This window comes from Nelumbo lutea, chromosome 4 (genome assembly GCF_056320005.1).
Source record: "Nelumbo lutea isolate HS-2025 chromosome 4, American lotus-T2T, whole genome shotgun sequence".
Lineage (NCBI taxonomy): Eukaryota > Viridiplantae > Streptophyta > Magnoliopsida > Proteales > Nelumbonaceae > Nelumbo > Nelumbo lutea.
Genome location: NC_142687.1, coordinates 24756631 through 24876228, shown reverse-complemented (window position 1 = coordinate 24876228; position 119598 = coordinate 24756631). Strand labels below are relative to the sequence as shown.

The following is a 119598-nucleotide window of genomic DNA, read 5'->3' as shown; positions in this document are numbered from 1 at the left end:
AATATTATATATTTATTATATTAAACAAAAATAAGTATGATAAATAAAAATAATTTTTATAAACACAAAAATATAAAAAATTATACAATATCTTATTAAAAACATATTAACCTACTGACAGAAATTTTCTATTAGTAATACCTGTAAGTCTGTAATCATTCACTTGATATAGAGGTGAGAGCCAAAAACTTAAACCTATTTCATTTGAGGAACAAATGAGAAGGTAAAGTAAAAATATTGATAGGTTGTGAAATGAGAGAACATAAGGGAACAATGAACCTAGGGTATATTTACCGTAAAAAAAGTTAGTTAATAAGTTGGTTGATTGATCAGGGTTAATTTTATCATTAAATAAATATCAATGGAAGTGCATAAAAGTAATGGTAAATTTAAGAGAATATGAAAAATATGTGTGTATGTTGGGAGAAAGTATTGGGCCTAGGCCCATATTGGAGAATTCCAAACCTGATACAGGCTTGCCTAGGCTTGGAAATTTGCAATTAAAAAAAAAAAGTAGGCTAAAGCTGCTAAACCATAAATGGTTTTCCCTTAGCTCTTTAACCGAGTCAAAGGTTGTTTTGCATTTGCAGTTGTACAAGGTTTTATACTGTACATATTTTTGTATTAGACTCTTTCTAAACTGAGCCAATTGTAAGAAAAGTGATATTTGATTGGTGCCCCTCCCAACAAGATATCACATCAACGCCCCCACTGGTACCCCACATGCACATGTGAGCGTGCACTGAGAATATCTTTCCTATTTGTCATTAAAAGGTGTTTTGAAAACAAATTTGAATGGAGTTCAGATCTCCTGTCCACGTTTATCCATGACACACTACCCCGTGAATTGGGATTATCTCCTCCGGTATAATAGATATTCTCCATACGTGACTGCAATAAATGTGGGCAGAATTTATCCACACATAATTTGTGTGAACAGGGACTCGTTTGAATGTACTGTAGGACCCAACACATAGGACACCTCAATAACTAATCACCACTGATGGAGAACATCTTGTCATAAAAGGACAAAGGGAAATATTTCCAATGCACAACAACCATTCGTTCCAGCAGATCCCAATTCTATTTATACATTTATAATGAGACACTGTCACAGACTGAACGGAAGTTGATGATAAGTGCGGTAATACTTATATACATTCCGTGCCAGTGCCAGTTGAGACACTGGCAGTGTGAGTCCTGATTCAATAACCTGTGTTAATGTGTAAAAACACAGAGACGTGAGAGCAATTGAGTTTTGCATAAGTCCAAAAAGCCTATCACATGGTATTTAGTACTTGCTAGTTGGTGAATGTATGATGTACCAGAAACATAAAGTATAAGAAATCCAAATCCCCTATGATCAGGCCACTTGTATACGGAACACCCTGTACTATCTTTTGGTGCCCTACATAAGCCCCACTCCATCTTGCGTGAAGTTAGACAGTAGAGTTGGGGACTTGAGTGGAACCATCAGTGCTTTGATTTAAAGGGAAATTATCTAAAATTCATCATGAGTTTTTAACATTTCTCTCAAATTCATTCTAATTTTTCAAAATGTCTAAAACTTATCATGTTAATAAGTTTTTATTTTCCAAAATTCACCTTCTGTAAGTGCATTGTTAATGCTTCTTAATAGAGATGTTCATGTCAACATAAATAACAATTTTCATCACTAAATTACCTTTAATGGTGAGTTAGAGGAAAAATGGTCTTTTTCAGTTTTAATTTTTCATTATTTTTTTTGCATTTTTATTGTTTTGTTATAATTTCCAATGTTTTTTTTTATAATTTCTGGTTTTTTTACATTTTTTCTATTTTCTACGAACTATAAATTTTCCTGTATTTTTTTTTTGTTATTTATTTGTAATTTCTGTTTTTCTATAATTTTTGGTGTTTTTTCTACAATTCTTATTTTCTGATTTTCTTTTTCAATTTCTACAGTTTCTATAATTTGAAAATATTTTTTTTTATTTTGTTTGTAATTTCTGTATATTTTTTGTAATTTATGTGCTTTTATGTATTTTATATTTGAAATTTTTTTTTTGAACTTTTTTCCTTTTTTCATATCTAAATATTAAAAATGGTAATATATTAACACCCGCTAATTTATTTTCTATGAAGGTTAATATGGTAATATATTAATACCCGTTAATTTGTTTAACATCAAGTTAGTGACATTGTGAGTTTTATATTTTGAAAAGTTGTGGTGAGTTTAAAAAAACTGCTTAAAACTCTGGTGAGTTTTAGACAATTTCCCTTGATTTAATATGGATTTCTTTAAAGAGTATGGATCTCCTCCAAGTAAAAACTCTGCTCACACATCTAATGGTAAACTGAGAATATCTCCCGTATATGTATATTAAATTTATGAGGAAATATTCTCTGTGTACTTTTACAGAGTTTTTGCTTACATGAGATCCCGTCACTCATTTACAAGTTGAATTTGATATCGTGGAACTGAGTTCGGATGTACTTCTCACAAAATACGCCTCATTTGGCCGTACATCTGAAATATCTCCGTGCCTTTAAATTTTTATTCATATGAAAATGTTCTCAATGTATGGCTAAAACTTAGTTAAGGTTGGTGTGAAGTGAGCTCTGAAACAAACCATATCTAGGCCCTTTCAATTAGAAGCTTGCACTCTTTTATTTAGTGGGAACTGGGGGAAGTGGGAATCAAATAAGGTTTAATTTAATCGCGCGTATGTAGGCCTATTCCATCTGTCAGTAGGAAATTTCCCAAACTTACGTGCGATTGTTTACTGAAAACCTAAAGTGTATGAAGTATGACCAAAGATAGGTATAGGAAATCCGATCTCCTATGAATACGATGAGGCCGCTTGTATATGGGACACTCTGTACTAGCTTAGTGTCTTCCATAGGAGGGCCACCAATCACATTATGGCCACATCTGGGAGTGCCTTCTGCCCTAAGCCCACGGCCCTCTAAAAGAGTTAAAAAAGCGTTTTTCTAGTGTTTGGTTGATCATTACTTTTTTGCTCAAAATAGTTTCTTGTAAATGTGAAAAGCTAAAATGAAAGGGTTTTTCCTTTTTTAGAGCTTTTCACCTGAGCCTTGCCCTATCAGCGTAAGGTTTGACACAATTGAGATTTGAGAGTTCCACTTGGGTGGAAATAGGTGAATGATTTGGTTTAATATGGATTTCTTTACATGTTATAAGTTGTTATTTATGGAATTGTAGTGGCTTGAAGGAATGACCTACCTTACTATCTAGGTCCTTTCAATTGGAAACCTGCACCAGGGAATCAAACAAGGTTCCATTGCTTATGCAGGTCTACTCCATCCGCTAGTCGTTGGAAATTTCCTAAACTACTTACATACAATAAACTGTAAGGACAAATTGATGATCTCAACCCAATCCATGCATTTCTAAATTCGACCTATGCGAGGGATGATGTGGAAATTATTTTGGATGGGGCCGCATGGTTTTGAATCCGGATCAACCCAATATACCCAAATCAATTGAAGCTATTATTGCACACTGTTTTGATTTGCATTTTGAATCTTATATATATATTAATATGAAAGGGTTGTATCCCCTTTCGCCACATGGCATTAATTTAATTACTAATTAAATTTATCTATTATAATTACTAAATATTCTTCAAAATTCTCAAATTATAAGAAACAAATATAAGAAATTGTATATATTTTTCCTGTCATTGATTTTTGGGTCGATGGTTCAATTATCTACTTCGAACAGATGTTCATTTAACAATAAAAATCACAAGCAATAAATTATGGAATTGTTCTGCTTATCGGATTTTGGGTCGACGGTTCGACCATCAAGTTCAAATGGATGATTTGTTTTGACAACAAAAATTATAGGCAAAATTACTACCAATTATAATGACAGACATTCAAATCCATTATAATTAATAAAGATTCTTTAGAATTCTCAAAATACAAGAAACAAACATAAGAAATTTTATATATCTTATCCGCCACCGTTTTTTGAGTTTATGGTTTGACCATCCGGTTCGGATGGATGGCCCATTTTGACAACAAAAATTACATGCAAAAAACTATGGAATTATTCTTATCACCAATTTTTCGGGTCGATGGTTCGACCGTCCAGTTCAAACAGATAGCTCGTTTTGACAACAAAAATTGTAGGCACAAAATTGAGTGTGTGAGGTCCATTAAGCGCTATCATACGTGTTATGTCATTTGAGCATCTGACTCATACGACCCGAAAATGGAACCGTTATGGCCATTGTTTTTTGGGTTGGTAGCTTGACTGTTTGGTTCGAACGAACGACCCATTCTGACAACAAAAATTAAAAGAATAAAAAATGACCAAAACCATTGAATGGGTCAATGGGTTAACAGTTTGACTGCTTGGGTCAATGGGTTGTTGACCAATTCAATGAATTTTTACCAGGGGCCGGGATTGGGGTAAAGCAGAACCGGTTGCCTAGACGGTTCCCAATTAAAAAAATAAAAAATGGCGGTTCGACCATCTAGTTCGAACGAACGACCATTATGGCAACAAAAATTACAGACAAAAAATTGAGTGTGTGAGGTCCATTAAGCAATATCATACGTGTTATGTCATTCGAGCGTGTGACTCATATAACCCAAAAATGGAACCGTTTTGGTCACTGTTTCAAACATCTGGTTCGAATGGATGGCCCATTTTGACAACAAAATTAAAAAAAAAAAAAACAAACAAAAACCATTGAATGTGTCAATGGTTTGACCGCCTGGGTCAATGGGTTATTAATCGATTCAACATTTTTTGGCCAGGGACCAGGATTGGGATAAAACAGAACCGGCTACTTGGACAATTCCCAATTAAAAAAAACGGCAAAAAGCCATTGAACAGGTCAATGGGTTGACAGTTTGACCACCTGGGTCAATGGATCGTTGACTGATTCAATAGCTTTTTGGCTAGGGACCGTGATTGGGGTAAAACAAAACTGATTGCTTGAATGGTTCCTAGGCTGAAATGCCCGTCCGTCGGGGTCAACGGGGGTTTGATAATCTTATTTTTTTATGCTTTTGGATTTTCACTATTCAAAGGTTTCTTCTACTATGGGCTTTATTCGAGTGTGTGTGGTATGTTCCTTTTATTTTTCATTTTCTGTTTTGTTTTTTGTTTTTTGTATTTGGTTTTCTTCTTCAAGATCTTCCAAAACAGTATAGGGTTTACCACCATCTTATTTATTCCCTTTTGTTTTTTCTTTGGCTTTTATTGTGCAATGTTTTTTTTTTTATTTTCTTACATTACGATCTACTTTGTCTCTTTCTTTGATTGCATGTATGTTTTAGGTATGCTTCAAAGCGAAACTTTAGACTCAATTTTCTAATTCTTCCTTGGTTTTTCCAATTTTGTGGATTTACCACAAATTTGTTTATGTGTTTAAGCTCACTTTGGATTTATCTTTCAAGATTTTGGAATCCCTTGCAATGTCCACCTTTTCCCATGACTATGACTACAAAGTTATTTCATCTAATTATTGACATCTAGAAAAAACGACTTAGAAACGGAACCGTTATGGCCACTGGTTTCCAAGTCGACGGTTCGACTGTCCAGTTTAAATGGATGGCCCATTCTAGCAACAAAAAGTAAAAAAGTAAAAAAAATAATAATTAAAAATAAACGACCAAAAACTGTTGAATGGGTCAATGTTTGACCGCTCAGGTCAATGGGTCGTTGACTAATTCAACGATTTTTGGCCTGGGACCGGGTTTGGGGTAAAATGGAACTGGTTGCCTGGATGGTTCTCGGGCCGAGCAGTCCTACCGTCCGGGTCAACTGGGAGTTCTTGATGCAAAACAACAGACAACTATGAAGTAGAACTCAAAATTATCACTATATGATTGCACTCTTTTATATGATATATTTTGGTGAAGCAATATTTAAAAAACAAGCACATAATAATCTCTAAGTCATTATATGAGTTTAAAGGTTTGAGTACTTATAACTGCAAGTTTCTTATTAAGATATCATTATCTTTTTTGGTGTAGCAAATAGCAATGTTAAAATTCCAATTCTTAATATAGTCAATTTTTGGGTAATAGAGCTATGGTTGGGTTTTCTCTGATTTCTTTGTTTTAAGCTAATCCAATTTTATATATGTATATATGCATGTATATATTATCATTTTATAGGAAATATAATAAGATATTTTAAAAAGAAAAGGGATGATCAGTTTGTCAAGTATCAAACTAAAGTTTTATCAAGTATAATTGGCCTTACTTGGTCAGACCCAATAGCTCCGATTTTATAATGAAGTGAATGCTATCTACTATTTGAAATTAAACCCAACAGGGTTTGGGTCAGGCCTATGATTGTGTTTTTACTTTTTACTTATCAGGTTGGAACCTGGTTTATACGTACTAAAGATTATTGTATATAGATTATTTGAATTGTTTAGTGGAAAATGTTTGCTAATAGGGTTGAGCATTTTTTTTTTTTGCAATTTAGATTATCTGTACCTTTAGTCCACGTCAGCCCTACACCATACCCTTTATTGTTTGTTTTCAACTAATAGCTAATGACCACCCCATACTAATTAAGGGATAATCACATCCGAGATCACACCAGTGCCCCACATGCACATCTCGACGTGCATTGGGAATATCTCTCATAACAAGTATGGGAGATATTCTTAATGCACGGTCGGAATGTTTTGTGGGGTGCACCCTATAGGGCATTGATATGACCTTACAACCACTATTTTCTTTGGGATGGACTACTCGTGGTACAGTTGACTTTGATTTCCTTTTTTAGGGGCTGTTTGACAAGTATTTTTGGGAAGATCTTCTAGTAATTTTGATAGTCAAAAGATGCTTTGAGTTTTTGCACGAAGATTTGAGTAGTCTGAAGCTAGTTTGGCTATCACACACCTTTTTTGCGCAAGAATAAAGAGAAAAAGACGCGAAAAGCTTCATTTTTGAGCTTTCCAAAATCAGCCCAAAATGGGTTTCTCACATATTTTCGATGCACCGACTTTTGGCGGCTAGATCTGTTACGAACCAAACGGAAAAAGATCATGGCACAATTTACTTGGCTTGTAAACAACCAAAAGACCACGTGGAAAGGCATGCCAAATGAAGCCTTAATTTTTTGAGAGATAATTTCTTATTTAATTTAAGAGAATAAATCAAGTTTAATTTGTAATTAATGCCCCACTTTAAACTAATGAGACCCATGTCAATTAACATAATGAAAATCTTTATAATTAATCTTTTATTGAAGTATGGAAATAAATTTGAAATTTTTGTCATTATTGCTATGGATCCCACACAATTTGAAGTGAGAACTTTTTTAGAGAAATGAGGTAACCATGGAGTCCGCATTCTGTGCTGAACGAGTGCACCCTCGAATGAGGGGTGAACACATCATCTCATCCATCTTAACCACGAATTAACGGAGACTTTTTCCCGTTACCAGTGGTTTGACTGGTTGAACCGACCGCAAAACATGATTTTGCTTTCCCTTTCATCGGCAACAAACACCAATCAACGCCGGCGGCAACCAACTGGGGATTCGAAGCACTCCCCCACCCCTTTGCACCTGCGAGTGAAAACGAAGGTCATCATCAACATAAGCGGATTCCGCCGTGAGAGAAAGAGATAGTGACAACAACCAATGTATGAAGCATAGATGGGCAAAAGATGAGAGAAATGTGTCAAGAGATGCAAAGGGTCGGTGAGATAGGCCATAACAGTAGAGAGGCTGAGGAGAGAGAGAGAGAGGGCGTAGAGGTGGGTTGGTTGACAGATGTTCGGTGAGTAGTAGTATCATGATACTCATCTGATTTGACTAGTAGGACGGGGAGGGTTGAAACTTGGCGCTTCTCTGCTTTGGTTTAAATGTGGCAGTGACGAACGAACAACGTCTGTCTGCACTGAACACTATGTCCATGGAGGAGGAGGAATGAGTAAGTTCTTTGTAATTTTCTGGTGAGTCTCCCAATCAAGCCCATTTTACATTGCAGACTCCCCCATGGCTCGTTCTTCTTCACTAGTAATAGAGTGAATGCCAAATCGTGACACTTCTTCGCTAAGTTTGCGGGGAAGAAGGAGGAATTTCAGTGATGTAATTTCGTGTCTGGAAGATTTGAGTTCCTGCCACAGATGCCGACTGTGCAAGTGGAAAGACCGAATGGGTAGGGTTCAAATCATCCAACCAACACAAGAAGAAGAGGAGAGAGAGGAAGAAGACGTACAGACTAGAGGCTGGATGATTTATCCCTCGCCGCTGATGGCTTTGTCATTCAAAGGGGTGTCGGTGAGCTTCTCACTATCGGAGGTGCGGGAGTTCGAATTTGTGTGAAAGGAAAATGAAAGTTTTTGTCTTTTTGCTGTCCAGTTGAACCATATAGAATCGATTGACGGTCAAATCTATGTTACTGTTACACAGTCAAGACTCATTCGACGTGGCCAAAAGTGATTGGTGGGTGCACTCGTCCTGTGCACCCACGGGTACAGAGAATGCGGCCTCGTAACCATGTTCCAAATGAAAATGAACCAAGCTTGCCAAATGAAAATGATTTGTACTTTATTATACTATCAAGATGACAACTTTTTTGCTTTTTTAGAGAGAGAAAGATTTGTGCCGTTAATAAGGAAAACAAGAGTAATGTGTGAGGCAATTTGGATTAAAATGTGTTCCATTTATAGAGAAGTTTACATGAAGCTAAGGCCTCAACCATGATGCGGGGAGACTCTATTTTGCCCCGGAAAAAAATAACTAAAAATAAAATAAAACAAAGACAGACTTCGCATCGTTTTTTTTTTTTTTTTGTCTACTATTAGTACCATATGATAGGAATAGTAACACAAAGCATTATATCATATAAATGTTGACGTATTCAAGTTGAGAGATTGTGTTGGATTTTTAATTTGACCTGGACTCAAATAAGGCATGGGTTATTTACTGGTTTTACACGAGTATGTATTTTTCTTCTATACATAACGTTCATACTTGCCTTTGTTTCACATGTAGACCATCATGTAAAAAATATCCATTTATTTTTTCTCTATTGGCACTTTATTCCTCCTTTTGCATTATGAACTAATTCCAAGATAAAAATTCTTCAAGTTCACATTAGACATTATCTAATTATGGCTAATTAATACATCTCCCCTACACAATAATGTCTTTGCTGAAGTGATGTTCGATATTATCGTTATCGTTTATGTTTCTTTTCAAAAAAACAAAATCAATTATATTGTCGAACATCCAATTTTATTGCATCAGGTTTGGGACAACCTTAGAGTTTAGGGCTGAGTTTGTGTCGGATGAATTTCATCAACATTGGGTTCTTGTCGTCGAAGCAAATATATGCCAAAGACTTGATCAGGTTGTATCCTCAAGTCAGTTTTGCTTTCTATTTCTATCATGTTTTAGATGCAATGACATATCTGCTTCGCTTAGACTATGTTTGGTGTTTGATAGAAAGTAAGAGAAAAATAGATAGATGAATGGCAGTTCCTAAGCCATATTTGGTTTGATAGAAAAATAAGAGAGAAGCCACATGTAAGGGGAAAGTTTTTAAGGAATTCTGTGAAATTTGATAATAATTTCCCCTCAACTTTTCGCTTATCTCTTGAGGAATTTATTAGGCCTCAACTTTCTGTTTATCTCATGGTTTTCAAAATCAGACTGGATTGGATGGTTGGACTAGAAAAACTGGGAACCGGTCAGGTGATTGGTTTCTATTTTCCCAAAAACCAGAAATTTGTCCAAAATCGTTGATTTTGGTCAATAAACCATTGACTCGGGTGATTAATCGTTCGAACGGCTTTGACCATTTTTTGTTTTTTTAATTTTTTTAATTTTTTTTGTTAGAATGGGCCGACCATTTGACCCAGAAGTCCAGACCCCTAATCGATTCGACCTCTGGGTTGTTGTCAAAAACCATAGTTTATCTCTCTTATTTTTTTATCAAACTAAATATAAGCCTATATTGAGATACTAAGAAAATACTTCGTTGAGATATTATATAAATTGATTATTATTTTAAGAGACATAAGTAGAGAAATTTCATGTCAATCATTCCATGTAACCTGTTATATAATTTAATCTAGGGAGAATGATGGTTCAGCACAGGGTATAGAATTTATAGGCAAAAGTACACTTGAAGTGGGTGCCAGTTTGGAATTGATGTCAATTGACAAACAGGTTGGTATTGCCGTTGGAAATGTGGCACCGGGTCGGTTAAGATGAACTCTATCTTTATTTTTTCTATGGAGAAGTATAAATACAAATGATGCAGAATTCTGAATTCCAGCCCCCTATTATTAGCCCTCTTCTCCTATAAACCACATCTTGCCCGTGAATTTAGCATCAATTCACGGTCAGGATGCATTTCACCTCAACTTTGGGGTTATAAAATTATGATGTGGGCTGATTGGTCATTCTCTCTTTTTTTAATTAACTCCGTCGGGTTTGGGGCATTCGATTCGAGTCTGAGAAATCACGTAACCAAAGGCGTGGGGCCCACGCAGTGGCAGTGGCAGAATGAAATTGTTAGTTGTCACAGATCATTAACTTCACAATTCACATGGATGATGGATCGCAATCGCAACCGCAATCGCATCGTTCCGAGAAGCAAACTACTTTTTTATTTTTGGTTTGGGTTACAATTACAAGCACCGTTGCGTTTCTTCTCTACATGGTATATTCCATACCGATCTTTACTCCAACTTATTTACTAAAACATCCCTAACCACATCCCAAATTTACCATCTAAATGTATCCAGTCTAGTCATCCAGATTCCAGATTCCGGAGCCGCCTCTTATATGGACAGAAGAAAGCATGACAAAACACGATCAATTTTGGACTAAGGGCATTTTTGTCACGAAAAAGGTCGACATTCGAAGCGCAAGCTCTAAACTAAGCGCTAGCGGTGAAAAATGACAAGAAAGGCCTCGGTGACACCGATGTCAAGAATTCAAATTTAGGGTAATATAGTAAAAGGAAACTTGTAGCCCGATAATTAAAAGAAAGAACGCGAGCGATCGGCGCAAAGCGGAAAGGGAAAAGGCTGCGGTCGCAGAAAAGCGTGAAATAGAGGTTCGTTTTCTTGAGTTTCGGATTTCAGCACTCCGACTTGCCGGAATTTGGGAATTCCGTTCACGTCCGGCTAGGGTTTGTTTTTTCTTCTTTAATTAATCGTTTTCATCTAGAATTCGTGGAATCAGTGTTCCAGAGGTTCAATAACGTAGCGAATTCTTACCCTCTAGGGTTTCTTCTGTTGTCCGTCGATTTCTTGGTTATGAAGTTGAACCCAAGATCCGGAACTGCGGGTTTCGTGGAAGATTTATAGCGGAGAAGTGTCTGATGTTTACGCCGCAGAGGAAGGTGTGGTCGGGCTGGTCACTTACGCCGAGGAGTGACGTACAGAAGAATGGTGGGGCGTCGGTTCCAAACCCTAGAAATGGCGGAGGTGGAGATGGAAGTGTTGCAAAGGGAAAAAGTGTTGCTTTTCTTGAAGGGCCGCCGCCTCCGCTGGGTTCATTAGTTGACAATGGGGGAAATAATGTGACAGTGTTGGACGGTGGTGGTGACATGGATGACTGGCGACGGTTTTCAGAGGCTGGATTGTTGGACGAGGCGTCACTGGAGAAGAAGGACCGGTTAGCGCTGGTCGAGAAGGTTTCGAAGCTAGAAAAAGAGGTGGGTACTTTTCTTCATTCCCATTCTCTTCCTTTGTTCTTCTTACTGTATGTGTCTGATTGGTTTTTAGTACGTTCTATTTTCCTTGGTTCTTATTTACATTTAAAGGAAATATTTTTTTTTTCTGTTTTAATATATTAGAAAGACGTTAGCAGTGCTTGTATACTCCTTTAATTTGTTAATTTTCTTTTTAAGTATATCCTATGTGGTGGTGCATATCTTAAAATTGGGTTAGTGTACAAGTAAATAGTTCAGCGACGATGAGGAATAGTTCATTTACTCATATTGGGTGCTACAAAAACCAAAACCAGTACGCTTCCTTTAGACAGTGATATATTTTTTGATGATCTTACATACATTACATAAATAAGGCTTTCTTTTGAAAATGAAATATTTTGTGATTTGATCTCCTGAAGAGGTGTAATATGTTGTTCGTTGGTTTTCTTTTGATGGAGTCGTGCACTCCTGTAACAACTGGTTGTTTGGAGATAATTTAAGATCAGATCATCTGAACAACCACAAAACATTCTAAGAAAAAGCCTTAAGCGTTATCAGAAAGCCTGTCATGACATGTTTGAATCGAATGGCTTCCACCGTCTTAAGGTTTCTTCAAGTGGAGCATATCACCTTGATGATGAACTTTTCCATATGAGTAAGATTCTGATTTCTAATTTACATCTTTTTTAATTATCATCCCATCTCTCATGTTCACTCAATTATGATGATATATCTTTAAGAGTGAAAAATGTAATCAGACAACAGGACTGTGCTATGGGTATATTGACTTAAAACTTGGAACTTCAAAGGGGCTTTTGCTATTTCTTCAGATTTATGGCACTAGGCTTTATACCAAAAAGAGACCTTGTGCTTTAGAATAAAGTAATAAGGGAATTTCTAAAAGAAGAGTTAGTAACTAGTGCCATTAGGTTAAGGATCAGTTATACTTTATCAAGTTATTTGTTGTTATTAGGCATATTACAATGTTTGAGTTCACTTCTGATATTCAATTAGGTTACTATGAACGTCAATGTATTTAAGCACTGAATTATTTACATCTGGAGGGACTTGGCAAGGTTACTATTAGAATTATATATTGTTAAGTTGCCATAAGTTTTTCTAGATTCAGTTGCCGAAAAGTAGAATTTGTACCAGGGTGTTGACACTTTTTTGCTCTGGTAATGGAAAAGAGTCAGGTCACATTTGGGAGTGCTTTTCTAACTGTCTTTTTTGCGCCTTTTCATGTTAGGGAAGCCAAAAACCAGTAAAAAAATTGTTTGGTGTTGCATGAAAAAATCCCATTTGAAAACGTGAAAAATTTTATATTTATTTCTTCATGTTTGCAAGAACTTATTGTGAATGAAAAAGCTGGTGATCAGCCAAACACAAAGAAAGAACTTTTTTTTTTTTTAAAGCTTGTTTCAAAAATAGCTTGTCAGAATCCTGTTTAGGCAAAAAAAAAAAAAAAAACAAAAACAAAAAAGGAAAAAGGAAAAAGAAAATCTCCCAAAAGCAGTCTCAGTCAAATGGTCTCTTTTTCATTTAATGGTTGCATGGTCTAGATCAATTTGCAAAAATTAATATCATCTTTAAATCTTTTATACTGTAGGCTTCCATGCAGTCAGTATATTCAAGCACAATTGCTGTTAAAATTTTAATGACATCTATTTTTTTTCTGGTGTAAATATTTGAGGTAGTATTGTTACAGACTTGCCTTAGCATTAGGATCCACTTCACTTGGCCGTTTTTATTTTTTTTTGTTTTTGTTTTTGTGTTGTGATGGGTATTTGCAGAAGAGTAGTGTTTTGAAAAATTGTACTTGACCAAACAATTTATCTGGAAAAATAGGAAACGAGATAGTGCCAAGTTCCTGGATATTGGGTGGTTTGATGGTTTGAACCAGGTAAATCCTGAGTTAAACTGGGAAAATTGGAACTTTCCAACACTATGCTCAATGTCTGGTCCTATTTGATGACATTGATAAAACAAAACCGCTTACTGTGTCTAAGTGAGAAAAAAGAGTTCAAAAAAAAAAAAAACAGAAAGGGTTAAACGAAAGAAGGTGATAAACAAGCTAACTTCAGGAATATTTTAATAGAAGGTGGTTCCAAGGAGGTTATAGATTGGTTGATAGGTGATAAGACTGGGGTGTGGATATTTAGATCTAAATCTGCAAACAGATTGGCTGATGGTCTAGCCAAACTTAGGGCAAATTGGGGTAGTTTGGACCTGATTCTTGAAGTCTACCATCCTTGACAAATGCGGCACGGTTGATGACAAGTAAATGTCAAACTTAGGGCTGTAAACAGATTGGTCCAGCTAAATCCGCATCCAACCTGATTTTCAAAATCGTGGATCTGGATCCAATCTGAGTCTGGCATTTCAAATTTCAGGTCAGGTCTGGATTTAATCTGCATCCACCATATTGTGTTTAAAATGACAAAAAAAAGTTTTAAAAAACTAATTGTTTTTAACTTACACATGTATAAAAATGTGCACAAATATAAAATATTAAATTTATCATTTATAAACTTTATATAATTATGTATAATATGTATACATACAGTTTTAAGGCCAGTTATGTTGTACTTGCATGGTGCAGAGTGTTGGGCAGTCAAGAAACAACATGTCTAGAAAATGAATGTGGCGAAAATGTGAGTGCTAATATGGATGATTGAGAAAACTAGAAAGGATAGGATTAGGAAATAAGTATTGATAAAAAAAGGATTAGGAATGAAGTATTGATAAACATAAGGATTAGGAATGAAGTATTGATAAAAAAAAGATTAGGAATGAAGTTATCAATAGGAACATAGGAGTAGCTCCAATAGGTGATAAAATGAGAGAGAGAGAGAGAGAGAGAGAGAGAGAGAGAGAGAGAGAGAGAGAGAGAGATGGCTTGGGCATGTTCATAAAAGAGCACCAACTACGCCAGTTGGGAGAAGTTATTTATTACACATCGAAGGGGCTAGACGAGCTCAGGGTAGACCAAAAAGAACATGAGTAGAAGTAGTAATAAATGATTTAAGCACTAATAATTCAACAGTGGATATGGTGTTGAATAGAAGGATTGGTGAAGTAGGATTCATGTACCCCATATAGTTGGGATAAGGCATGGATGATGATGTTGATTACATAATTATTATATATATATAGTAATTTTTTAATGGACTCGGATTTTTAATTGGATTGGATGGGGTTAAATCCACATCTTATCCGATTATTAATTAGATGCAACTTTTAACATCTAAATATTGCATAATCAGATATAGAGTCAAATTGGATATTCAATTTTCGGAGTCCATTGACAGCCTTAGTTAAACCATAGAAATCCTATAAAAATATCTTAAAAACAAAGGAATTTAATGACTTGGAATGAAACCTTGTCTAAGAAAGTTAAGGGCCAATATTTTGTAGTTGATTTTAGGTTGGTGTATCCATCAGAACGTTACAAGCAGTTGCCTTGCTAGTTGCCAAGTTTTGGCATGTTTAGACCCATCGGTTTTATTTCATCCTGGTAAACTGACATTTACCCTTAATCCAGAAATAGTTTTGTGAATCTAAAAATTGTTGTTGGACTCCGGAGAGGGTGCCTATTGATCGAAATACCGAAGTTAATCGTGCATATGTATAATATCTACCTCTCTTGTTCTATTGTAATTTTCTTTATTGGATAACAATAATAGTTATATTGTGGGTCAAACTTCTACTGTAAGCTGAATGTTTTGTCTCATTTGGATAGTTACTTTAACTTGTTTAATTTATTAAGTCAGCTTTTTTTGATAGGAAATGGTAACTTTCATTAGCTAAAAAACCAGAAGTACAATTGTCACCTACTAATGTGAAAGGTGACCCCTGAACAAAAACAGGAGAGGCTCAATAAACTTGTGCCCAAAAGCCAAAAGTAAATGCCCAAAACAAAATTTCCAGTTAAGGAAATTTGGAGCAGACCTATTCCTCCTCGGGTGAGGTTTTTTGTTGGGAAATTTTCCTGGAAAGAATCAACACTTTAGACTTACTCCAAAGAAAGAGACCCAACTATTGTTTACTTCCTAATAGATGTGCTCTTTGTAAAGCTGATGGGGAATCTGACTACCACCTCATGGTCTCTTGTAAGGTTGCTAAATCTGTTTGGGAGTGGGTTTTCTCCCGTTTTGGGTGTTCTTGGTATCCTTCGGAGATTGTCCAAGGTTTGTTTTCCCCATCTTTTTTCAGTTGGCCTAAGAAGCGAGGGAAGACTATGTGGAGGTGTATTAGGGCAGCGGTTTGCTGGTCTTTGTGGGAAGAAGGAAACTCATGCATATTTTCTGACAAAGAAAAAACTTTGGAAGACTTGTTAGACCGAATCCTTATAAGAACGGTCAATTGGCTAAAATCTTTGGAGTCGTTTTCAGAATGTCCTATGGATGTCTTGCTAAGAAACTGGAAATAGATTGCTTCCACTGCAAGATGCAAGATGACTCTTTGTCCGTTCTGGTACCCTCCCCCCTCGGGCTTTATAAAGCTGAATTTTGATGGCAGTAGTGTAAGGAATCCAGGGCCCTCTGGGATTGGAGGAGTCTTCAGGAATGAGGAAGGGATTGTTATTGCTTTATTCTTTGGCCCTATTGGAGAAGGTGACTCCCTTAGGGCTGAGATCCTTGCAGCGTTTGAAGGAATTCGAAGAGCAAAAGATCTAAATATTAGCCGTTTGATTCTGGAAGGTGACTTGAAGGTGGTGGTTAATTGGTTGAAGACAGATGACAGTGGTTTGTGGAACTTTAACAATGAGAAAAAACAGTTCTTATGGCTGGGTAGGGACATAGAGATTTAGTACAGCTGGGTGAAGAGGAGTGCCAACTCATTTGCGGATGGGTTGGCCAAGCAAGGAGTGACTAGGGAGGCTGTTTTTTGGGCTAGTTTTTAATTTTCTTTGCTTTCCCTGAGTTTTCTGTTTTTTGGGGAGCGGAGTTATTTTATCTCCCTCTGTATTCCTTTCCCTCTTTTCTCTTAATTTAATGAAATTGATGTTATTGATTAAAAAAAAAAACCTCCCGACCCCTTGCTTTGCTATGTTGTCAGCTAAAGCATTTTTTGACCTCCTAGACCAATAAACTTGTGCACCCAGCTCCCTTGTGAGGCTCAATAATTTCCTTACAGGTTGTCTAAGGGACCACGTTCCCAAACTATTTGATTGCAGCCAATCTACTACTAATTTTGAATCTCCCTCTACTTCTAGCTGTTGATACCCCAATTGCTTGGCCAATCTGAGCCCCTGGAGGAGGGCCAAACTTCAGTGAGTCCCCCAAACCTATTGGGCTATTTGACATAGAGGATTTTTCCTCCCGCATCTCTAAACACACCCCCTATTCCAGAAGGTCCAGGGTTCCCAAAAGAGCTTCCATCAATGTTCAGTTAGACATTACACTGCAAAGGAGGGGACCAAACTGCTTGTATGGTAGGTGATTAAGTAGAAGACCTTGCTAAAACACTCCAGCCTCTAATCAAATCATCTACAGAGACATCCTTGAACAAGATTTATTAAGTCTGCTTTTGATATTAATAATCCAGCTTTCCCTTTGTTACTGGTTTAGTAGATTTTGATAATTAATTCTAGTTATTTTAGCAAATAGGATCTAGTTATCTTATTATTATTGTTTTTGTTGTTCTTACTACTACCGTTATCTAATTGCAGTAGTTGTTCTTTTGGTTTGACTTGGTTTGAACCACCCAAAAGCTGTTCTTGCCATCTTCAATGTTCATGCAACATGTGTTCTTATATAAGTTGATATTAATCTGTGCCTTTACCTCCTTGTTTGTTTTGCTTTCAGCTTGAACGTTGCACATTATTTTTTAGCTGACCTTTCTTTTTTTGAGCAGCTTTTTGAATACCAATATAATATGGGGCTGCTTCTGATTGAAAAGAAAGAATGGACTTCTAAGAATGAAGAACTCAGGCAAGCATTAATTGAAGCACAGGAGATCCTCAAGCGTGAACAAGCTGCACACTTAATTGCAATATCTGATGTAGAGAAGCGAGAAGAAAATCTGAGGAAGGCTTTGGGAGTTGAGAAGCAGTGTGTGGATGATGTATGATATATGCTTGCTATTTCTAGTTTTTTCTTCCTTGATACTAATTGTGTAAAGAATTTTATGTTTGTGAATTATAACTTTCAAATACCATGCTTGCTGTGTTTGCTCTATGTATCATTTTAGAATGTTGCTGATATTCAGTGAGCAAGATTCCATGTGTTCATGGTTTGATCTTGCTTGGTTCATGATTAACATGACCTCAAATTGCCCTTGATAGAGTATTACCATTGTTTTTTTTATCTATTTATTTATCTGTGGTTCTTTAACATTGGTGGGGGAGCGATAACAAGGATTGTTGATTTGTCTCAAGATTGCAAGCATGGTGGGGGAGTGATAACATTAGTTCTTACTTATCAAAAAAAAAAAAAAAAGATTGGTTCTTTGATTGTGAAGTTGCTCTCTCTCTCTCTCTCTCTCTCTATATATATATATATATATATATATATCTGACCATTTTTATTAGTTCTTGCTTATAAAAAAAAAGATTGGTTCTTTGATTGTGAAGTTGCTCTCTCTCTCTCTCTATTGATTTTTTATTAGTTCCACCTCTTTAACTTTACACCCATCCACGTGTGCACTCTTATGGTAAGAAATATTTGGTCTGTCTATGATGAATAGAAATGAATATCCAACTAGATTATTATTCTGTCATGCACTGTTCTCATTCCCTGAACAACATGGGTCATTGTAGCTTGAAAAGGCTTTGCGTGAGATGCGTGGGGAGTATGCAGAAATCAAGTTTACATCTGATACAAAGTTAGCTGAAGCAAGTGATTTGGTTGTTAATATTGAGGAGAAGTCTTTGGAGGTGGAAGCAAAGCTGCATGCTGCAGATGCCAATCTTGCTGAGGCAAGAAGAAAGAGTTCAGAGGTGGAAAGGAAGCTGCAAGAAGTGGAAGCTCGTGAAAGTATACTTCGAAGGGAACGTCTATCCCTAAATGCAGAGTATACTCTAGTGTCTTGGGCCACCTTATTATTATTATTATTTTTTTGTATCCATCACTTGTTTTTACTCATTGTTTTGGGTTGTCAAACTTAAATTCAACTAAACTCAGCCCTAATCCCAACTATTTGGGGGTTGGCTACACTAATCCTGTCCCATTGTGCTCTATCGAGAGCAACATTTTTTGTCATGTTATAAGTCCTTAATTTTTCAAGGTCATAAGTTAGATAATGCAAATGCCATGTTCCATTTCCAACTTGCAAAATGTCTTCCATTTTCTCAGGCGAGAAGCACAGGAGACAACTTTGTCTAAACAGAGAGAAGACTTGAGAGAGTGGGAAAGGAAACTACAGGAGGGCGAAGAGAGGTTGGGTGAGGGTCGGCGGATCTTGAACCAGAGAGAGGAGAGAGCAAATGAAAACGACCGACTTCTTAAGCAAAGAGAAAAGCATCTTGAAGAGGTTGAAAAGAAGATTGATATGATGAATATAACTTTAAAAGAGAAAGAAGATGACATAAATACTAGATTAGCAAATCTAATTGCAAAAGAGGAGGTATGCTTATTTTCTAACTGAGATAGTCCAATATTTTTAAGTTCTAGTTAATGCATTCTTATACATCCAACTCTATTCTTTTGTTTCTTTGGGGTGCAGGAAGCTGATTTGACCAAAAGGAGCTTAGATATGAAAGAGAAGGAACTTCTTGTGCTAGAAGAGAAGCTAAATGCTAGAGAAAGAGTGAGTTATTTTCCTATACTAATTAAAAAGAACTATCTTATCCATTGTGGTTAATTAAGATGTTTCATAAATTCCTTTCTATATTTCAGTTATGCCTAATGTGCAATGCTTGTAATGGATCTCTTAAGCTTTATAGGTGTAATATGAAAAAAAAGCTTCATAGGTGATCATGATTTTTCACATAATGAAATAGGGTTAAATACTTAAAAAACCTCCTCTCTGGTTTCTGATAAATGCTTAAACCACCCCTCTGGTTTCTAAAATGACTTGAAGTACCTTGCTAGATGACGTCACAGGTTGAATACTACCCCTGTTAGTGGTCTGTCACATTCTGTCTGCATATGACATCACGTGATGTATATAATCTTTTCAAAACCCATGTTTACCCTTCCCTGCCAATCCTCCATGCCTAGACAAACTTAGTATCAGATGGTCATTCCCTTGCCAATCTCCCACCAAAATCATATCCAGAGAGAGTAAGAATAGGAGAGCACAGATGGAAAAACATTAACCTTGCAAACATCCACTTGCATATTCCAAATAAGTTTTTTTCTGAAACTTCCACTGTTGTATAAAATAAACCCAACATTTTCTTGCTTTGTTGTTAACAATCAGATACTTTATTACCCCTCAAGTTGTACAATTCATAGGGAACTATTTCCATCCAACTGATTATTCTCTTCTAATCCATATAGTTCAAACCTTAAACTAATCACATGCTTGACCATATTTGACATTGGCAGAAGCATTTTATTAAAAGATAAAAGATAAAGAAATTAGGAGACATGATCAATCTGTCAATTGCCAAAATTAAGTGATGTGTCTAAAGCAATTAGATAAAAAAGGAATAGAAAAATGAGGAAATTAGAGATTCAGTATAGAGGTTGAACAATCTGGAGAGAGAACCAAATCCATTGATTCTCTGATTGAGTGCAAATCTCAGATAGAAGGAAGCTGTGGAGCCTCTTCATACTAAACATTGATGTTAATAAGATGTGCAGAGTCAAACCCAGTTTGGCATTTGTAAACACGATATGGGACAATTGCTCGAGTATTGGGGTGGTTTGTTTGGTGCCTTGTGCAGTTGGAGAAACGAATATAAGTGAGTAGGCATAGGGAGCTCAACTGTACAACCAGTTGGTGAGGAAGGGCTATGGAGTCTCTGAAGGAGAGTGGAGTGATTTGAGGGAAACATGAAGGAGGGTGTTGGGTTTCTTGCCTGCTCTGGTATGTCCTCTGTTACAATCGGTTTACAGAGGAAGAAATAAGTAGAGGGAAGGGGAGGAGAAAGGAAGAAGAAATAGAAAAGAGGGAAGAAGGAAAATAGCTGGACTGTGATGGTCTGCTTACTCTTTGCTATGTGCAGTTAACAGAGAAGTGGAAAGAAGAGTAGAGAAAGAAGGGAAGAGGAAAAAAAAAAGAAAGAAGAAAAGAGAAGAGAGGAGGGAGGGGAGACTGGTGGAAAGCTGGTGCTCCTCTGCTTGTCAGCTGTGGAGGAGGAGGAAGAAAGAAAGAAAGAGGTAAAATGGACTTTTCAAGCTCTTCCCCCTTTCTTTTTAAATGAAGTAGTGCTCAGTCACCACTGCTGCTCTGTTTCTCTGCGTTCTTTGGATGGAATTTGTATCTCTAGAGGGTAAAATGCACTTTTTAAAACTGTCCATTTTCAAACTACGGGTAATGAAATATTTGGTTAGTCAATTTATGATTTATAACATGAAAATGAAAGTTGAATCCAAATATTCAGGTTCATTTAAGTGAAAAAATCAGTAAGGTGTCCTGGCCTTTTCGAGATAGCAGTGGACAAGAATGCAACATTGGCTGATTATTTGGAAATTCAGAATGGAGTCTTGGTCTGGAATTCCCAACTGCGGGAGATAAACTCACTCGTAGGTTTGCTGCAGTCTTTATATAATGTCAGATTAAATGTAGCTGCGGAGGACAAAAGGAAATGGATGTTTGAAAACTTAGGAATTTTCTTTGTCAGATCCAGTGTTTTAAAAGCTCAAGGGCCAATTTGCGCATGAGGCGCAAGGCGTGGCATGCGCCTTTTTAAGAAAGGTGCAAAATAAAACAAGCTAAAAAATAAAAAAAGTCAGAAAATTGAAAAAAAAGCCAACAATTTAAAAAAAATGCAAAAAATATTAAACATAATGTTAATAAAAAATATAAACTTAAATTTTAAAATAAATGATTTAGAAAACCTATTATCTAAAATTAAAATACCTAGGCATAACATGTAAAGTGTATTCAAATGAAAATTTAAAAATAAAAGCAAACATATAAAGCATTTTCAAGTATGTAAGACCCACAATCTCTTTTTTTTCCTTAATTGCATTGCTTCAAATAGTTAATGTGATGTAAAACATATTGCATTCCACGCCCCTCGAGGCAAGCCCGAACAAGTCTATGTTAGGGTTTGCCTCGAGGGGCGTGGTCGGGGGTGGAGCCCCCGGCCCAGCCGTTAGACTCAAAAAAAAAAAAAACAAAAAGCACAAAATTTTAAAAAGGCGCACGCCTGGGATGAGGAGCAGGGCGCATCAGGTGCGCCTAGGCGCACCAAGCGCGCGCCTTTTGAAAGGGGTGCGCCTAGGACCTGGGCGAGGCACATACCCCAAAATGCGCCTCGCTGTGCGCCTTTTAAATCACTGGTCAGATCTTTCTATAACAGCTTGACAAGGGAGGAGTCTTCTGCTTTCCCGCTTTCCTGGATAAGAAATGTCCCTTCAAAGGTGTCTTTCTTTGTGTTGTCAGCGGTGCTGGACAGAATACAGACCAGAGATATCCTAGTCAGAAGGGGCATTCAAGTGCAGGATGAAAGATGTCCTCTATGCAACAGAAGCACTGAAGCCTCTAATCACCTCTTGATCCACTGTGACTTCATACACTGGATTTGGGGGAATATTTTGGACTTGTTCAGGATTAAGATGTGCTTTCCACCTGATGTGAAGAGCTTTCTGTTTGCTTGGTGGTTAAAGGATTTAAGTAAGGCTGGAAGGGTGGTTTGAAACACCTTTCCTGCAGCTGTGTTCTTGGCAGTTTGGCGTGAAAGGAACCAGAGAGTATTTGAAGGGCGTCAATAATCAAAAGAGGAAGTTATTAAAAATATCATGGGCATTCTGTGTTCGTGGCTGGCTAATCACTCGCTTTTCAAATCTAGACATTTAAGTTCTTTTTTTGACAAAGAGCTCTTTTTTGGACAGTTTCTTTGTTTGTAAACACCTTCTGGCTCAGTTCTTGGGTTTTGGGGTTCTACGGGTTTTTCCTTTAGTACTGTTTCTCATTGTACAGGGATTTGGGCTGATTGTATATCCTTCATATTTTTTGCAGTTTAATATATTACCTTATTTTTTCAAAAAAAAAAATCAGTTACATGTTGAGATAGTTGCGTTAAATTTTCTTTCTGACATTACCTATAAAAAATAATAAATAAATAAACAAAAACTCCTTTTCTGACATGTCATGTTATTGCCTATACTAGTTCTTTTGGGTTGATACCTGACCAGTATTGGTTTTAATAATAGATCCTAGTGTGTGACATCTACATACTTAAAATAGAATGTAGATGTTGGTCGCCAAGCATAAGCTCAACAAGAAATTTTTACATTCTGTTCAAATTATACCTGTTAAGGTTTTGATAATTCAAGATTGTATCACATGGATTCCTGAACTTAGATGGGGAATTATTTGATTTGGGTACTTTCTGTTTCACATGAAATCATTTACATTCTGTTCAAATTAAAAAGAATTTGTGAATATTGAGTTAGGTATTTTCCGTTTAACTGGTTGCCAGGGTTTGAATTTTGAGTTATTAGATTTTGTGATCCCTTTTGTAGTTCTATTTTCTTCTTTTGTTGTGACTGACACTTGATTTTTTTTTCATGTTATAGATGGAGATCCAACAGATCCTTGATGAGCACAACAACATTCTGGAGAAGAAGAAACATGAATTTGAGTTGGAATTGGAGCGGAAGAGGAAATCCTTGGATGAAGAACTGAAAAGCAGAGTAGTTGAAGTGGATCAGAGGGAAGTTGAAGTTAACCACAAAGAGGAAAAAATTGCTAAACGGGAGCAGGCAGTAGAGAAGAAATTGGAGAAATCTAAGGAGAAGGAAAAGGACCTTGAGTCAAAATTGAAAGCTTTGAAGGAGAGGGAGAAAGTTCTCAAAGCTGAGGAGAAGAGCTTGGAGATACAGAAGAAACAAATGCTTTCTGAAAGAGAGAACTTGGTGATACTCAAAGCTGAAGTGGAGAAAATAAAGGCTGACATTGATGAGCAGCAAACGAGGATATGCGAAGAAAGGGAAAAGCTCAAAGTAACTGAAGATGAGAGAGCTGAATATATTCGGCTGCAATCAGAGCTGAAACGGGAGAATGATAAATGCAGGCTTGAGAAGGAATTATTTTTGAAGGAGGTTGAGGATTTGAGGCAGGAAAAGGAGCATTTTGAGAGGGAGTGGGAAGTTTTGGACGAAAAAAGAACTGAAATTATGAAAGAGTTGAAGAAGGTAAGTGAAGAGAAAGAAAGTCTGGAGAAACTGAAAACCTCAGAAGAGGAAAGGCTGAAAAATGAAAGGATTGCGATGCAGGATTCTGTGAAAAGGAAGGAGGAAGCTCTAAAACTGGAGAAAGAATCTTTCACTGCCTGCATGGAGCATGAACAATCAGTGCTTTCTGAAAAAGCTCGAAGTGAGCATGATCAGATGCTCCATGACTTTGAGCTGCTGAAAAGGGAACTCGAGGCTGATATTCATAATAGACAAGAGGAAATGGAGAAACACTTGCAGGAAAGAGAGAGGGAATTTGGAGAGGAGAGGTCTAGAGAACAGAATAAAATTGACCACCTAAGGGAGGTGGCTCGGAGAGAAATGGAAGAAATGGAGCTGGAAAGACGTAGAATCAAAAAAGAAAAAGAAGAGGTTGCTACACACAAAAGGCATCTTGAAGTACAGCAACTTGAAATGCGGAAAGACATTGATGATCTTGTTACGCTTAGCAAGAAGCTCAAGGATCAGAGAGAACAATTTCTCAGGGAGAGAGAACACTTCCTTGCATTCGTGGAGAAAAACAAGGATTGCATGAACTGTGGAGAAATTATCAGTGAATTTGTGTTCTCCGATCTGCAGTCCCTTCAAGAGCTTGATGGTGCCAAGGTCCTTCCCCTGCCAAGACTGGCTGAAAATTATCTGAAGTCAATGCAAGGTGGTGGCACCAGTGCTGATGAGGCAAATAATGAATTTTCTCCTGGAGGAACAAGTTTGGCTTCTCCTGGTGGACGCATGTCTTGGCTCCGGAAATGCACTTCCAGAATATTTAACTTCTCCCCAATCAAAAAGACTGAGCAAGTTGCTGCTCAAGGCCTAGGTACGGAATCTGTTCCTACAGAAGTTAATATAGAAGTTAATATGGAAGATGAACCAGAACCTTCCTTTGTGGTACCAAGTGATTCTTTTGATGTCCAGAGGATCCAATTAGATAATAGCATCAGAGAGTTGCAAGATGAACCAACTTTATCTGTTGAACAGAGCAACATGGATAGCAAGACAGAAGAATTACCAGAAGATTCCCAACATTCGGAGCTGAAGAGTGGTAGACGCAAATATGCCAAGAAACGTAGGCCCATGCGTAGAACACGTTCTGTGAAGGCTGTTGTTGAGGATGCAAAGGTTATTCTTGGGGAAACCCCTGAAGAGAATAAGAATGAACAAAATGGGAATAGAGAAGGTTTTGTCGATATTGTTGAAGAAAGCCGAGGAGATTCTGGTATGGCAAGCATGAGGCGGAAGCGTAACCATGCCCATGCTTCTATAACTACTGTGAGTGAGCAGGATGCTGATGACAGTGAAGTGCGCTCAGATAGTGTTACAACAGGTGGGCGGAGAAAGAGGAGGCAAACAGTTGCACCAGCTATGCAAACTCCAGGTGAAAAGCGATACAACCTAAGGCGTCCGAAAGTGTAAGTCTCAACATGTTTTGTCTGTTAAGGATGACTTGCGACCATAGGTTAGTGGCCTTTTATTGACTATCTTGAAATGGAGATTGATTCTGCTTACCATGGTTCTTGGCTGTGAACTGAGAGATGTCCTGTCAATTTGAAGTTCTAGGTGGGTAATGTACACACATTAACAAGATACTGAAGAGGGCATGCATCTCTGGTTCATGGTGGGCAACCATGTATGCCATATTCTTGACTGATTTTGGATCTTTTGGTGTTATCTTAAATCACTGTCTAGCTGGTCATTGTTTTTTCACTTAAGATGTAATTTGCTATTCTCAAATATTCTCTTTACGTGTTTTACTAGTCATTATTGTTTCAAATTGATGAATAGTGTGGGCAAAGCTGTAGCAGAAGTTCAAGCAACATCTGATCCCACCAAAGGAATGAAGAAGGCAGCTGATGGTGGTGAGGTTACAGGAGAAGAAGCTTCCAAGCAGGAAGCTGCCATTGCAGATTCTCAGGGAGTTAATGGTGAGAATGGGCAAAGTACACGTTTGGTGCAGGTGACAGCATTAGAAAGTGTGGTGGAAATTCATGAGATCTCAGCCGATAGAGCTGTCAGGGTACCTCTCTCTCTCTCTACGTGCTCCAGAAGGTTGGACTTAGTTGACTCCTAATACTCCCCGTTTTGTTCATTTTTTCTCTGCAGCAGTTTGAGACAGTAACTGGTGGTGGCAATGGTGAGGCAATGATGTTGATTGGGAATGCAGAGTTGAGTGAAGAAGTGAATGGGACAACAGAAGGGCCGGTTGAGTATGGTGATGAAGAGTATGCGAGTGAAGGTGACGAGGGAGATGGATTTGGGGACGAAGATGAGGATGATGATGATGATGAGTCTGAGCATCCAGGCGAAGTGTCGATTGGGAAAAAGTTGTGGAATTTCTTCACAACGTGATTAGGTTCCACCTGTGTTTTTGGCACGTTGATGGGGGTGTCTTGACTGCATCAAGTTTTTTGAGCTTGCTGTTAAGAGCTCTCTGTTGTCTTGTGTATTAACATTTGAAATGTACTGTAACTAGGGACCTCTCTCATTTCAAGTGGGAGTGGGAGGATAGGACCGCCTTTCTATTTTTTCCCCTTTCTCTCTTTTATATCGATATTGTTTCCGTTGTGCCTTTGGTTAGGATATCGGTCTGTTTTATTATTTTCAGCAGGCCTGTGTTGATTTGTAGTAAATAGATCCCCCTGTTTAACATTGGCACTTCAGCCTGCCTTTTCCATTGTCTAAATTATTTGTATCCACTATCAACTACTGTTGTTTCTTTTCCCCAACCTCTCTTTTCCTGATTTCTGTTGTCTTGACTCTGGAGTTGGATTATTGGATATATCTCTATTGCCCAAACTCGTTTGGTTCAATACCCAACATTTAAATAGTTGAGCTTTCCAATTAATTTCGTGATTTGGGGGTTCCATTGGATAGAGTGGTTTAATATCTCATATCATCGTCATTTGCATTTTTAGGCGGTAAGGAACGCCCTGGGGTGACGGGATTTGCTGCAATTAAAAATTTCACTGGAAACATGGGAGTCCAGCCACAAATTGGGAAAATCTCACCATAAATTTAATACATGATGTACCTGAGATAATCCCAATATTAAATTTAATACAGGTACCCAAGGTTCAACAAATTGGGTACACCTCTATAAATTTAATACATGTATCTGAGATAGGTACAGTATGTATCGTGGCCTTCTTGATGCCCCTATTCCCTATGTGAGTGTTTTGGGTCAGCGAATGGTTTAAAGGGTAGACCGACCTTAAACTGGTCCCTATCAAACTAGATTTGAAAAAAGAAAAGATAGGCACCCAGTGGACTCTGGAGCTGTATCTAGTAATATTGACGATGACCGTCATCGGTTTTGAAACCGATAGGTATGCTAAACCAAGTAAGGACAGATCACCATGTAGGTTAGTACCCTAGAGGTTGGCTGCCTATTCAAGTCGTTAGTTGCCTAGGTCGGTGAGGTCAAGCCGGCATCTGAAGTCATCAGCTTGTTCTCCTAAAGTGACGTGCTCCGCTCAGTTGAGGGGCAACCTACTCTTCTTCCTTAGGCGGGGATGTAGGTTGGGTTAGTTGGTTTAGGCCGACCTGGCTCAGTTTGACCTGTCCCCACGTGGCACTGAGATGTCAATAAATGATTCAGATTAGCCACGTCCTGTTGTAATTGGTTGGCCAAATCACCCCTTATTAGATTGTATCCGAGACATCAAATTCTGTTATCACTAGGGTTAGGGCTTATGGGTATGACGGTAGGAGGGACAGGCTACCTTATCCCAACCCTATTGGGCTGACAAATGGCCCAAATCTTCATTTCCGATCTACAATTTTACTACATGTATCTCATACTAGATTATTCATACATCACAATCACACACAAGATCAAAAAAATTGTAACGTATCCAGGCATATTGGCCGATACATACTGTATCAGGGGCTTCCCGGTACAGGCCTACACGGCCTGCATCGTTATTTTGAACCTTGCTCACACATTAGTGTGATATGATACATTTGTATTGGCGGAATTGAATTTCACCCAAATTTTGCTAATGTTAGAGTAGTGTTAACTTGAAATTTGCCGAGACTTAGTGGGATCTGATGGAGTGCGATCCAGCCGGTCTTAGCTGTCCGCTGCCTTGCTTCCGAACGGGGTAGCAGGGAACCTGAAACGGAGGAGATGGGAAAGCTTCGGGGGGAACCCTGTGTAGAGGCTCCGAAGCTCAAGTTAGAATCCTTTAAAAGCAAGGTAATACCAGATAGCGCAAAGTTTGCTTACCTTTGTTGTCGAGGGGTAGGGGGCTCTTATAGTCACTTCGTGTACTTGTCCCGAGGCCCTTGCCAGATCGGGTATGATTACCCTTGTGCTTGTCAATTCGGTCGTCGTCCTTTCTGCTGAGACAGAACCATCACTGCCTAACCGTCTAACTGTAGATGGCGGTGTCAGGTGGCCGTTTAGAGTGCTGCTGCCAAACGTCAAATCCCAAGTCAGTCAGGCGTGGCGCCCTCGGGCACAGACTTCCCTAGTGTCAGGCATGGTACGACTTGTTTGGTTTTGGTGCCCAGAAAGTGATGCAAAGTGCTGAGCGAGGCGGTCTTGAGCTCGGAGGTATCTATAGGGCAGGTCAGTTCGGCAAGGTGTATCCCGAACTGTTACAAGGTGGGTCAGTTTGGCGAAGTGTATCCCGAGCTGTTACAAGGTGGGTCAGTTTGGCGAAGTGTATCCCGAGCTGTTACAAGGTGGGTCAGTTCGGCGAAGTGTATCCCGAGCTGTTACAAAGTGGGTCAGTTCGGCGAAGTGTCCCGAGCTGTTACAAGGTGGGTCAGTTTGGCGAAGTGTATCCCCTTGTTCCCGCCTAGGCTTAGCCCCTTTTGCCGAGCTGTTGTTTCTGCCACGTGTCACATAATAGAGAGGTCGGGCCAAATCTTCCTTCATCAGGATCCATTGACAAGAATCCACTCTTGTTAACCTGGTGTCACCCAACAATTCCTGTCCAATGAAATTTTATAACAAAAAAAGGGACATCTAAAATTCACCACAACTTTTCAAAAATCACTATATCACTAACTTGATGTTAAACAGACTAACGGGTGTTAATATATTATCATTTTAATATTTAGACATGAAAAAAGGAAAAAGTTCAAAAAATATTTTCAAATATAAAATACATAGAAATTATGAAAATTATAAAAATTGCAAATAAATAAAAAATACAAGAAAATTTATAGATTGTAGAAATAGAAAAATGTAAAAAAAAAACAGAAATTATAAAATAACATTGGAAATTATAACAGAACACTAAAAATGCAAAAAAAAAAAAAAAGAAAATTGAAAACTGAAAAGACCATTTTTTCTCTAATTCACCATTCAAGGGTAATTTGGTCATAAAAAGTTGTTATTTATGCTGACATAGACACCTCTGTTAAGAAGCATTAATGGTGCACTAACGGAAGGTGAATCTTGGAAAGTAAAAACTTACTGACATGGTGAGTTTTAGACATTTTGAAAAGTTGTGGTGAGTTTAAGAGAAACATTGAAAATTCATGGTGAGTTTTAGACAATTTCAAAAAAAAAAAGTTTTGGGTTGACATGCCAATATCTAATTGGTTCATAGGTGACATGTTTAGATAACGAACTTCAATAAGAACCAACGTTTTAAAAAACTACCCGAAAACGTAACTGTTTTGGCCATTGGTTTCTGGGACGACGGTCCGACTGTCCGGTTCGAATGGACAACCTGTTTTGACAAACAAATAAAACAAATAAAAAAATAATTAAAAATAAAAAAACGGTAAAAAACCATTGAACGGGTCGATGGTTCGACCACCATAATCAACGGATTGTTGACTTTTTCAACAGTTTTTGGCTAAAACCGGGTTTGGGGTAAAATGAAACCAGTTGCCTAGACGGTCCCTAGGCTGAATGGTCCAACTGTCCGGGTCAACAGCGATTCAAAAACCTTGATAAGAACGATTCTGATCTACCATGTGACGAATAATTTGTCCAACTGGCTACCACATCATGACTCTCCAAAGGAAAATGAGAGCAAAGATTGATCTAACGTGGCAAGGGAAGGCCACATGGCAGGTGGGATCATGGGAACCATGCATTAACCTGGAAGGTAAACGATTTCATAAGAATCTTGGCACATATTATCAACGATTTCTGTGCATTGAAATTTTGTAAATGTTACACTTTAACTGGATCCAAATTTGACAGGCATATTCAAAGAACAAGCTTGGGTAAATTCATTCTTCTTGTTTCTGAGGTGAAAACCAACAAATGATGATAGAAAGTGACTTATCAGCTCTTACCCAAAAATAAAAAGACTTATCAGTTGATTAGGCCTGATAAGATGAAATAGTAGGGTTCTCCCTCTCTAGCGTTGTTTCTTCTTTGGAGAGAGATTAATTTCTGGGATAATAGGGTGGTCCAAACTCCAAACCTCAAGACTACCAAACCCTCCGTAAGTACAGTACCAAACACTAATGCTTCTGCTATTGGTGATCAGCCCTCCCTTCAGTGCATGGGTCTAATTTCTGTATCAGGTTGCTGAGTAGCCAAGTGGGCGGTGCCCTTGCCCAGTGGTGACCCTGTTGATGAATTTGTTAAGGCCCATTTTCCATTGTAGACCCATGTTCTCTGCTTCTTGTATGGGCCTAAAATACAGAAGAAGAAAGCAATTCTAGACTCTATCGATCCCCCCCTCCCACCAAAAGAAAAAGAACAAATAAAAGAATAAAAAAGAGATTACTTGTTTGCAAAGTATAATGGTACCCCATAAGCTGTTACAACTGGTTTATCTTGTTGCTATTCCACAGAATTAATAGCTGATGAACCACATAGGACATAGCAACTGATTCGGACTGCAAAAGTAATGGGCTTAAATGGCCCACAGTTAATGAGTTGAGTCAATACCTGTATTGATGGACATAGTTCTGGTAATGTACAAGGTCCAGCCAAACATCCTGGTCCATTTTCAGCCGTTCTCTTTCCATTGTTCCCAAGTTCTCAGACGTCATTGACTTCCTAATCTGTCTTCTTTTGGGGGCGCCAGGACATTGCCTTCCTTATCCGTACTTTCATTTCACTGTGTTAAAGCCTCCACCAGCTCAAAAAGAAAGAAAGCAGCAAAGAAAAGAATACAGAAAACCCAGATTTTTCTTTAATGGTTCTGCATGCATATTCATGCATAGAAAATAGAGATGGTCCCCTCCAAGTCTCAACAGTCCTCCAATCCTACTGATCCTTCCCCATTTATCGTTTCTACTGAATTCTATTGTTCAGACAACCAGACTGGGTATATAACCGGAGAAGGGAGAGGGGAGAGGTTTACGGGTCATAGGTTCGACCTCCAGTCGAACTGTGATGATGTGGCATATAAATATATATTATGGGTCATATAAATATTATATAATATATTAATAATTTTTAATCTATTTAAATATGGTAGATGGATGTTAAGCTTTTTAATTAAAAAAATGGAAAATTTTCAATTAATATCTTGTAATTTGGGCCTAGTGCCACTTTGGTTTCGAACTTTAAAATACAACAATTCAGCACCCAAACTTTTAAAATGTGACAATTCAGTACCTGGCATTAATTAGTGTTATTTAAACTTTGAAAAAGGCACAAATGCCCTTCAATTGTTATTTAATTTTCTTTATCAACCATCTAAACATTGACAAAAAGTTAATAATTCCAAACTTTTGCCTTTTCCATTCAAGAAAGTGGGGGTCACATTTGAGTGGGCATTCTGGTGACCCCAACTTTTTTGAATAGAAGAGGTAAGGATTTGATACTGTTAATTCTTTGTCATGGTTGATAAAGAAAATTAGATGATATTCGAAGAGCATTTGTGTTTTTTTCAAATACCACTTAACGTTTGACTAACAACTAGTCAACAGCAAGTATTGGATTGTCATGTTTTGAAAATTGGATTTCTGAATTGTTGTATTTTAAAGTTTGGGGACCAAAGTGGCACTAGGCCCAAAGCATAGGGTATTAATCAGGAGTTTTTCCTTAAAAAAAATGAATAGGGATCAAGCCTTTTGACTTGCATTTTCTTTAAAATATGTGTACAATAATATAATATATACAATAACTAGTCGTAAAGAGGTTGATTAGTGGTAAAGTAAAATGTGAAAATAAGAGGTTTTAGCTTTAAATTTTTTTAACAGTACTTTGACCCGGGCGGTTTTATGAAACCGAGACCAGTTCACCGGTTTTCCAGTTCAACCTGCCGATCAACTGGTTTTTAGCGGGTTTTGAGCAAATCCAGTTATTGGGGTATGATCGAACCAGTTAGGACTGGGCCACGGTTCAACCGTCCGGTCCGATCCGATTTCTACACATTGCTGAATTCTGATCTCTCTGCAACCCCACAGCGTAAGGCCGTTAACCATCTCCAGGAAAGCCTTCAATAAAAGCAGAAAGGACAATGCTACTGCACAGCAGAGCCTGTAACTGTAAAGACTTAAAAGCTTTTACCTCTTGCTTCTCTGTTCCTGTGTTCTGATCTTACCCATTGCTTTATATCTCGAGGGGCGTGTCGTCTTCGCTCAAGTGTAAAGGGATTTCTTACAGATCGTGTCCTCTGCGGCTCTGCCTATTCCCTACCTCCTTCCTTGCTTTTCGTATGAAGTGGTAATGAAAGCAGTTTGTTTTTTAATTTGTTTTCGGTGGATTAGAGAACCCTTCTTCTTGTGTCAATCTCTCTGGTTCTTTATCTCATTTCTTTGTGTGTGTGTGTGTTTGTTTTCCTAAGTAGTGGATTCTACAAAAGCCGGGTTTTCGTTCTTGTCAATTACTATATTTTGGTGGGTTCTGTCCTTTTTCATTTGATAATCTGTTTACAAAATTCGGCTAGCCATGAATTTGTCTGTTCCTTTCAGGTATATCCTTCCTTTGGTTTCCATGACTTCAAAATCTTCTGTTTTTGTCCATAATCAGAAAGACTGTAAATAACCCTTGTGAAGTAATCAGGAAGATGTTTGCTGACTTGTGTTCAAGCTATGATTGTCTGCTCTTAACGTTCATTTCTCATCTCTTATCAGTCTAAGCTCAGTTTATCTTAAATTTTTAATCATTCTCTTGTTGGGTTCTCTTTCTCGGCCTTTATCAGCCATGAAGAGGTTTGTCGTCAACATCGAAGCTATTCTCCTTCTTGTCCTACTGCTTTTGGATATGTCATATACATACGAAGCAGATGCATCCAGGACTCCAATGGAGAAAAGAGAGAAAGAAGCTTTATACTTTGCTATTCAAGGGTTCGTTGGGAGATGGTGGAATGGCTCAGAGCTCTACCCGGATCCCTGCGGTTGGACCCCAATACAGGTGTTCTAACCTCTCTCTCTCTCTCTCTAAAAAGACAAAGAGAAGATATTAACTGTTCAAGCCTATAGCTTGCTATTAATGGTCAGAAAATCACCTTTTCTGTTACCGGATACAAGCATATATACAGCTAATAAAAAGTAAAAATGAGACCAACCCATTTGTGAAAAAAAACCATTTTTTACTTACTGGTTGCAGTTTGAGGTTGGGGTATTACTGGGTTCTAAAAGTCACATTCATGATATGTTTTCAAATCATTTTCACTATTTCAGTAGTTGTCTCAGTTATTGAGTCAAAGCAATAGTTTTTCTGTTTATATTTCACTAGTCATTGCTAATTGAATACTATTTGAAAGAACATATGGAACTTTCCAACTCGAAATGTTGAATAAACCACTCTCTTTGAGCCTTTGTGAAGTTTCCAATGCAAAATCTTTAGTTTTGAAACACCAACGTAATAGTTCATTCTTGGACTGAAACCTGCTCATCATTTGTTGTCTTGCTTATATATTCTCAGTCACAGGCTTCAAATAAATTTGGTGCTGTAGTATTCTATACTTGAGCTCATTTTTATCTTAGTATGATATCAAGTTTTCTAAAGGTAATCTCTATATATTTGTTTACAGGGAGTCTCTTGTGATTTCATCAATGGGTTCTGGTATGTTACAGACTTGATCATCGGAACAGTCCATGACAATTCATTCCCGTGCACCCGAAATGTAGAATTCAGGCATCATCTATTCGAGTTGAAGCACCTAAAAACCCTCTCATTCTTCAATTGCTTTATCTCTCCTGCTCAGCGCGCAATCTCCATCCCTACACAGAACTGGGAGAAACTAGCAGGAAGCCTGGAATCCTTGGAGTTTCGTTCAAACCTGGGTCTCATCGGGCAAATTCCCACCATTTTCAGCAGTCTCACAAAGCTCCAATCGTTAGTGCTCTTAGAAAATGGTTTAACTGGAGAACTGCCGATGGGTCTTGGTAATTTAGTCGGCTTGACGCGACTGGTTATCGCTAGGAACCGATTTTCCGGTCGAATTCCGGCGAGTCTGGGACGGTTGGCTCAGCTGCTTATCTTTGATTTAAGCAGGAATTCTCTATCTGGGTCTTTACCGTTGACTTTTGGAGGTTTGACTTCTCTTCTAAAGCTAGACTTGAGCAACAATCTCTTGGAGGGAAAGCTACCAAATGAGCTCAAGAATCTAAAGAATCTCACTTTATTGGATCTTAGAAACAACAGATTTTCAGGTGGGTTGACTCAGTCACTTCAAGAGATGGTATCCCTGGAGGAGATGGTCTTGTCTAACAATCCAATAGGTGGAGATCTAATGAGTTTTGAATGGGAAAAAATGCAGAGCTTGATCGTTCTAGATCTCTCTAACATGGGTTTGAGAGGAGAAATTCCAGACACAATGGCAGAACTAAAGAGATTGAGATTTCTTGGTCTGAACGACAACGATCTCTCAGGCCATGTCCCTCCAAAGCTTTCGGCCATGCCTTGTCTTAATACTGTCAACCTGTATAGAAACGATCTGACAGGAGAACTTCAATTCTCTGAGTGGTTTTATGGAAATATGGGAAGGCGGTTTGCTGCATGGAGCAACCCAAATCTCTGCTACCCTGTTAAGTTGATGTCAACAGGTCCTGTTCCTTTTGGGGTTAAACCGTGTCAGCAGGAGGCTGCCATTTCTGATGCAGGTTTCAAAACTAAGTTGGGTGATGAGAATTTAAACAAGGATTCCCATTTGGTAGCTTCACTGGGATTCTCAAGTGGAGCAAATTGTGGGTTTTGGTGGGGTTTTATTGTTAAGGAGATTGTGATTGTTTTTCTTCTCTTTGATACGTTCTTGTGGAATTATCTTGGTTTGATAGCTTCATTGGAATTCTCTTGATGCACATAAATGTTTCTTCATTGATCCAGCGAGAGTCAAATGTTAGTAGGTTCATTTCCAGATATATTATGAGGCAATTCTGATTTATTGGTGAAAGCAAAGAGCCAAAAGACATTCTAACATAGTGAGGCATCCCTTTATGAGGCAATTCTGATTTATTCATCAATTTTTTATTCTCTCTTGGTGGGTTCGTGGCATCATCACCATCCAAGCCTGGTCGATTACATGAATCATTATCCCTTCTATTTAATACCATGTTCATTGTTAAACTATCGGCCTTCAAAATCACTTCTTATTATTTATATTCTATACTTTTGTCTTGTATCGTTTTGGGAACTTTTTTTAATAAAAAATATATATAAACCTGTATAAAAACCAATTTAAAAAAACTAAAAAAATATATAAAAAGTGCATAGTTTTTAGTATTGATACACTTATGCCAATACACAGGTGTATATATACTTCGAACCAATAAAATAACCACTTCAAATATCAAGAAATCACTTTCTTATGGATGCTATGAGGGTGAGCAGTTATATATACTCACTTGGCTTCTAAAATTCTTGAGGGAATTCAGAATTTATGTTAGGTTAAAATTCCAATTTTTCAAAATTGATCCCGTTCAAAGAAAAATTTTGGTGTCAATTAGAAACATATAAAGATTTGGCCCATTAAAAGTAAAACCACCACATTTCATTAAAAGCATCTATTACTTCCTTTAATTTTAAAAAATAAATAGTAATTATAATAAAAAAAGCAGTTTAAATAAAATGTTAAAAAATAACTTAGCTAGAGATTACTCCAACCACTCAGTCAGAATTGGGACCCTGTGATGGTCTCTGTGTTCCTCACCCGATGTAAACTCCAATAACTCAGTCCGAGATCCATAGCAAATATCATTTCATATGTATATATATGAAATCCCTTGAGATGCTTATTTAATAGCGATCTAAAGTTCCAAAAGTTTGGAGTTGGGACTCTTGCGCCCGAGACGCCTGTTGCATGATGCATCCCTCCAAATTCCCAAACCATATGGCACTTCAGAATTGTCCTTTTTCTTGTTTCTGTTCTAATTTTAATCTCTCAAGCCCAACAGTTCAGCCAATGAGAATTTTTGTTAAGATGAAGAAATTGAATTTCGGCTCTTTTGGGGATCTGGGTTTGATCTGTTCTTAATTGCTATCTCTGCTCAGTTAGGGCAGAACAGTAGGATCTCAAGGAAAGATGGTGAGAGGTGGAAATTGCTGCCAGTAGTCAGTGTACTTGGAAGGCTAGCAAGCTGTATGCAGTGGTGGTAGTAAATGCACCTAGTAGGACCCCTTGTAGATTTTAAGCAGACTAGGTCCTTAACTCTTCTTGAACACGTAGACTCCAACACTTCTGTGAACTTCTTCCCATGGTTAATGCTTCAAATTCAAGGTGAGATGGGGTGGGAGTGGGACCTCTTTTAGATGATCCAATATTGGGCAGCTCAGCTCTCTGTCTGTTTATCTGGGTTTTCTGCTCTCTTTAAGGGAGTTTGATAGATAGATTCTAGATTGATCGAGAGAAATCTGTTCTTGCAGGTTGGTATCTTCTTAGACCATTGAAGAGGTACAAAAAGATGTTTGGCCATATATATATATATATATATATATATATATATAAAATACTGAAACAGTTGGTCTACAGATTGGGTCAAAGAGAAAAGGATCAGCCAATGGATCATAAAGAAGAAGCCCTTGTGAAATTCATTCCTTGGTGATGGTACATGATCTTCAAAGCCCGCGTACAAGAGAATGGTTTTGAAAACCAAACCGGACCGGATGGTTGGACCACTTGACCTTGGAATCGGTTTTGTTTCATCCAAAAATTGCTTTTGGGCCAAAACCGTTGATTTGATCAATGACCCAATGATTTGGGCAGTTGAACTGTCGACTCAAACAACAGTTTTAGACATTTTTTATTTTAATTATTATTTTATTTTTTTAAGTCAAAACAGGCAATGGTCAGACTGTTCAACCAAACCAGATGGTCACACCGCTTGACCCAAAAACCGGTCCCTAAAACAGTTCCATGTCCAGCCCGGTTTTTAAAACCTTGGTTCCCGATGACGATAGAAGAGACTTTCAGTATTGTAATTCTGTCATACTTTATAGGACACTTGCAGAGTTCTACAAAACGAAATACCACCTTTGACAACCATGATTTTATCTATAGCAGGAGATAAGACCATTAGGTGATCTCTATCACATCATCATTTGTATCACGTTTTGAATATCTCCCAATTATATGGATTTAGCTACATGTATCCTGTTTCGCCATTCCTCAAGATAAGATCCATGACTATAAGAGTTTGACAAAAGTTCTAACGCTGGCTGTTAACCGGATACAACTTGCATTGATGGAGTTGCAACACATTGAATGACAGTACAAATTTGCTCAAACCACATATTTGTACCATTTTCTTGAGCCATGCAACAGTTGAAAGATTACTTTGATATACTTTTGCAGACATGACAGTTGCTTTTGTTCAAAAAAATAAACCATTAATATTGGCGAACAACCGCCAAGTTAAAGAGAAAACGAAAGATGGGAAAACAAAGCTAACAACCAACATTTGTAATATTGCATACCATTAACATGTTGAGCAGTTGCTTATTAAAAAGCATGTTAATCTAAGAATGATATATTAATAAAATGAGCTAGAAACAACTGATGACGCTTTTATAACTTCCTGTTATCAAGATATCATACTAATTGAGTGCACAAGAAGAGAGTGGGGAAGGAGGAAAATAAATGGGTTAGATTTTTCAACATGGTCTGTATGTGAAGCCAAGACAACTTTTGGCATCATACATCCACAGGCATATACAGGACATTTGTGTCAAACCATATTTAATCCAATTATAAATCTATTGAATTTGGGTCAACCTTAGAATATGAATTCGAACAAACTTTTCCCTAGGCATCTAATTATTTATACAGGTCTCTACAAAGGATTAAAGATGGATCTAAGCCTATATGCTGTATCATAATTGAGAATTCAAGAATGTATTTATGGTTGGCAGCATTTCAGAAAAGCAATGATACAACTTTTTTTTCTTCTTTGATGATCAAACTAATAAACTCTTTTACAGAATGCCAGTATCTGTTCAGAAGATGATAGACAGCTATGACTAACATTTACAAAATGTGATCGGGAAACGAAACTAAAGTATCAGAGGATGCTATAATCAATCAATCACCTCACATCCATTCAACAAGGTTACTGGAACTCCGATGAACTTGGTTGTGTGACAAAGGTACTGGAACTACAAAACCCCATATCCTATTTACTGGAAGCAGGGGATGGCTCCTGCCACCTGTACAGTTGTTACTGCCGAATGCTGACTATAGTTAAGTAACCAGATGGTAATTGCATTTTGAAATGAGAGAAAAAGTCCTTCCTCCCCCACCCCGGTGCAAAGAAAGAAGTATGCTGTCTGGTCCAAGAAAGAAAATGGGAAAAAGTTGTTAAAATGAGCTTTTCTTTTTTCAGTATTTCATTGTTGATGGTTGAGGTAAAAAAGGGTAATACAGTTTACTGGCCATGAAAATATGTGTTTGTGTGTGAGAGAGAGAGAGAGAGGGAGCCGATCTTTATGTAAGCAAAAATGAATTATATTTTACAAATTTATTTTTAGTTTTACCAAGTATTTGCAACTATGGTTTTATTGCTCCTCAAATGCCATCCGTTGACCTAATTGTACAATTGCTGTCATTGTAGATGTTGCAAGTGATCATCCCATTGTTGACTGTACACTTAAGGTTATCTACAGTATACTGCAACCTCAGATTCTTGCCGTCTCACTGGCTCTGTAACTGCAGCCCTTCGTCGAGAATCCACTTGCAACTGAAGCCTCTTCATGTGATTTCTTATATCTCTGCAAATATAGCAATTAATAGAGAATCTACTAACAACTTTGAAAAAGGCAAATAGATAATAAAAACTTAAAGACAAAAGCATTATACACACATGCAACGTGGTACAGGGCATTCCATTCGTCTGCAATTCCGAGAATGTAACCTCAGGAGGAACCAAGTCTTCTTGCAGTGTCCACAGCCTCCAGTGGCACGGGTCTTGCAATATTTACTATGGCAGAACAATTTTTTTATTTTATCACAATTCGGATAATTGCAATGATTGATGGCACACCGAGAAGCATGCATGAGAACATCCAGCAACTTCCTCATCTACAGAAACAAATCCAATTACTTCACACAGAATATACAAGGTGATTGGATTAAAAAGGGACTACTGTTATCCTTTACAAAGAATCAGTTTCTAGAAGTGATTACTAAAGAGAGAAAAAATGGATACCTAGATCTGTTTCTAAAGTAAAGGTGATACCTAGATTCTCCTAAAAGCTTGCTCTTAACAGTGAATCAACCATGAACAAGCAAAAGTAAGTGCACAAAAATATGCTGATTACCATCTCTCCCATGCTATGCCTGCTACTAATAGTATATCACTCATTATAAACAATCATATTCCATTGACGTTTAAATAGATTAACTTCTGCACCAGTGAATCAACAGCTCAAAGGCACAGACTGTAGAGAACCGAAGTAGAAGCGTACCCCTAGGAAACCAGGTTTGCAAAACGGTTGTGAGTTTCAAAATATGAACCTTAATCTGAACCAGATGAACCAATGGAACACTCAGACAAGAAAATGCATGCATACTTTTAATCCAAGCCTGATAATATATGCCCCAGTCTGCTTCTATGCAGGCTGAGGATCAATTGGCAATGAGTGAAGTATTTTCAACAGATTTCTGTTCAAGTCTCCCTTACTGAAACCTGAGAGGGCCTTATTTGTCAGCACTCAGCATCCAGGAAAAGAAGAATAAGAGCTATACCTTGTCATTGTTTCATCTCTAATTATGCACCTACGTTCTATTGGTACTAGGGCTGCAACTTAGGTTGAGTTACCCCAAACCCAACCCGAAAAAGTCAGGTTGAGTTGGGTCAGGTTGAAAAGTATGAACATGACTTAATCTTTGCCTCTTGGGTTGGGTTAGAGTTGAGGCCTTGGCCAACCCAAACCCGACTTAGCTTCATATTTATATGTAAAATATCATGTAAACATTTATTTAAGTACTTATGCATATATGCATGCATGCATGGATCCTACCTATCTATATGCATGTATGTACATATGCTAAAACCGATTACGTCCTTTTACATATGACAATGCTAAAACTGAATCAACCTCAACCGGAGTGTAGGAAATAAGAACATTTGGCAAAAGGAAGTAGAGAAGTTGGGCAAACCTGATCCCAACCCAACCCAAAAATTTTGGGTTGGTTAGGGTTAGGGTTGACCTAACCTGGCCTGACTTGTACCCCTAATTGGTACGTACAGTTTTCCCAACAAAACTACTGTCTGGTGCCTAGGTATAGATACCTTGAATAGAGTAACAAATAAGTAGTAAATAAATGAGGAACAAAGAATTCTAAATTCCAAAGCTAGAGGAGAATATACCTGCAAAGCCTTTCTCTTCCGAACCTCTCTGTTCTTTATTTTATGATTAGCCATGGAAGGATGTTTTATCAACTTATGATTATGATCAACCACTTCCTTCTGATAGCATACAGCACACACATCATAATCAGAGCAGACCTCACAATGCCATCCCTGTCCAGCCTCAATATCTTTATAGCAAATGCTGCAAGTAGCAATGACAGCAGGCACAGCTGGATTGTGGAAATGGTACAATATCATCATTGTGGAATGCTTGGCCCGACGGAGTGTATCATATTGGTAATGGTTTCCCTGACAGAAGCCCAAAAAAGTCTGCCTATTCTCAAACAACTCATTATCTAGGATGCCATCCTTATCCTCGGTATGAAGGGGAACATCATTAACCTCCACCTGGAAAGGATCAACAAAATAACTAATAAAATGCCACTCCTACTTGAATGACGTAGATTAAAAGCAAAGATAGACTCGAGATAATTAGAAACTCAGAATTAATTTATTGTGGAACTTATTGAGAACTAGAATTTAGTGTAGAAAATCTTTACAAAATAAATTTTAGCATAGGAAACACCTGAGTGAGGGCATGCTTTTCCTTGGAATTGATAGGGTGCCTATTCATCTCATCCAGGTTTTGCTCTGCATCATGACACCTAGAATGACAAAAACCAGAATAATTAGAATCTAAATATCAAAGTACCATTCATGAACTTCTTGGGCAACTCATTCATACAGCTAGCAATAGAGATCCAAAACAAAGTTTTTAAAACTAGTAGCTTTTGATATCATTATGAAGTTATGGACCAATCAAAAGAGAATAGTAATATAAGTTATAAGTGAGCAATGTGAAGAAGAAAACGTTTTGAGTGGTGAAAAACAACAAAACAATTATCTCATGCTGAAAATAGAAGGCATTAAAACACAGACAAGCATAATCAGCAAGTAGCAAGAAATGAAGAACAAGTCCAATAAAGCAGATTTAGAAGGTAAATGTAACTTGTCCACAAAATACAGTTTAAATAAGATATATCAGATATTTGAACAAAATAAAAAGAAAGGGACAATAAAAATGAGCAAACCTTCTAGGATAGATAACAACATGGGAAACAAACAAAGTCAGACACTTACCCTATTCTAAACTGCCAAATTCCAAAACATCCTTGCTTTGGGTTCTCTATAGTTGATAAAGGCATCTTTCAAATTGATCAAGTCTATGGAGAACATCAGAATATCACCAATGTGGCAGAGTGCAATTTCCATGTCAGTCTAAATTTCCTTGGGCACAAAGCAAGAGCCATCTATAGATCAAAAGGTAGTAGAAAACTAAAAACTATATGATCCACCTGACTGCACATATTGGGTAAAACATTCTCACTCTTCCGGATAAAAGCACTAGAATTCGTCTTGCCACAGAATCCATCTTCTACTTTATGTCATTGATTGTTTAGTGGTGATATCCACTTCGTTTATTTATTCCTTTTTAGTTCTATTTGAGTTTAAATAAGATTAGTATAACTTCAGTCCTTGACAAATGCCTTAGTTTTTAAAAATTCCAACCAAGAATTCCAAGTTGGTAACTTTTGTAATGAGACAAAATTGAGAAGTCTAAGTTTCTTAGGCTTCATATCAATCTGCAATGAAGGGATACTGTTAGCAAAAGAAAACAACAGTCATTTTATAGTAAAGAAAATTATGAAAAGAAGAAAAAGGCATCCAATCAGAAAAAAAAAAAAAGAAAAGAAAAAGGCAGATAACTATAAAATAAGGCATTGCCGAGACAGACCCAGCCAAAGACCACCCCACTTTACATATAAACAACACCAATAACCAGCAACAAAATCCAACAAAATAAAAGAAACAGTTGCCCCTATACCATTGTTATCGATTGTATAGGGGTAGTTTAGTCTTTCTATTTATGTTTAAGCTGATGTTTAATGTTTATGTTAAGTGATGTGTCCCATACTTAAGTAGGGACATAATAGTCTTTTGTTTATTTAATAGAAACATATAAATATAACCTAGCCGACTAGAGAGAGTGACTTTTCTCTTTTGTTCAAACCAGTTTTCTCCTCCTTTCTTCTCTTCCCTTCTCTTCCTCTCTCTTCTATCTCCTCTAATCTTCCTCTAATACTATTTCTAACAGAATTCTAGTGCAGGTTTGAACTTTATCATGGTATCAGAGCCACTGTGACAAAATCAGATCTGCCCAAAATTCTATTCTATCGCCATTCAGCCTAGGGTTTTATAGTTTTCTTCATCATCCGTTGGAGATAGGGAAATGGGTGAAAAGGAGTGATCACCCTTTCCCTTGGGAGGTTTCCATGCCTCCTGTCAGTGGTTTAGTGGGTGTTTGTGGTGGTTTGTAGGAAGCCCTCTAATCGGTGGTACGAAAGGGGCTGTTTTAGGTGATGCAGTGGACAGTTGAATGTCAGGTTGGTTTTTGGTGATCAAATAGGCGGGCTATATGTGTGTTTCAGTGTGAATCAAGTGGTTGGTGAGTTGCTAGTGCTATGGTGTGTATTCAGGTAGTTGTGTGGTAGTTTTATGGTGCTGAAAGTGAAGAAATCAGTGACGGCTACTGCTGAAAATTGTGATTGTTAGTGGTTTCACTAGTGTGCAGTGTAGTGAAAACTGATTTAGAAGTTTGATATACGAAAAAAAAAGGGAATTCAGATATGGGAGACAGTAGTGAATACAAATCTAGTGTTATGGTTCCCACTGACTACCTGAATGTTCAGATGACTTCTATCAAGTTGAATGGGGAGAATTATGTGCCTTGGGCGAAATCTGTAGAGGTCTTTCTTAGAGCTAAGAAGAAAGTAAAGCATGTAAAAGAAGAAAAACCTCCCACTAACTCTCAGGAGTATAGTCATTGGGTCATTGGGAACAAGAAGATGCACAAATTATGACCTGGTTATGGAATAGTATGGAACCCAAGATCAATGTGATTTTATGTTCCTAGATACAGCCAAGGAGATTTGGGACCATGCCAAGAAATTTTACTCGAGACAACACAATACTACTAAAGTGTATCAGCTTTATCGAGAGTACTTTAATCTGCAACAGGGTAATCAGAATCTTGAGAAGTACTATGCTAGCATGAGGAACCTTCGTAATGAGTTGAATGTATTGAAAGAATGGTAGGATCCATCTAATGGACGCCAAGAACGGTGCGGAATTGGGGGCGAATTTCAAAAAAATTTCCTACCTTCTTCCAACTGGGAATCATATTCCCTAAATTTAGAATACATTATTCAAGGGTCCTATTTGAACCATAAACAAATCAGATCTGAACCAAAAGGAAACAGGAAGAATTATACCTGATCCGGAGAAATAATATCTCCCAAAGTTGGTGTTCACGCCCAAAGAAGTAACCAAGATCCGCTCCTGCTGAAGATGACACAGCTGTGGATGGAACGGAACCAGCAAGGTGCGTCCTACACACTAGATTCTTCACAAGAACCCTTTGGAAACCTTGAACACCGAATCCTAGTGTCTTTCTTGCAAGACTATTGTCAAGAACTGCTTTCTTGACTTCCTGTTGCTGCAAAGATCCAATCTTCCAACAGGTAGTGGCAGCGGCTGAAGGAGGAGAAATCCAAGGACGAAGAGGGCAGAATTGTCTCTTCTCTCTAGAGTCTGTGAGAGATCAAATCTCAGATTGCAGGATGTGTTTCTTGCTTACTCCAACCCCCTAGTTCGAAATCTGATATTTCTGCTAGGGTTTTCTCCTCTTTCTTCTTGATCAAGAAACCTCCCAATATTTTGGGAGTTATCCCAATCGAAATCAGTATTTGGATAGAGGTTAATCTTAATCTTATCTGCAGATTAAGTTAGTTAACTCCTGATCTTATCAGGAGGTTACCAAATTCAAATCTAATTTGAATTTGGTCTCTTAGAGTGGATAAGGTCAAAGACCCAATCTTTTTACTAACACTAATCTCAGATTCGCCCTATGAACTGGTGATCATATCAGCCCAATTCGAAATGGGCTTTTGGCCCATTAAGTGTTCAGTGTTTAACTAGTTTCCAACCTGTTGCCCAGTTGGGCTTCTTTGTATGGTGTGGGACCCAAGCATTGATCTACACACCAGCCACATGGGTTCGGCCCAACCTTTATTACAAGGCCCAGCCGAATTCACTGAAAGACTCAGTGACCCCCTTGAGCCCATCACATGGACCCTATGGGCCCAACACTTACATTAAGTGGTCCCTGGGCCAAGCCATCTTATAAAAGCCCAGGGACTGTGGGCAGGTGCAAGATTAGCCCATCAGGTATTATCCTAAATGGTCTTACACTTAACCTCTCAGCCCTTAATGATCAAGCACTGCCTGACAAGAGAAGACCTCTCTCTCGGCTGCAAGGAACAATGCCGCACTCTCTACTCACATGGATCCCGGGAATTAAAACCTTTTGCAAATCTTTTGAAACCGTACATATACATATATATATATATATATATATATATATATCTTATTTTTGCAAAACAAAATTCCAACGATTGAAATCAATTGTCGGCAGTTTGGTTTCCATCAGAGAGAGTGCATTCCCGATTACCATTGTCCGACAAAGGCGTTGATCCTGTCACTATGACCACTCACTCGGATGAATTCTCAGACTGCCCCAACATGTCCAGGTTTTGACCCCCACTAAGGATTTCACTGATTGACACATCAAAGACAGCCTGATCCGGCACCTAGTGATATGTAATAATCGAGTCTAGGGCAATACTGAAAATCTGGTCTGGTTCAAGGGTTCAAGCAATCCCATACTGCATGTGCCTTGGGTCTTACCTTGATGGCCGAAACAAGCCATCCCAACACTTGGTGACACACCAGTATCAGCCTTGGCAGGATAAATCTCCCCAGACTTATCCAATGGCTGTGAACATTTAAAACTAACACAAGATTCTATAAGTGTCCAGTTTTAGAGTCTTACACAGAATTATACCAAACAACATGAATCAAACATGCACTTTAATTTATTTCCACTAAATAACAAAAGTACATCAAATCCGATTGAAGCTAAGGGCATACAAAACTGTCTAACATGTATATCATCCCCTCACTTCTGATGTTAAGATTTGGCAACAACAGAGAGAACTAGATGTGACCAGATTTTTAGTAGGGCTGAAATATGAATATGAACCAATGAGAGCATAGATACCAGGAGGGTCAGCTCTAGAAGAGGTGTTTGCCCATCTTCGAAGGATTTCTGTTGGGCCCACAAAGAATTCTAATATCTTTGACAGGTCTACCTTTGCAGTGATGAGAGGGGGAGGCCGTGGTGTTAGAGGTGGAGATCGGGGAGTTCAGCCCGGTCATAGTGGTAGCAGTGGATCCATATATGGTCGTTGTGGTGGTCGACGTGTTGGAGGTCGAGATTAAGGGGGAACTCGTGGCAGAGGACGTAGTAATGGTCCGAGGTATACACATTGTGGTATGGAAGGGCACACACTATTAGCTTTTCTTATGATTTGCATGGCCCACCTTCAACTTGGGCAAATCATGCAGTGATGGTAGTTCCAGACAAGATATCCAACAACCTATTCAGATGCCTTCTACATCAACGGATGTCTCTGGAAAGGAGATGATGACTGTCCCACGTGATGAGTATGAGCGGTTTATCCAGACCACCTCTCAACAAAATACAGCTACTCTCGCACATTCAGGTATGGCTTGTCTGGCATCCAAACCCACCTCATGGATTATCAACTCTAGAGCTTCCGATCATTATGACTGGGACTCGAGGTATGTTTTCCTCCCTTTGACAGTGCTCCACATCGCATTTTGTTACCCTTGCTAATGGTTCTGCATCCTCCATTTGTGGTGTTGGAAATGTTGGCATAAACCCTTTATCCTTGTCCTCAGTTTTGTATGTTCCCAAATTCCCTTTTAATCTTATGTCTGTTAGTAAGCTAACCAAGTCTCTTAATTGCTCTATCACCTTTTACCCCTCTTCTTGTGTTTTTCAAGATCTCAAGACAGTGATGAAGATTGGTGGAGGGCATGAAGCTGGTGGACTGTATTATCTTGATGGTGGTGTTGGTTCGTCAATAGCTCTTTAGACATCTCTTTCTCCTCTTTAGTGGCACTGTAGACTTGGTCATCCATCGCTTAAACACTAAAGTCACTTATCCCATTGTTGAATCGTCTTTCTGTTTTGGATTGCGAGTCGTGTCAATTGGGGAAACATCACCCATGTTCCCTTTAGTCCTAGGGTTGATAATCGTATGTTGAGTCATTTTTCTTTAGCTCATTCAAATATTTGGGGTCCAAATAAAATAGTGTCATACAATGGTTACAAATACTTCGTTATTTTTGTTAATGATTATTCAAGGATGACATGGATTTACCTAATGAAAGAAAGGAGTGAATTGTTTCCATTTTCCAAAAACTTTATGCTAAAATGCGCAACCAATTTGGTGTACACATTAAGATTCTTCATTCTAATAATGGTCACAAATACTTTTATGCACCGTTTCAGGAGTATTTGGAACATGGCATTATCCATCAAACTTCATGTACTTATACACCTTAGCAAAATGGGGTGGCTGAGAGAAAGAAACGCCATCTTTTGGAAACTGCTTGGTCCCTTTTGCATCATTTGAATGTACTCAAAGATTTTTGGAGTGATGTTGTGCTTAAATCTTCTTTCCTCATTAACCGGATGCCCACGCCCATCCTTGAAGGTCATTCTCCTTTCACCACTTTGTTTTCTACCTTGTCTCCTTTTCCCCTTACTCCTAGGGTTTTTGGGTGTGTATGTTTTGTTCATAATCTTAGACCTGGAGTGGACAAATTAGATGCACGATCCACCAAGTGTATCTTCCTTGGCTATTTCCAAACCCAGAAAGGGTATAAGTGTTATAACCCCAGTTCTCAACATTCCTTTGTGTGCCTTGATGTTAGTTTCTTTGAATTTATTCTGTTTTTTCTAGGTCCGATGATGTCTCTTCTTCTACCTCACCTCCTCCTCCTCTTCCAATTCCTGTTGAGGACCCCATCCCACTTGTTCCAGTTGTGATTAAGTCTTCACCTCCATTACAACTTCCTGTTGAACAACCACCCATCCGCCAAGTGTACGCATCAACATGTACCAGCTCCTCCAGCTTCTTCACCATCGACAGATCCGTTAGTTGTCCCCCCACCAACTCCACCTCTTGTTTCTAACCTTGATCTTCTTATTGCCTTGCGGAAAAGTAAACTGAGTTGTACACTTCATAATTTCCAATTATGTTTTTGTATCTCACCTTTTTGCTTCCCAACAGTATTTTAAAAGCGCAAGGCGAGGCGCACGCCTTTTTGAGGCAAGGCACACAATTTAAAAAAAAAAAAAAGCTAAAAATTCAAAAAATTATAAAACATAATATTAATAAAAATATTAACTTAAGTTTTAAAATAAATGTTTTAAAAAATCTATTATCTAAAATTAAAACACATAAATATAATATGTAAAGCATATTCAAATGAGAATTTAAAAATGAAATCAAACATATAAAACATTTTCAAGCATATAAAACCCACAATCTCTTTTTTTTCTCAAATGCATCAAGTAGCTAATGTGACATATTATATTCCTAATTCTACAAGCCACCTTTGTGCCACGCCCCTTGAGGTAAGCCCAAACAAGTCCATGTTAGGGTCTTAAATTCTTAGATCTCACACAAAAAATAATAATTTTATAGTTTTAATTGCTTTTAAGAAGATATTTTATTAAGATGAATGAATGGACATTACCAAATTTCGAGACCCTATTTGGTAATGTTGTCCATTCATTCATCTTAATAAAATATCTTCTTAAATGCAATTAAAACTATAAAATTTTTATTTTTTGTGTGAAATCTAAGAATTTAAGACCTTAACATGGACTTGTTTGGGCTGGCCTCGAGGGGCGTGGCACGGGGGTCCAGGGGTGGAGCCCCTGGCCCAACGGCCAGACTAAAAAAAAAAAAGGAAAAAGCAGCAAATTTTCAAAAGACGCATGCCTAGGTGCACCAGGCATGCACCTTTTGAATGGGCTGCGCCTAGGACCTAGGCAAGGCGCCTACCCTAAAATACGCCTCGCTTGAGCGCCTATTTGCACCTCCAAGGTGGCGCCATGCAATGGAAGAACTCTCAGCTTTGGCTCATAATCACACGTGGTATCTCAGCATGTTGTGGGTTATAAGTGGGTATACATTGTTAAGTATTTACCTGATGGTAATGTAGAGAGATTGAAAGATCGACTGGTTGCCAAAGGCTATTCCCAAACATATGGTATTGACTATACGAAGACCTCTCCTGTTGCTAAAATTGGTTTCGTTTGTACTTTAATATCTCTAGTTGCTATGTATGATTGGCCTCTGTTTCAACTTGACATAAAAAATGCCTTTTTACATGGTGATCTCCTTGAGGAGGTCTATATGGAGCAGCCACTGGGGTTTGTTGCTCAGGGGATAAGGTGTGCAGACTAAAGGTCATTTATGGACTTAAACAGTCCCCTCGTGCGTGGTTTGGTAGATTCAGTGAAGTGATAAAGAAGTTTGGTATGAAACAGTGTCAGGTTGATCACTCAGTATTTATCCATGATTCGCATGCTAGGGAGATCTTACTGGTGGTATATGTGGATGATATTGTCATTACCGCCAGTGATAGATTGGGGATTGATAGGCTAAAGACCTTTCTGCAATAGCGCTTTTAAACAAAGGACCTTGGTAAATTAAAATATTTCATGGGAATATAAGTAGCAAGGTCTAAGCACGGTATTAATTTGTGTCGGAGGAAGTATGTTCTTGATTTATTGGAGGAGACAGGATTGTTAGGTGCCAAACCAGCTAAAAACACCTATGGAACCAAATACCAAGTTGAGCAATGATATGGGTGAGGAGTTTGAAGATCCTAGAAGGTATAGGCGGTTGGTGGGTAAGCTAAACTACCTAACCATTACTCGGCCATATATTTAATTTGCAGTTAGTGTGGTGAGTCAATTTATGCAGAAACCTCAGGTTCCACATCGGGATGAAGTTCTAAGGATTGTAAGGTATTTGAAGGGATCTCCTAGTCGTGGCTTGATATACAAGAGTAGAGGAAATCTTGAAATAGAGGGATACGCCGGTGTTGATTGGGCAGGTTCTATATTTGACAGAAGGTCAACTACATGTTATTGTACTTTTCTTAAGGGTAATTTTGTGACATGGAAAAGTAAGAAACAAACAGTTGTGACAAGAAGCAGTGTAGAAGCTGAATATAGAGCCATGGCACATAAAACTTGTAAACTAGTGTGATTGAAAATTCTTCTACAGGAGATGGGATATTCAATTAACACTCCAATGAAGTTTTATCGTGACAACCAAGCTACAGTCCACATCTCTTCTAATCCGATGTTTCATGAGAGAACAAAGCATATAGAAGTTGACTGTCACTTTGTGAGAGAGAAGGTGATTAGTGGAGTGATAGATACTGCATATGTTAACACAAGAAGTCAATGGGCAGACTTGTTCACCAAAGGGTTGAGTCGGGGAAGAGTGGACTACATATGTAACAAGTTGGGACTATATGATATATACTCACCAGCTTGAGGGGGAGTGTTAGTGTCGACTGTATAGGGGTGGTTTAGTCTTCCTATTTATGTTTAAGCTGATGTTTAATGTTTATGTTAAGTGATGTGTCCCACACTTAAGTAGGGACATAATAGTCTTTTGTTGTATTTAATAGAAACATATAAATATAACCTAGCCGACTAGAGAGAGTGACTTTTCTCTCTTGTTCGAACCAGTTTTCTCCTTCCCCTTCTCTTCTCTTATTCTCTCTTCTATCTCCTCTAATCTTCCTCTAATACTATTTCTAGCAGAATTCTAGTGCAGGTCTGAACTTTATCAACCATCATCCCCTCCAAACATAACACAAAACGAAACATGGAGTCCCCAAACAGATCAACCAAAAACAAGAACCCTTCCACACCCTTATCTCATCCTGCCATTCTTATCAAACATTTGCTCACCACCCCTTAAACATTTTACCCCCCCCCCGAAAAAAAAAAGAAAAAAATAAGAACTCTCTCACCAACCTGCTTGTTGAATTATTTGATAGATTTTGAATAAGCATTATTAAACCTGTTCTCTCTCCTATATCAACTTTTTTTTATCAACGAACATTAAAAGGATACAAGATGGTATAAGAAGCAAGGGGAGAGGTAAACTCTCTTAACCCTCCCCAAAGAAACTATTCAGAATTACACCAGTGCCCAAAACATTCCATCTCTTCCCACCCTTTGCTTAGCAAGTGTATCAGCAAAGGAATTAGCACTTCTCTTCACCAACTGCAATTTTATTTCCATACCCTGGGTCAGCCATTTAAACTTCCTTCTTTCATTAGCATAGTACCAAAACTCGCTTTCCTCCTTTTGCAGCCAGATTATCATCAATTTTGAATCGCACTCAATAACCAGCTTTCTAATGTTAAGCTCATTTGCCCTCTATATGCCTTCCTATATCAACTTCAATATGTTCTTAATAAATCAGACCACTCTCTAGAGAATGCATTAACTCTTAAATGCATAAATGAAAATGCAAGATAATATGATCTCCACTTGTAAATAAGGGTTATCAACAAAATCACATTGTAATTAGAGTCACCAAAGCTACTAAAAATGATTTAACTTTTTGTGGTAAAAAACAGAAAAATAAGAAGAGAAGTTCACACATTCCAAAAAAAGGGGGAAACAAGAGCATACTAATACTAGAAGTTCAGGACTGTTATCAGTCTTGAACCCTAATGAATCTCAGGATCGAAGATAAGAAGAAAGAAAGAGGAGTGAAGAGAAAGAGGGAGGAGAAGCAGTAGAACACAAGGGTTGAAAGGAGGAGCAGAAGCTTAATATTCTGCCGCCGCCACTTTAATTAATATTTATAGGTTATGCTCATTACATGGAAAGGACAGATCTGCCCTTATTCTTTACATAACAAATAGAGTAAAACAAAGACTGAAATAAATAACAACTGAAACAACTAAATGACCAATAGCTAACCCTAGGCAGACTAGAACATCTTCTACCCTACGAACACAGTGGGACCGTAGCTGTGGGGCCCACATCAGTGTTCTCTACACTCCCCCTCAAGTTGGGAATAAATGTTTATCATTCCCAACTTGGATAGATCTGCCTCTAGCTTCTTCTGTGATACAGCTTTAGTGAGGATATCTGCCAGTTGCATATTGGAGGTGATGTATGGGAGACATACTTCTTGTGATGAGACCCTCTCTCGTACAAAGTGTCGATCAACTTCAATATGTTTAGTCCTGTCATGCTGCACTGGGTTGTATGCTATATTAATAGCCACTTGATTATCACAATACAACATCAAGGGCTTCTCATACTCAACACCCAACTCTTCAAGTAGTGATCTCAGCCAAAGAATTTCAGCCACTCCATTAGCCATTGACCTGTACTCAGCTTCAGCACTGGATCGAGAGACAACACTTCGTTTCTTACTCCGCCAAGAAACCAGGCTACCTCCCACAAGAGCACAATATCCAGAGGTAGACCTTCTGTCATCAACACTCCCAGCCCAATCGGCATCCGTATAGACTTCCACCTTCATGTGATCATTGTTCTTGAACAGTATACCTCTACCCGGGCATCTCTTCAAGTATGCTAGTATTCTTTCTGCCGCTAGAAGGTGCGTGGTTCTAGGAGAATGCATGTACTAACTGATAACACTAACGGCATAACTGATGTCTGGTCGGGAGGCATAGATATAGGAGCTTTCCCACTAACCGCTGGAACATAACTTTGTCTTCAAGCAGCTCCCCACTCTCTGCATTAATCCTGTGGTTCTGTTCAATGGGTGTATCTGCAAGTTTGACACCTAGCTTTCCAATTTCAACCAAGAGATCTAACACATATTTCCTCTGAGAGACAAAGATCCCCTGCTTAGATCTAGCAACCTCAATACCCAAAAAGTACCGTAGTGTACCCAGATCTTTCACCTCAAACTCTTGATGAAGGAGCTGTTTGAGGGACTCAATCTCATGGTTGTCGTTTCCTGTGACCACAATATCATCAACATAAACTGCAAGTAGTGTCAATGACGACTCCACCCTCTTGACGAACAATGTATGATCTGACTGGGCCTGTACATAACCGAACTTCACAAGGGCTAGTCTGAATCTGTCGAACCAAGCTCTAGGTGACTGCTTCAAACCATACAATGCCTTATTGAGCCGACAAACTTTCTTATCTGCCTCTGTATCATAGAATCCAGGAAGCAACTGCATGTAGACCTCTTCCTGCAAGTCCCCATTCAGGAAAGCATTCTTAACATCCATTTGGTACAAAGGCCAAGTGTAGCTTGCTGCAAGAGATAATAGAACCCGAATGGTGGTCACTTTGGCTACGGGGGCAAATGTCTCCAAGTAATCTATACCATAAATTTGAGTGAACCCCTTTGCAACTAGCCGAGCTTTGTACCTCTCAATGGAACCAACCGCATTATGCTTCACAGTAAATACCCACCTGCATCCAAATGGTTTCTTTCCTTTGGGTAAGTCAACTAGCTCCCAGGTATTATTTTTCAACAGGGCATCCATTTCAACTTGCATTGCACCTCTCCACTCCGGGACTAATAGGGCTTCTTGCACTATTCTCGGAATAGGGACATCAGCAACAGAGGTGAGATAGGACCTATAGGAGGGAGATAGGCGATCATAGGACAAAAACTGGGAGATGCAGTGGGTTGTAGATGTGGTGCAATGCCGTTTTCCTTTACGGAGGGCAATGGGAAGGTCAAGGTCATCTGCAGAGGGTGAGGTAGCAACAATGGAAGGAGTCTCTGTGGGCCCTGGGACAGTAATATCTGGACTTGGAGCCACAGAAGAGATTGTAGCTGGCTGGGACTGCTGATGACTAGGATCAATCTGCCTGCACCGCCTGTGATAGACTCTCAATTCCCGATCCCTTTGACCACCCTCGTTACTACAACCCTCATCATCAACTGGAATAGGTAAAGGAACAGCCCCAAAGGTATTAACCCTATCCTCACTGCACTCCTCCTCCCCCTGAAGAAAAAGACCCAAATCTCCACGCTCACTACTCTCCCCCTGAGGAGAGACCCGAGAATAGTAGGGTGTCTCCTCAAAGAAAGTGACATCCATGGATACAAACTTCTTCCCTGAGACAGGATCATAACAACAAGAACCCTTTTGAGTTTGTGCATAACCAAGAAAGATGCATTTGGAGGCCTTGGGTTGAAACTTGGAGTGATTGGGACCAAGAAGCTGAACAAAACAGGTACAACCAAATGTCTTGAGGGGAATAGTGAACAACTCCTCATTGGGGTATAGAAGGGAAAAATGAGGTTTCATATCAAGAACCCGAGAAGGAATCCGATTAATAAGATATACCGCCGTAAGGATAGCATCACCCCAGAAGCAAATAGGGACGTTGGAGGTAAACATAATACTTCTAGCCACCTCCAAGATGTGCCTATTCTTCCTCTCTGCAACCCCATTCTGCTGAGGTGTATGAGGACACGTGCTCTGGTGGATAACCCCATGATTAAGGAGGTACGATGCCAATGGCTTAGCAAAGTATTCCTTTGCATTATCAGATCTAAGCACTTTTATCCTGGCATCAAATTGTGTTAGGATCATTTGGTGGAAGTTTTGGATCAGGATAGGCACCTCATCTCGTGATTGCATAAGATAAGCCCATGAAAAACGGGTGTGGTCATCAACAAATAGCAAAAAATACATGTACCCCCCCATAGAAGGAATGTGATATGGCCCCCAAACATCAGTATGCACAATATCAAAAGAACTATTACTCCTTTTATTACTCAATGAACAAGAGTTTCTACAATGTTTAGCCAACTCACAACTTTCACACTTCAACTGAGATGACTCAACAGACTCAAACAAAGTAGGAAACAGACTCTTCAAGGACCGAAAAGATAAATGACCCAATCGGTTATGCCACGACATAACCGGACTCACAACTTGAGAAACAAGTAACTTCTTATCCACTGACTCTTCCCGACGAGAACTCTCCCCGAGCAGATAGATCCCATTCGTCTCACAGCCAGCCCCAATCACCTTCTTCGTCTCCATGTCCTGAAAAACGCATCGGTCAGGAAAGAAAGTTACTAAGCAGTTCAAATGTTTGGTAATGCTACTGACGGAAAGGAGGATAGTATCCAGTTTAGGAACATGCAAGACAGAGGACAAGGATATAGTATCTGACAGTTTGATGTCACCCTTGCCAGAAATAGGAACAAGAGAGCCATCAGCTATAGATACTTTATCCCTACCAGAAGATAAGTGATAAGTAGTAAACAAAGAGGGCAAGCTAGTCATATGGTCAGATGCACATGAATCTATTACCCAACACGGTTCAGTAGTACCTGGAGCAGAGGCATGGTAGGTTGAGGCTCGAGTACCTGAGTGTGCAAAGGCCAATATAGCTGGAGTTGATGATGATTGCAGTAACTGAGCTGAACTGCCAACTTCCTTCTCCAATTGTATTAGAGCTGCCCGAACTGCAGCTAAGGTCTCTAATGGTGTGCCTCTCATGCCAGATGAGGATGCTGAATCAGTAGTCGTAGCCACATGAGCATTACTCCTTTTATTTCTCAACTTTGCCGGGACCAAATGTGGATGCAGCTTCCAACATGTTTCTTTTGTGTGTTTAGGTTTCTTGCAATGCTCACACACCACATCCCTTTTATCTTCCTTTTTTCTATCCCTCTCTGAATCACCTTCTGTTTTGGGTTTGACAGCTACCAAGGCAGGTGTAAGCGGCTGAGGTTGCATCATGACTTTCCTCCTGGTCTCTTCACTGTGCACTAAAGAGTATGCCTGAGAGAGGGTCACACTATCTCTGGTCAAGATCTGTTGCCTCACAATATCATATTCTGAATTCAGTCCTGCCAGAAACTCAAACACTCTGTTTGTCTCAATGTGCTTTCTATGTATCTGAGCATCTTTGGGACTCTCCCACTCAAGAGTCTCTAAGTGATCAATCTCATGCCACAAGGACTGCAAGTTAGAGAAATAGACCAACATCGGTTTCTCTCCTTGTTTAAGGGCATTCACCTCACATTTCAACTCATATGCTCTGGCAACTTTAAGGGGTTGGGAGTAAGTCTCTTTCATCACATTCCATATCTCTTTGGTTGTCTTTGCCCATAAGTAATTTCGGCTGATATGGGACTGCACTGAATTACAGAGCCATGTCATAACCAAGTAGTTTTCTTAAACCACTTGGTATACATAGGGTCTCCCTTAGAAGGTTCTGCTACATCTCCCAAGAGATACCCTACTTTGCCCCTTCCCCCAATAGCCATCATGGCTGATTGGGCCCATTCCAAGTAGTTTGATCCATCAAACTTAACGGTTGTAATCTGAAAACCTGTCTCAGAACCACCACCATAACTGTTGTTCCCAAAATTGCATTCTGCCTGATTCTTAAACTCCATTTCAGTCAAGAACCAGAAGTATCAAAGATTATGGTTACTACAGTCAAAACCAGCACTATAACTCCCAACAACAGTCACAAAATCAGTAGAGAACCAATTTGTACTCACGATAGATGTGCATGAAATATATATAAGACTGATCTGAAATCAATAACCACACACAACAGCAACAGTCCGAACTGTTTTCACCCCTTCAAAAGTGTTCGAAACCCCAAAAGAAGACTGAAACACAGTTTGAAGAGCAATTTGATATGCTGAAGCCAATTCGAGGTTTTAATCAGTCCTAAGAGTCGTACGGATAAGGTTTGTATTAGGGTTAATATGAAACCCTAAAACTAATCAATGTTGAGGAGAGTTCTAGGGTATGCCGCAGGAGTAAGATCACAAGTTTTGGCCTAATACTAGGGTTTGCCGTAGGGATAAGACAAAGCCCTAGAGAAACCCTAGAGAATAGAGAGATAAAACCCTGGAGTAGTTCGGCCACCCTTACTGGATAGGTCCAACCTATCTTTTCTTATGTTACTTCTCTCAGAAAGTAAAAACTTACAGTAGAATGCAGTTCGCTGCCTACCAAGGTTACCCGAACCCTAGCCTTCTCTGATTCTTCTTGATCACCAACTTGCTACAACTGTGACACTTCTTCAAACAGCTGCTAATCCTCTGGAGATCTCCAAGAACCAGTCAACGAACTCTGCTTTCTCAGCTTCCAGCCTTAGATGGCTCTCATGTGGTCGGTTGGACTAGACTCACATGAGAGAACTTAGCTCTGATACCAACTAGAAGTTCAGGATTGTTATCAGTCTTGAACCCTCATGAATCTCAGGATCGAAGATAAGAAGAAAGAAAGAGGAGAGAAGAGAAAGAGGGAGGAGAAGCAGTAGAACACAAGGGTTGAAAGGAGGAGCAGAAGCTTAATGTTCTGCCGCCGCCACTTTAATTAATATTTATAGGTTATGTTCATTACATGGAAAGGACAGATCTGCCCTTAGTCTTTACATAACAAATAGAGTAAAACAAAGACTGAAATAAATAACAACTAAAACAACTAAATGACCAATAGCTAACCCTAGGCAGACTAGAACATTTTCTACCCTACGAACACAGTGGGACCGTAGCTGTGGGGCCCACATCAGTGTTCTCTACACTAATCATTTTGGGAAACAATCATTTGAATGACTTTGTAATAGTATGAAAAAGGTTAGGTGGTAGGTGGTAGATGCCAGCATAACACATGGTATGAATGTTTTGTACATATCATTCTTTAATTCTTTAACGATACAGGTTACAAGTTACCTATCAGAAAAAAAAAAAAAAAAATAGAACATACTTATCACAGAGCTGAAAATTTTTGCACAGGTTGCATATCCATTGCCTTCCAGATATTATCATATCACTGCAGTGTGTGCAAGCTAACTGCAGTTGGACCACAATAAAGTCTTCTCTAATTGGGAAGATGGTTTCACCAAGCTATAGCATCATAAGATGGGAAAGGAATTAGTTGATTACATTTCCAAGAAAAAGGTAAAAGAAAGGACTAAATAATTGAAAATTAAAGTAGCTGCAATGAGACAGCATGCAATCCTACTAGAAAACAAAAAAGATAAGATGGGAGACCGCCAATTAATGGCAACCCATAGAGAGAAGAATCACAAAAAGATGTTTTCATTACTAAAAGGCACATTATTGTTACCAGAATTTAAGTGTTAAAATTAGTCAGATTTACAAAGTTGTCATGAATGAAAGTGTTTTATTTGTATAAATGTTACTATTTGTACTTCATTTGTAATTGCACCATGCAAAACAAGCTTCTTTGCATGCTCATATCCTGGCAAAGTTTGGATAGTCAAATCAACAAGCTTCTTTGCATGCATGTTGTAGGACATAAAGCCGATGGTATTGGTACCAATAGAAAAAAGGGCAATGGTATTTATATTGAATACCTTTAGTTAAAGAAACAGAAAGAATGGAAAAGGAAAAGCTTGATGTATTTACTTTTTTCATTAGCAGAATATCCTTGGCAGCACTTCCAGAAACATCAGTCTGGCGCATAGATTTTAGAACCCTTCTGGATACAAACTTCTTTCCCTTTCTCTGTAGGTGCCCTATACGTTTTTCTAGATCTAGATTTCTTAAAATATCCTCAGCTGCACCTGGCCAAAAGTCACCATCAAAATATGGCAAACGAGTAGCTGTTACCTTGGCCTTACATTCACCAGGTGGCACAAAGAAATGGTTATATAAATTAGTGATGCTAACAACAATGTTTTCTTCAGCTGCTTTTCTTAGCATCATTAAATACCTGCACATTTTCAGAAAGTTACAGTTAAGCACATATGTACACACATTCAGATACATAGTTTTTTTCTGAGGGGGAACGGGGAAGAGAGAGACCATTCCCGCAGCTTGTCAGTCTTTGGCACCTTCTGTATCTCTGGATGGCAGTATAGAATAAAATCTTCTCCCTTCAAAGGCGGGCAAGCCCATATATAGCAGCTAGTGAAACCCCGTTTCTTGCAATAATCCAGATATCCTATCTGATAAAGAGAACACAGTTAAAAAGAGGCCATGTGTATGGTGTAAAAAGGAAGCTAAAAAAGGTGCAGTTCATAGAGGACTCATCAGGTAAAGGGAAGAAGTTTTTACCAATATCTCATGGTAAACAAAGGTACGAAGAGCTTCTCCAGTCACAGTTTTTGTCTCGGGCCTGAAGTACTTAACAGAATCAAGATATGCAAAATAGACACAACGTTGATTGGGGTAATAGCATTCTGAACTGAACTCCTGGACACACATCCCAAACAGGCATATGTCTACTCCTTCAATCTTCTGAAATAAGAGAATAACCTACAAAGAAATATAATATTGTCTTTATCAGAATCCCTTCCTCGGGTACCTACGCAATAGGGAAGTAGACAACAGATTCAAATAAATAAATATATATATATATATTGGCAAGATAGAGCTTTGTATGATTGAATGGGCTAATACTCTGAAGGAGTTTTCAGTCGTATCAAAGGAGCAGATCACAGATCAATGGGAAATAATTCTTTTTGTTTGATTTTGTAAATGAATAAATAGTAGATTCATATTATACAGGCAATACTATTTGTATAGCTTTTCTGGACTGTTTCTGTCCGAAGGCAATCCTTTGTAATTACCTCCCTCCTTTTGAGCAGTACAATACTTCACTCATAAAAAAGAAGTCTACAATTGCAAGATTAATATCTCAAAGAATACAAATGTAATTTTTTTCTGGAAATAATAAAAGAAACATTAACAGAAAATCAATATTCTCCTTTCTTCCCCATTTCTATATGGCGGCCTGACTCTTGCAGGGGTGAAGACAGTAATCCTCTTGCCATGAAAAGATGACAGGATGTTCATGAAGAAGCCTCTGTTTGTTATTCTTCAATCCAGAGAATAAATTCTCTCTAATTCTTTCCCATTTGTTCATCCACAATCCTGACATAGAGTTTTTCTATCTCCTTTTTCACTTCTTCCTCCACAACCATAGTTTTTCTATGTTATGGTTCTAAAGAAACATGAAAGATAAAATGGAAGGGTATGCATTGCATGCTAATTTTTAGATTTACAAATATCTATTGTTTGGCAAGGCAAGAAAACACCTAAATTGGGCCAAAATGAATGCTGACTGGAAGAGATTGGTTCTCAAATCCAAGGAAGAAGGTGAAAATGCAATGATACCCAGATAGAAATTTCTTTTTCCAATTTTCCTTAGACTTCCTTGCCTTTTTTAGTGAGAAAAAAAAGTTGGGATTAGTAAGTAAACATGGGTTTCCTCCTGCCACATGGCATCATTATATTGGGTTAACTAAGAGACCAAAACCCTATTAATACTCTAAAAACAATGGGAAAGGAATTTGATTACATGGTATTCGCTTATAAAGTATAATTCCAGTTCTCACCTTTGACCTATACGGGAATTCCACTGGATAGTTTTCTTCATGAAAGAAATCTAGAAAACACTGCTTCACTGCCAATATCTTCTCAATAGATGAAACCACTCTGACAATGAGATTTTCTGCTCCAGGTACCTGGTAAGTGGGCAACAAACAACAATATAAATAGACACTGTTTCATTAGTTGCCTATGAAGCATGCTAGCATTTTCACATCAAGAATCTTGTGCAAATGATAAAGAGGAAAAAAAAATCAACTACCATAACTATGGACTTACTCAAAACATAGACATGCCAGGTTGACCAGATATTGATACTGGTACAAATGCTTATATGGGAGACACCAATATGACCGTTCAGTTTCCAAAATCCGGAAAGCATATATTACAAGTATCTCTTCCCATATCCAAACACTATGCTTTTACGGTAAACTATTAGGGAGTAGGATAAAAAGTCATGAAAATACTTGCAATATCTAGGGTTTTGTTGAGAAAGAAAACAAGAAATGGAGGAGAGAGGAAAAAAGGGCAACAAATGGAGGAGAGAGTGTTACTGTTCACTCTCTCAAACATGAGATTTATACTATGAGAGAAAGATTACAAGAAACCTCATATGGACACCCAAATACAAAAGAACATGAAAAGACAAAAGGGCCCTTGCCCAAACAATCCCAACAAAAATAACAAACATTGATTCTCAAAGAAGGAATGTCAACCAAGGGGTCCTTTCAGAACAATTTCCTCAAGGCTCTCTTGGAACTTGGAAGGATAAGAAAACCAGCATGTTTAGACCTATAAAGGGTCCAAAGAATCAGAGGTTGTACATATTACAAAAAATCTTCTCTCTTCTGTTTATGTGGGGCTGGTCCACGTAAGAAACTTAAAGTGGGTATAAGAGGAAGAATAAAGGATAATCTTCATTCCATCAAAGCTGCTGAGTATGTGAGCAATGGTCAGAAGGTATGTCTAAATGAATTTCCTACATAAGGAAGTATTCATAGAGATAATATGGACGTGGAAAACAATAGAAAGGAGTGATATACATTGTGATTCAGAAGATTCCAAGGTTATCTCTCAGGATTTGACAATGGAAAATGTGTCTTAGAAGGTGAACTATAGAATCTGACCTGCTGATGATATTATGGTTAATTTGTTAACAATGAAGAGAATTTAGGGAAAAAAAGGTGAAGGAAGTGTGGTCGATAAGGATCTTGGAGAAGATAGTGTAGCAATTGACGAAGTGGTTAAGATAGAAAAGCTGGATCTTAATAAGGTGATCAGAAAGATACTGGCGTAACAAGAAATTGGGATTGTTCTGTTGATAAAAAAGAGAAAAAAAAAAGAAATTGGGATTGCAGGACAAGTGATTATGGAATTAGAAGGCAAGAAGCAAATTGAAAATTCTAAAATCCCAACTATAGAATCCAAGAATTAATCACACCCACAAGTGACCTGGAATGATTTTACGGAGGCATTGTGTATTAGATTTGGACCTACAGCTTATGAGGATTATGATGAGGCCCTCTCAAAGCTCAGACAAATCGGATCTGTTCATGAATATCAGATTGAATTTGAGAGATTGGCCACATGAGTCCATGGATGGCCAGAGAGAGCTCTTATGGGGTGTTTCTTGGTGGACTCAGAGGAGATCCACATTAAAGTTAAGGTCCTCCAACCGGCAACTAATCTGGCACCATTGGGGCTGGCCAAATTGCAAGAAGAAAATCTGAGTCAATTTGGGAAAATAAACCGGCCCACTTAACCAATATTCAGTCAGTTCTGGTCCCTGTTGAATGTTAATTGGTGCTTACCATTTCCAATAAAAAAAATGCTAATTGGTGCTTGCCAAGTTTTTGCTTCAGTTGTTTTCTACCTGGAAGTTGGTGGGCTTGAGTAGAAGGGTAGGGTGCTTTGGAGTGCCCTTCCTTATGTTGTGTGTTGGGTTCTGTGGAAAGAAAGGAAGGGGAGAACTTTTGAAGGAAAGCTCACCCCCTTAAATGATGTGGTGGCTAGGGATGTGGCTACTTTGCATTCTTGGTTATCTGACAACTTATTCAAAAACACCCCTTTGAGTAGAAGGGTAGGGTGCTTTGGAGTGTCCTTCTTCATGTTGTGCGTTGGGTTCTGTGGAAAGAAAGGAATGGGAGAACTTTTGAAGGAAAACTCACCCCCTTAGATGATGCAGTGGCTAGGATGTGGCTACTTTGCACTCTTGGTTATCTCACAACAACTTATTCAAAAACACCCCACATCATCACTTTTTTGAGTATAACACCCTTCTTAATTAATTTTACAGTCATTAGTTTTTGTATTTAGTTTGAGAGCCTAGGTTTTTTGGGTAGCTTCTCTGTATAGTTTCTGGCTGTACATGGAGCATACTTGATTATAAAAAGATAGCCCAGGCTAAGATACAAGCCCCTAGGGAGAAAGGGATGTGCTACAATTGTGACAAGAAATTCAGCCCTGGACACATATACAAAACTTAGGAAGTGTTCCTCCAGACATAGGCCTAAGAGGCTAATGCTCAAAATTTTCTGCAAACTCTAATGAAACCTTGAAATGGGCCTATGAGGCTGAAATCCTGAAATAACACTTCAAGCCCTGACCGGTTTAACTTCACCTCAGACTATGAGGGTCGATGGCCAGTTAGCAGGATGAACTGAAGGGTGTCCATTCTTATAGATAGTGGAATCACCCTCAATTTTGACTTGTATACTAGCTTGGCAATTGAAGCTGATTGTCCGGCAAACCACCCCATTCACAGTTCATGTGGCCAATGGTAACCATTTGAGTTGTCAAACAATCTGTGAGAATTTGGCATTAAAGGTCCAGAATCACTTGTTCTATCTGGGCCTCCACCCACTTGAATTCGGTGGGGCTGATATAATGCTTGGCATTCAGTGGTTAGGGCAACTAGGCCCAGTTATTTGTGATTGGGCCCTTCTCACTATGGACTTTGAACTGGGCAGGAACAAGGTGCATTTGAGTGGGCTTAGACCCAACTCTACCAAATCAATGGGTCTCAAATCTATTATTAAGTGTAAACCAGTTCTCATGCAAATGGGCCTGTCACTCACACCCACTCCTAATATCCGCAGCTGATGCACTCACTCTTATAGACTATCAGAACGTGTTGAAGGTGCTCTTGTTAGAATATCAAGAGGTCTTTCAAGAGCCCATGGGCCTCCCAACTTCACATAGCCACGAACACCGCATTCTAATAACCCTAGGTGCTGCCCCGACCAATGTCCAGCCCTATAAATATCCACAATACCAGAAGCAGGAGACTGAGTGGACTGTTCAAGAACTCCTTGATAAAAAGATGATTCAGCCCAGCAATAGTCCTTACTCCTCTTCAGTCTTGTTCACCAAGAAGAAGGATGGGTCATGGAGCTTCTGTGTGGACTATAAGGCTCTCAATCTCATTACAGTCAAAGAACGCTTCCCTATAGCAATAATTGATGAGCTATTAAACGAGTAAAGAAATGCTACTGTCTTCTTTAAGTTGAACCTCAAGAGTAGGTTAGCATCAGATCAGGTTACACCCTGAAGACGTGCACAAGACTGCTCTCAGGACTCATAATGGTCACTATGAGTGCTTGGCCATGACATTTGGCTTGACCAATGCACCATTCACATTTTAGTCCCTTATGAACGAGATCTTCATGCCCAATTTGCACAAGTACATGTTTTTTTATGACATACTCGTCTAAGGTAGAGATTAGGAGCAGCATTTAGTGCACTTCAGGGATATATTGGAAAGGCTCAGGCAACATTAGCTTTTTTCCAAAGAAAGAAAACGCACCTCTAGCCAGGCCCATGTTCACTACTTGGATCAGTATATAGGGCCCACATGCTAACCAATATCTAATTTGGACTCAATCAGGATCTAGGTCATTGAAGGAAATTGCATGAATGACAAGATCCATACCCAATTCATACCTCCCCTATCAAATCCACTTCCAGTCTATTTAAATGTCCAAAGCTGCTTAACCACAGTGAGGAGTGTGCTAAATCCTATAGATATATATGCAGAACCATAAAGGGAAAACATTGATGATATAGTTAAACTTTTGCACAACATCGTAAGAAATTCCAATTAGTTGCTGTCCATTGTGAATGACTTGCCTCATTAATGATTATCTAAATCAGTTAAGGTTTACAAACTTGTGGCCTCATTGTTTTGTTTGGTATATGGCCACATATATATAGCCAAAATCAACATTTCATTGCAGGTTTAAACATTTTATCCTGCCTGCTTACCTGCAAATTTATCCATCACTTTCTGATAGCTTTTTGATTTCTAATTTTTAATTTTACAAACTGTGGCTTAATTGTTTTCCCAATGATATACACCCACAAGTAGCCGACATCAGCATTTTATTGCAGGTTTGGTTATTCTAACCTGCCTCCTTATCTGCAAATTTACCTATCACTTTTTGATAGCATTTTGTATTTCCAACTTTTAACTAATACCATTGAAAAATTAGTTATCTTGCTTTTCCCATCAACGCACTAAAAACTTTTAGGAAATACATTAAAGTGACTGACAGCTTCAGTAGCATGGAAGTATTACCTCATCAAAATTCTTACCCAAGACCTTTGCTCTCTCTTCTCTCTCTTGCTTAAGACGCTTGAAGAGTCTTTCCTCTATGTAATCGCTAAGCATGGTTCTTGGCAAATCTTTTGCACCAAGAATAGCATGGTCTGCTAATGGTTTGCGGACTCCACTTTCCATCTCTTGAATAAAACAATATGGGCAAACGTATTCAGCTTTCTCATCCTTGTTTCTTTCACTGTTAAAGAGAGCACATATCTGATGTTGCCAACCTTCACATTTATCGCATTGAACCCACTGGGGCAAACAACACAACCACAGATCCTAGGTAAGGATAATCTTCATTAAATTATGAGAAAGGGAATAGGAGGTTCACTTACTGATTCTTCAGTCACTTCATCATTCTTCTTCTTTTGCAGACTTGCCTTGGGAATATTGTACCCATCAACTGTGATACTTTCGCCTCGAGATTCACTATAGCATGAGGTACAGAAAGTGTATGGCATGATGCCATCTGATGCAGTGTAATACATCAAATTACGCTTTATACAGCTGCCACAAAATGAGCAATACAATGGTGGCAGCTCAAATGAAAGCTTCTCCACTGCACACAACCGGCATGAATTTTCACTCACACAATGCACCATTGTTTGATTCTTCTTTGCCTTTGTCTTACTCTGTTAAAAGGTAAGAAAAAAACATAAATTGCAGATGCAGCCACAGATGGAGACTTAAGGTCACCATGATTTCAAAAGCATGCTTAAGAAATTCAATAATACTCACAACATCAGACAATATATAGGATAAAGCAAGTTCAATAGTAAACAGTGCAAGAAAAATATAAGTCTCGGTAACTGTTTCATGGTTACTGTGCCCCATGGAGAACCCAAGCCAAGCAGATGATAGATGGATAGCAAGTAAGGCCTACCAATAAAAAAATATTAAGCTAAAACACTCGGAGGAAGGCCTTGAGAGAAAGGGCCATGTAAGAGAGCGCCATCACTGCAGCGGTATTTTGCGCAGTAGGAATGCTAGAATACTTGGAGGTGAGCAGGTTTCAGTAGAAGAGGTGGTTAAGAGAGTAATGGGAATGTTATTCACTTGGGTGGGAAATCATAAATTATTTAAAGGTAAAAACTACATCTCTTTTTTTTATTTGGAAAATCTTTATACTCTTAAAGAGATGAACCAAGAAGATTCCAAAAAAAAAAAGTCAATTGAAATAGAATACCATGCTTCACAGTTTCAAAAAAAAAGTTTGAACCAAGAAGATACTAACATAAAGCCTGTTGAAGATGCTAATGAACATGTCATAGTTGAATTGGATATAGCAAAACAGCAACTTGATAAAGTAGACCATGGATATACTATGAAAGTTCAATTGGAGCCTAAAGCATGAGTTACAAGTTGAACCCAATATTTGAGCCTAAAGCAAAAGTTCCACCGACATCAAAGAGAACAAGTACAGTTTGTTGGAGAGCTAAAACCAGTTAAATACATTGAAGCCTAAGAAATAGGAGAATTGAGACATTGGGGTTCTTTTTTGGTAGGAAACAATAACTTTCGTTAAGATAGTTTTATAGAATACAGGTTCAGTCCCCATAAAAAAGGGACTAACCACCCAAATGGATTCAATTACAATTCAACACAAAACAAATCATCCCTTAATGTCCCTTGTTTGGCCAATGTATCAGCCAAACCATTTGCTGATCTTCTAACCCATCTAACAGTAGCACACAGCTCCCTTGATAAGCTTCTAATCTCCCTCAAGGCCAACCTATGGACCAAAATTCCCATGCTACCTGTTTGTAACCACCCTATCATCAGTTTTGAGTCTCTCTCCGCTTCAATTTGTTGGAGTTCCAGTTGTTTCGCCAATCTCAGCCCTTGGAGGAGAGTTAAAACTTCAGCCCTGAGAGAGTCATCTTCTCCTATTGGCCCTGAATATAATGCCAAAAATCTACTTCTCCATCACTAATTAATCCACCTGTGCCTGACGGGTCGGGTTCTAAAATGAACTCCTATCAAAGTTTAACTTTAGTCTTTGATTAGGTGAAGGAAATCAAACTTCCTGTATATTAGCCCTTGAGGTTGAAAAATTCACCACTGCATTCCAATTTCTAATTATATCATCAATTGAAACATCCTTGAACAAATCCAGAGTTTTTATCCAATGTGCAACCCTGGAGGAGGAAGAAGAATTTTGTGGCCAGATTGGAAGCAGAAGGGCAAGAGATAACAAATCAAGATGAAATTGCCAAGATTTTTGTGGACCACTTCAAATCATTTTTTAGGAGTCCCTTGGATCATAGGTTACGATTGGAAGATTTTGAGTGGCCCCGAGTGGAGACTGAAGTAGCACATTGGCTGGAAAGAGACTTTGAAGAAGAGGAAATAAGGAAGGCAGTTTTCTCAATGAATAGGTCAAAAGCCCCAGGGCCAAATGGCTTTATTATGGCTTTCTACCAAGACTGTTGGGACATTGTAAAAGTTGATCTTTGTGATGTTTTTTAATGAATTTGCGGAGAGGTTTATTGTGAGTTGAGGGGTGAATGCAACATTTCTTGCCCTTATTCCAAAGAGGGTTGGTGCTAGACATCCAAAGGACTTTAGACCCATCATTCTAGTAACAAGCATCTACAAGATCTTAGCTAAGGTTTTCACTTTGAGATTAGAAATGGCACTTCCAGCCATAATTAGTCAAAATCAGGGGACCTTCATCTAGGGAAGACAAATAACTGATCAAATTCTTATCGCTAGTGAATGTGTGGAGGAAATGAAGAGATCAAGGAAGAAAGATTTTGCCTGCAAACTGGATTTGGAGAAAGCATACAATTTGGTAGACTAGACCTTCCTTGTTGGGTTAATGAAAAATTTTGGGTTTGGGGAGAGATGGTGTAAGTAGATTTCTGGTTGTATTAATTCATGTTACTATTCTATCCTGGCTAATAGAGTTGTGAAAGACTTCTTTCCAGCTTGTCAGGGTTTAAGGCAAAGCAATCCTCTTTCACCTTTTCTATTCACCCTAGTAGCTCAGGTGTTTAGTAGATTGATCTTAAAGGCTGATAAGGAGAATGAAATAAAAGGGAGGAAGACTGGAAGGAATATGGTTTTAGTGACACATTTACAATTTGCATATGATATCATAATCTTCTATAAAGAGGGTGAGCAAGGTATCATGCAGAACTTGAAGGAGGTGGTGAGGAAGTTTGAGCTAGTGTCTAACCTAAAAATCAACCTTGAGAAGAGTTGTGTAGCGGGGATCAACTTGAAAGATGGGGAACTAAACTCTATTGCATATACCTTAGAGTGTTCCTGATGTGGATGCGTATTGGGAGCAGCAGCAGCAATGATTCGGTGTTCTCATCCTATCCAATTCAGCAGCAACAGTCTTATCCATTCGGCATATTAGATTAGACTATCTTGTTATTCCTATCTTATCTTATTAAGTTAGTAGATTAGATTATCTTATCTTATTAGATTAGGATTAAGAGAGACTTATCTTATCTTATCTTATCAGTTCAGTAAGATAGATTAAGGGAGTCTTATCTTATCTTATCATATCAGTTCAGTAGGATAGATTAAGGGAGTCTTATCTTATCAGTTTAGTAGGATAGATTAGTAGGGAGTCTTCCTAATTAGCAAGGAGTCTTCCTAAAAGTAGGACTCTTATCTCTTGTAATCTCCTATTTAAGGAGCTGAGAATATTGAATAAAGGCATCGAAAATTTCAGTCAAGAAGAGAGTAAGGAGAGTTAGGTGATCTCTTGGACAAATCATCATTAGGGGGCCAAGATAGGTTCATCAAGAGCAGGGAGGAACAAGGGAAAACAGGAGGTTTTCCCCGTGGACCGACCCGTGACGAGATCCTATTCGCGGGCCCATAACAGTTCCATGGCTAGTTGGCCCCTAACCTACCTTGGCCTTCCATTAGGAACAAACCCTAGAGAAATGAGATTCTAGAATCCAGTTGTTGAGAGGTGTACAAAGAAATTGGAAACTTGGAAGAGAAATTATGTGTCCTTGGGAGGAAGAATTACTTTGATTAAATGCACTCTTGCTAATCTACCAATTTATTATTTGTCAATCTTTAGGATCCCCCAAAAGGAAGCCAAAAAAAAAAATGAAAAAGTGATGTTCAAAATGTTAGCTTAGACCCTAATAAATTTGATAAGCGTACTTGGGCCCCTCAAACTAAGGGTTTGTTCTCTTGTGCCTCTTTGTTCAAGATTTTAGTGCATTTCTTCAAGTCCTTCCTTTCCTTGTAAAGAATTCTGGTTTAGACCCATTCCACCCAAAATAAGAGCCTTTTGTTAGGAAGTAGTGCATGGGAAGATTAGTACTATGGATATGCTACAAAAGAGAAGCCCTAATTCCTCTCTCTCTCCTAACTGGTGTATCTTGTATAAATCCAATAATGAGAGTTGCTATCACTTACTGATCTCTTGTCCTTTTGTTGCAAAGATTTGGGCTTGGTTTTTCTCTTTGTTTGGTTGCAAGTGGACCTCACCATTGGAGGTAAATATGCTTTTCCTCCCTTCCATCCTTATGTGGCCCAAAAAAGGGGAAGAATAACATGGAGATGTGTTAGAGCAGCCTTGGTGTGAACTATATGGGAAGAAAGGAATGCTAGAATATTCTCAAAAAAAAAAAAAAAAGAGAGAGAAGCAAAGAAGCTGTTAGGGATTGTGTAATGGTTAAGGTAATATATTGGATAAGGACTTTGGAGTTGTTCTCCCAATTCTCCTTTGACGACGTTTGGAGGAATTGGGAAGCAATTGTCAAAAGTTCTTCAAGAAAGGAAAGTGTGGAGATGCATTGGTTAACTTTTCTTTGTTGTTTATAGAGAGGTAGCATCTTGTGCCTATCTAAGGGATGCTTGTAAAGTTTTATCTTAAAGATTAATAAAAGCTCTTCTTATTCATAAAAAAAAAAAAAAAAAAAAAAAAACCCTCTGAACAGGTTTTGAAAACAAAATTAACAAAAAAGGGAGGGTGTGGAGTTGAAACACCCCATCTGGCGTATCAGTGTGCATCAATACTTTGAACCTTCCATATATATATTGCACCCTTTGTGTTATACCAAATTCGATAAAAAGAACAAATCTGGCAGAATCACAATAAAACTGTGTACGGCATGCCCTGACCTATAGGGAGAACATATCCATTGGGAGAATTTTCCACATTTCTTATTGGTAAGTAAACAAAAAAAAAAAGATATATCAAGCGATCAAAAGATATATGGACTAACCTGACCAACCCATTGCCTTAGACTCAATATATGCTCCTTAATTTGGTTCAGAGTGAACATTTCCATCAAAGATACACCTTCTATCTCTGTCTTACCCAACTTTGTTCCTTCCACATTATCAGCTACTGGAACAGTAAGTTCATGTTCAGCTTCCTGCTTGGCCATGGTCTTAATGTCCTCTTGCATACTGCTAGTAAAAGATTCTTTAGAAATTACAAGATCACCAACAAGATTCAATTTTTTATGGTCATCTAGATAACCATTTTCAGTTCCACTAGTATTTACATGGTCCACAATCAAATTCATGTGCATGCCAATCTTTACCTCCATAGCCTCAGTAACAGATACAGGCATACCATGCAATTGATGCATTTGCTGAAAACTTTGAGAATGATGCTGATCTGTAAAAGAAGCCAATGCTTGAGATGTTACATTCTGGCCGAAGAGTGGGGAGAAGGGGTGCTCTCTTTTGAGGAGTTTAGAAGGACGCTGTATATCTTCAAAAGTGCCACTAGTTGACTGGCTAGCATTTCCATCATCATATGTCTTTTGGAGAACATTCTTCGATTTATCCAAACCAGGATTAAGTGGAAGTGAAGTAGATGACCTAGTAGGCCGACAAATGAGGCAGGCATCATCATGACAACTATGGAAATGATTCAACAGCTCACGTAGCATGATACATGCACAAAAGCTGTCTGTGCACTTGTCTAGATGCATCAAAAGTTTCTTAAAGAGAACTTTCTCATTATCATCATGCATAGAGTTAGTCATATATTGGATGTAGGACAAGAGAAGCATATGTTTCATAAGGCATTGAAGTCCAACAGCTGTATACCCAGATCCAAGTGCTACATCTGAACTATGGGGGAGTACAAACATTTCTGAAGCAATATCTGGTCTCCCAACAGGTTCTTCTGAAGAAAACTGAGGCTGCTGAGACGGATCTTGTCCTGTTATTCGTTGATGAGATTCATATCGGGCATTTGTCTCCATCGTGCTAGGTTCTTGTGACATGGAATGCTGGTATCTGGTTTGAGAATCAGAATGTGGATTCTGTTCTAGGACCTCTGGTTGGAAATCTTTGTCACCATCTGAACCTATCCTCTGTACTTGCAGTTCAGGATCACAAAGTGGTTGGACCTCAAACGGTTGACTGAAATGTAAATATGGTGCATCCAGTTGCCCCTGTAATTGCTGAAACTCTTGCATGGTCAAGATGTTGTAGAGATTTTGAAAGATTACCATAGCCATAGAAATTTAGAGAGGTCTTGGATGCTGCTCTGGCTCCAACAATATATTCCATACTTCTTTCAGTAAATGTTTGCCAAACACTAGGAGATTCATTTGGAAAACCATAATAGGAAGGCAGCCTCTGCAATATGCCAGACCTCCTATTCGTGGATGAAATTTTTAGGAGGTTCCTTTGTGGAGTAAGAACCATCTGGCTAGCATCTTGCAATTTATTTATTGGTGAGAGAATATTATCTTGCTTGCAGAGAAAATTCATATCTGCTAATCGCTCACTACATCCATAAGATAAGGGTCCTGAAAAAGTACACGTGCAGCATGAGATAGGAATGTAAAATAACAACCAAACCAACCATGAAGCATTTGAACCATAACTCTAGAGATACTCAATGATGTACCAGGAAAGACACCAGCAGAATGATCATTGTTGTCTGTTACTGAAGTGCCGGAGCCACTGCTTTTGTTCAAGGGGTTATCTACAAGAGGCTCTGTTGAGTTTGAAGTGCAACTACTCTTTGGGATAACAGAACTTGGTGTGATCATACTGATGTTTGATGAACTAGGGCCCTGGACTACTTGGTGACTATGTTTAGCATCAGCTAGTGCAGTTTTCATTAAAACATGCATTCTATGAGCCAGAGTATCCTGGTTCATATAATCCTCCTAAACACAAATGGAAGTACATGAGTTCAACATAGGTATGAAATTGTAGTTGATGGGAACAAAGTATGTCAACGATCAGAAATTTCTCAATTAAAAAAGAGCCAAAAGGAATTAATACCAGTTTGATCCAAAATCCAAATACTGAGCCCAATTTTGAATTTTATTGGTTGTTTGGATTGAAAATCAACTTGATCAGTTGAACATCATAAAAAAAGGAAATAGTGTTAGAGCAGAAATCATGGAGGTGATTCCATAAGGTAGGTGCTCTACCAAGACGAAGACCCATGCATCTTTACACACCTCATAAGATAAGCTAAATTTTTGGCAACTAGGCTGAATTACATATTCAAGTGGGTATCAAATTTGATTGACAATTGTTAGATAGTCTAACTAGAGGGGTGTGAATAGTAAGCACTTCATTGGGGTCCTCTTGTCTTGGATCAACTTTTACTTGCTACTGTACTGCTATTGTCTTCCATTGAACTTTGCACCCTAGCACCCTTTAACCCAAGGCTGTGTTTGGTTTGAAAGAAAAGGTAGGGAAACCTATCTAGTAGGGTTTGTATAGGTTTCCCTATCTTTCTCTTCCTTTCTTTTTTTTTTTTTTGATAATTGAAAGTTAATTTCATTAATCAAATAGAATAAGTCTGTTTTTCTTAACCAAAGTATCGGGTATTACAGTCCAACTCCTCCAAATGTCAATAAAGGAGAAGGAATTGAAAGAATATAGGGATTTCAGCCAATGAATAGCCCTAGTTAAGATGCACTCCTTCATTTCTGAAAAGGATCTCTGCTTGTCTTGGAAAATTCTAGCATTTCCTACCTTTTCTTTCAAACCAAACACAACCTAAGGGGATAGGTGTAGTATTTTCCTCTACTTTCTCCTTTATACTTAATACGCAATGGAGCTTGTTACTTATCATAAAACAAATAAATAAAAACATTCATGCAACAAAAAATAATGTATTTTTGAAGAACAACAACCTTTGAAATAGCCTCCTTAAAAAGTCTGCATTCAATGGATTTCACAGCGTAGTCTACTCTTTTACCCCAATCATAGGCTTGTGGTAGCGCCAAGAAATATTTAGCACTGTAAAAACATTAAATGGTGAAATAAAATTGAAGTGATACATGATGCACAGCTAAAACTCTCATTTCATCTTTTTTGGATCTCAAAGGGAAGAGCATACGAGGATTAACATCCATATCAAAATATATTAAGGCATAAAAAATTAGCATGGAAAAGATGTCTTATAAGAAGTGTATGGCCTAATGCAAAGTTGTAATCTACATAACTTACATTTTCTCTTGCATAAATTTACGCATGTGATTGATTCCCGGGTCCTTATGCCAATCATTTGAAAGATCAACTAGGTTTTCTGCTGTCTGTTGAAGTAAGACACTTCCACTTGGATGGGATGAACCACACAAATTGGGGATGTACTGCCCTGCGAATTGTCCCAATGGATGTGTCCGCATCATCTTGCTGCCTCTCTAAGCTTTTAAATACCACACTGGTCAAAAACTATTGAAGTTTCATAACCCCGCTGAAACCATCAAAGGGTAGAACCAAAACAGCGTGAGCTCCAAATCCATGTCAATGCTACCATCATATGTGATCTTCTCTGGATTGTGTGTGTTGAAAGCAGAACTTACTTATTTTGTTTAATAAGCCAAAAGCATTAACTTCTGCTAGAAATACTGAGTGATGATGGTGCGTAGAGAAGGCATGAACAAACAAAAGAATTTAAAAAAAAAATGCTACAAAAGAAAGTGCACCAATTATGCCAATTTGAAGACAATAGCTTTGTAAAATTGATGGGAAAAAACATTTTCTTAATTCCACTCTTAGGAATTAGAATGCACAAAATATGAAGGATTTTAAGAGCTACTGTGAACCAGAAAGAAAGGTTCTCAAATTTATTCGATCTAACAAGGAACTAGTGGCATTAAACAAATAATTAGTATGGAATCCCAAACTATTGTAAACAGCAATAAAATATGGATTTGGACAGTAACGTGAACTTCTATGAACAATGAGACCTGGATCCTGGGATGACGAATCCAAAATTTTTTCCCAGGAAATGATAATAGTAACTAGTCCCCTTTACGGTTCAGATACAATGAATTAGATGGTGAAAGAATTTTAAGGGATGCAATCCTAACTTTAGAGCAACGGATGCGCATCCACCTGAAAGCGTTTTCCCAATGATTTATCCTAGAGAATCAAGGAATCCCTTTAGAATAGCAAATTTCATTATCCAATTAATGTGGTGATCCTTGACCAATTCGCGTGGTTCATATCAATACTTTTGAACAAAATGAATCATTACATGTATATGCACACATATAAGCATTCGTGCACTCATGATGCCAATTGTCTGCAATATAGAAATTGCAATACCAGAACAAGAATAAAACAAAAAAAAAGAAAAGAATCACAAAATTCCTTATGAAACAGAAGTTCAGAATTGAGTAAAGTTATCTACATGTTGTTGAGTTTCCATGCATACATGTGGTGTTTATTCAAATATTGGAAGCATTCTGGAAGACAAACATTGATTAAAGTGATTCCGTGTTGGGGGGCAGAGAGGGAGGAGAGAGCATTATATCGATACCTCTGTGTTTTTTTAGTTTATACGATTGCGCATGAAGGTTTCTTGGCAAAACGTAAATAAGTGAATCCTAAAATTCAATCCATTTAAGAAGAAAAAGAAGAAGAAGAAGAAGAATATTATGATGATGATGATGATGATGAACAAGGGGGTTGTAAGGTTATACATGTCGTTGGGCTGAATCGATGAGGAATCAGAGGGCTCCGATCAAGAACGGTTTTCCCCCAGGAATTTTCCCGCCAAGCGTAAAATCCTTCCTCTGCATGGAGGGAGAGTGTAGAATTACCCGGATCCTCTACAAGACCACAAACTTCAATTTGAATTCGGATTTGATTCTGATACAGCACTCCTCATTCCAACCACATGGCACGTTGCATCCGTTAATTGAGAACATCTCGCATGAATGGCAACGTGAGTGCGAGAGATGTTCCCAATCTACGGCTGACATTTCTGTAAGTTTGTGTGAGAAGCGCTCTGAGAACCAAATCCGGATTTCTACAATTTACGCCGCAGAATAAATACCATCAATTATACGCCGTAGTAAAGCAGTACCCCATGAGGCGAGGACTCATTTGAAAAATCGTACGGTTAGTTTTGTAACTTTAGTCCGGTAGGGTGATCATGGGCCGGGCCCTGTTTTATTTGAAGCCTGATTCCGGGACCTGTCATTTTACGTATTTAAATAATGTAATGTTATATATTAGATGTGTCATATTATATACCAGCGGGGTCCGTGCGGTGCACGAGATGGGCACTCCTCCGTGTCACTTGCCCCTATGGTCAAGACATTCCACTCCATTCTCACCGGTCTTTGATGGTGGAGTGGGTTTGAAGTAATGCACCTATTCTCTATCGGGGATGGGGAATCCCAAACTTTCTCCACTCTTACGTAATAACGTAAAAATAATTTAATTTATGGATATTTTATAAATATAATTATAAGAATTTTGGGGTATTTTAGGAATTGAATTATAAAAATTTGGGGTATTTTATAAATGAAATTGTGAGATTCTATGGTTATAAGAATATAACAAAAACTTAGAGATATTTTAAAAGTTAATATTAAATCTGCTAATACTTTACTAATTTACCATCGAGTTTAGGGAATTATATGCAAACCTTGTCCCTTCCTTGTCCCTGATTTAGAGCAAAAATATTTTCCTCGTCCCAACCCTATCTCTTTCCCATCCCTATTTAAAATTCGATAAAACTTGCCCCATTTGATGTTGGGCAAGTTAGGACCCTAGTTTTACAGGGAAAATTGTCATCCCTACAATTCTAATAATTTTTTATAACTAATTAACTAATAATCAATTAAATAACAATAAATTATAATACTTTATGATAATTTCCAAAAATTATTGAAATTGTTGTTGATTGGAAAGAATGTATAGTAAATTAGTTATTTACAATAACAATAAATTAATGTGAATTAATGTAAATTATTTATTTTTTAAGCCTAAATTATTTACTATTAATCAATGTGATGTAATTATAGTAAATTAATGTAATTATGATAAATTATATTTATTTTAATTAGAAGTAAATCATTTGTTGTTAATTAATGTAAAACCAAGTATGGTTGAAGTCAACTAGGTGGTCTAAACCGGTGTGGGTAAATTTAATAAATTACCTAAATTATTTTATAATTATTTATTAAAATAATAATAATGAATTGTTATTTAAATAAATATGAAACAACTTTTGATCGATTAATTTCATAATTTAATTTTCCTATAATTTTTAATAATTATTTAGTCATATAATAATAAAGGACTATTATTTAAATAGTTTTGGAGAAAATTTTCATAGGTTAATTTTCTAATTTTTTATTTATTATTTATTTAAAAAAATAATGGATTATCAGTTAAACATTTTCCCTAAATTATTTGGTAATAGTTAACTATAATTATTGGTTTTATACAAATTAGAAAATGACACCAATTAGTAATATCTTTTATGAATAAATAATTGTTATAAAAATTTAATGAAATTTTATTAAATTACAATGATTAATGTAAATTATGCTAAACATTAAAAAATTGAACATTTATTAATTAATCAAAATTTAGTTTTCACTAATGGTTGGTCAATTTCGAGTTACCGACTCCTTAACCCAACCAGATCAGTTTGGCTAGCCAAACAATCAATCTCCAACTGAATTAATAGTCTACTCTTTAACAAACAACAATAGTTTAATGTCAAATAATTATTGAAAATTTATAGCAAAAATACACAATTGCTGAAAAATATATTTATAATGAAAATACAAGAAAAAACTAATAAAAAGCTTTAATACCTCTAAGTTAATTAATATACTTCCACTATTTCAATAGTATTTATTTTTGCATTTATTTATATTGTATATTATTAATATAGATTTAGTCTTGTTAAATATTTTGTTATTTAAATAATTAAATAATATGTAAAATATTTAAAATTTTCATTATTTGATTTTTATTTATTTTAATGTTATTACATAATATGAACTCTTTTATTATATAATTATTTAGCTATTTTTAATGTTTTTTTATTTAAGATATTTAGTTATTGAAATAATTAAATAATGTTTTATTTTTATATTAAATAGTATTTTTATTATTTAAATTGAATAACTCATAAAATTATAATTTATATTATTATTACATAATTTCTTATTAATTTTGTAATAATATAATAATATGAATATTATTAAATCTGTTATAATTAATTTTTGTGTTTTGAATACAAATTTTAAGTTAGTATTTAATTTCGTTATAATATTTAAATAATTCTACATTTTTTTAATTGAAACTTTCATTAGATAAATGTAGATGAAAAGGAGTCTGGATCTCCTGCCCACGAGAACTCTGCCCCATGTTTGCCCACATAACATCGTAGTTACACATGGAGAATATCTCATCCCCCTGCATAATATTATGCAGGGGGAGATGTTCCCAATTCACAGGGGTAGTGTGTGTGAGAGGAAAAGTAGGATTTAGAGATAATTTAAGAGATAAACTAAGGGACCCATGCAATGCACGGGAAAATCTGAAAGATTTAATAATTTTATTTTTCATTTAATATTGATTTATAAAAAATAATTATTGTTAATTAAATATGAACAAATGTTTTTAATAAATTTAGTTTTATTAATAATTTGTAGTAATTTTAATAATTTTATTCTTTTTATTATTTTTAAATGAAATTTTGATTACTTTTAAATAAATACAAATAATTATAAAGCTAACATTTTTATTAATTTCACTAATAATTAACAATTATATAGGAATGGCAACAGGGTGGGTTCAGGGCAGGGCATCCCATCCCTTTCCCTGCCCCATAGTCAAGACACTCTACCCCATCCCTGCCCCGTCCCCAGTGTCACATGGGTTCAGGGCAAGGTAACCACTCCTCAATGTCGAGCGAGTTCAAGGTCAAGGCACCCCACTCCTCAACAAGGATGGAGAATCCTCGAATTTCCCTACCCCATCCCAGTATTGGGTGGGTTCAAGTAGATGTGTAAATTGGGTCCTACTAGGTCGGCATGACACGACCCGCATGTGGCCCGCACAAAGTGCGAGTCGTACCATGTTGACCCACGAGGCGTCCCGAGTTGTGCCTACCTCCCATGGGATAATTTGGGGGGTCGGTTCGGCATGGCACATGGCTCAAGACCCGCACGGGCCCATACCGTGCCGTGGGTTGGGCTGGTCCATGGATCGAGCCTTGGGCTAGGCCATGCCGCACACCAAGCCAAGCTCAAGCCAAGGCACCCACTCCCTGTCCAAGGTTTTTAAAATTGGACCGAATAAGGAACCGTTATGGGGTTGAACGATCTATAGTGGCCCAAATAGGTGAGGCATAAGCCTCAAAAATTTGTTTCCCTATCCGGATAGGGACCGGATAGGGAACCGTTATGGGGTCAAACGATTTGTAGTGGCCCAAATTGGTTTCTAGTTTTTCCAATCTAACCAATAATTTCCTTTTTCTAATATTATATTAATTTATCTTATTAATTTGTGTAATTATTTGTTCAAATTATAGTTTTCCATTTTCCATAATCATTTATCTTTAATAATTTTCAATAATTTGCAATGAAAATTACATAAATTTTCAATGGTTTTCCAAAATCTATCAAATGTAACCAATTTTCCTAAAATTTTCAAAATATTCTAATAATTTTCAATAATTATTTAATGCATTTTAAATAAACTTTCAAATACTTTATATCATCAAATTTTAAATATGTTATTTTATGAAAATGTAGTTTTATGAAAATTTTTGAAAAAATTTATTACATTTGTGTAACCATGGAGATTTATTGATTTTTTTTAATTGTTATTAGATATATATTTTTTATTTGGTAGTTTACTAACAAAATTACACTAATTTATCTTTCATTTTTCAATATAAATTAACTAATAATTTAACTTTATAACATTATAATATTTTGTTCCCCCATTTGTATTTGATTATTAATTATAATAATAACAATAACTAAAATTTTATACTTTTTGATAATTGTTAAATATAATTCTCAATTTTATAGAAATTAGTTAAAGAGTTCTCAATTTCTATAAAATGTTGTTAATGAGTTAATTAATAATAATATTTATTAATTTTTGGTAATTTACTAACCGTATTTATTAACTTTTGATAATAACACTATTTAATACTCATTGAATATGGGTGGGATTAAATATTAACCATATTTAACTATTTATTAATTAATATGAATATCTTAAATGAGGGAGAGTGGATATAGACCGGGGGAATGCATCTTAGGAATTGATTAGGGAGTGGGCCAACATGATACTTTTCTATTGGTTTAAACGAGATAACTTGGGAGATAGATTATAGGAATATTTTTAGGTAGTTGGGTGACATGGCTTAATGGGAGTGGTGGTTAGTGGAGAGGAAAGAAAGTCAAAGAGTGCAGGGTGGGGATAATGGAGCAAGGAGAGGTACGGTGACGGGACCTGTGTTTTGTTAAGCGAAAGTTAAACAATAGAAATACATAAGAGTATATAATTATTTTATATTTTAACTTTTTAATAAACAATCCAATCGAACTCAACCCGAGTCGGTCGGTTTTCTAGTATTCTAGATCGGCTTTGGTTTAATAAATATATATAATATTTTATATTTTAAATTAAAATTTTTAATACGAGAAAGTAGGAAAATTCCCATATTTGTTAGTCTAAAATATTTTATATCATAGATTTTTTTTTAATTTATTTTTTAATAATATAATTGTAATTTATGAAATCTAAAGTTATTTTTTTAAGTTTAAATATTTTGAAGAAACAAATTAAACTGAAAATAGACCCAAATCGATACAACCCGAGTTGGTGGGTTTTTGCTAATGGTCAATTGGTTTCTAGTGACAAGCTACGGACTTGACCAGATCAATTTGGTTGGCGAAACAGCGTACCACTAAACTGAACCAATCATTGAACACTCCTAATTTCAACTAAATTTATAGCCTAATCTCTAATAAATAACAATAGTTTAATCTCCAATAATTATTCAAAATTTATAGCAAATGTACACAATCATTGAAAATAAGTTTATAATGAAAATATAATAGATATATAATAAAAATACAATAGTTATAAAAATATAATAAATACAAAAAATATACTAAATTAGTCAATAAATCGTATAATCTTAAATAATAGTTTAATATCTAATAAGTATTAATCTATAAATTATAAAAAATATATAATTACTACAAAAAAATTATAACAAAAAATACAATAAATTAAATTTCAAAAGATAAATAATAGTTGTTTAATCTCCAATAATCACAGATAATTTTCTATTAAATTACAAAAATAAAAATACATTTATAATTAATTATTGAAAGCATATTTATAAAAAAATAATTAATTACTGAAAATAAAATAAATATTAATTATAGTATATATAAATATAATGAATATACACTATTATTGTAAAATTACTAATAAACATAATTTTGTTGGAAGTTATTTTCTATAATTATTAATTGATATATGTGAAATTATTTATTTACAATATTATTTAGTTATTTACAATATTATTTAGTTATTAAATATCTAAATTAGTTAATTTTGTCATGTGAAATATTTTGTTATTTAAATATTTAAATAATATGTAAAATATATAAAATTTTTCATTATTTGAATTTTATTTATTTTAATGTTATTACGTAATATTAAATATTTTGTTATATTATTTAGATATTTTTATGTTTTTAATATTTTTAGTTATTGAAATATTTAAATAATGTTTTACTTTTTAATGTTAAATTGTTATTATTTGAATATCATTTAATTTGAATAATTTGTGAAATTATAATTTATATTGTTACTATATAATTTCATGATGAATTTTGTAAAAATATTGAATTATTAATAATATGAATATTATTAAATATATTAATTTTTTGTATTTTGAATAAATATTTTAAATTTAGTATATAATTTTGGTATAACATTTAAATAGTTACGAATTTTTTTAATTGAAACTTTGTTTAGGTAGATATAGATAAAAAGTAGGGGAGAGGATAAATAAGAATTAAAGATAGTTTAGGAGAGAATCTCTCTTCTAAATTAGAGATAATTAGGAATTGGAGATAATTTAAGAGAAAATGGGGGAAAGTGGTGTCACTTGGTTGAATATTAGAAAAGCAAATCCCTATTTCTTTATGGTTGTTATAAACATTTAAGTTTATGTCATTTCCTTATTGGTTTAATGTATATTATGTGGAATTAAAAAAAAATAAAAATAAAAAAACAGAAATTAGGAAGGGGTTTGGAGAAAGGAGAGGCATGATAATATATACGGTCTTACTATATATATAAACTAGTGGGGACCCGTGCAATGCACAGGATTTGTGTTAAGTTAAAGATAAACAATAGAAACATGTAAGAGTGTACAATTGTTTTATATAATAATTAATAATCATTTATATTTCATATATTACTTTTAATAAATTTTTTGTAATACAAAAATAACAGCAATTAATTTTAGATAGGGTTATTTATCAAACTTAGGGATAGAAAATTTTCCTATTTCCCCAATCCCCATGGGGATCTGCCCCAAATAGGATAGAGATGGGGATGATTTTGTCCTCGCGGGGACAAAGATGAGGAAATTTTCATCCCTATTGGTGGGGGTAGTGCGAGGATGGGGAGAGCACTCCTTTCCCCACGTGGACCCCAATCCCCACTAATATATATATATATATATATATATATACAAATATGTCCATATGTTAATCTTTTCTAATAGGATTGTAAATCTTAATAATCTTATTTTTATTTTTTAAGTAAAATAAAAAAACAAAAACATAATGGTTAACATTATAAAGAATAACAGGGAGTGTGGATCCCCGTGGGGATGGGGATCACCATGGAGACAAGGATGGGGAGAGGCTCCTCGTCCCTGCCCTGCCTTGTTGCTTGTCCAAATCAAACTAATGAAACTGACCAACCTAATTTCTAGTATTTCTAGTCGGTTTTGGTTTGCCAAACACCAAAAATTGACCCAAACAAATTTAACCTGAATGACCAACCCCCAACCTAACCAGGTCAATTTGGTCTGCCAAACAACCTACAACTAAACCGAACCAACCCGCGAACAATTATTTAATCTCCAATAATTATTAAAAATTTATAACAAAAATACACAATAAATTAAATTTAAAAAGCTAAATAACAATAGCTTAGTTAAACTTCAATAATTATTGAAACTTTTCTATTAAATAATAAAACAAAATAGATTTATACATAATTATTGAAAATATATTTATCACAGAAGCAATAAATAATTACTAAAATACAATAAATACTAATTCTAGTATATATAAATAAAAAATAAATAAAGACAGTTTTTAAATTTTTATTAATAAACAAATTTTTAAGTTATTTTTTAGAATTATTCATTGGTATAAATGAAATTAGTTATTTACAATATTATTTATTTATTGAAATAATATCATTATTTAAATTTTAAAATATTAGTTTCTTGTTGAATTTAATAATCCATAAAATTATAGTACTATTAATACGTAATTTTGTTATTTTAACTATTTAAAATCTTATGTTAAATATTTTGTTATTTAAAATATTTAGTTATTTAACTAAATATTTAAAATCGTAATCTATTTATTATATTGAAAGTTATTCAACAACTATTTAAAATATATTATTAATTGAATTAAAATATTAATTTGAATATTTTGTTATTTAATATATTTAGTTATTGAAATATTTAAATAATATTTAATTTTTAATGTTAGATTTTTATTATTTGAATAACATTTAGATTGAACAATCTAGAAAATCATAATTTATATTGTTTGTACATAATTTTGTGATTAATTTTGTAAAAAACACATAATTATTAATAATATGAATATTATTAAATTGACTATAATTATTTTTTGTTCTTTTAATAAATATTTTAAAGTTACTATATAATTATGTTAAAGTATTTAAACAATTCTTAAATTTTTTAATTCAACTTTCTTTAGATAGATGTAGATAAAAAGTGTGGGAGATGATTGTGAATATATTGCTTAACCCTGGATTAGTTCTAGGTAAGAAGAAGAAGAAGAAGAAGAAGAAGAAGAAGAAATAGAAAGAGAGAAAAAGATGAAGAAGGGTTCCGTCTAGAGAGGAAAAGTTACACTCTCCTAACTGACCCACTTGTATTTATATTGTATATAAACTGAAACACAAAAGACTGAATTGTCCCTCATTAAGCATGGGACACATAACTTAAACTTAAACAGAACAGACTATTCACTCTCAACTAGATAGACAAATGAGCAAAATGCCCTTGTACTGTCGACTCTAACACTTCCTCTCAAGCTGAAGAATATATATCATATAGTTTGAGCTTGTCATATATGTAATCTACTCTACCCCGAGACAACCCCTTAGTAAAAAGATCTACCCACTTGTTTCCTGAATTGACATGAGTTGTAGTTATCACTCCATCAATCACTTTTTCTCTTACAAAGTGGCAGTCGACTTCAATACGCTTTGTTCTCTCATGGAAGACAGGATTAGCAGTTTGATTATCACAGTATAACTTCATGGGTCTATCAATTGAAAACCCCATTTCTTGTAACAAATTCTTCAGCCAGACTAGTTCACATGTAATATGAGCCATAGCCCTATACTCAGCTTCTGCACTGCTCCTTGCCACTACTGTTTGTTTCTTGCTATTTCAAGTTACTAGATTGCCACCAAGGAAGGTACAATACCCTGTGGTTGACATTATGTCTGACACAGATCGACCCAATCAGCATCTGTATATCCTTATATCTCAAGAGTTCCTCCACTTTTGTATAGCAAACCATGACCTGGATCACCCTTCAGATACCTAACTATCCTTAGGACTGCTTCCCAATGAAGGACCCGAGGATGTTGCATAAACTGACTCACCATACTTACAACAAATGATATATTTGGTATTATGATAGTCAGATAATTCAAATTTCCCACCAACCTCTTGTACCCTCTAGGATCATCAAACTCTTCACATGCATCAATACTCAACTTAGAATTCAGTTCCATAGGTGTTTTGGCTGGTTTGGAACCTAAGAGCCCTATTTCTTCAAGTAAGTCAAGGGCATATTTCCTTTAACACAAGTTAACTTTATGCCTTGACCTTGCAACTTCTATTCCCATGAAGCATTTTAGCTTACCAAGATCCTTCGTGTGGAAGTGATTCTGTAGGAAGCTTTTCAATCTATCAATCCCATTGTTGTCACTACCAGTTATGACAATATAATTCACATACATTATTAGCAAGATTTTTCCATATTTTGAGTCACGGCTGAACACAAAATGATCTACTTAACATTGTTTAACATTGTTTCATCCCAAAGTTCTTCACAACTTCATTGAATCTGCCAAACCACGCAAGTGGAGATTGTTTTAGCCCATAGATAGCCTTTTTGAGTCTACAAACCTTACCATCCTCCCTCTAAGCAACAAACCTCGGTGGTTGCTCCATATATACTTCTTCAATCAAATCACCATGCAGGAGGCATTCTTGATGTCTAGATGGAAGAGAGGTTAATCATACATTGCTACTAATGAAATTAGTACCTGAACTGAGCCAATTTTAGCCATAGAAGAGAAAGTCTTCGCATAGTTAACACCATATAATAGAGAATAGCCCTTGGCTACTAACCTGGTCTTTAATCGTTCCACACTACCATTTGGAAAATACTTCACTGTATATACCCACTTACACCCAACAATATGCTTACTGGGAGGGAGAGTAGTAAGTTCCCACATGTGATTCTACTGTAAAGTAGACAATTCCTCTTCCATTGCTTGTCGTCACCTTGGAGAGGTAAGGACTTCCTAGACATTATTGGGAGTGGAAACAGAGGATAGCAATGATACAAAATGGTGATGGGAAGCAGAAAGGAGAGCAACTAGAACATTTTGAGAAATATGATGAGATGTACAACTATGTTTACCTTTTCATAATGCAATAGGAAGATTAAGGTAAGAAGGAAGAGGTGCAGCCATAGGATCTGTCAACGAGAACTGAATTGGAGGAGGGGTTGGTGCTCTCCTATGAGTGTACACTTGTCCGATTGGAGGCCTCTTAGTATTAACCTACATGGGTGAAAGTTGGGATGGAGCGAAGAGCACAGGAATGGGGGTCCTCTATTGGAACAGTAAGTGGAACCACAGGATCAGGAGAATGAGCCTAAGTACTCGAGAAAAAAGGAACTTACTCAAAGAAAATGACATCTGAACACATAAATGACCGATGAGATCTAGGGTTATAATACTTATACCATTTTTTGGTCCTAGAATATCAAAGGAATATGCATTTGGAAGCACATGCATCTAACTTGTCTAAACCAAGTCCTAAATTCTGAACAAAGCAAACACAACCAAAGACTCTAGGAGTAAGAGGGAATGGAGAAAGGGTAGAGAACAAGACTGAGAAAGGTGATTGACTTTCAAAGATGGACATGGGCATCCAATTAATGAGGAAACATGATGTTAGGACAACATCTCTCCAAAGATGCTTTGGGGCATTCATTTCAAGCATAATGGACCTTGTGGTTTCAAATAAGTGTCGGTGTCGATTTTTCCATTCAGCCACTCCATTATGTTGTGGGGTATAAGAACATGAAGTTTGATGAATGATCTCATAGTTCTCTAAGTATTCTTGAAATGGTGTTGAGTTGTATTTTTTTGCATTATTTGAGAGAAGAATTTTAACATGAACTCCAAATTGGGTACGTATTTTAGCATAAAAATTTTGAAAAATAGAAAACAATTCATTACGATCTTTCATAAGATAAAGTCGTGTCATCCTTGAAAAGTCATCAACAAAAATTACAAAATATTTATAAACATTGTATGATACCACTTTGTTTGGACCTCAAACATCTGAATGAATTAAAGAAAAGGGACTCAAGACACAATTATCAACTCTTGGACTAAAAGAGGCTCTATGGTGTTTCCCAAGCTGACACGACTCACAATCCAATGATGGAATATGACTTAAGAATGAAACTAACAACTTCAGAGCCTTGAGAGATGGATGACCAAATCTGCAATGCCATTATAGAGGAGTAAGAGATGACTGAAAGGCTATTGGCGGGCCACCACCATCAAGGTAATACAATCCACTTGCTTTATGCTCTCCACCAATCTTCATCCCCATATTGAGATTCTGAAACACACAAGAAGAGGGATAAAAGGTTTTAAAATAATTAAGTGGCTTGGTTAGTGTACTAATAGACACAAGATTAAAGGGAAACTTAGGTACATATAAAACAAATGATAAATATAAGGAGGTCAGATCAACATCACCAACACCACAGATGGGAGAGGTAAAACCATTAGCAAGTGAAACTGTTTGGGATGTAGAAGATGGGGAAAAAGAAGAAAATATATATGAAATCTCATACATATGATCCGAGGCTCCAGAGTCAATGATCCAGGATGAGGGTTTGGAAGCCAAGCAAGCTATACCTAAATGAGTAAGAATAGTTGTATTCTGCTGAGAGGATGTTTGAAGGATTTTTCATATACCTCACATGGTACATTCACCATTTCCTTCCTAGAAAGACCAGCAAATATGGAGGGGGTCTGATCAATCTGTTGGTTTTCACTAATGGTACCACTACCACTAGTTACAACATAATTAGCCTAACTGTTGGGTGGACCCAGTATGTCATTCTAATCCACAATATGTGCACTTTCTAGGTCCAGTACTTCTTCCTCCATCATGACCTCCCCCTGACTTTCGACCTCCACTTTGGTCACCAATACGGTTAAACATAGGGCTACCTCAGTTCCTTGGAAACCCACGACCACCTGCACCACCTCTATTTCCATGACCTCCCCTCTTGTCACCACAAAACCAGATTTGTCCGAAAAAGGGGAGGACTCTATAGGATCAATTGAAATCCTCCAAAGACGGGCAAACACTTCCTCAAGAGAAGGGATAGCAGAACCACTCAATATTTGTGCTCGAACAAGTTTATATTCAGCTTTTAAACCCACTAGAAACTTTGTCACATCATGTGCACTTTTTATTGTTGCTAAACTTGAACATTCGAAGTCAGAGGATGATACACATTAAGCTCATTATGAAGGTTCCTCATGCTTGCATAATATTCTTCTAGGCTTTGATTACCTTGTTTTAGATTAAAGTATTATTGGTAAAGTTGATACACTCTAGTGGTATTATCTTGGCCAGAATAGAGTTTCTTCACATGGTCCCAGATTTCCTTAGTAGTATCAAGGAACATAAAATTTACACTAACTTTAGGTTCCATGCTATTCCACAACCAGGTCATAATCTGAGCATCCTCATGTTCCCAATCACTAAACCCTAGAGAATCAGAAGAGGGTTTCTCCTTTCTCACAAGTGTTACCTTTTTCTTGGCTCTCAAAACACTTCTACAGATTTAGCCCATGGCACATAGTTCTCACCATTCAATTTGATGGAGGTCATTTGAACATTTAGGTAATCAAGGGGAACCATAATACTAGACTTGTGTTCACTACCATCTCCCATATCTGATTTTTTTTTCTTCACACACCACCACAAAACCCTAACTCACTTGGTTACTCCCTCACTTTCACCACCACCGACTTCTTCAAATATACATCACACACCTAATACTAGAGTTGTAATCAATCATCCATCAAATTGAACACCTGTATTGCACACTACAGAACCAACCTGTACTCGACTGAACACTGCTCCACTCGAACCTGCTCTCTTCATACCATTGAATAGAAGGATTCCTACCAATCACCACAAACAACCACCACACCACAAACCGGAGGCATGAAGGCTTCCTAAAGAGAAAAATGATCACTCCTTTGCAGCCTTTCCCTTAATCTCCAAGGGATTCTTGAGAAATCTGTGAAACTCTAGAGAAAAGGGCGATAAAAATTGGGTAAATCTAAACACGAACGAGCAGATTTGAACTTGTTATATTTGCTTTGATACCATGTGAATATATTGATTAACCCTAGATTAGTTCTAGGTAAGAAGAAGAAGAAGAAGAAGAAGAAGAAAGAGAGAAAGAGAAGAAGGGTTTGGTCTAGAGAGGAAAAGCACTCCTAGCCGACCTACTTGTATTTATATTGTATATAAACTGAAATATAAAAGACTGAATTGTCCCTCATTAAGTATGGGACACATAACTTAAACTTAAACAGAACAAACTATTCACTCTCAACTAGATAGACAAATGACCAAAATACCCTTTGTACCGTCGACTCTAACAAAGGTAAATAAGAATTAGAGATAATTTAGGAGAGAAACTCTCTACTTTTCTCTCCTAAATTAGAGACAACTTAAGATAAAATTGAGGATAGTGGAGGAGGTTGTTTAGGAGAAACTTTAGGATATTAGATTATTTAGATTGTTGAAACGTGGGGGGGGGGAGAGAGAAAGAGAGAGAGAGAGATTAGGAAGATTTTTTTTAGGAAAGTAGAGTTTCTAATTGGTAGTTTCAAAAATGACATGGATTAAAGAAATTTCAAAAAAATCATAAAAAGGAGAAATTTTCTAGACTTGTTATATGTATACACATAGATTTATATAAAATATAACACAAAATAATATACAAAATATAAATATGTATGAATTAATATTTGAAAAGAAATGCACGGGCCGATATGAACAAAAATCTAAGCCCAATTTTAGAAATTTGGATTGCACTATTTTTTTTTATGAAATTGATCATCATGACATTTTTTTTCACAATTCTCTCTAATTGTAAAATATAACACAAGATATTTTGAAGAAAGTAGAGTTTCTAATTGGTAGTTTTGAAAATGACATTGATTAAAAAATTCAAAAAAATGAGAAAATTTCTAGATTTCCTTGTTTTAATATATATATATATATACATAAAAAATTTATGTAAAATATAAAATATAACACAAAATAATATACAAAATATAAATATGTACGAATTAATATTTAAAAAGAAATGCACGAGCCAATATGAACAAAAATCTAAGCCCAATTTCAGAAATTCAGACTGCATTTTTTTTTATGAAATTGATCATCAAGAGTTTTTTTCCCCTTCTTCTCACAATTCTCGCTAACTGTAAACGGGTTGGATGTGGGTATGGTCCATCAGTTATAGATCTGGAGCCTAATGTAATTACAAACAACGTGTATGAATCCGGTTGGGTTGATGGTTCGGGTCTAATCAAAATACTTGGCTCCTGAACTTAACCTTGGATCCTTCGAGTACTCATACTAACTGTTACTATTTACGTATTCAAATACTTTTAAATTTATTTATATTTATATTGATGTAGCGCGATCTGACTACTCCCTGCTGGAGGATGATTTGGCTAGTCGAGCAGCGAGCTAGGTGAATCTGCAAGACAACGGATCAGAGAACCCAGGGTGGCTAAGCCAACGAGGTCACTCTGATGCTTAAGTTAGTAAGCCGTGATGCGAGTTGAAAGCTTTGAGAGCTAGAGAGTAGAAAAATCACACATACCTTGTGTCATTGGGGTTGGTGCCTTTATATAGTTTAGCCCTCGAGGGTTTTGCGGATCGGTTCTGGGATCTTCATCCTGATGGGATCCGTTTCCGCTTTAATTAGGAAGTAACGTTATCAATTAATAAAGATGATCAATTCCATCCGATCCAGGTGGGGAGAAGATTAGACTTGCTGTTACGCGACGTGATTCCGTGAGGTTTGGAGTCTATTGGAGAAACTTCTGGGATCGTTACGTGGTGGTCTGGGTCGGTAGCCCTGAGCTGATACTTCAATCTTTTAGTTCCGAACTAGATTGAATGCCGATGTGACCCTACGCCGAGGTGACCCTTGTGCCGAGGTCACTGAATACCCGAGCTCAATTGTTGCGAACTAATCTTGACAAGTTGAACTGTCATCTCTTAGTCAGGTCGTGTCCATGTGTCCCCTTTTCGCTAGGTCGGGCCAAATCACCCTTCATCATATATTAAATACAGAAAATTGTTATAGCACGGATCAAATTCATACAATTGCAGGCTCTCTATGCTAAGGTTAGTTAGATTTAAGATTGATCAAAAATGTTCATTCAACCGATTTGGTTATAATTAATAACCTAAGGCATAGTTTGGGAGGAGTATAAATACAAATATAACAAAATAATACAAAATGCAAGATTTTGCACTCTACATATTTGTATTTATATTTCTTTCAAACCGAGCCTAATGCATTGTATACATTTGCATTTGTACTCTTTCCAAACTAAGCCTTAAATGAAAATTTGGTTTAAGCATTCTAACAAACCAAATTGAACCAATCTTGTAGTCATAACTGAACCGACTTCAAAACAGTTCCTTTGGTTTTCAGTTCAGCTTGGTTGACAAATCAAACCAAATCAAATTTACTTATTCTGTTTGGTAGTCCAGTTTGACTATAAAACAGGCTGGGATTTGCTATCCACTAGTTGTCCCCACATTCTTGCGCTATGCATTGGGAATATCAAAGGGAGATGTTCCCAATACAGGTTGATATTCCCAATACAAGATGGTGGTGTTCTGTGGATATAGTGTGAAAACATTTTGTGGGTAGCAGATCCGAGTGCTACAAAACAGCTAAATAGCTAAAATCATAAACAAATGAGGGCTCACATGCCTTCGATTATGCTTGGCTCAACTTGAGATCAAAACCTTAGTTTGTTAGTTAAGGGCATTACCCTCCCCCCCTCTCCATAATTGGATTCAGTCCTCATAAAAGGTAATCATATTGTATTCACAACCACTTGCGATTGTGCATTGGAAATATTTTTCCATGAAAAAAATACAAATACAGCTATCTATATACATATAGCAAGACGGTCCACATCAGCATGCCTCTACTTGCTCCGTTATCTCCACCTTGCATTTTCCTAGACTCTCTCTCCTCTTCCCTTCCTACCACTCCCATTAAACCATGTCACCATTCCCAACCCAACTAATTAAAAATATTACTACAATCTCTCTCTTAAGGCATCTCCTCTAAGCTATTAGGAACTTATCATGTTACCCCATTTCCCAATCAAATTCCTAAAATATCTTCCCCTAATCTATATCCACTCTCTCTTTCTCTCATTTAAAATATTCATATTAATAAATAAATAGTTAAATATGATTAATATTTAATGCAACCCATATTCAATGAGTATTAAATAGTGTTATTACCAAAAATTAATAAATATGTTTAGTAAATTATCAAAAATTAATAAATATTGTTATTAACTAACTCATCATGATTTTTTAAAGTATTATGGGTAAATACTGTTATATTCATGTTAATTAACAAAATTTTATAAAAATTGAAAACTCTTCAACTAATTTCTATAAAATTGAGAATTACAAAAAGTATAAAATTTTAGTTATTGCTACTATTATAGTTAATAATTGAATGCATATGGGGGAATAAAATATTATAATGTTGGAAAAGAAATTATTAATTAATTTATATTGGAAAATAAAAGATAAATTAGTATAAATTTGTTAGTAAACTACCTAATAAAAATAAATATTTAATAACAATTTAAAACAAATTTCAATAGATCTCCATAGTTACACAAATGTAATAAGTTTTTCAAAAATTTTCATAAAACTATATTTCGTAAAATAATATTTTGGAAATTAAAAGATATAGAATTTTTAAAATTCATTAAATAATTATTGAAATATGTTGGAAATTTTAGAAAAAAGTATTACATTTGATAGATTTTGGAAAATTGTTGAAAAAATATATAATTTTCATTGTTAATTATTGAAAATTACTAAAGATAAATGAGTATGGGAAAGAGAAACTTGTAATTTGAACCAACAATTATATAAACTATTAAGATAAATTAGTATAAAATTTGAAAAATGAAATTATTGATTAGTTTATATTAAAATATAAAATAAACTAGTGTAATTATGTAAGTAAATCATTTAAAAAGAAAATAAATTATTTAATAACAATTTAAAAATAAAATTGAATACATTTCCAAAATTACACAAATGTAATAAGTTTTCCAAAATTTTTTAAAAATTACATTTTTGAAAATTAAAGACAATTTAGTGTACTTTTAGAAATTTTCCATGTGGCTTATACTCATCATCATATCATTTTGATCATTTATGTCATCAAATTAAATATTGGGTTGACGGGGAGCGGGTGTCTTGCCTTGAACCCACCTAACATTGGGGACGGGGTGGGGAAAATTTGAGGATTCCCCATTGTTAATGAAGAGTGGGTGCTTTGCCCTGAACTTGCTCGACAATGAGGACAATGCAGGGAAATTTGAGGATTCCCCACCCCTAATGAGGAGTGGGTGCGTTGCCCTGACTCCGCCTGACACTAGGGACGGGATGGGGATGGGGTAGAGTGTTTTAACTACGGGATGGGGACAATGATGGGGTGGCCCACCCCGACCCCGCCTCGTTGTCATTCTTATATAGTTGTTAATTATTAGTGAAATTAATACAAACATTAATTTTTATAATTATTTTATTTATTTAAAGCCAACCAAAATTTCATTTAAAAATTATGAAAATAATAACAGTTATTAAAATTACTATAAATGATTAATAAAATTAAATTTATTGAAAAATATTTATTCATATTAAATTAATAATAATTATTTTCTGCAAATTAACATTAAATGAAAAATACAATTATTAAAATTTTAAGTATTAACAATAACTTTGAATACTTTTAGTTAATTAACGATAAACTTTGATTATTAATTTATCAATTAATTAATAGTTTTAATCCTTCAGATTTTCCCAAGTTTCCAATATAAGGTTGCAAGTGGTTGTGAGGAAGATATGAACACCGTTTTACGGGGATTGAATGCAAATTCCCTCTCTCCAAACCCAAATAAATGTAGGATACATGGATTCGCCTCTGGTCCTTGCTACAACCTACAACCAGCCAAGACCTTACTATTAGGCAATGATCTACTATGAAGTTGTACTTTTTTCTGTATTTGATGAACTGTGCATTGGGAGCATCTGGCTTGTCAATCATGTGAATGTTACCAATGTACAACTGTAACGATTTGTTGGGATAATGTTAGAAGTATTTATTAGGAGCATATCTGACCACCATATCACAGTGAAATGTGGCTGCGATGTCAGTGTGAGAAGCAATCTATAAGGAGCAAATCCTAATTCCACTCTGTGGGGAGCTGTCTACATCTCATCCTCGGAGAGGAACACAGAGAGTCCAAAAGATTTATACGAGCCATACCCATGTAGAAACCCGAAAATAGAACAAGTCAAGGCTTCATCACAAGCTGATGCCAATATGGCGACATCCACCGTAAGGATTCTACCTTCTATTCCTGGCAATTCTTCGGCTTCGACCCAGTTGGCCTCTGAGCCTATTTCCATTCGAACAGCGCATTGTTCTATTCGGCCCTCAAATGGGAACCAGCCCTCGAAGAAAGCTCATCCCTCATCGACTTTTTCAGAAAATGTGCGGGGAAAAAGAGAATCAGTCCTGCATTAATTCGTGAAAGAACAACAAACAATCCCCAAAAGATAGTGATGGAGTGCAATTCGGCCGGTTTTAGCTGTCAATGATTTCGCCTCTGAGCTGAAGCGACGGAGAGCCTAAAACGGGAAAGATGAGGGAACTCCAGGGGAACCCGGTGAGATAACTCCGAAGCTCAAGTTAGTAATCTCTCAAAGGCAAAAGTATAGACCAAATGATGTAAATTTCGCATACCTTGTTGTTGGGGGGTAGGGGGCATTTTATAACCACTTCGCGCACTCGCTCCGAAGCCCTTGTCAAGTCGGGTATGATTACCCTTGCATCTGTCAGTTCGAGTGTCGTCCTTTCTGCTGGGACAGAACCGTCACTGCCTTTTGCCGGAACTATCTCTGTAATTGGAGATGGCGATGTCAGGAGGCGGTGGCAGGTGGCCGTTTGGAGTGCGACCGTAAAGCATCAGATCCCAAGTCAGTTGGGTGCGCCGCCCTTGGGTACGAACTTCCTCGATGTCAGGCATAGTACGGTTTGTTTGGTTTTGGTGTCCTGAGGGCAATGTGGTGGAGTGGTGAGCGAGGCAAAGTCTTGAGTTTGGAGGTATATCCTGTATTGCTATAGGACAGACCAGTTCGGCGAGGTGTGTCTCGAACTGTTACAAGGCAGGCCAGTTCGATGAGGTATGTCCCAAACTGTTACATGCAGGCCAGTTCGGATTACTGTCTGGTTAGGGGCCGAAGGGTGAGTTCAGATCGCTGGTAGGGGAGTTTGGTTAGCCGGTTTCTCCCCTTGGTGCTCGCGCCTTAGGTGTGCTTTTGTGCCGAGCTGTTGCCTTTGCCACGTGTTGCGTAACTACGAGGTCCGACCAAATCATCCTTCATCAATTGCCCCCCACTCCTCACGTCAAGGGTCTTGCCCTGGCGCGGGGAGTTTTGCGAGGTGGTAAGTGGATTTGTCCCGTTCTTCGAATCTTGATTGCACGAGGTGCTTTGCCAGGGTTCTCCGGTTTTCTGGAGCATTCTGAAAAGGCGGGAGACGTGCCTATTGCTTATGAATGTTGACAGACATGGCAGCACGCATTTATTTTAAATTTCCAAAAATCGCACCGCTAGGACGAGACAACGGGTCTTTTAATTTTGAAAAAAGCGCGCTACTGCCGTTTTGAGGAGACGTGCACTAGCAGTTGTCAGTTGTAGAGACGTGTGCGGCGTGCTGTCAATTTCCGAAAGACGTGTGCCGGCGCGTCGTCGGTTTCAAAAAGACGTGCACTGATGTTTCGCTCTTTTTGGAAAGACATGCGCCAATGACGTCTCGATCTCAGGGAACGTGCAGTCGGCGCAAATGCGGGCCGTCGGATTTGGCTTTGATTTGCACTATGGTTCTTGGTTACTGTAGCTATAAATAGTAGGGGACCCCAGTTGATTTGTCACGTCTGCAGTTTGCTTCTTGAGCTCGCGTCCAGGCCTTTCAGTTCGCATCTAGGCTTGTTACTTCGCCTTCAAGGTTTTTGGGTTGTTCCAGTCTCTGCAGTCTTCAAAACTTTCTTCCGGTGAGTACCTTCCTAAATCCACCTCTTCTCCTCGATGTCTAGCTTTGATAGCTCAGATGATTCTTCAAGTAGGACTGATGTAGGTTCTACGAACTGAGCCGTATCCCCCGACTGCTTTAGTGATCCTGAGGTGGAACATGAGGATGACTTCGAGCCCGTAGGCCGAGCCGCTTTGGGAAGTTTGGCGTCTACCTCTCGTCGAGGTCGGATGCTAGACTGATTTGGTCCTTCGACCATGATGCCCGAGGGGCTCCAATCTCTACTTATTTCTTACAACCTGCCTGGAGGTATACCTATTTCATTCCTTCGGGTAGTTTTCCTTGGGAACACGGTCCTGATGAGATCATGATTTTTCGAGAGCAGCTCACTGCCAGGCTGCGACTGCCTTTCCACCCACTTCTTGTCGATGTCATAAACCACTTCGGCATTACCACTGGCCAGCTTCATCCGAACTCTATTCGGAACCTGGTGGGGATAGCCTCCCTTTTTTGTGAACAGAACTTCCCTTTAGACTTGGAGATATTCTCCTCTATCTTAATGCTCAAGAAACAAGCGGGTTCTCTTCCTGGGGGAAGACGGGCGTATTACCTGTCTCCCCGCCCAGGCTTTAAGCTTTTGCACGAACTTCCTAATAAGGCCCCAACGTGGAAGCGAGACTACTTCGGGGTGCGAAGTGCACAAGGGTGGCCTCTTCAGACTGGGTGGGGTGAGGCCGCCCCTTATTCTGGTGTCACTCTCGATAAAGAGACGGTGATGGGCCTCCGACAATGTGCATGACAAGGTTTAAAGTGTCATCAGTACTTAACGGAGGCCGAGCTTAATGCGGCCGACCTGAGTTCGGGTAGGTTTCTAGCTCAGAGGTTTCTTGTTTGTTTTGTTCCTTCATTTTTTCTGATGTCGAACTCTTTTCTGCAGGTGTGATGGATGCAGAGAGGACTCGTGGGGGCGCTTGTTCCAAGGCATGAAGAGGAGGAAGCGGGTCGCCAAGCGAACTCGTACCGAGCTGCCCTCAGATGAGGAGCCTCAAGTTCCAGGCCACACACCGGAGGATCTACCCGGGAGCCCGAGGTGGCTCCGCATGAAGCGGCTGGGGCGCCTTACGCTGAGACCACTCACACGGGTGCTTCGGCCTACTCCAGTGCTCCTGCTCACTTTGGGTCCGCTCATACGTGGGCTGGGCCCTCGGGTTCGGGAGCTCAAGGGGAGTTCAGGTGCGTGTTCACGTCGAACTATGCTCCTCAGAAGAGTAGGGAGGCTACTTTCCCCGAGGAGATAGCGGCGTGGACCGATCTTCCTTTGAATCAGGTCGTCTGTCGTGCCGTAACTCATGCTATGGTGGTAAGTCAGATTTCGTCTGCCTTCTTCATTTTCTATCCTTTTTGCTATTGTCGCTCACTTGATTCTTTTGGTAGGTGAATTCTTCTATTCACGCCTTAGCAGCCCATGTGGAGAATGCTGCTAAAGAGGCTTTCTGTGCCGTCGATTGCTTGCTTATGCCAAGGTTCCTCTTGTTGGCTCTGCCTCCTGGCACTAAGGCTCTTGTAGTGATTTCGTCCACTTCGCTTGGTGGTTTACAAGTAGTATCGCCTTAAGTTAACAATGTTCAATGCTCGGGGTACTTGTTTGCCTTCTAAGGTTTCGAGCTTGTATGCCCCCCCCCCCCCCCGAGCGCTCTCTTTATTTATAGGGCCCTTCCTAATTTGGACCAAGTTTGCCCACGCCGGGTTTGGGCACCATAATCTTACGAAGGACCAGGTCACCGACCCAGAAGCTTCACTGCTTTACTTTGGCGTTGTAGTAGCGAGCTACCTGCTGCTGGTAGGCCGTTGTCTGGATGTGTGCGAGGTCCCTTACCTCGTCCAATAGGTCAAGGTTGGTATGTAACTAATATCCGTTTGTCTGATCATCATATGTTTCTAGTCGCAATGTTGGTACTTCGATTTCCGCCGGGATTACTGCTTTAGTTCCGTAGGAGAGGTTGAAGGGGGTTTCTCCCATGGCGGTTTTTTCTGTAGTTCGGTGAGCCCATAAAACACTTGGTAGCTCTTACGCCCACAATCCCTTAGCTCGATCTAGACGTGCTTTCGGTCCGCGCAGGATGGCTCTATTCATTACTTTTGTCTGACCGTTTGCCTGCGGGTGCGTGAATGATGTGAAGTTCTGCCGAATCCCCATGTTCTGGCACCACTCTTGGAACTTGATATCCTCGAACCGCTTGCCGTTGTCGGAGATCAGTACCCGAGGTAATCTGAAGCGACATACTATGTTTTTCCAAAAGAAGTTCTGTATGTTTCGGGTCGTAACTGTCGCCAGAGGCTCGGCTTCTATCCACTTTGTGAAGTAATCTACTGCCACCACTAGGAATTTTCTCCCACCTGTTGCTGGCGGGGCCCCAGGAGGTCGATGCCCCATTGTGCAAAGGGCCATGGGCTGGCGAGGTATTTGAGGTTGGAAGCAGGCTGATGGTGGATATTGGCGTGCTTCAGACACTTGTCGCATTTTCTGACGAGCTCGACGGCTTCTGCCTTCATCGTTGGCCAGTAGTATCCCTGTCGAAGTGCTTTTTGGGCGAGTGCTCTGCCCCCCAGGTGTCCGCCGCACAGACCTTCATGAGTGTCGCGGAGTATGAACTCGGCTTCGGTAGGTCACAGGCAACGCAAGTAGGGGAGCGTGCAGGATCGTCGGTACAACCATTCGTCAATTATGACGTATTTGGTTGCCTGGCGCTGCACCCTCTTGGCTGCATTGCGATCTGCAGGGAGGGTTCCGTCTAGCAAGAAGCTCGCGAGTGGGTCGATCCAGCTCGGCTCTGCTTCGAGGACGGGAGCGACCTCCTCTGCCCCACCGAGAATACTAGGCTGAGGTAAGTCCTCTATGTACACGGTTCTCATGTTGTTGTGACTTGTGCTGGCTAACCGGGACAGAGCGTCAGGCTCAGTGTTCTCTAACCTTGGGATTTGCCTGATGAAGTGTGACTGGAAGTTGAGCAGGGCCTCTTTTACTTTTGCCAAGTATGCGATCATGGAGAGCTCGCGTGCTTCGTACTTGCCCATAACCTGGTTGACCACGAGCTGGGAATCGCTACAGATGACCAAGTGTTTTGCTCTTACCTTTGGCGCTAGGTTCAGCCCGGCTATCAGTGCTTCGTATTCTGCCTCGTTGTTAGATGCCGCGAACTCAAAACGTAGTGCGTGTTCCAATTTTGTGCCACCCGCATATGACTATTCCAGCCCCGTTGCCTTGCTGGTTCAAGGAACCATCTACGTGAAGGATCCAGGGCCCCTCATCCCAGTTCGCGCCTGGCCTGACAAGGAGAGAAGCTACACTGGCTACTACTTCATGAGGTTCAAACTCTATTGGGTTGGGAGCTTTGGGTTCGCCCGAACTGGGGACCTCGGGCTCAACCTGTTGAGGGGCTTCGAGGCTAAAAGTGCACTCGGTGATAAAATCTGCTAAGGCTTGAGCCTTAATTGCAGTCTGGGGTTTGTACTAGAGATCGTACTTGCTGAGTTCGATGGCCCACTTCGTTACCTGACCGGAGACCTCGGGTTTCAGCAAGACTTGTCTTAGGGGTTTGTCAGTTAAGACGACGACGGTGTGAGCTTGGAAATACGGACAGAGTTTTCGAGCTGAAATCACCAGTGCGTATGCTATTTTTTCTATCTGCGAGTATCTCGTCTTTGCTCCCTGCAGAATTTTACTGACGTAATAAACGGGCCACTGGACCCGATCTACTTCCTTTACTAGTACCGAACTGACCACCTTGTCGCTCGCCGAGAGGTACAATTCTAAGACCTTGCCCTCCTCGGGTCTCTGGCTAAGGTTAGCACGGTGGCGAGGTAGGTTTTTAGCTCGTCGAACGCGAGTTGGCAATCTCGGGTCCATTTGAACTCTTTGCCTTTGATTGCCTTAAAGGCAGGCAGCGGTCTGCCGATTTGGACATGAAGCGGCTCAGAGCGGCTATGCGGCCGTTTAGCCTTTGAACTTCTTTTACTTTTCGGGGTGGTCTCATATCAAGGATGGCCTTTATTTTGTCCAGGTTGGCCTCAATACCGCACCGGTTGACAATGTACCCTAGAAACTTACCCAATGTGACACCAAAGACACACTTGTTTGGGTTTAGTCTCATTTTATACAGATGCAGAATTTGGAAGACAGAATCCAAGTCTTTTATTAATTCCAATGAGAACTGTGTTTTGTCGACCATGTCGTCTACATAACATTCTATTTTCGTGCCGATTAAGCCGAAAAAGCTTATTTACAAGTCTTTGGAAGGTCGCCCCAGCATTCTTTAGCTCGAAGGGCATGACCTTGTAACAGTACAGGCTGAACTCGGTAATGAAGCTGGTTTTTTCTTCGTCGGACTGGTCCATCTTGATTTGGTTGTAGCTTGAGTATGCATCTAGGAAGCTTAGCAGCTCATGTTCCGAGGTCACGTCCACTAGGCGGTCAATTCGAGGCAGGGGAAGCAGTCTTTTGGGCAGATCTGTAGCCGAGGTCGGGACTGTGACTGTTTCCTTAGTGGGTGAAGCTCGTTCCTCGCCCTGCTCTGCAGGCCGCTCCAGTTCGAGGTCATCGGCTGCCTTGGTTTTTCCCTTTAGGGCGGCAACATAGCATTTGCGGGACTCAAGTTGGTCGCCCCGCGCTACCCCCACACCGAAGTCCGTGGGGAACTTCATTGCCAGATAATAGGTGGAGACCACTACACACAGAATATGCGTAATTGGTCGCCCTATTATGGCGTTGTATGGGGAGGAGGTTGCGACCACCGGGAAATTGTGGTTGAGTCTTACCGCACACGGCCATGTGTCGACTTCCATAGGTACTGTTATTTTCCCCAGGGGCCTGACTTCCTCTCCGCTGAAGCCCACTAGAGGAGTGTGCACGGGTTTCAACTCGCTTTTCTGTAACTGTAATTGGTCGAATGCCGATTTGAATAGGATGTCCGTCGAACTGCCTGAGTCCACAAGTACGCGCCAGACTTCGAAGTCGTTGATCCTTAGCTTTATGACGAGCGCGTCGTCGTGGGGGTAGTGAACACCTCGCGCGTCGTCTTCTGTAGAAAAGATTGGTTCTTCTGTCTTCGGCCTCTTGGGAGGGTTCTGCTCCTCTCGGGCTGCTTCGTGAACTGACATCCGTGCTGCTTCCGAAGTGCATCCTGCCAACCCGAACCGCCCACTATCACGTGGATGGTTCCCCGGACTGGCCTCTCTTCTGGGGGAGGTCGCTACAAGGTTTTGGCCGGTCTGCTGCTCGACTCGGGGGCATCCTTCCTGTGTTCCCCTTGTCGACCTACTTTATTACTATTGTCATAATGTACAAAATTTCTCAAGTACCCGCGACGGATGAGTCCCTCTATCTCGTCGCGGAGATTATTACATTGCTCGGTACTATGACCGTGATCTTTATGAAAACTACAATATAGATTTTTGTTCCTTTCGTTTGGGTTGCTCTTTAGGCGAGGTGGCCACTTTATCTAGGGGGCGTCCTTGATCGTCATCAAGATCTCGGTCCGCCTTGTGTTCAACGACGTGTAATCCGTCCGAACTGCTAAAGGAGTTCGAGACGGCTGGCTTGGCTTGGCTTCGCCTCTCGGTTCTGGCTTCTTCTGTTGTCGGTGTTGGAGGGCTCGCCTTCTCTTTTTCTTTTTTCAACCCCACCTTCGGCTCTCTGGTTGATCTCTTCCTCTGTTCTCATAAACTTGTCCGCAAGCTTGAGGAAGTCGGCTACGGTTGCTGGCTGGCTGGCCACCATGTGCCATTTGAATTCTTTGTGCGTCACCCCTCTTTTGGCCGTAGCGAGCTGTATCGCGGGGTCTAACCGAGGGATCTGCAAGCATGCTTCATTGAACTGCTTGATGTAGCTCCGGATGGGTTCTCCCTCTCTTTGGATTACCCCGAAGATACTTTCCTCGGTTCTGGAGCACCTTTTGCTGGTAACAAAGTGTGCGGTGAAGATTTGCATGAACTGGGCCCAACTTCTTATTGACTTGGAAGCTAGGTTCCGGTACCAGGTGCGGACCACCCCTCTGAAGGTGGTGGTGAAGGCCACGCACATGCATGACTCGCTGGCCCTAGCGAGGTACATTTATGACTGGAATGCGTCGACGTGGTCGTTGGGGTCAAAGGACCCATCATACTTGTCTATAGATGGAAGTTTGGAGTCTCTGGGCAAGGGGATTGCCAGAAGTTCTGTTGACAGGGGGGAAGGAACTGAGAGAATTGGGACGATTTTTACCTCACTCGAGCTCGTCTCTTCCTTGTCTCTGAGTTTGGGTAGGACACGGGTAGCAGTTCGGCAACTTCGTCGATGCCTTCTTTGAGTGGGCCTGGTGCTGGAGCTGTTGGCCTTCGTGTTGCTGAGCTCGATGGGCCCGGAAAGCTGGCCTGCTGCTAGGACTCTGAACCGGTTCTTCGTGAGTGGGAACTCGGCCCTGGAGCGTCAAGGTGACTTTGTGGGCGAGGTTCCTGACCCACCCGCGAGCTGCGAGGCGGGGGTGATCTTTCTTTGCTTTCGTCCTGGGGATGAGGCTTGGCTATTAGGGTGGTTCTGGGGTCAGGAAGCTTCTCCTTGGTGAGGTCGTCCACTTTGAGGGGAGGCCTTGACCGGCTTCGAAACGGGGTGCCGGGGGGGCAGTGACTGGTTTAAGGGTAGCTGAGGGAACTGCTACTGATAATGGTGTTGGGAGAGGTGGTGCAGTACCTGGTGTTGTTGGAGTTTGTGTTGCTGGAATTGGTGCATTTGGGCTTGCATTGCCCGCATGCATTGCATTAGATCGTCCAGTTGGTTCTGGCGGGTTGCCAGTGGGACAACAATTGGTTCAGCGAAGTTCGTTTCAATAGGGAGCGGGAGAGGGATGTTCAACAAAGGAGGGTTCAGAGGCGCCACTGCTTGTGGCACATTCAAACTGGGGATCCCATCCACTGAAAGAGGGATGGTGAACTTCCCAATGCACACCGCGAGAACATGGAATTGTTCTCCGGTGGTGGCTGTTTCTATTCCATGTCCAACACTGTTGGAGGAGGCCATGGGTGTTGGAGCTTTTGAAAGACGAGTAGGTAAGAGAGATTTAGAGGGAGGCTTTTAGAAGCGTTCCCATAGACGACGCCAATTGATGGAGCGCAATCCGGTCGGTCTTAGCTGTCAACAATTTCGCCTTTGAGCTGGAGCGACGGGGAGCCTGAAATGGGAAAGATGAGGGAATTCCAGGGGAACCCGGTGAGATAACTTCGAAGCTCAAGTTAGTATTCTCTCAAAGGCAAAGTATAGACCAGATGGCGCAAAGTTCACTTACCTTGTTGTTGGGGGTAGGGGACCTTTTATAATCACTTCGCGCACTTGCTCCGAAGCCCTTGTCAAGTCAGGTATGATTACCCTTGCATCTGTCAGTTTGGGTGTCATTCTTTATGCTGGGACAGAACCGTCACTGCCTTTTGTCAAAACCGTCTCTGTAACTAGAGATGGCGGTGTCAGGAAGCGGTGGCAAGTGGCCGTTTGGAGTGCGGCCGTCAAGCGTCAGATCCCAAGTTAGTCGAGTGCGCCGCTCTTGGGTACGGACTTCCTCGGTGTCAGGCATAGTACGATTGGTTTGGTTTTGGTGTCCTGAGGACGATGTGGTGGAGTGGTGAGCGAGACGAAGTCTTGAGTTCGGAGGTATATCTTGTATTGCTATAGGACAGGCCAGTTTGGCGAGGTGTGTCTCGAATTGTTACAAGGTAGGCCAGTTCGGCGAGGTATGTCCCGAACTGTTACATGCAGGCCAGTTCGGATTACTGTCTGGTTTGGGGCCGAAGGGTGAGTTTGGGCTCCTAGTAGGGAGTTCAGACCGCTGGTAGGGGAGTTCGGTCAGCCGGTTTCTCCCCTTGGTGCTCGCGTCTTAGGCGTGCTTTTGTGCCGAACTGTTGCCTTTGCCATGTGTTGTGTAACTGTGAGGTTGGGCCAAATATTTCTTCATCAAATAAAGACACAAAAATCAGAACCCCAGTGAAGAGGCCCCCATTGAGAATAGATTAGTAGAGAAGCGTTTGAATCCTCTAAAGCTACAGGTATGTATTTGCCATTTCCAGTGCAGAAACACTTCCAAGATGTCTTCTAGTGCCACACTAAATTTGAGCATGAGTTTCTAAATGTCCAGCTAGAATGTGGAGCCATAGAACAAGACACATAAGAACAGAACGCATCAGTTGTTCCCGAAGAAACAACATCAAAAGGAGAAAGCGTGATGATTATTTGTCGCCGGCGGTGATGATTTTGCAGTCGCCGCTGGGCGGAGAGGAGAGAGAGTGTCTGCGAGAGGAGAGGAGCCGAATGCGCGACACCACTAACGGGGTTTAAGCCCATTCGCACGCTTCAGTGACTCACACGTTTCGGAGGACACGCCGCGTGTTCTCCAAATGCGCGAACGGTGCGCGGACAAAATGTGCCTAGACTGAAGCCGATCTCCGTATACAACTTTACTTACACGCGTTAAAATCACCTGTGCGTGGTGTTTAATTAGATACTAGGAATGACCCCGCATTAAGTACGGGATTTTTAATTTTAATTACTTCAAAATTTTAAATTATTTATATTAGACATTTAGGTTAGGCTTTTTATTTGATTTAAGAGACTTATCATGTTTTATATAGAGAATGATTCCATATTAAATAAAGGACAATTATAGTATCATTTAATTTGAAATTTATTATCTACCTATAAGAAATTAAATTAGAAAAAATAGCATGGGTCTTACATCATTGTAATTGGCAATCTATTCTAACATACTTTGTTTGAAAATCACTATTAATTTATGTTACTTTTAATATGATTTAAGAGATTAAATGAGGTCTTATTTGTAAACAGTAATCCTCTTTAATTGGTATTTACTATTTATTTGATAAATTTATTTTTAAAAGCCAAATTAGATTATCCTTCCAAAAAAATTAAATATAGTTTGCAATTAATAAACTATTTCATCTAAAATAATGAAACTCACACCTTTTGTATTAATTGTTTAGTCATTTTTATGAATTTCATTTATTTTTATTTATTTAATATTTTGAATATTTTTATTTTTAATTGTTCAATTGTTACTTTTGAAAATGGTCGTGTTTGAATAAAATTCAGTTACTATCATAACATTTGCAGTAACCACTTTTTAGGGATTAGAATGCTACGTTTATGAATTTATCACTTTTTTTTGTGAATGAATAAATGTTTTTTAAGAATGAGAGTTTAACCTCTTCTAAAATTCTATCTATTGTATATATATACTAGCGGGGACCGTACGATGCACAAAAAATCTAAAAGATTTAATAAATCTATTTACTATTATTAATATTAAAATAATAATCAAAATTTGTTGTTAACTAACTAAAGGTATTCAAAGTTATTGTCAATATTTAAAATTTTAATAATTGTATTTTTCATTTAATGTTGATTGTTGATTTAATATGAATAAATATTTTTTAATAAATTTAGTTTTATTAATAATTTGTAGTAATTTTAATAATTGGTATTCTTTTTATTATTTTTCAGTGAAATTTTGATTAACTTTAAATAAATAAAAATAATTACAAAAGCTAACATTTTTATTGATTTCACTAATAATTAGCAATTATATAGGAATGACAATGGGGTGGGTTCAGGGTAGAGCACCCCATCCTTGTCCTTGCTCCATAGTCAAGACACTCTACTCCATCCCTGCCACGTCCCCAGTGTCAAGTGGGTTTTGGGCAAGGCAACCACTCCCCAGTGTCGAGCAAGTTTAGGGGCAAGGCACCCCACTCCTCATCAAGATAGGGAATCCTTGAATTTCCCTACCCTGTCCCTAGTATTGGATGGGTTTAAGTAAATGTGTAAATTGGGTTGTGCCTACACAAAGTGTGGGCCATGTCGTGATGGCCTACAAGGCGTACTGGGTTGTGCTTCCCTCCCCTGGGACAATTTGGGGGGTCGGTTCGACACGATCCATGGCCTGAGCCAGCACAGGCCTATGTTGTGCCTTGGGCCGGGCTAGTCCATGGGCCAGGCCAAGTCGTGGACAGGGCTAAGCTATGAGAGATCCATTTTTTAAAAAAATTGAAAAAGATGTTTAAATTTTTATTTCATATGGTTTTTTATATATACAATTAGACCTATTCATGGGCCGGGTAGCCCGATGGCCTGGCCTGACCTAACCTGACCTGTCATTTCTCAGACTTGGACAAAATTTCAGGCTCATGGGCTCAACCTCGAGCTTTCTCAAATAAGCCCGGCCTGATACTATTACATATATTAAAAAAGTACTTATGTTATATATATATATATATATGCTTCTTAACTTATTAATAAATATCAATTTACTATTAGGAAATAAATTAGTTTATTAATTTATTAAATTATTACTAAATTAATATAATATTACTTTACAAAGGTATATTGAAAATAAGACATTTTGTGTATAAATCGGGCTTCGAGCTCGGGCTCGAGCTTCGAGCTTTATATTAGGGATGGGCTTGGGCTCAATATCTAGGTCTGATGGTCGAGCCAGCTTGGGCTTGGGCTTGCACATTTTCTGTTGATAAAGAGGCCCATGTTAATTATAAAACAATTTGTTACTTTTTATTATTATTAAAATATTTTTATCTATTAAAATATTGTAATTATTAAATTACTATATTTATTTAAAATATATTAATTTATGGAAATTATCATATTTTTAGAAATGTTGCTAATTTCTTAACTAAAACTAATTAAATGTAATTTTCTAGTAATTATATATAACTTTTTGGTAATATGTAATTAAATGTAATTTTCTAATTAAATTATCATATTTTTGTTAATTATATTACTATTAAAGATTAAAATACATTATCTTTTTCATTATTATTCATTATTTTTTTGCATTAAAATACAATTAATTTAATTTTCTAATTATTTTTATTATTTTAATTAAGCTTTAGGTTTTTCAGAATTTTTGGATTTTTAATTAACTTTTGGTGTTTTTTCATTATTATTCAGTAAGTTTTACATGTGAGTATTTTTCAATGATTTTCATTATTTTTGGCATTTATTTTTGCATATTAGTCACTACAAAATTAATTTACATATGCTTTCAGTAAAAATAAATTAAATAACTAAATAAATACCATAGTTAATAAAAAAATGCAACTAATTTTCAATAGTTTCAATAATTTCTGGCTTGTATTTTTAATAAATTTTTGGTAAATTTTAATAATAAAATACTATTAATTGTACTTTTTAGTTATTTTCAGTAAATACCCTTATTAATATAAAATATTGTTAATTTTGAATATTTTTAATTATTTTTAGTATTTTAATTATGGTTAGATTTTTCAGAATTTTCCGGATTTTTAATTACTTGTTAGTATCTGTATAAAATACTATTAATAAAACATGTTCTACATTTTAAAATTTCATTAATTTTTATCATTTTTAATGAGTTCATTATGCACAATAAAGGTCTTAAATCATAATTAATTAAAAATACATTAATACAAAGTTGTCTAATAATATTATTAAAACTACCAATTAATATTTTTATATTTAAATTTCTTATTTTTAATTAATTGTTGGTATTTTTTCATTATTATTCAGTAAAATTTTAAACAAAATACTGTTAATAAAATATGTTTTGAATTTTAAATTTTCATTATTTTTTATCATTTTTAATGAATTCATTATGCAGAATAAAGGTCTCAACTCATAAGTTATTTAATAATATTATTAAAAGTTTAAAACTATAAATTAATATATTTATATTTAAATTTCTTATTTTTATTAGAATTTATTGAGTTTGATTTTTAAGTGGAATTGAAATACATTTTTAATATTCATTTTTAGTGAATTTAGTGGATTTTTAAATTAATAATTTTTTGATTGTTTAATCTCAACCTATTTATATTTTTTGATTTATATTATTACTATTTTCTCTCTCTCTCTCTCTCTCTCTCTCTCTCTCTCTTAAATGACTTTTTTAGATGTAATAAGAGGCCTTAGAAAACCCAAAGGTCTCTCTAATAGTGTGCACCTTTATTAATCTAATCAAAATAGAAAATGATTACTATTTTATATTTTTAAAACAAACAAAATAAAAAATATATAAAAATAGATAAAATAGATGAATTGCTTGTCTCAAAAAAAAAATGCTGACATAGACAGACCGATTTTAATATATAGAGAGATGTTCCTGAAAATTCTTCATTTTAAAATATTGGTTTTCTATGGTGTATAAGGCAATTTGCAGTAATTACATTGTTTTAAGGGACAGCCCCAGCGTTGGCATGACGCATTGTACAACATAGATCGTGGGCATGCGGGCATGCGCAACAAAGATATAAAATAGTATCGTGGGGTGTTGGGTGCATGCCCGGCAGCCTACATTAATTAAATTACATGCATGTCGCCCTATCTGGTGTCTATTGCATATGTCCTGTTACAACAAGGAAGGATGGTATAAATATGTAATACCACCTTTCAAGGAATTTATCATTAAATACAATACATTATAAAATTAACATCTAAAATAACAAATTCGACGGCGTCTCAATTATATAGGGTAGATTATGTATATTTTATTTTGCTATTTTTTATTTAAAATATTACATTAATTTTTTTTATTTAATGATTTACTAAATTCCTATTTGGCGTGTTGTTTTGTACGGTCTATCAGCTATTTACAAATTTGGCAGACCATGTTTCGATTTTTTTCGCTTGGTTTGTTGTAGATTTAACCGTTAAAAGCCGATGCATTAAAAAGATGAAAGAAGTTTAAAATAGGTAATTTTCGGAAAACTCCAAATGAAGCTTTTGAGTATTTTTATTCATCTTCCTATAGAAAGACGTGTGTAAAGACACCCTTTAGCCAAACCAATTTCAGGCTGTTAAAATCTTAATGCAAAAATTCAAAGTACTTTTTGATTGTCAGAACCACCAAAAGATCTTTCCAAAAGACTTCCCATATGGCCTCTAATATGACTTTGATCTCATAAAAACAAAGAGCTATATATATATTATTAATTGCATCTTTTGTGAATGGTGCCATCAAGAAGGCTCATTAATTAAGGCCTTGGTTTTGGTGTTCTCAAAGAATCCTAACTTCAACTATTGGGGTGGGGGTACTATATCATCAAGGCCGGTCGGATTCATTTGCCTTATATAGTCTGGCCAACAGGCCAAGCACACTCCCCATGGTCTAATAATCTATCTTACCATAACTCTGATCCCCATGTAGTTTGGGACATGGCTTGGATGTTTTGGTTATATGCCTTATTAGTACAAACTCCTACTATTAAGTTTGTACACCCTTCAACCCATATTAGCACCCACCAATAGAAAATACTATTTAAAGATTTAGCTTCCTGAGTCAAAATATTTATATTTGGTAATAATTAATAAACCCATCCAGCATTCCAGCTCCTTAATTAAGGCACCAAAATTCACAAGTGGCACTCCCTAAATTACAATCAGAATGATGATGACATTCAAACAGAACGAACAACTGGCCATTTTCATCCCATCATGTGTTGCACATGCTATTATTAAAATCATAGTGTTTCCTCATTTTCTGGGGTTTTGTATCACCATCCACACATGGATTCAACGCACATCTCTGGGCAAAAAGGTTCCTAAACAGCTTCTTCTTACTGCACTATTATCAAACAGAAGCCTTATCACACAACGACACCCACATAAACGAGAAAAAAGAGACAGACTGACAGATTATGTGATTCAACACCGCTGAGCTCAGCCCACGAGGCCATGAGCACCCACCCATACGAAAAGAAACCAAAAGTGGAAGGCAACATCTGGCGGCACATATCAAACAACATCAGCCATCGGTGGCTGTAAAGTGGCCGGGATTCCGCTAGAATCAGCCGTTTCTCTCGGCACCATTTCTTGTCTTGTGAGGTAAGCAGAAAGGCCCCACACAAATCCATGCTTAATTTCCTTTGAAACGTCGCTTGTCAGAGTGTGTAGTAACTGTCAAATAACGACAAAGGAAGATCCTCAGTGGCCACTTACTTATTAAGCAATAAAATTAAAATGAGCCAATGAGCAAACCTCGCCCCTGCCCTAGCTCGAGGCGCGCTTTCAGTGCACTGGCAGACCAATAAGGCCAGGGATCGGGATTTGGTCCTCACAATATTTGCCTTCACACCATTCTTACAATACTTGCAGCCGTGCATTTAAAACATTTCTCCTCGTGAATAAAAAAAAAATTTACCAAGTATGAAAGATGGTGTGAAAACAAATCTTGTGTGGGGATCAAATCCGGTCTCTAAGGCTAGAGGCTCCAACTCTCAAGTCCGAGCCTAGCCAAGCATGATGCTAGAGATATAACATAATGGCAAAGCAAACGCCACTTTTACTTTTCGGCAAATATTTGGGTTCTAATTAGGTTATATTGGGGAGTGTTTAAGTTAAAAATAAGTGATTATTGAATAAGTGCTTATTCAAATAAGTATTTATTTGCATTTACAATCCAACTTTTAAAGTGCTTGTATATTAGGTGTTTGTTAGTCTTTTTTTCTTTCTAATAAGCACTTAAATAAGCATTTATGACTATTTTGTCCTTCATTTTCTTTTAGATTTTCAAAAGCACTTTTAAGAAAGTATTCTTATGGAAGTACTTTTATGAAAAGTGCTTTCGTAAAAATGCTTTCATAAAAGTACTTTCTTAAAGTGCATTCATAAAAGTACTTTTATAAAAATGCTTTTGTAAAAGTGCTTTCATAAAAGTATTTTTATAAAATTCAGCTAGGGATAATTTTATAAGTGGTATTTTAAAATTTAACTAGAGATAATTTTGGAAGAAAAAAATTGAATAAGTGCTTTGAAAAAATCTGAAAATTTGGGCTTAAAAAATAAGCCCTTATTTTTAAAATAACCACTTATTTTGGACTTATTTCTCAAATACCAATAAGTGCTTGATGACCCAAATAAGCACTTATTTTAAATAACCACTCCCAAACATGGCCTAAGTGGTTGAAGGGCATGCATTCGATGCATTTTACACTAATTTTCAGGGTTTAAATATAAAAATCAATAGGTGGTTAGACACTTACGCGGTGAGAATGAAATAAAGTCTTCTGAGGTGGGTACAGAGTGCCTATAAGCCATGTTTAGTGAATGATACGGAGGGTCCAGGTTAAGTCTTTTATACATGGTTTTTAAAAATGAATCGGTCAGGGGTCCGATTACCGGTTCGAATGGTCCAACTATTTGACCCGAACGACTGGCCTGTTCTGACAATAAAAATAAAAAATTTTAAAAAAATTGAAAACGGTCAAAATCGTTCGAACGATTAACCGGCCGGTTCAGCAGTTTGCTGATCAAAATCAACGATTTTGAAAAAAAATCAGTTTTGGGGGAAAATGGAATCGACCAGTTGACCAATTCCTAATTTTTCCGATCCAACCATCTGGTCCGTCCAGTTTTGAAAACCATGCTTTCAAATGTGAATAACTTATTTGGAGAACGTCAAAGCAACTGATCCAGCTTAGATGACTATTCAACTCGGTCCTACCAAATGGGCCCTAAAATCCTAATGACTTCCAGTGAAAATTGTTTAGATAGCTTCTTCAAAGCAACTCAGTCAAAGCTTAAGCTCTCCCAAATAGATATTGTAGGCTGGTGGAATGCTAAATATCCATCCATCCATCCAATCTAATAAACGTGTCAATCAACACTAGGAAGTAGAAACATTAAAAAATATAAGAATTTGTGGCCAAAACAGCATTAGGCCATGCCTTTTCTTTTTCGTTTGATAGAAAATAGGGGAAACAAGCTGGTGGTTGGAGAAAGTCTTAGCAAATTTTGTTAAATTCTTCAAGACTCTCTCAACTTTCTGTCTCACTTAATTCCTTTCAAACAAACACAGCTCAGTTACAGACCTTTTCATTCAAGAGGTGTCTAATATTTATTAAATTTTTATTCTAATAAATGTTTATAAAGTATTTGATAAAAAATAGGGGTAGTGTAAATATTTTCAAAATGATATGGTGGGTTAAGATAGTCTAAAAAGAAATAAACACAAAATTTGGGCAGTGTTTAATCACTTTTTTTAGACTTACGTCTCAAACGCAAACAATTGCTTATTTTGTGATTCCCACACAAAATAAGTGCTTATTTAAATAATCATTTATTTTTAAGCACTTCCAAAACTTATCATAATATATGCCATGTTTATGATCTATAGGACTTGTCTCTTATAGACTACAATCACAATCAACAGTAGTCTAATCCATGATATTATTTATCACCACTTTCTTTAATTTTATAGGGTTTCTCCTGCTTATACTATAAATTGCGTATTTAACCGAAATATCTGAGGAAATGAGAAGGAAAATCTGCCAAGAAATTTCATAGAAAATTAAAAGTAGAGCACCCAACCACCATTTTTTCAACCGTTGACAATCCTCCTTGTAGTCGTTGGCGTGTATTTCACTTTTTCTCTCTTGCCTCCTCACGATCTCTCCTTTTTCTTCCTTCCCCATGCACATATAAATTCTCTCTTCCTGCTGGAAAAAGTTCATTCAAGCTTCGAGGAAGACAAAATCAAGCTCTACAATGGCTTCCTCTCCTTCTTCTCAAGCTAGATTTCTTTCGTGCTGTCTTCTGTTTCTTCTCCTTCTTTCTGGGTCCTGCACTGCAAATCGACCAGGGGGGTTGGTGAGCTTGGATGGGTCTTCGACAAACCCAGAGAATTCGATTCTTCGCAGGCAGAATTATGAGCGGAGTTTCAGATTTCGAGGAGAATTGTTCAACTTCTTCCCCAAGGGAACCACTACTCCTTCTGGTCCATCCAAGAGACACAATTCAGTGGTCGCTTCTACACCTCCAAATTGAGTAATCAACCGTGCCAAAATCTTTTCTTTCTTCGCTTCCTTTTTTTCTGAGATTGTTACGACTGATCAATGAGGAGTTCTCGATCGATCCTGTGCGACGAGGTCTGGTCACAAGGAGCAGAGTTTTGGGTTTTGTTATTCTTCTTTGTATTGTACATAAACATTTAATTATTTGTTCAAATACTGCATCTGTAACAGATAGATCGATCAATCAATCCAGTAATACTATCGATCATATATAGATACTCTTTTCATTAGCTTTTATCTGGTTCCTGGTGATCAACTTAGAGGATGTGTATAAAAGCGTTATTTGGTTTGTGGGTCTGTTACGTGTTGCATTTATGTTTTTTCTTGGTCAACTATACATCCACCAACCTCGAGTGACACTCACCACATTAATTCTGTATTCTTGACTTTGAAGCTTTGAGTGGCATTTCTGCAAATATTTTATATCATCCCACGTTTGAGGCTTGACTTTTGGTATCTAGGCCTAACCCCTGTAGCTGTAGTAATCTCATCTCATGAGTATGAATTCATGGATAAACATTAATTTGATGAAATCAAAGGAGAAATTAACTGAGTTATTGATGAACAGATTGACAGTCTCGGGGGGGTCACCAATTTGGCTTTTTAATTGATTTTGATCTTGAATTGGCCAAGGACTGTGATCAGAGCCCTGGTTTCGAAACTGGGTTGCACTCAGCAGCAGCTACTAATACTGTTGCTAGCTTCAATTTGGACATCAAATAATGTGAAGTTGGACAATAGTTAAAAGAAGACTATTAAACAAATACTTAAAATTATTTATTAACATGAGAAGACATTCTAATCTTTGAATACTGTTAAAAAGTGATTCATGTCTCCTCAAGGGGTTTATTATGGTTGGTATGTGTTGTTAGGGCTTGGAGGTGATTAAGAACTGGCTGCAAACCGTTGGATCAGAATCCAGTAGGACGTCAATTGTATTTTAATCAATCTGAAAGAGATAGTACTTAATAGTGTTTAGTACAAGACAGCCTGGGGGTTCATAATCCACTGACCTTATAATTAATGGGTCCAGGCTTGGTTTGGATGTGAGCTATATACAGTAAGGGGAAGAAGTGTTTGGTATAGTGGTGATGTGTTGTTACGTCATATCATATATGTAGTGTCATTTCAATTAAAACATTAAATTTGACATTTTAGTTAGAAATACAATTTCTATTAATCAATTCAAAGAATTTTTATAAAACATTTCAAGTAAAAACAAAATCTTTCTTACAAATTATATTGATCAATCCAACCAAACAACTCTTAAAATAATGTGGCTGAGCTGATTTTTGGTAATAGTTCACTGATTTGAAAGAAAAAAAATACAAAATGACATTAATGCTCTGATACCTAGTTGGCCATAGAGATGTGATAGTGATAGATATACTTTGCTGAAACAAGATTATCAAAATTGAATACTTAGAAGAAGAACGAGTTAGAAGCCATGAGTGGTTTCTTTAAGGCTGTATTTGGTTTAACTAAAAAAAAAAGAGAGAAAAAAAATTGAGGGGCAGTTCTTAAGCAATTTCACAAATTTTGTTAAGAAATTTCCCTCTCAACTTTCTATTTATCTCGTCTTTTCTTTCAAACCAAACATGGCCTCAGGGCTAAACATGAAATGAAGATCTCTCATCTCTGTTGTTTAAACATGTGGCAAAGACTTTTTAGGTGGCCTTAAGAAATAAGAAATATTTTAAGTCAGTGGATGAGGTAGAGCCGTACAAGTAAAAGGTGTCTACTGTCTAACAAGGGGAGTTGATGTAACTTAATTTTGATAATAATCTTGAAATGAATCAGATCCAGCTATTTGCTAATTGTAATTTGTCTAGGTTAGCCTGAAATCTGCCGGTGGGAGCTATTTTAGCCGTGAGAAAGAGCTAGACGTGTAGCTTCATTACCCTCTTAATATTAATAGTCCAAGAGCCCAATTAGGTAGGAAAAGAAAAGAAAAGAAATTAAAATCTTAGTCAAACAGAAGGTGAGATGTAATTACTGAATAAATAAAACTGATGCAGATGGGCAATGGACATGTGGACTTTTCAGCAATGCAAAGCTGGAGGCCCAACTACAATTACTATATCCTCTGTCCAAGCAATTCGCAGCAGGAGACCCCAAAAAGAAATGGAAAGGAATTAGTTTAGAAAACTTGCAAGGAATTAGGGAATTTTGATTCAAAGCTGTCGTTAGTTGTTACACTACTATGGACCAACGAGGGTTTAGTCATTTTCTTCATTTCTTCTTTTTTTTTTTTTGGGGGGGGGGGACATTTTCTTCATTGGCGGCATTTTACAGTAAATTGAGCCAAAATAATAAGGATAGCTCCAAAACTTTCAATTGCTAAGTGTCCCATCTATGGGGAATCTGGACCCACCATGGAACTTTTCTCTAATCAAACACATCGAAATTGAATTGGAATCATTTGGTGTGGACCTTGTGGTGTTTTTTAATCTTTAGTGTGGGACCCATCTGATTGGGGGTTGTAATGTCCTTCATTTAGACAGCTTTGTTAGGGGCTATATCATGAGGACAGTCTCATTGTAGCATTCTTCTTTTTGCATCATGTAATTACAGCAGCACCCTTAGACCTTAGCTTTGTTTCAAGGGTGAATTGCTGAAACCTTCTCTCAAGTTTCTGATAGTTGCTGAAATTTTCCTTGAAATAAGGTAATTGCAATCACTTTCTCTGAGTTTTCTAATACAGTTGTTGTAGGTAGAGCCCTTTTGTTAGAATCTTCTAATAAGAAGCACGAAAATATCTAAAATACTCATATAATTATTATTGAAGTTAGTTTTTATAGAAAAAACAATATAACCTTTATGAACAAAAAAAAAAAAGAATTTAAAGTTGCAACTTTGCTATTGACTGATTTTATATGAATGAAAAATTTGAAAAATAAATCAATTTCTGAGAAGAGATTGGAAGGATTCTGAGTAGCAATTCATACAAAGAAAAAATTTGGAAAATAAACATTTTAGTCAAAAAATAACTTTATGGGTATTTTGGATATTTTCATGCTGAGGATTCTATCACAGGGGATTTAATTGCAACTATATCAGAAAGTTCAAGGAGATGAGTGCAATTACCAAAATTTAGAGAAAATTTCAGCAATTTACCCTTGTTTGGAAACAAAGCACGATCGAGTCAGAGATGGGTCTGTCTCTCCTAATAACGATTTTGTTCAACAAACCCACTACTTCCAATAGGATGATCCTACTATCCGAATTTCCACGCCCACACACTCTCTCAGTAACTAACTCGTAACAGCACAAACACCCTTCACGTTTAAATATATTGAACCCAACTCACTGATCACATTTTGCACTCAAAACAATCTCCTCGCTCGAGTCTCACCCAAGCTTTAGAGCTCAGTTAGAACTGAAAATGGCTTCTCTTTTCATGGTCTCTTCTTGCAAAGTCTTTCTCGTGCTTATCCTCGTCTCTTACTCTCTATTTCTCGATGTGAAGTCAAATGAATTTGATGTTGGTGACGATGAAGGTTGGGTTGTTCCTCCATCAAAAGATGAGCAAATGTACAACAAATGGGCATCTCATAACAGGTTCCAAGTCAACGACACAGTGCGTAAGTACATTTTAACTCTTAATTCTTGCATTTAGAAGGTAAATATTGCATCTGATATTGCACCATGGTTTCAGGTTTTAAGTACAAGAAGGATTCAGTTATGGTGGTGAGTGAATCGGACTATGACAAATGCCACTCGACTCAACCCATCTTCTTCTCCAACAATGGGGATACAGAAATCACACTTGACCATTCAGGCCTGTTCTATTTTATCAGTGGAGTCTCCGGGCACTGTGAGAAGGGACAGAAGATGATCATAAAGGTGCTAGAGGAGCCCAAGAACGACTCCCCGCCTAGCAACCAGAACGGAACGAGCAGTTCACCAGATCAAAATGGTGCAGTTGCAATGGCTGGCTTCCCCGCTTTGACACTTACACAGTTCATCTTGTCAGTCATTGGGCTCTTCTTTGTCTAGTTATGGGCTTTTTTCTTTGTTGTTTTTTGGGTTAAATTTAGTCTTAGTTCCTTTAGGATTAAGTTAGGTGCCCTATTGCCTCCATCTCATTGAAATGTAATTAGATTTTTGTTGATTTCAAAGTGGAAAGAGTTATTAGAATATATATGATTAAAGAACGATTTCTTCAATGGGCTTGTGCTGTATTACCATTAATTGGTCTGTTCTCTGTCTCCAGCTTGAGAAAAAAAAGGCCTCAAATATAAAGCCAAGATTGATGGGCTCGGATCTGTTACTTCCTACCCACAAGTAATTATAGCTGTGCATTGGGGATATCTCCGTTATCATTCATACGAAAATGTTCCCAATACACAGATGGGTATGGATGTGAGAACAATTTGTTAATAGCAGATCTGGAGTGAAGATTGAGCCCATTTTGGCTTCCAAGTTCCAAATTTATGCATCCTTTTTCTCTGAACTTCTAGGGACCTAAGTTTGTCTTTTGGGGGAAGGGAAGTATATGGAGCAAAAATGGCCTTCAAACATGATCCAAATGCTTGTAGTCTAGATATTAATAATACCATCACGCCATGCACATGGAAATACATCTAGTGCATTTGTTAATTGGGTGGGTGGATTGATATTATTTCAGAACCAGACTAGGAGAAAAAGTGCCAAGCATCTGGTTGGTAAGACCTCCTGCTGGTTGAATCTCACCTGCACCTGGGTTTGGGGGGTTATGGGTTGAGGTGGACTACCCCCGTCGTGTAACCCCTTGAAAAAAAATAAAAAAAGATTAGGCCACTTAAACCAAACTCCATTAAGATCTTCAGGATAGCCACTTAACATTATGCAAAAATAATACAATAGATGTTACAGGTTCAAAATTTCATCCTATATCGGTTGATATGTATCATATCAGAGCCTTCCCGATACACTCCTACAGGGAGTGTTTCAATTCAGCAAGTGGTTCAGAGGATAGACCGACCTTAAACCAGCCCCTCTGAACCAGTAAAAAAAATAACACACTGACATACAAAATAGTACTTGTACAGGCCGAGACGCCAACCTTGGTTACGACCTTGATCAGATGGGTGGGAAAGTTGCAATTTTTTAAATGGTACAATTCCTCGAGTTTTGAGGAAAACTGTCCCTGCTTCTGTAGTTCTTACATCATCGTTACTTCCCAGGAGTTGCAGGGCGCTCATCCCGTGTTCCAGGTTAACACACGTTAAGGACACGGCTTTGGACAAAGGGGTTACTAGGACTGGGATGTATAGTGAATTAGTGACTAGCTGGAGACTTTTCAGACAGCAGAATATGGAGTCTGTGGAACAATGTACAATCAATAAGATAAATAAAATGGCATCCAAAATATGACGACCATCCAAGTCCAATGCAAACAGAAATTGCCACCCAGCCTCCAATGTCATCATTCTTCCATCTAAGAGACAACCCAAGTGGCCCATAGGGAAGTGCGCAATAGATGAGCCCATTTCCAAAGTAAGATGCTATGTCAAATAGTAATTTTTATCATATGGTAATGAATCAAGAAAATAAAATGCCTGAGAAAAATTAACAATTTTAAATTTATTACCTCAGAACTCAGATACTTTAGTGATCTGAAAGGGAGATATCTTAAATCATGCTCATAAAAGGATTTTACACCATTCAGTTACATATTTTAACATAACTATAAAAACGAAAATTTTGTGAGCAGGCAAACTGGATTCTTAATCTCTACTAAAATTGGAGACGACCTGCTCAAAATTGGAGCAGACCATGCTGTTCAATAATGCCCATTCTGCTAGTACCTTACAAATTGCCGTTTATCATTTTCACCTTTCTGCTTTCCATAAGGGTTGCTTTCACTGAAACCATTCCGGGTTCCTTCAACTTTACGCATCTTCTTCCTGAACTTGGATGCACTGCTGTCTATGTTCAGATTTACTTTTGGAGGACAGGAAAAGCAAAATGAAGCAGCAACAGCCTGACAACAATAATGATTCAGTCAGAATTTTGTTCCATGTCCATGTATGCTCGTTGGAAGATAGAACTGTTGGATAGTACCTGAAGATCAAGGCGGTGAACATTGAAGATGTCTTTCATAGAATGTGAATTATATGCTAATATGTACGACCTGTATGCATCCTTAGCAGATTGGTTTAGATAATAGTTGTTGACAACCAGATCCTCCTGCATCAGTTTCCAGGTTGATCCCTTTACTTTAAATGCTAATAAATAATATCAAATAACAAACATGGCAGAAAGACAATACCAGGACTGACTGCACGTTCACCACTTTTTTATGATCATACTCATACTCCTTAATGGGTATTTTGACTGCCTGAAAGTAAATATAAAAGATGAATGGATCAAAATAAGATCCTTCAGTCTAATGTCTTTTTTTTATTTTATCTTATTTTGAGAACGGTAACTTTAATGGTTTGTATTAAATATGAATGTGTTAGGATATCATAATCTGTACAAAGATCTCTACATTTGATTGTTTAACATATTAACAACTATATCAGAAAAGCCCAAGAGAATTTAACTAGTATCAAATAAGGGTAAAAATCAAAACTCGACTACTAAAGTTCAGAACATCCTACAGTCCAACCTCTCAATTCAATCAACCAATGAAGATAAACGTCTTGTTTATGAAAATACTAGACCTTAAGATAACGAAGAAATTGCAACTCCTCTGGTATCAGGAAGAGCAAGCCATGACCTTCTGCACCTTCTCCACGGGCTGTTCGACCAACCCGGTGAATATACTCCTGAAAATGGCAAACAACCAACGGTTAATAAAAGTAGTTTCACAAGGATACAGAGACTATGACTATGAAACAATAACATGTTAGCAGAGAACAAACACAGGCACCTTAGGGTCATCTGGAGGATCATACTGCACGATCCAGTCCTATGAATGAAAAAAGAAGAAAAGGAGAAGAAATCAAAGTAAGATCAAACAAAGAATTGTAACAACTAACAACAGACCATGGTCAATATGTAGAAGAAAGAAACATACCACGCCACGAATATCAAGCCCACGGGCAGCAACATTAGTACACAATAAAATTCCCCTCTCTGCATTGCAGAAGTCAAAAAAGGTGGATGTCCTTTTGACTTGTTTTTGCTGTCCATGGATATCGAAGCAATCCATCTTAATGTATCTAAGAAGGTCTGCATGAAATTTGACTGAGTTACATGAAGAGAAGAAAACCATAACTTTCTTTGATGCGTTCCTCTTCAAGAAAGAATAGAGAACAAGAAATCTCTTGGCACTTGGCACAACACAGTAGCCTTGCTGCAGCCCCTCATTGGTAACCTACATTTACAAGAATACTTTTTTGGTAAACATATATTTCCAAGAATTACGATAGCTTTTATTAACAATTGAGATCATGAAAGAAGCATGGTATCATGGTATCTCATGATTGAATATTTACCTTTGACCTTCCATCATCAACCCCAATATATACAGGAGTTGTCTGAAAAGACAACCGTGCAAGATCTTCAACCTGCAGTATGAAATATACTCTGAGATTACCAAAACAGGCAGAATGAGTAGTAAAATTTTGAATGAGAAATACAAACCTTAGTAGTCTGGGTAGCAGAGAACAGAGCTGTTTGCCTCTCCTAGCATATCACAGGACACCTCAATTAACTCATGATGCATAGAATATTGACAAAAATACAACTCCACACTTGCAATATTGTACTCTTGTTTTGTATTAATAAAATTACCTTACCTTTCTCAAAAAGAAATGTTACTGCAGTCAAAACAACATGCAATTACCAATCACAAATAAATATAGGTAGATTTCATCTAATTGTCCAAGAGCATTCCATCATTCTTTCATTAGGCCTATCTTGAATCTCTATTTATTATAATTCTTTTTCCTATAGTACACAAAT

The 119598-nt window shown here is 37.7% G+C and overlaps 5 protein-coding genes and 1 pseudogene across 10 annotated transcripts in view; 3 read left to right on the top strand and 3 right to left on the bottom strand.

Annotated features, from left to right (window-relative positions):
- The first annotated feature begins 10535 nt into the window (after window positions 1-10535).
- Window positions 10536-26653, top strand: LOC148854698 (nuclear matrix constituent protein 1-like). Of its 5 annotated transcripts, none has more exons than XM_088983931.1 (9): window positions 10749-11057; window positions 11228-11660; window positions 17517-17726; window positions 18421-18674; window positions 18956-19226; window positions 19326-19409; window positions 23297-25362; window positions 25736-25967; window positions 26054-26653. In XM_088983931.1, exons 2-9 carry the CDS (start codon window positions 11325-11327, stop codon window positions 26297-26299), a joined length of 3699 nt encoding a protein of 1232 aa, XP_088840057.1. In that variant the 5' UTR covers window positions 10749-11057; window positions 11228-11324; the 3' UTR covers window positions 26300-26653. The 5 variants fall into 5 exon arrangements, with proteins under 5 accessions (XP_088840058.1, XP_088840055.1, XP_088840059.1 ...); XM_088983930.1 differs by having other exon boundaries at window positions 10976-11132; XM_088983932.1 differs by having other exon boundaries at window positions 10536-11660; window positions 26057-26653.
- Window positions 26654-32283: 5630 nt separating this feature from the next.
- Window positions 32284-35248, top strand: LOC148854697 (uncharacterized). Of its 2 annotated transcripts, XM_088982880.1 has the most exons (3): window positions 32284-32546; window positions 33025-33236; window positions 33859-35248. In XM_088982880.1, the coding sequence occupies exons 2-3, from the start codon at window positions 33027-33029 to the stop codon at window positions 35122-35124; spliced, it is 1476 nt and encodes a 491-aa protein (XP_088839006.1). In that variant the 5' UTR covers window positions 32284-32546; window positions 33025-33026; the 3' UTR covers window positions 35125-35248. The 2 variants fall into 2 exon arrangements, with proteins under 2 accessions (XP_088839006.1, XP_088839007.1); XM_088982881.1 differs by having other exon boundaries at window positions 32353-33236.
- A 2942-nt stretch (window positions 35249-38190) lies between these two features.
- Window positions 38191-71013, bottom strand: LOC148854696 (histone acetyltransferase HAC1-like). The gene is made up of 12 exons (XM_088984854.1): window positions 69802-71013; window positions 64933-65229; window positions 64571-64849; window positions 60003-60131; window positions 58720-58920; window positions 58468-58610; window positions 58069-58375; window positions 57404-57543; window positions 41199-41277; window positions 40631-41020; window positions 39122-39339; window positions 38191-39029 (listed from the first exon to the last, which is right to left on the bottom strand). Exons 1-12 carry the CDS (start codon window positions 71011-71013, stop codon window positions 38915-38917), a joined length of 3510 nt encoding a protein of 1169 aa, XP_088840980.1. The 3' UTR covers window positions 38191-38914.
- A 1-nt stretch (window position 71014) lies between these two features.
- LOC148854695 (p300/CBP acetyltransferase-related protein-like protein) lies at window positions 71015-74617 on the bottom strand (the record flags this gene model as incomplete). The annotated part of the gene is made up of 5 exons (XM_088984852.1): window positions 74497-74617; window positions 73016-73262; window positions 72700-72805; window positions 71451-71715; window positions 71015-71349 (listed from the first exon to the last, which is right to left on the bottom strand). Coding segments are annotated over exons 2-5 (888 nt in total), but the record flags the coding sequence as incomplete, so codon positions are not given.
- Window positions 74618-115084: 40467 nt separating this feature from the next.
- Window positions 115085-115698, top strand: LOC148854694 (early nodulin-like protein 6 pseudogene; annotated as a pseudogene).
- A 1592-nt stretch (window positions 115699-117290) lies between these two features.
- The window catches only part of LOC148854693 (ATP-dependent RNA helicase HAS1-like), a 10720-nt gene continuing 8412 nt past the window's right edge, over window positions 117291-119598 (bottom strand). Inside the window, exons 5-12 of the mRNA XM_088941124.1 lie at window positions 119278-119319; window positions 119130-119201; window positions 118709-119008; window positions 118562-118600; window positions 118353-118457; window positions 117956-118024; window positions 117748-117873; window positions 117291-117667 (exon numbers count right to left, since the gene is read on the bottom strand). Of these exons, the coding sequence (XP_088797250.1) occupies window positions 117485-117667; window positions 117748-117873; window positions 117956-118024; window positions 118353-118457; window positions 118562-118600; window positions 118709-119008; window positions 119130-119201; window positions 119278-119319 (936 nt within the window). The 3' untranslated portion in view covers window positions 117291-117484. The remainder of the gene's footprint in view (window positions 117668-117747; window positions 117874-117955; window positions 118025-118352; window positions 118458-118561; window positions 118601-118708; window positions 119009-119129; window positions 119202-119277; window positions 119320-119598) is intronic.

Coding starts and splice junctions, on each gene's coding strand:
- LOC148854697 (XM_088982880.1), top strand. CDS start 33,027: ATGAAGAGGTTTGTCGTCAACATCGAAGCTATTCTCCTTCTTGTCCTA. Junction 33,237..33,858: donor GCGGTTGGACCCCAATACAG/GTGTTCTAACCT, acceptor ATTTGTTTACAG/GGAGTCTCTTGTGATTTCAT.
- LOC148854696 (XM_088984854.1), bottom strand. CDS start 71,013: ATGCAAGAGTTTCAGCAATTACAGGGGCAACTGGATGCACCATATTTA. Junction 60,132..64,570: donor TGGGTAAGAATTTTGATGAG/GTAATACTTCCA, acceptor CCCACTTACCAG/GTACCTGGAGCAGAAAATCT. Junction 39,340..40,630: donor GGAAGAGAAAGGCTTTGCAG/GTATATTCTCCT, acceptor TTGTTTCTGTAG/ATGAGGAAGTTGCTGGATGT.
- LOC148854698 (XM_088983929.1), top strand. CDS start 11,325: ATGTTTACGCCGCAGAGGAAGGTGTGGTCGGGCTGGTCACTTACGCCG. Junction 18,675..18,955: donor CGTCTATCCCTAAATGCAGA/GTATACTCTAGT, acceptor CCATTTTCTCAG/GCGAGAAGCACAGGAGACAA. Junction 25,968..26,053: donor CAGCCGATAGAGCTGTCAGG/GTACCTCTCTCT, acceptor TTTTCTCTGCAG/CAGTTTGAGACAGTAACTGG.